Source organism: Nicotiana sylvestris, chromosome 1, assembly GCF_000393655.2.
Source record: "Nicotiana sylvestris chromosome 1, ASM39365v2, whole genome shotgun sequence".
In the NCBI taxonomy this organism is placed as follows: domain Eukaryota; kingdom Viridiplantae; phylum Streptophyta; class Magnoliopsida; order Solanales; family Solanaceae; genus Nicotiana; species Nicotiana sylvestris.
The window spans coordinates 153435977-153571653 of record NC_091057.1 but is presented as its reverse complement, the minus strand read 5'-3'; the positions used below and the strand labels follow the sequence as shown (position 1 = coordinate 153571653).

The 135677-nt window shown below is 36.4% G+C and overlaps 6 protein-coding genes and 2 long non-coding RNA genes across 14 annotated transcripts; 3 read left to right on the top strand and 5 right to left on the bottom strand.

The window, feature by feature from the left end:
- The first annotated feature begins 39081 nt into the window (after positions 1-39081).
- Positions 39082-50096, top strand: LOC104210001 (phospholipase A1 PLIP1, chloroplastic). 5 transcript variants are annotated; one of them, XM_009758786.2, is made up of 8 exons: positions 39082-39411; positions 39606-39901; positions 45484-45577; positions 46162-46888; positions 47673-48200; positions 48355-48414; positions 48535-48951; positions 49121-50096. In XM_009758786.2, exons 4-8 carry the CDS (start codon positions 46202-46204, stop codon positions 49538-49540), a joined length of 2112 nt encoding a protein of 703 aa, XP_009757088.1. In that variant the 5' UTR covers positions 39082-39411; positions 39606-39901; positions 45484-45577; positions 46162-46201; the 3' UTR covers positions 49541-50096. The 5 variants fall into 5 exon arrangements, with proteins under 5 accessions (XP_009757088.1, XP_009757087.1, XP_009757091.1 ...); XM_009758785.2 differs by lacking the exon at positions 45484-45577; XM_009758789.2 differs by lacking the exons at positions 39082-39411; positions 39606-39901 and adding an exon at positions 43066-44946.
- A 9446-nt stretch (positions 50097-59542) lies between these two features.
- LOC138876378 (uncharacterized) lies at positions 59543-63915 on the bottom strand. Its single transcript, XM_070155292.1, has 5 exons — positions 63677-63915; positions 63017-63164; positions 62508-62771; positions 60703-61100; positions 59543-59963 (listed from the first exon to the last, which is right to left on the bottom strand). Exons 1-5 carry the CDS (start codon positions 63913-63915, stop codon positions 59543-59545), a joined length of 1470 nt encoding a protein of 489 aa, XP_070011393.1.
- A 15306-nt stretch (positions 63916-79221) lies between these two features.
- On the top strand, positions 79222-89518 carry LOC104210000 (uncharacterized). 2 transcript variants are annotated; one of them, XM_009758784.2, is made up of 9 exons: positions 79222-80195; positions 81030-81218; positions 83346-83438; positions 83602-83784; positions 83883-83985; positions 84078-84263; positions 84857-87309; positions 87897-88489; positions 88868-89518. In XM_009758784.2, exons 1-9 carry the CDS (start codon positions 79968-79970, stop codon positions 88875-88877), a joined length of 4038 nt encoding a protein of 1345 aa, XP_009757086.1. In that variant the 5' UTR covers positions 79222-79967; the 3' UTR covers positions 88878-89518. The 2 variants fall into 2 exon arrangements, with proteins under 2 accessions (XP_009757086.1, XP_009757085.1); XM_009758783.2 differs by having other exon boundaries at positions 79223-80195; positions 87894-88489.
- A 2290-nt stretch (positions 89519-91808) lies between these two features.
- Positions 91809-99881, bottom strand: LOC104209998 (DEAD-box ATP-dependent RNA helicase 31-like). Its single transcript, XM_009758782.2, has 10 exons — positions 98518-99881; positions 97731-97837; positions 97426-97481; positions 95014-95238; positions 94015-94221; positions 93855-93941; positions 93672-93767; positions 93067-93282; positions 92517-92699; positions 91809-92335 (listed from the first exon to the last, which is right to left on the bottom strand). The coding sequence occupies exons 1-10, from the start codon at positions 99732-99734 to the stop codon at positions 92108-92110; spliced, it is 2622 nt and encodes an 873-aa protein (XP_009757084.1). The 5' UTR covers positions 99735-99881; the 3' UTR covers positions 91809-92107.
- A 6529-nt stretch (positions 99882-106410) lies between these two features.
- Positions 106411-107261, top strand: LOC104232317 (uncharacterized). 2 transcript variants are annotated; one of them, XR_011405963.1, is made up of 2 exons: positions 106411-106753; positions 106849-107261. It is a non-coding gene; the product is annotated as an uncharacterized lncRNA (long non-coding RNA). The 2 variants fall into 2 exon arrangements; XR_011405964.1 differs by having other exon boundaries at positions 106836-107261.
- Positions 107262-107505: 244 nt separating this feature from the next.
- LOC104232318 (long chain acyl-CoA synthetase 4-like) lies at positions 107506-116112 on the bottom strand. Its single transcript, XM_009785494.2, has 19 exons — positions 115914-116112; positions 115307-115370; positions 114835-114924; positions 114554-114610; positions 113645-113693; positions 112950-113026; positions 112745-112784; positions 112569-112663; positions 111966-112133; positions 111667-111777; positions 111502-111589; positions 110788-110854; positions 110259-110334; positions 110016-110133; positions 109288-109533; positions 109069-109208; positions 108158-108340; positions 107902-108021; positions 107506-107742 (listed from the first exon to the last, which is right to left on the bottom strand). Exons 1-19 carry the CDS (start codon positions 116063-116065, stop codon positions 107707-107709), a joined length of 1977 nt encoding a protein of 658 aa, XP_009783796.1. The 5' UTR covers positions 116066-116112; the 3' UTR covers positions 107506-107706.
- Positions 116113-117827: 1715 nt separating this feature from the next.
- Positions 117828-118618, bottom strand: LOC104232316 (uncharacterized). Its single transcript, XR_011403173.1, has 2 exons — positions 118478-118618; positions 117828-118003 (listed from the first exon to the last, which is right to left on the bottom strand). It is a non-coding gene; the product is annotated as an uncharacterized lncRNA (long non-coding RNA).
- Positions 118619-119399: 781 nt separating this feature from the next.
- On the bottom strand, positions 119400-123903 carry LOC104232315 (cyclic nucleotide-gated ion channel 1-like). Its single transcript, XM_009785491.2, has 8 exons — positions 123459-123903; positions 122246-122780; positions 121942-122154; positions 121358-121647; positions 121152-121263; positions 120486-120722; positions 120011-120405; positions 119400-119911 (listed from the first exon to the last, which is right to left on the bottom strand). The coding sequence occupies exons 1-8, from the start codon at positions 123488-123490 to the stop codon at positions 119617-119619; spliced, it is 2109 nt and encodes a 702-aa protein (XP_009783793.1). The 5' UTR covers positions 123491-123903; the 3' UTR covers positions 119400-119616.
- Positions 123904-135677: the final 11774 nt, after the last annotated feature.

The window sequence follows — 135677 nt, the reverse complement described above, 5'->3', positions numbered from 1 at the left end:
AATAGAACATGAGATTTGATTCCGAAAAAATTTAAATTTTATAAAGAAGTGTTCTTATATAAGGATGATGTCATAGAGAGATATGATTATGGCTGTCACACCTCCTCTTTCCGCCCCCGCGAGGGTACAAGGAGTTTTTTCCAATTAAAGGACAATCGAAACGGGATTTATTTATTTATTTCAGAGTCGCCACTTGGGAGATTTAGGGTGTCCCAAGTCACCAATTTAATCCCGAATCGAGGAAAAGAATGACTCCATATTACAGTCTGCGTACCAGAAATCCGGATAAGGAATTCTGTTAACCCGGGAGAAGGTGTTAGGCATTCCCGAGTTCCGTGGTTCTAGCACGGTCGCTCAACTGTCATATTTGGCTTATTTATCTGATTTTAATACAATTATGAACCGATGTGCCAATTTTAACTCTTTACCACTTTATTATTATTATTATTATTTTTAAAAATATAAAAAAAAAATTGTGAACATCGTTTAAAACATGTCTTTGGATTACGTCACATGAAATGCACCCGCAATCCGGAACACATTTTTATTCAATGTTTTAGGATTTAGATTTGGGTCGCATGAAATGCGCATCCGAGTTTAAGAAGGTAAAATTAATTAAATCGCGCCTAAAGAGTCTAGCGTATCATTATTTTGGGTAGGGCCGTGAAATTTGCTAAAACGGCTCCTCCCTAATTCTAAGCGATTAAATGTACATTTATTGAGGGCCCCGCAATCTATACATTTCATTAAGCGAGGCTCATCTCATTTATTTGGACAAATCTTAAAACAACTACATTTTTCTATAAAAATGAGTCTCTAAAATAAAGAAAGAAAAGCCTAATTTATTACTAGCTTTTTATTATTTTAAGAAGACATGACATGCTAATTGCTTGATTAATACAAATATTGATGAAAAAGGAATTTCACTCTTAATTTCGAAATTATAAATAAAATAAAAATTCAACAACTAATATTCAAAATAAACAAATATAGCTAGATTAAAACTCAGCATTGTTATTTTTTTTAAAAAAAATTATTGAGATTAATTATTCACAATCATTTGAAACTAGATTTAACCATAATTACTAAAGCTTATTAGAAAGTTTATTAGACTTAAACGTTCTCTTAATCTTGCTTAAGCTCAAGTCATGCCTTAATGCCTAATTTACGATGTTTAATTTAAATTTGTGTCTTAGCTAAATTTAGCTACTTGTTCATGATCAACCTATAATCTTGAAGCCTTCATAACTAGTGAATTAACCTATTTTGCCGAATTGATTTATTACAGACTAACTTATGATATTATTTTCTTATTCCAGTTATTATTTAGTAATTCATGAGATAGCTTAAATACAATCAACAAAAGGAACAAAGAAATAAAAACGAAATTAAAACTTCAAATTTTCATTCTTCATATGTATTCACGCTTCATATTTCGGATTACAATAAACAGCTTTTCAGTTGTGTACCTGATATTGGAAGCAAAAGAAAATGAATATGAGAATCAGCAGCAGCAGTAAAATCAGTACAACACAGCAACAATAGCCCAGCAACAGTAACAACCCAGTAACAACCCAGTAACAGACCGGTGGAGTAGTAATCCAAAAAAAAAACAAAAGCTTCCAACTTTTATGAAACAACAATTAATTCTGATTTCAAACAACAAAAGAAAACAGAATATTTTTTTTAGTTTTTTTTTATATTTGAAAGCTTAAATATTTTTCGGAATTTTCTATCTCTTAAATGTTCAGCCCTTTTCTCTCTCTTATTTTCAGATTTTGTTTCTCTCTCCCGTTTTTTTTTCTGTCTGTGTATTTCTCTTTCCTATGTTTTTGATTTCAAGACTTCTTATAACCCATCCCATAAATCTTTTAATCAATTAAAATCAACCCATTTTCTCTACCAAACCCATTATCTTCCCACTCATCCCCATTATATTAAATAAACATATCACACCACCCCATTTCATTTTGTCCCCCATGCTTCATTTAAAATAATGCAAGATTCCCCTTTAAATTAAATCTTGTCCCCCCTTTATATTAAACAACTATATCACAACCCACCCCATTTCATTTTGTCCCCCATGCTTCAAATAAACAATTTCAAAATGTACAATTCCTAAACTACCCCCTCCGACCTTACTGAAATTACCAAACTACCCCTGAACGTATTATAAATTTACCAAACTACCCATCAGCTATAACACATCAATTAATCAAACTTAACCAAAATATAGACAATATGATCAATTTCTAACAATGTTCAAACAACAATATGAACACGGATGAACATCATAACAACAATATCACATGAACATGATTTTAACAACATTTCAACAACAAATCACATGAACACAAATTGAACAACCAAGAACAACTAAAATTTGATTGAACAATATTTTTAGCAACAACAAATCTATTTTTTGGATTTAAACAACAACAAAAATCAAACAAGTATATTTAGATTCCTAAATTCAATAATATTGAACTTAAAATCAATTCTAACAACATTACAACTAACAATTCCTATATTAAACTTAAACAAAATTATGAGACAAATTCAAGAAATAATTATAAATGATAAACAAGAAATCAAACTATACAAATTTCGGATTCAAGAACAATCAAACAAAGTATGGACATAAATGAAAAGATTCAACAACAATAACAAAGATACATGATACATGAGAAAGGCTACAACGATAATCCAATAAACTAACAATTGATTTTTTTTAAAAAAAATAAATAAATTAGATCCAACAAAATATTACAAAGATACATGATTCCAATTAAAATTAAAAAACAAAACAAAACATAACTTCACATTAAATTACTGAACTTTAAACAACATGAACATGAATTTAATCTACAACAAACAACGGATTCAAGCGATTTAAACTAACATTCTTTTATATTAACATTAAATCCTTTTAAATTAATAAAACAAACTGAAAAATATTTAATTGAGTCTTCAACTTAAATCTTAACAACATTATAACTAAACTAATCATTTTTTATCTAGAAATAAACAAGAAAAAATGACACAAAACAAAAAATAAAAAAAATAAAAAAATAAAATAAAAAATAAAAACGTTGAACAATGACTGACCCAAATGAACTCCTACCAAAGTGAAGTAGCAGCGTGAAGAAGAAGATGAAGTGAAGCTGTGGCGTTCGACGAAGTGGACAAAACAGTAGCAGCTGCTAGTAGCGAAGGCTACGAAGGAGATGATGATGAAGCAGAAGGCATAAACAGTTGGCCATGGCGAAGCTGTAGCAGCTCGACGAGGCAGCTGGAATGGAGCAGCAACGACGAGGAAGCAGCGGCGACAGCATCGTCGACGAGACCGGAAGAAACAGCCGCGATAGCAGCGTCGACGAACCTTGGAAGAAAGCAGTCGCGAACGCAACGTCGACGAAGCTTGGAAGAAAATAGTCGCGAAAGCAGCCATGGCGTACAGTAGAAACGCAGTAGCAACCATCTTAAAGAAGAAGAAACACGGGCAGCGACGATGGAGACGATGATGAAGAAGATGAAACAAAGGGATCGTTCATGGTGGTCGACAAACATGGAGCTCGACGACGAAGAAGAAGGCAGCTTACTTGGCGTTTTGTTTGGAGCTGTGTGTGTGTCGACAAGGAAAAGCCATGGATGAGCTTTGAGGGGGAAGCCATGGATGAGCTTGGAGAAAAATGGAGAAGAGAGAAAGAGAGGGGGGTGGCGGATTGGTTAGCTCTTTTTTAGGGTTTTCTTCTTCTTCTTTTTTTGTTTTGTTTTGTAAAATGTAAGATAATAGGATGTTGGGTTATGGACTGGGTCGACCCAGTTCGAAATGGACTGGGTCGTTTTTGGAAGATTGGGTATTTTTTGGGCTTGTGGCTTGAATTTGAAGAAAAGACCCAATTCCGACTTTCTTTATTTTTCGCTCTCTTTTCTTCTTTTATTTTTCTAAAACTAAATTATAAAAATACTTAAATTGTTATTAAGAACTAAATTAAGTTATAAAAGCGCAAATTAACTCCCAATAACAATTAACGCACAATTAAGTAATAATTAAGCATAAAATTGTATATTTGGACATTAAATGCTAAAAATGCAAACGATGCCTATTTTTGTAATTTTTTTATTTTTTTGTAAAACAATTTTAATTACGATCAATTGTAGAATTAAATCCTACATGCAAAATGCGACATATTTTTGTATTTTTTATTAATTTAGCGAATAAACACGCACAGACAAATACAAATAATTCTTCAAAATATCACAAAATATCACAAAATTGCACACCAAAGAAAAATCATTTTATTTTTGAATTTTTTGGGAATAATTCTCATATAGGGCAAAAATCACGTGCTTACAGCTGCCCCTCTTTGCCCGGAGACACGAAGGGTTTTCGTGCAAAGATAAAGCGAGCGATTTTTGCCCATCCGAGTACTCCGTTGAAGCATTTTTTTGAAAAAGATTTGACCGAACCTTTGCTTCAAAGGTTTCCTACATATCCTGGGCTAAACAGGAATCAGGTCAATGTAGTTCGGGAAATTTTGGTAGCTGGGACTACCGTGGGACTGCGATGTTACTGCTGTTGCATGCTGTTATCACTGCTTACCGATCTCCTTGTTACACCGTGCTTTAAAAGAAAACAAGAAGCTAGGCTAGACTAAAATTTGTTCTTGTTGCCTTGCTTTCTTGTCGGCTTGTGTTTCCTCCGGTGCTTTTCTTCCTTGAATTTTGGAATGATACTGGCCATTTGCTTTTCTGAATACCAGTTTTCATCATTTTGCTCGGTCTGCATGGCTTTCTTCATTAAGCTTTTTGGCGGTTCCTCTGGTGGGTACGGCTTTCTTCATCAGACTTGTTATGCTGGGCATGATTTAATGTTCACCAACTGCTTCTTTCAAAACGCCTCTTTTCTTCCTTTTGACTCATGCGCCTGAATTTGTGCTGGGATCTTTTGTTGCAACCTTCTGCTTCCCGGTGCTGGGGATTTTTATTGTTTCCTGTAGGGGATTCCTGCTGTAACCCTCTGTTTTATTGTCCTCTGACTTGATCTTGAAACCTATGCCTCTGTTGTATGGGCGGGCACCCAACTTTAATACTTGAAAATTAATGTTGAATGTATGCCTCTGTTATCTGGGCGGGCTCCCAACTTCAACGCTTGAAATAAAAAGACTGAATGTATGCCTCTGTTATTATGGGCGGGCTCCCAACTTCAACACTTGAAGATAAAGACTGAATTTATGCCTCTGTTATCTGGGCGGGCTCCCAACTTCAATGCTTGAAAGTAAAGACTGAATGTATTCCTCTGTTATTATGGGCGGGCTCCCAACTTCAATGCTCGAAAAGAAAAGACTGAATGTATGCCTCTGTTATTATGGGCGGGCTCCCAATTTCAACACTTGAAAAGAAAGACTGAATGTATGCCTCTGTTATCTGGGCGGGCTCCCAACTTCAACGCTTGAAAGTAAAGACTGAATGTATTCCTCTGTTATTATGGGCGGGCTCCCAACTTCAACTCTTGAAAAGTAAAGACTGAATGTATGCCTCTGTTATTATGGGCGGGCTCCCAATTTCAACACTTGAAAAGAAAGACTGAATGTATGCCTCTGTTATCTGGGCGGGCTCCCAACTTCAACTCTGGAAATATAAAGACTGAAATATATGCCTCTGTTATTATGGGCGGGCTCCCAACTTCAACACTTGAAAATAAAGACTGGAATGTATTCCTCTGTTATTATGGGCGGGCTCCCAATTTCAACACCTGAAATGAAAAGACTGAATGTATTCCTCTGTTATATGGGCGGGCTCCCAACTTCAATACTGGAAATGTAAAGACTGAAATGTATGCCTCTGTTATTCGGGCGGGCTCCCAACTTCAACTTTTTAAAATAAACGTCATTCCTCTCTTCAGGCGGGCTCCTGATTTCAACAACAACTTAGGACTGGTAAAACTAAACTTAAGAGGAAATGCGTCTCCTATAGGTAAAATTAAACTTAGGAGGAAATGCGTCTCCTATGGGTAAAATTAAACTTAGGAGGAAATGCGTCTCCTATGGGTAAAACTTAGGAAGTGCGTCTCCTATTGGCAAAACTAGACCTAGGAAGTGTATCTTCTATTGGTAAAGGCATGGAATGTATTCCCTTATTATACAGGTGGGCGCCTGATGGTAAAGACATGAGATGTATTCCCTTGTTATACAGGTGGGTGCCTGAAATATATAGACAAAAAGTATTCCTCTCGTTATTCAGGTGGACGCTTGTTTTTTTGAGAAAATTTTCGCGATGAGAAAATTTTCTGCCCCGGTTTGATGATCTTCTTTATGGCATGTTCTTCCGCCATCTGTAACATTTCTTTTCCCTGCTTCAAATCAAAGAAAGATTTTGTTAGTTTTAAAAGAAAAAAAAACATGGTTGCTTTCCCTTTTTTTTTTTTTCCGGTGTTCCATTACACTATCAGAACTTGCTGGGGATGATACTATTTATTGAGGATAATATTACTGTTGGGGATCATGTCCCTGCTGGTGAACACATTCCCGTTGGGGGTGATTTTTCCACTTCTTTCCTTGGTCCACATTGTCCGATCTTTTTGGAATTTGGTCGATGATCGGCCAAGGATGCTCTTGCATCTCGACCCCTTTTTCACTATACCCTCTTGACATTTAGGCCAACTCATCATTCGGTCTTGCAACAAATGTCTTTTCCGTTTCATTGCATTATCTTTGGCATGTCCTGTTCGCCTTTTGCTTCGCAGCATTTGGCAATTAGTAGTAAGCTCTGAAAAACAAAATCCTTCTAAAAAACAAAATACTGGAGAAAAACACTATAAACCAAAAAATAAAAAGTGATGACTTTAAAAAGATGAAAGAAAAAGTCTTTCTGAACAAATGTTGGAGAAAGAAAAAATAAAGAACTTATCTGAATGGTACAATCAATCCCAATGATCATGTCATGCACTTCTGGATTAACCAACTCAGTCTATTCATATCGATCAATTTTTTTTTTTTTGACGGCCTTACTTTGCTGGGGATGTGCAGAAGCCCAACTTTCGCCGGATGCGGATCTTATCTTGCTAGCCCCCTTTATATCCTTGTCGCCTCATAGTGCCCTTCGAGGGGTTTTCACTGATGAGACTCTCTCATTTCTCTCAATTCTCGTCGCCTTATGGTGCCAATATGACTCTTTGCTGGGGATTCTTTAGGTTATCAATTTGTTGCCGACTTTCTCTGCTTATATTTGCTTAACTTGGCTTTCCTCGGATTCTGATCGGGAGGTTCTTTTTTGGACATCAGCATGGGGTTTTTTTTTTTTATGGCTAAAAGAAAAAGAGGCATCAAAAAGGGTTCAAAATAATTCTGATGGGTAAAAACCATTACAACTCTTGGAATCGAACTTCTTTCCCAACATTACAAACATAACTTCTGCCCCAGTTTCTTGCTTGGGGATTCTTATTTTTTGGTTACACTATGACCGAGCCGTGAGGCGCCTACGTATCCTTCTTTGAGGAATCAGGTCAAACGTAGTTCACAACTCCTTTTTTTCTTTTTTTTTTCTTTTTTTTTCTTTATTTTTCTTCTCTCTTTTTTTTTCTCATTTTCATTACTGATTCCAAAAGAGTGGTATGAAAGAATAGATAAGGCTCAAAAGGGGAAGCAAAGGTTAAAATGTTTGGATAGAAGAAAAAATTGCCTCCGTCATTTCATTCTCCGATGAATGCCAAGTATAAACAAACAAACAACAATTAATAGCAATGTCGATGCATCTTCCCTCGACATCTCTCTGACATAAAGCGCAACTGGATAACATCTTGGTCACAATAGATGGCCACTGCCAATTCGGGACAAATTTGCCATTTTTGCTTTGGCCTGATGTGGGAGGATCCGTTTCAACACTTGCTGTCCATCTTTAAATTTCCTGATATCGTCTGCATCCCCTAAATTGATGTCTTATGCGTCATTTAAGTTGGGCTTGGATTTCTCTTCCAACTAGCTTAACTCTCTGTTTGTCTCTTTGAAGGCTTTATTATCATCGTATCCCAATTCGTCATCGTGATTGACCTTTTGTATAACCAGTTCGAAACCAGATTGATTTTTAGACTAAGTTGAAGATCCGTTATGCATGTCATGTCATTGGAATCAGTATAAAGAGCATTGTTTAGAAAGAAAAGAGGAAAAAAAATAAACTCAAAACAAAATAAGAAGAGAAGCTTTACAAAAATACGGGATAACAGAGTTTCACACTAAAACAAAACTGGATTACAACTCTGCAATAATCCAAAACAAGAAAGAAAAATCAGAGCCCACTACCAAGACTCCCTTCGGATAGGAAGAGGAGTAGCCGTCCAATTGTTGTTGTTGTTGTTTTTTTTTTTTTTGAACTATTTTCACCGGCAGAGATCGTCATTAATGTTTGGCGGCTCTGGAACCTGAACCTCGATCCTATTTGTGTTGATTAGCTCTTGCACGACATTCTTCAACTTCCAACATCTCTCGGTATCGTGTCCGGGAGCCCCCGAACAATATTCACAACTTGCTAAAGGGTCAAGATTTTCAGGAAGGGGATTTGGTAATTTGGGCTCAATAGGATTCAATAGGCCTAACTGCCTCAATTTGTGGAACACGGTGGTATAGGATTCTCCCAGCGGAGTATATTTCTGCTTCCTCTCATTCTTAAAAGCTTGATTCCCCCGGAAACCTGACCCTGGAGGATTTCTATAGGCCCTCGGAAGTGGATATATGTTTGGTGGAGGTGGGTATGTATTTTGGGGAGCCAGTGCACGCCATTGTGCGTGTGCTGGAGAGTGGGTATAGGTTTGTGCATGATGAACGGAAAAATGGGGATCTGGCAGTGAGTAATACTGTCGTGGAGGGCTATATGGAGTGCGAGGGTAATTTTGGTGGTAGGGTCGTGGGTTGCCATAGTAGGGTGACGGGCCTCTAGATCCGAACCAGGCTCCAGACTGAACGGTCGTGACATCTTCTTTCTTCTCCTTCCCCAGTACACCCTCAGTGCCGCTCTGGATGGCCTGAGTGGTTGCTTTGATTGCCGAATAGCTCAGAATTTTGTTGGACCTGATTCCCTCTTCGATCATACCACCCATTTTAACTACTTCATTGAAAGATTTACCAACTGTCGTCACTAGATGACCAAAGTAAGTTGGCTCCAAGGTTTGTAAGAAGTAGTCCACCATCTCTCCTTCTCTCATAGGAGGATCGACTCTGGCTGCTTGCTCTCTCCAACGGAACCCGAACTCGCGAAAACTTTCCCCGGGCTTCTTCCCGGTCCTCAACAATGTGAGACGGTCAGGGACTATCTCGAGATTGTATTGAAAATGACCCGCGAAAGCCTGTGCCAGATCATCCCAGGTGTACCATTTGCTGGAATCTTGCCTGGTATACCATTCTAGTGCCGATCCGCTCAGACTTTGGCCAAAATAGGCTATCAACAGTTCATCTTTACCGCCTGCCCCTCTCATTTTACTACAGAATCCCCGCAAATGTGCCATGGGATCACCGTGCCCTTCATATAAATCAAACTTAGGCATCTTGAACCCAGCCGGGAGTTGGACATCCGGGAAAGGGCATAGATCTTTGTAGGCCATGCTGACCTGGTTGCCCAATCCATGCAGGTTCCTGAAGGACTGCTCCAGGCTTTTGAATTTCCTCAATACCTCATCTTGTTCTGGGGCTTTAACCGGCTTTTCAATTTCGGTCGATGCCTCCAAATGTGGATTGTAGGCATGTGGTTCGGGGGCATGGAATGTAGGCTCAGGGGGATAGTATTGCGTATCGGGAGCCTGAAGTAATGGCTCGCTGTTTGATCTTTGCAGGGTGGCTGATGTGGGTCCCATATAAGTCGGAACATTTGGTATTGGGAGAGGTTGATGGGGCGGTGGAGCTTGGGAATCATGAGGGCTTCTTTCTTGATGATAACGGGGATTCGGATGGCTTGTTGAAGGGCCGGAGTGAGGGTATTCCGGCATGTGCCCCAGTGTCTCAGGGCTCTTTTGTGTTTTGGCTAGGGCTAGCTGCATTGCATTCATCTCTAGTCCCATCCTTTCAATCTTTTCCATCGCTTCTTTTAACAACTGGCTCATCGGCCTTTCTTCCTCATTACTATTCTCTGAAGTAGTCATGCTTGTTGCTACCGGTCCTTTGGATCTGGTTTGATAGGAGTGTGTTGCCAGAGTTCTTTAACAACTAACTTGTCTGGTTTCAGACAACAACAAACTTTGTTAGCGTTAGATTTTAACAGATTTGATCACAACACATAGAGGATGTAATGTTCCTAGGCAGTTAACCGTTTCTACATGCTTTGCTTCAAACAACATGCGTCATCCCGGCTTGCTCATTTGTCCCCTTTTAAAGCACTTTGGGAAACCCTGTATTTTATTTTATTTTATATTTTCTTTTTCTTTTTTTTTCTTTCTTTCTTTATTAAAAGCGGTCGAATCTTATGGGGATTGCCTACGTATCATGACCCCGCATGAATCAGACCTTGCGTAGTTCGGACCAATAAAAGCTAAACAATAATACACATTTTTCAATTTTAAAACAAACTAGGTTTCAAAGGTTTGAAGATGACCTGCAAACTTGAAAATCAAACAAATCGCATATTCTAATCAAAAGATTTACAAACTCAAAAACAAAAGGCTGACCCCCTTTCTCTGTTTGACAAATGCAACCGAACGGTTATTTTTGCAAACGTGTGGCCCCTTCCAAATTCCACATGAATTCGAGGCCGAAGAGGATTATTTTATGACACTTTTACAAACTTGTCCGTTCTTTTACGAAAATAACCTTTCGACAACTGAAAGATACTCTAAGGCTATTTCGGCAAGAACGGTTTAAGACGCGGCCGAAGCTGGGTCGGCTTATTTTGACCAAAAATCCGAACGGTATTCACCTAACTGCTGACTTTTTTTTCCTTTCAAATTACAATGAAAACGTGGAGTTGCAAACACGGCCCTTCAGCGCCTCGGGGACGAAGATTTTTAAGGTTGTGCGGGTCAACTGGACCAAACTCCTAAACATGACCCAAAAGGTGGCTGTTTATGCAAAGTCAGCCTTCCGGCGTCCCTTTCGGGAATATTAGGCTATTTATGACAAAACAGATCACCTGACTTATTTATGACTCTTTTTATCGATTTTCAAATTAGAAAACTCAATACTGCAAACACGGCCTTTCAACGTCTCAGGGACGAAGATTTTTAAGGTTGTGTGGGTCAACTGGACCAAATCTTAAATATGACCCAAAAGTGGCTGTTTATGTAAAGTCAGCCTTCCGGCGTCCCTCTCGGGAACATTCGGCTATGTCTTGATAAAACAACGTCACCCGACTTCTTTATGACAAAATTAAAATTTGACATATTATTCTTTTATTATTATTTATTTGTTTTTGGCTTTTTAGCAAAAGGTGGGGTTGGACCCGATGAGGGTTGCCTACGTATCTCACATCCGGTGAGAATCAAACCCGCGTAGTTCGGGCCTCGCGAATAAGTAGATGAACTAATATATATATTTTTTTTAATTGGAACTGTGAAAGAACTGCTTCAAAAGAAGAAAGGAAGTATATATATATATATATATATTTTTTTTTGATTGATTTCTTTTTGAAAGAAAGACTTGTAAAAATTCCTTTTCTTTTGATTTGAACTTTGAGAATTTCAAAAGTAAAAGGAAGTTTTTTTTTTTTTAATTTCCATTTGTTTTTTTTTTCTTATTCTAAAGAAAAAAAAATATTTTTGGAATTTTACTTTTGATAAAAGAAATACTTCTAAAAAATATTTTTTGAATTTTGAATTTTCTTTTCAATTTTGAAAGAAGTATCAAAATATTTTCGGATTTTTTTTTTAAAAAAACATTTTTATTATTTTTGTTTTATCAACAATGGAAAATAAAGATATTTATATTATTTTTTGCAAGACATATCTTTTTTGGAATTTTACTTTGAATTTTCTTGGCAAGACAAATACTCTTTGCAACAAATAAAGATATATATATTTTTTGGAAATAAAAAAAACTTTTCAGATTTATATATATATTTGCGACAAATAATGAAAGATTTTTTTTATTTTTTTTTTGCATTTTCATAAGCAAATAAATAATAAAAAAAAACCATTTTAAAAATAAGACTCTTTTTCATTTTCATTTTCATGGCAATACAAACTATATATTTTTTTCTATTTTTATTTTTTGAAAAACAAAACAGAACAACGACTCTTTTTTTTTCTTTTCTTAGCTTTTAATAAAACAAACTAATAAGACATTATTTTTTCATTTTCTCAAAATTTCGGCAGAGTTTTGACAGTATTTGGGCATTTGTTTTCTTTTCAAAATAAACAATCAATTCCCTAACCGCTATTTCTTTTTTTTTTCAAAATATTATTCCTGATATTCACAAGTCAGTCAACACACAAGTCCGTATCAAATTAATGCGCAAGTAGTAACAAGTAAGATGCATCAGGATGGTCAATTTCATTTTTGGTGCACCTGTCCTAGACAGACCCAACCCCTGTGTTGAGCCTCCAAAGTCAGATGCACGTGATGCAAACAAACGTTCCTACTAGGGATCCGGCATGTGGCTTTGTTATACTAGGTTCAGAACCTGGGTGTTTGTTCTAGACCTGGCTTACCCGAGCGGACAGCTCGAGCCGAGGGGGGTAGCGTACCGGGAATACAGAAGCTTCACCGGCTTAGCAACTTGTCCGAACCTCGTTCTAAATTGGGATTTTACACTATACAGAAAAGAAGTCGTACGAAGTACACCCTTCTTCATGATTTAGAAGACTCAGAGAGGAGATGGGTTTCGGCACAGTTTATACACAGTTCACGTAATATCAAAGCGGTAAAAGCAGCATTTAGCACATTAGGCTCAAACATGTAAAAATCAGATAAAACCAAATATAACAATTTATATGAGCTCGAATTTCTAACCCTGAACCACTGGTTCTGGGTTAAGTCCCCAGCAGAGTCGCCAGAGCTGTCACACCTCCTCTTTCCGCCCCCGCGAGGGTACAAGGAGTTTTTTCCAATTAAAGGACAATCGAAACGGGATTTATTTATTTATTTCAGAGTCGCCACTTGGGAGATTTAGGGTGTCCCAAGTCACCAATTTAATCCCGAATCGAGGAAAAGAATGACTCCATATTACAGTCTGCGTACCAGAAATCCGGATAAGGAATTCTGTTAACCCGGGAGAAGGTGTTAGGCATTCCCGAGTTCCGTGGTTCTAGCACGGTCGCTCAACTGTCATATTTGGCTTATTTATCTGATTTTAATACAATTATGAACCGATGTGCCAATTTTAACTCTTTACCACTTTATTATTATTATTATTATTTTTAAAATTATAAAAAAAAATTGTGAACATCGTTTAAAACATGTCTTTGGATTACGTCACATGAAATGCACCCGCAATCCGGAACACATTTTTATTCAATGTTTTAGGATTTAGATTTGGGTCGCATGAAATGCGCATCCGAGTTTAAGAAGGTAAAATTAATTAAATCGCGCCTAAAGAGTCTAGCGTATCATTATTTTGGGTAGGGCCGTGAAATTTGCTAAAACGGCTCCTCCCTAATTCTAAGCGATTAAATGTACATTTATTGAGGGCCCCGCAATCTATACATTTCATTAAGCGAGGCTCATCTCATTTATTTGGACAAATCTTAAAACAACTACATTTTTCTATAAAAATGAGTCTCTAAAATAAAGAAAGAAAAGCCTAATTTATTACTAGCTTTTTATTATTTTAAGAAGACATGACATGCTAATTGCTTGATTAATACAAATATTGATGAAAAAGGAATTTCACTCTTAATTTCGAAATTATAAATAAAATAAAAATTCAACAACTAATATTCAAAATAAACAAATATAGCTAGATTAAAACTCAGCATTGTTATTTTTTTTAAAAAAAATTATTGAGATTAATTATTCACAATCATTTGAAACTAGATTTAACCATAATTACTAAAGCTTATTAGAAAGTTTATTAGACTTAAACGTTCTCTTAATCTTGCTTAAGCTCAAGTCATGCCTTAATGCCTAATTTACGATGTTTAATTTAAATTTGTGTCTTAGCTAAATTTAGCTACTTGTTCATGATCAACCTATAATCTTGAAGCCTTCATAACTAGTGAATTAACCTATTTTGCCGAATTGATTTATTACAGACTAACTTATGATATTATTTTCTTATTCCAGTTATTATTTAGTAATTCATGAGATAGCTTAAATACAATCAACAAAAGGAACAAAGAAATAAAAACGAAATTAAAACTTCAAATTTTCATTCTTCATATGTATTCACGCTTCATATTTCGGATTACAATAAACAGCTTTTCAGTTGTGTACCTGATATTGGAAGCAAAAGAAAATGAATATGAGAATCAGCAGCAGCAGTAAAATCAGTACAACACAGCAACAATAGCCCAGCAACAGTAACAACCCAGTAACAACCCAGTAACAGACCGGTGGAGTAGTAATCCAAAAAAAAACAAAAGCTTCCAGCTTTTATGAAACAACAATTAATTCTGATTTCAAACAACAAAAGAAAACAGAATATTTTTTTTAGTTTTTTTTATATTTGAAAGCTTAAATATTTTTCGGAATTTTCTATCTCTTAAATGTTCAGCCCTTTTCTCTCTTATTTTCAGATTTTGTTTCTCTCTCCCGTTTTTTTTTCCTGTCTGTGTATTTCTCTTTCCTATGTTTTTGATTTCAAGACTTCTTATAACCCATCCCATAAATCTTTTAATCAATTAAAATCAACCCATTTTCTCTACCAAACCCATTATCTTCCCACTCATCCCCATTATATTAAATAAACATATCACACCACCCCATTTCATTTTGTCCCCCATGCTTCATTTAAAATAATGCAAGATTCCCCTTTAAATTAAATCTTGTCCCCCCTTTATATTAAACAACTATATCACAACCCACCCCATTTCATTTTGTCCCCCATGCTTCAAATAAACAATTTCAAAATGTACAATTCCTAAACTACCCCCTCCGACCTTACTGAAATTACCAAACTACCCCTGAACGTATTATAAATTTACCAAACTACCCATCAGCTATAACACATCAATTAATCAAACTTAACCAAAATATAGACAATATGATCAATTTCTAACAATGTTCAAACAACAATATGAACACGGATGAACATCATAACAACAATATCACATGAACATGATTTTAACAACATTTCAACAACAAATCACATGAACACAAATTGAACAACCAAGAACAACTAAAATTTGATTGAACAATATTTTTAGCAACAACAAATCTATTTTTTGGATTTAAACAACAACAAAAATCAAACAAGTATATTTAGATTCCTAAATTCAATAATATTGAACTTAAAATCAATTCTAACAACATTACAACTAACAATTCCTATATTAAACTTAAACAAAATTATGAGACAAATTCAAGAAATAATTATAAATGATAAACAAGAAATCAAACTATACAAATTTCGGATTCAAGAACAATCAAACAAAGTATGGACATAAATGAAAAGATTCAACAACAATAACAAAGATACATGATACATGAGAAAGGCTACAACGATAATCCAATAAACTAACAATTGATTTTTTTTAAAAAAAAATAAATAAATTAGATCCAACAAAATATTACAAAGATACATGATTCCAATTAAAATTAAAAAACAAAACAAAACATAACTTCACATTAAATTACTGAACTTTAAACAACATGAACATGAATTTAATCTACAACAAACAACGGATTCAAGCGATTTAAACTAACATTCTTTTATATTAACATTAAATCCTTTTAAATTAATAAAACAAACTGAAAAATATTTAATTGAGTCTTCAACTTAAATCTTAACAACATTATAACTAAACTAATCATTTTTTATCTAGAAATAAACAAGAAAAAATGACACAAAACAAAAAATAAAAAAAATAAAAAAATAAAATAAAAAATAAAAAATAAAAACGTTGAACAATGACTGACCCAAATGAACTCCTACCAAAGTGAAGTAGCAGCGTGAAGAAGAAGATGAAGTGAAGCTGTGGCGTTCGACGAAGTGGACAAAACAGTAGCAGCTGCTAGTAGCGAAGGCTACGAAGGAGATGATGATGAAGCAGAAGGCATAAACAGTTGGCCATGGCGAAGCTGTAGCAGCTCGACGAGGCAGCTGGAATGGAGCAGCAACGACGAGGAAGCAGCGGCGACAGCATCGTCGACGAGACCGGAAGAAACAGCCGCGATAGCAGCGTCGACGAACCTTGGAAGAAAGCAGTCGCGAACGCAACGTCGACGAAGCTTGGAAGAAAATAGTCGCGAAAGCAGCCATGGCGTACAGTAGAAACGCAGTAGCAACCATCTTAAAGAAGAAGAAACACGGGCAGCGACGATGGAGACGATGATGAAGAAGATGAAACAAAGGGATCGTTCATGGTGGTCGACAAACATGGAGCTCGACGACGAAGAAGAAGGCAGCTTACTTGGCGTTTTGTTTGGAGCTGTGTGTGTGTCGACAAGGAAAAGCCATGGATGAGCTTTGAGGGGGAAGCCATGGATGAGCTTGGAGAAAAATGGAGAAGAGAGAAAGAGAGGGGGGTGGCGGATTGGTTAGCTCTTTTTTAGGGTTTTCTTCTTCTTCTTTTTTTGTTTTGTTTTGTAAAATGTAAGATAATAGGATGTTGGGTTATGGACTGGGTCGACCCAGTTCGAAATGGACTGGGTCGTTTTTGGAAGATTGGGTATTTTTTGGGCTTGTGGCTTGAATTTGAAGAAAAGGCCCAATTCCGACTTTCTTTATTTTTCGCTCTCTTTTCTTCTTTTATTTTTCTAAAACTAAATTATAAAAATACTTAAATTGTTATTAAGAACTAAATTAAGTTATAAAAGCGCAAATTAACTCCCAATAACAATTAACGCACAATTAAGTAATAATTAAGCATAAAATTGTATATTTGGACATTAAATGCTAAAAATGCAAACGATGCCTATTTTTGTAATTTTTTTATTTTTTTGTAAAACAATTTTAATTACTATCAATTGTAGAATTAAATCCTACATGCAAAATGCGACATATTTTTGTATTTTTTATTAATTTAGCGAATAAACACGCACAGACAAATACAAATAATTCTTCAAAATATCACAAAATATCACAAAATTGCACACCAAAGAAAAATCATTTTATTTTTGAATTTTTTGGGAATAATTCTCATATAGGGCAAAAATCACGTGCTTACAATGGCGTTTTTCAAATATTTATGCATATTAGCAATTGAAAATATAAAATTCAACTGCGCAATAATAGCTAGGAGGCCACTAAATTCGAATAGTTTTCGTAATTTTTTTATTTAATTAGTGATTTTCTGACCACTAAACTATTTTTGCAATATAGCAGTAAGTATTGCAAGAATACTAACTGAAAAATCCAACTAGGAAAATTGGGAGAATATTATAAAGTTGTTGTTACTAGAAGGTTGGGCATGTGTCCCATATGTATGTAGAGCATAAAAGAGTGGCCATTAAAATACAATGCGATTGGTGGATTAGAACAACTTCACATTGATAAGTTAAACAATTTTGACTGTCTCACTCCCACTCCCACTCCCGTCAACTTAGGTTTTTAGGATTTCAGAATATTCTACCCACCATATATCCTCTAGTGCATGTGCATGCATTTCTCTTATTAGCGGCTTACTATTCTCTCTCTCGTGTTTCTCTTAAATAGGAAAAGATTTTTAATTATTTTATCCTTATTTAAAGTAAAATATAGTAATTTCTTTTTATTTAATATTTACTGGTATTTGTAGTCTTCAAGAACTATTAATATTAAGGATAGAATAGGAAAAATATAATTAATTTACTTTTGAACTTCTAGAATGTCAAATAATTTGAAACAATTATTTTTAGAAACCGTGACAGATAATTTGAGACAGATGGAGTAATTTGAATCATTTAATCACTAAATTTTAAGAAGAGTAATTTAATAATTATAACTTAGTTTTTGATTTCATGGGAAATTTAATTTTATGAGTTACTATTGGACATAGTTATCTACTCGCTAACACTTAGAGCCTGTATGGAAAACTATCTGGGAACTGAATTTGGGTGTAATTGGATGTAATTTTATCGTTTGGTGTGTTTGTCTAGCCAAGTAATTACTTGGTCAACATGGATTTGGGTGTAATTGGCGAGGTGTAATTATACTCTCCAATTCTCAAGGGAGGTGAGGATGAGAATTGATGGTAATTGCATTGTGTAATTACAAGGTTACTTTTTAATTTCTTTTCTTTTTATTTTTATTTTTATTTATTTTCTTTATAACTTTTTATTTCCATTATTTTAATTTTATAATATATTTTTCTGTGTACATTATTTATGTTTTATTTTTTTTTACCTTTACTTCTTGTGAATCCATGTAATTGCTCATATATTTTATTTCTTATTTGTTTTATTTCTTCAGTTAGCTTAACTACGTTGTTATTCTACTTTGGAACTACACCTCCAAATATTAGAAATAATGAATCATTAACAAACTTGGCATATAACGGGTGATGTTATTAAAGTAGAATTTCCTTGTTGAATGAGATTATAAACTTAAATGTTTCCTAATCTTCAGTTGTATTGGAACTTATTTTTATTATGTTGGAATTTGATATATGTTAAACTTGTTTTTTGAAATTGTGTTATATTTGTGGTTCCAATTTACTTGTTTTAGTAGTATGACTTATTATTTCACATTACATGTTGTTAATTTTTTAGTTAGAATTGATATATTAGGTTTGTCAAATATTTGAATAATGTTATGACATTATATTTATCAATATTAATTATTTTATCAATCCTACATTTCATGGTGTTTTTATAAAACGTGTGTTTTTAGTTTTAATAATTAATTAAATTAAATATTATTAATTAAGAAAATATATATCAATTATTTTTACAATATTAGTTATAAATATATGATTACTAATTAATGTATATTCAAGAAAAAAATATGCATCTTAAATATCAAATCTTATATCATATATACTTATAAAAAATATTTATAGGCATATATTTATTATATTAATTTTTAAATTTTGATAATTACTTCATTTAAAATTTAAACTAACTGAGTAATTACACTCGTGCAACAAACAATACGCTTATAATTATACTGTAATTACGTTATGACAAACAAACATGTCTTCGTAATTATTATACTGTGTAATTACTAGGCTGTGTAATGATTATCCTAGTAATTATACCAATTCTAATTATCTGGTGATTTTCCAAACAGACCCTTAAAAATTGAGCACGTAAATTTGATGTTAATATTTCGTGCATCGACAGTCAAAGCTGATCATGAGTTCAAACCTCATCTATATCTCCAACTTGATGTTATTTAACAAAATATTGAATAGCAATTAATCGAAAAGAGAAAAAGAAAAAGAAATATGACATAAGTAATAGGAGTACTCGGATAAAAGGAATATTCTCCCTTTTAACGAAAGCTGATAAAATGAATGCCAAAATTAAAGCAGAAATAAAATAAACCAAAATAGAGGAAACAACAAAGGAAAGGGCAAAATTAGACGATGAAGATAAGAATCCTGCAGTAGATTTTTCGAACACCATAACTTGATGTACGAAAACATCGAAGCACAAGAAACAGTTCAGATTCTAACTCTTAGGTGTGTTTGGTACGAAGGAAAAGGTTTTCGTGGATTTATCATTTTTTTTTTTTGTTTGGTTGGTGAAAAAAAATCGAAAAATATTTTCTAGTATTTGGTTAGAGTCTTAGAGAATATAAAATATTTTTTGAAAAATAATTTTGTATGCTACTCTCCTCAACCCACCTTTCCCAAAATCCTCATGTTTCTTGTACTCCTTCCCGCTTCTATTTTCTTCAAGAATTTAATTATTCTTTTCAAAATTCACACAAATCTAAAGGAACTAATGTGTTACTTTACTTTTTCACATAAGAGCAGCGTTGAACTTTGAGCCCGATAATTAAAAAGAATACACTTTATTTTGTTAAAAAAAAAGTATACTTTCTACAACACGAGATGTGGTTCCTTACGCAGTGGCGAAGCCACCTTTGTCACGACCCAATTTCTCCCTCCGTGATTTGTCGTGATGGCACTAATCTCTACGCCTAGGTAAGCCTAACACTTTGCGAAAATGAAATAAAAGCATGAACATTAATTACTAACAGTAACAAATATCTAATAAGCAATTGAATGTCACTCGACATATACATTGTCACCTCTGAAAAGCACCAAACAATTTTCAAAACCCGGAATACCTTAAGTCACAAGCTACTAAGAAGTCTTAACTGTTCTAAACATCATTTCTACAGAAAGAGGGAAAAACAAACATTGGGTAATAGAGGGGGACTCCGAGGATCTGGGGGCGCAGACAGATGTACCTTGAATATGAGTACACCACAACGGTACACAATAAGTGGCAAGCCTAACCTCGGTCGAGTAGTGACGAGATCAAGTTAGGGCCCTACTGGTATAAATATAATGAAATAAGGCAGAATAAAATATCGCAGTAAAAATAGATACGGAAATCTAACAGGGAGAGAATCAATGAAAGAAAACAGATTATAACACAGTCATAACAACATGGGATCTCCAGAGATACCGTCTCATAGTCCCAAACGTAAATGTGCAGGGGGATCTCCCGGAATACCGTTCCGTAGTTCCAAAGTAAATATGCAACTCAACCAATATGAATAACAGTTACAGCAAGAGAACCTACAGTTTGGACTAAGTGCAAGTTAAGGAAAGCAGAAAAATTTCACTAAACATGCTGCGCAGAGTTCAAATAGATTATTAAAATTTCACATACAGTTTGCACGTATGCATGCTATTCTAATCTAAACAGGATGGTTGCATATGCTGATGTAGTTCAAATAAGGAGAAACAAGTTATGACTTAGTGAAAAAATAGAGTTTTACAACAAGTAGCACGTGTACGTACTCGTTACCTCACGTGCACGGCGCTCACATATCAAACAGTACCAAGTCCTAAGGGGAGCTTCCCCACACAAGGTTAGGCAAGCCATTTACCTCGAACCAAGCTCAAATCAATATGAAACAATGCTCTTTCCACGAAAATCCAACTCCAAATGTACCAAATCTAGCCAAAATCAATCACACAACATGAATACAACTACAAGGAACTAATTAGCTACCGAAATCAAAGCTAAAACAAGAAATTGGAAAGTCACCCCAAAAAGCCTCCTCGGACCCACGTCTTGGAATCGAGTAAAAATTACCAAATATGAACACTCATTCACTCACGAGTTCACTCGTACCTAAATTATCCAAATCCGGTATCTAAATCCCACTCAAAACTCAGAAATTAAGTTGGAAAACTTTTCCCCCATTTTTCCAACTTTCCCACTCAAAATCCTTAATTAAATGAAGAAAACAATAATAGATTATTGAAATATAACCAAAATCAACCAAGGAGTCGTTACCCCAAAGCTCTCTCTGAAAATCTCTCAAATAATCGCAAATTTCCGAGCTTCCAAGTCCAAAAATGGAGAATTGAATCAAACCCTCGATTTAGCTCCTTTTTCTGCCAGTTAAACCGCACCTGCGGTCCATTAATCGCTTTTGTGGCTAGAGTTCCGCACCTGCAAAATTTAATTAACTCTTCAGACTCCGCAAATGCGCACCTATATTCGCATCTGCGGATGCGCTTCTGCGCTAACTTGTCTGCCTCTGTGGAACCTCACTTCTTCCCCAAATTCGCTTCTGTGATCACTCATCCGCAGATGTAGCTCCGCTTCTGCGGCTCTTTCGTTGCATCTGCGACCACTGACCCTCATGCCTAAAATCGCACCTGCGATCCCGTCCTCGCTTCTGCGGGGCCATACCTGCGTACTTCCCATCGCATGTGCGAAAACACCAGAACCAACAAACTTCAGATTATGCTCAAGTCCAAATTTTCATCCGTTAAGCACCCGAAACTCACTCGAGGCCCCCGGGACCTCAACCAAACATACCAACAAATCCTAAAACATCATACGAACTTAATCGAGCCTCAATCACATCAAACAACGCTAAAAACACAAATCATCCTCCGATTCAAACTTAAAGAACTTAGAATCTCCAAATTCGACAACCGATGCCGAAACCTATCAAACCAGGTCCGATTGACCCCAAATTTTGCATACAAGTCATAATCATTACTACGGATCTACTCCAACTTTCGGAATCAGAATCCAACCCCGATATCAAAAATTCTACTACCGGCCCAAAACTCCAAAAATTCGACTTTCGCCATTTCAAGCCTAAATGAATTACGGACCTTCAAAACACAATATGAACACGCCCCTAAGCCCAAAATCACCCAACAGAGCAAATGGAATCGTCAGAACTCCATTCCGGAGTCGTCTTCACACAGTTCCAACTACGGTCCAAATTCTAAGACTTAAGCCTCCGTTTAGGGACTAAGTGTCCCAAAGCACTCCAAAAACCAAAACGAAACCTCCCGACAAGTCACAATAGCAGAAATAGATACGGGAAAAGAAGTTCACAGGGGATCGGGGCTCTAACTCTCAAATGACCGGCCGGGTCATCACAACCTTATAGGAAGGGGTGTCAGATGACATGACACCCCTTCACGGGAAAAATACACTGTGTAGATAGGTAAAATAAAATTATATGTATATATATTATATGTATTAGCAGTAAGGTCAACCTTGATACTCGAGATGACAACCTAAATACCCTACTAATTTATTTTCCAGCAAAAGTTAAAGTAATCATAAATTGTCTCCATTTTTTAAGTGGATCATTTTGATTATTTCTCTTTCTTTTTTTTCTTTTTTCTTTTTTCATTTCCCGTTTCCCTTATTATAGTTCTAGTAAACCATGAAGTACAAACTACAAAGAGATGAATCTTTTGTCTAATACGAAGTGAACCGGGGTCCCGGGTTTTGGGGGTGGGATTGGGGGGGGGGATTAAGCTGCCATTAATTTCGCCTCTCAATCAACTTTTTCTTTCTTATTATCTAATCTTCTTTAAGTTAAATAAAGGAAATGAAGTCGTTGACAATGGATGTTAAAAAGTTATGCAAATTACAATGTCACTTAATAACTGTTCCGTTTCTACTTTAATTTCCTGTTCCACCTCTACCAAACAAGAAAAGATAAAAATAATTTACAAATACAAAAATGTCACATGAAAATTTATTTTGGAAGACTTTATCTACAAGTTGAGTGGTCATGTAATGTTGATGAGTATTCAATGAGGACCACGTTCACTATTCATTTTTTTGTCAGGATTCATTGAAAAATTCTTCACCTTGCTTGTGAAACAAAGCAATAATTTGTGCCACATTTGTAGTTGGTTTGAGTTTATTGGACCTGATACACGAGAAACGCCAATAGAAACGCCACTTTGTTTGAACTTTTAACTTTTGGCCTGGCCTCAAATTTGAAAAGGATAGATTCGTATACTAACCTCTCGCTATGCGTGGATCCGAGAAAGAGTCGAACCACTATTGTACGCAGCAATGGCCTCATATTCGAGAAATACAAAATTGCTCCATTATTAGTTGTTTGGATGAAAGTTAGTATCGGATGTGTTTATGCTGTAGTTTTTAGCTCCAACTTTGTGTTTACTCCTATATGTTAAGGAAATTAAAGAAAATGTACATTTATTTGAAACCTTCTGAGTTATTAGGTGTCAGATAATCTTTTATGGTTTGTCATACATTTACCTGTCACACATCTCATATCAATAGAACCTAACTGTCCTCTCAAATACTGAAAGAAAAAGGGTTAATTAAGCTTAAGTAATAAGCAATCAAAAAACTTTTATTTATTCCCTTATAGATACGAGCATTATATAACTAATCTGATCTTTTTATCTTATGTTATAGCTTTTCAAGATGGACGTACAACCTGTCACTAAACGTACAAAAGTAACTATAATTAAGTTCTAAATTAAAAAGGGTTACCTTCGTTGTCTTTGAAGTTTAAAATCTTGACAAGTGCGTCGTTGGTGGTTGTAAAAAATTAATTAAGGAAGTTGAAACATGAGTAGACTTCAATTATGAAAAGCTGCAAAAGCAGCCAAAACTTTTTACCATGCCTAGGAATTCGTCCAATCAAATTTCCCAAACTTGCCACACTATGATCACTACAACAAAATTATAGTGCTAAGTTCTCGTGTTACACTCCGATTGGAAAATTCTCGTCCTTTGAATGTGGACAAATTTCCTTATCTCATAGAGTTTACTTTTCCTTTCACTAAATTACTAGGAATCATTTTTTATTGGATGCATATAGGGACGACATAGTTTGGCCAACCCAAACCTTATCCTATAGACCGTCCAAATCTAGTTTCTTTGAAATAAAAACTAAATGTTAAAGAAGTATATATATATATATAAAATAAATTAAATGGTGCATGTTATTTGCAGACGATATTGTTTTGATTAACGAGATGTGAGACGGTGTTAGTGCGAGGTTAGAAGTGTGGAGATAGACCCTGGAGTCTAAAGGTTTCAAGCCGAGCAACACCGAGACAGAATACGTGGAGTGTAAATTTAGTGGTGCTACTCAGGTAGTGAAAGGAAAGGTGAGGTTGGATTCACAAGTCATCCCTATGAGGGAAATCTTAAGTACCTTGGGTCTATTGTACAGGGGTGAGGAGATTGATGAAGATGTCACACATCATATTGGGGTGTGATGGATGAAATGGAGACTTGCTTTCGGTGTTTTGTGTGACAAGAAGGTACCGCCAAAACTTAAAGGTATGTTTTATAGAGCGGTGGTCAGGTGAGCTATGTTGTATGGGGCTGAGAAGTCAAGAGCTCCCACGTTCAGAAGATGAAGGTAGCAGAGATGAGGATGTTGAGATGGATGTGCGGGCACACCAGATTAGATAGGATTCGAAATGAAGTTATTCCGAACAAGGTGGGTGTGGCCCATATTGAGGACAAGATGTGGGAAGCACGTCTTAGATGGTTTAGACATGTGAGGAGGAGAAGCACAGACGCTCAGGCAAGGAGGTGTGAGAGGTTGACATTGGAGAGCCTTAAGAGAGGTAGAGGTAGGCCGAAGAAGAGTTGGGGTGAGGTGATTAGGCATGACGTGACGCAACTACAACTGACCGAGGATATGACCTGTGATAGGAAGGTGTGGAGGTCGAAGATTAGGATAGTAGGTTAGGTAGTCTAGATTATTCATACCGGTAGTGTTAGTACGTACTCTCGTATTTGGTTGGTAGTAGACTTATTTGAATACCTGTCATTTTTTTATTTTTTTACATGTCAATCATCTTACTATCTTGTGGTATATGCTGCTTTTACATGGTTTTGCGGTATTGTCTCATCTTGTTTTCTTGTTATTATTGTGGTATTTATGCTTGTGAGCCGAGAGTCTACTAGAAATAGTCTTTTTACCTCCACAAGGGTAGGGATAAGGTCCGTATACACATTACCTTCCCCAGACCTCACTATATGAGAATATATTAGGTATGTTGTTGTTGTTGTTGTAATATTTACAGTTAAAGATTTTTTTTAAAATACTATTTGAATAGTTAAACAATAATAGTGTCATCTGTTGAAGCGGCCGAGAGAGTAGCTCTTAAATACTGTGCAATATGTGCTTCACTTCATCCCGTTAGTGGTGATGTTGCATCAAAAATGGAAAGTTAACTGAATATGTATCTCTCAACAAAAGGTAAGAGAAATGATGTGTTCCTCTTTGATGGACAGCAAACCTAAGGGCACTCAAAAAGTTTTTGAGCACTAGGAATGGTCTTTATTTGTTAAGGTTTTCTTCGTTGCATTATTGGACAAATCTTACACCAACAAAAAGAACAACCAATAATGTCCCATTAAAGTTTAGTTTGTGTGTAAATGGAGAAATAGGAGTTGCCAAATGTAGAATTAATGACTTTTAAGTTATATCACTCACTATATATATTAACAAATTTTAATACTATTAGTGTAGTTTAACATCTTCTAACATATTATTTATATTACGTATATTTTTAGGCTATCAGATCAAATTTACTATAACAGTTACATGTTGTCGTGAATATCAACTTAATCAATAGTGTAATATATTAAAAAAACTTAAGTTTTTATAGAATTAATGCTATACTGAATGTAGTATTTACATGTTTAGGGGATACTTTTATGTATTAGCATGCATGGGCTAGCTTTAAAGCTATTTTCCCTGTATCTAATACAGCTTGGTGCTTCAGTGTGGCGAATTAGCTGCTAATTACATTTCCTGCCATTGAGGCAAGTAGGACTATCAAATTTAACTGATCTCGTTCAAACTTACACAAATTCATAATATTCATTGCCAGTTCAAATATACTTGTTCAAAAGTTAGAGTCAATTGAGCCGAATAAGAAAAGAAACATAAGAGCAAAATATAATAATTCAGCTGCGATTCAAGGTAATTATAAGCCTGCTTCAAATCTTGATGACTTGGGTCATTACCTATTGTCCATCTCAACTGATCCAACTTGTTCTGATCCAAAAAAATTACTAAAGTATGACACTTTTTGGGGTGGTCTTTCATTTTTGACCCCTGCTTGCTCCATGGACAAATGTTCAAGGTCAAAAGATATAAGTGTTGCCCATGAAGCAAGCGAGAGACAACACTTGTTAAACTTGTAGTTCTTCTCATGCGGCAAGTGGGGATAAAAAGTCAAGATCATCAATTTTGATTGGTATTTGTGTACTTTTTCATTTTGATCGGATTACGTTTTAGGTAGTCATGACTTAGAGTGTGTTTGACTAAGCTTATAAGCTGGTCAAACTGGCTTATAAGCATTTTTTGGCTTATCTATGCGTTTGGTAAAATTAAAAGTATTTATAAGTTAAGTGCTTATAAGCCAAAAATAAGTTAAAAGTCATAAGTTGGTCTCCCCCAACTTATCAAATTTCAGCTTATAGGCACTTTAGGTTTGACCAAAATATTTACTATTCTATCCCTAAAATAATTCTTTTTAAACAAAACTCTTCGTATACCCTGTTCTTCAGCTGCTTATTATTAATTTCAGCACTTTTATCCAAACACGTAACTGCTTATTTTTTAAATCAGCTTCAGCACTTAAAAGTATTTTTCAGCACCTAATGCTTATCATCTACTCTAAATCAGCTAAGCCAAACGGGCTCTTAATCTGTTAATCAATAAAACTTAACTTATTTTAACCCCTTCAGATTTAACTCGACTCACCCATCTAACATCTAGATTCTAGAGGCAGGGAGGATGGAGGATGTAAATTACATAATAAAGATTATAACATTTGAGTAGCTTAATACATTTAGTAGGGTAAGATATGAAATATAAGAATATGGCCATTAGTTAAAAGGTGCCACATCAATTTTAATTTAATCTATCTATATTATTTTAAAAGCATGAATGTTAAGACGCTAAATGTTGAACGACAAAAATATCCTTGAAATATTAGCTGACTTTTATGCCTCTAAAAATAAAATTATTTCTTCAAAAAAACAATTCCTACAGGATAAAATTGTGATATGTAACTTTATAATTTTTAATTCAATCAAACATGTCTACTAGAATTTCGACGATCAGCTCATTAAATCGTTTCGGAGTCAAACTAATAGCCCGTTTGGCCAAGCTGCAAAAATCAGCTTATTTTGAGAAGTGCTTTGCTCAAAAGTACTTTTGGTGAGAAACAGTTTTGTGTTTGGATAATTAGTTTGAAAAGTACTTCTGAGCAGCAATTAGTGTTTGGCCAAGCTTTAAAAAATTGCTTTCTAAGTGTATTTTTCTCAAAAGTGCTTCTAAAAAAAGTGCTTTGAGAGAGAAACTACTTTTTCTGCTTCTACAAAACTACTTCTATTTCTCCTCAAAACACTTTTTTACCTTCCAAAAGTTTGGCCAAACACCTTAATTTTTGGTCAAAAGTGCTTTTGGCAACAAAAAAAATACTTTTGACCGAAAAAAAGCTTGGCCAAACTGGCTATAAGTATGATGAGATTTCTATGAGAAGGATATCATGGTAAGTATATTCAATTCCATAAAGGTTTCATATTCAATAATAAATATTTAATTCCATCTAAGATTCATCTTGAATAAAATGTAAAATTAGTTTAATAGTCGTGGCATCCAAATCAAATATGGAACCCAAGTCCAAGTCAGAATTACTCTTTGGTATATAGATACATACAACTATACAAGTACAATAAATTTCTGCATTTAATTTTTTTCAAGTTTAACTTTAAAAAACACGAACAGAGAGCCAACCATATGTTTTTCTCATTAAACGCAACAGAAAAAAATTGGGTTATTATGTGAGAGTAAAAAAAATTACTTTTTGTTTACTTTTCAAGTACAAAATAAAACTTGGTTTTCCTGATATTCTAAAAATATACTTTACGTAATAACTTTTTAAACATTTTTTTCTTTTTTCTTTTTTCTTTTTTCTTTTTTCTTTTTTCTTTTTTCTTTTTTGTTTTATTGAGTAACTTTATTCTGAGAGTACTGTACAATATTTTAATGGATAGTCTGTATTCTTAATGTAGTAAATACTTTAAAATTAAAATAAATACAATAAGACAGATTATAAATTTAATGAAATTATCTACTCCTATCATTTCTTCCTTGAAAATAACAATCAGTTATTAACGACAACTCTAACTAAATTGACTACTCATATATTCACTCCCTTGAAAGATAAATAACGCGGCTTATACCCTAGGGCTATTTCATCTTTGTTAAAATTTCAATTATGCATTAATTACAACTTTGATTAAATTCCTCTCTCCTACTTCTCTCACTTGTCCTACTCTTATATTTTATATCTTTTGAAACTACATTACTCTTACATAGACAATGACGACCCCTAAAATAGATTTACTAAAAAAAACTTGAGAAAATTTTTTGTTCAAAAAATTGATTCCTGAATATTTAGTTCCATTTTGTCCTTTGATTGTATCAAAATATTATTAATGAGTTGGTTTGAATTGTATATTAAAATATAAAGAAATTGATTATTGAATTTTATACATTACTTTTGAAACGTGTCTGATAATACTTGATATAAAATATTCGTGCATCACACCAACATATAGACTAATATAATATAAAGTAAGAATACTAGTTTTCATTAGTTTGAGTTGTCCAAAGAGGAAAAATATTTATGTAATAAAATTAGTCGAATTTTCTATCTCAAAAAAGTTTTTTATTAGGATAAAGACGATGTTTTTCTTATGATAATCATCTTTGGGCAATATTAAATGAATAGACGATAAATTTGAAGAATTTTCTCGATTTGAGCCAAATACTGAACATATTATTATGAACTTTAAAGGGTAAAGGGTTCCGGTCCATCTTAATCCGAATTTATTTTATCCTGATACAATTGGATCGATTAATTTTCAGACTGAAAATTGATATTTGTAAGATAATGGGAATTAGCCCCTTAGGGGACGTCTGATAATATAAAAGAAAAAGATAATCGGAATTAGATGTTCTTAACCTGAAGCCAGTTGTAAATTTGGGCTAAAATACGGCCCAATAAGTGTACAACTTTCCATTGTGTCCTCTTTAATATAGAAGAATTAATCCAAATAGCCGTCCACCCAACCACTTAAACTAAATATGGTCAGTGAAGGTATAATATATGCATAATTTATATATTATATATGTATAATTACGTACATTCAATGTATAATCTATGTATATAGCTAGAAAAAGTAAACAGTAAATGTGACCGACTATTTGTGTAAAGATCCCTTTAATATATGGATTATAACATGGGTTTGATTGATTGTGTCTAGGGGCACGTGCACAGATAATCATTCTCGGGATGCTATTTATGGATTAGTCAATACATATTTTGTCCTGAAATTTTAAACTAAAAATCTTAACTTCGGGACAACTCTGGACATTTGTGTGCTGAAAAATTAAACTGAAAATTGAAATTTAGAATGCACTGGCTAATTTTTAAATCCTAAATAGCAGCCCTTTAGAGTAACTATCTGGTATCATTTCTACGTTAGTGTGTCTTAGATACCAAGGATTATTTGGACCGCTTGACCCTTGCTGAGGTCATTTTTTAAATTAGGTATCACAATTTTTTGTGATAGTCAAAGTGCTATTCAATTAGCGAAGAACCAAGTTTATCATGCAAGGACGAAGCACATTGATGTTCGGTATCATTTCGTACGCGAAATCATAGAAGAAGGTGGAGTCACGGTGAAGAAAATTCATACTACAGAGAATCCTGCTGATATGCTGACAAAGGTGGTGACTGCGGTCAAGTTTCAACATTGTTTGGATTTGATCAACATTGTTGAACACTGAAGATTGAAGATGAAGACACAACCAAAATTTGTTATTGAGAGAGAATTGAAAATGTGGAATTTTGCCAAGGTGGAGATTTGTTGAAATTGGCAAAATGTTTGTCCCACATCGGTGGGAAAACAAAAGTTGGGGGGATTTTCCCCCTATAAAAGAAGGCTTAATGTTTAGGATTTAAACACACCTCTCATTTGCCTTCTCATCTGTTTAAGGCATTTGTATCTTCTCTCTTTAGTATTATTTCACTTGTATTTTTGGAGTGGAATAAAATATTGGTTGTGTCCGAGGAGTAGGCAAAATTAGCCGAACCTCGTAAATTCTGGTGTTCCCTTTATTGTTGCTTTATTGTCTTATTTATTTATTATTTGGTGGTTGTCATAATTTTTGGTATAGTAGTTGTGACTTATTCACACTATATACATTTGGCTTCCGCAACAATTGGTATCAGAGCCAAGGTACTGTCTTAGTATGCTCTGTGGTTGCAGCATAGTCTGATCTTCCACATCAGAAAAGATTTATCTTGGTAACTGTGTCAAGATTCTGTCTTAGTATGCTCTGTGGTTGCAGCTTAGTCTGATCTTCCACACCAGAAAGGAAATAATCTTGATTTGTGTCGTCAGCTATTAAATAATATTTGTGTCAAAGATGAGAGACAATAAACAAGAAGAATCTACATCAAGTGTCAACAATACGTCATCATTGGCATCTTCGCTTATGACAAGAATTGTGTCAAATGCGAAATTTGCGGTAGAAATATTTGACGGGTCCGGACATTTTGGGATGTGGCAAGGCGAGGTTCTAGATGTCCTTTTTCAACAAGGGCTAGATCTTGCTATTGAAGAAAAGAGACCAGATGCTATTGGAGAAGAAGATTGGAGAATTATCAATCGTGTTGCTTGCGGTACCATTCGATCCTACCTTGCTAGAGAGCAGAAATATCCATACACAAAGGAAACTTCTGCAAGTAGATTATGGAAAGCACTGGAGGATAAATTTTTGAAGAAAAACAGTCAAAATAAATTGTACATGAAGAAGAGACTGTTTCACTTCACCTATGTTCCTGGTACCACGATGAATGAACATATCACCAGTTTCAATAAGTTGGTCACAAATTTGCAAAATATGGATACAACTTATGATGATGGTGACTTGGCCTTGATGTTGTTGGCGTCACTTCCTGATGAGTACGAGCACCTTGAAACTACTCTACTCCATGGAAATGACGAAGTTTCTCTCAGAGAAGTTTGTTCGGCTTTGTACAGCTATGAACAAAGAAAGCGAGAAAAACAGAAGGGCGGAGAAGGAGAAGCACTATTTGTGAGGGGTCGTCCTCAAAATCAAACGAGGACAAAGAAGGGAAGATCCAAGTCAAGAATCCAGACCCAGCAAAGATGAATGTGCCTTTTGTCGAGAAAAAGGGCACTGGAAGAAAGACTGTCCGAAGTTGAAGAATAAGGCCAAATATAATAATGGAAAGGCCATTATGGATTCAAATGTAGCTGATTGTGATGATTCAGACTTCTCATTAGTTACAACAGAGTCATCAACATCATCAGACATATGGTTGATGGACTCGGCTTGTAGCCATCATATGTGTCCCAACAGGGACTGGTTTGTGGAATTTCAAGAAGGAGAATATGGAGTCATCCACACAGCGGATAACAGCCCTCTTACCTCATATGGCATTGGTTCAATACGATTAAGGAACCATGATGGAATGATCAGAACATTAACAGATGTTCGATATGTACCGGATTTGAAGAAGAATCTCATCTCTGTGGGAGCCCTAGAATCAAAAGGGTTCAAAATCATTGCAGAAAATGGAGTAATGAGAGTATGCTCCGGTGCACTAGTGGTAATGAAGGCTAATCGGAAGAATAATAATATGTACCGCTATCGTGGCAGTACAGTTATTGGGACAGCGACAGTGACATCCAGTGACGACAAAGAGGCAGAAGCAACCAAGCTATGGCACATGCGCTTGGGACATGCTGGAGGAAAATCCTTGAAAACTCTATCAGATCAAGGATTGTTAAAAGGAGTAAAGGCTTGCAACTTGGAGTTTTGTGAGCATTGTGTCAAAGGGAAACAGACAAGGGTTAAATTTGGTACAGCGATCCATAATACTAAAGGCATTTTGGATTATGTACACTCTGATGTTTGGGGTCCTTCCAAAACACCTTCATTGGGTGGGAAGCACTATTTTGTAACCTTTGTTGATGATTTTTCCCGAAGAGTATGGGTGTATACAATGAAGAGCAAAGATGAAGTGTTGGGAATTTTTCTCAAATGGAAGACGATGGTGGAGAATCAGACAGGCAGGAGGATCAAGTGTATTCGCACAGACAATGGAGGTGAATACAAAAATGATCATTTCAATAAGGTATGTGAAAATGATGGCATCATCCGACACTTCACTGTTAGACATACACCACAACAAAATGGAGTGGCAGAACGTATGAACCGGACCTTGCTGGAGAAGGTACGGTGTATGTTGTCCAATGTTGGCTTGGGCAAAGAATTTTGGGCTGAGGCAATTACATATGCATGCCACCTCATTAATCGCTTACCATCTGTTGCTATTAATGGCAAGACACCATTTGAAAAATGGTATGGAAAACCTGCTATAGATTATAACTCTTTGCACGTGTTTGGCTCAACTGCATATTATCATGTGACGGAGTCAAAATTGGATCCAAGGGCAAAGAAGGCTATTTTTATGGGAATTACTTCTGGAGTCAAAGGATATCGCTTATGGTGTCCTATGACAAAGAAAGTAATATTCAGCAGGGATGTTACCTTTGATGAATCTGCTATGGTAAATAAGGTAACAGAAGATACCAAACAAAATGAAGGTGCTTCTAAGCAGGTGGAGTTTGAGGGAAAATTTATTTTTCCTACACAAGAAGCAGAGGAGGAAACAAATGAAGATTATCCTCTAGAAGGAGAGCCAGTAGAGGAGATTCCAACTCAGGAACCTCAACAACAACTTGAATCAATAGCAACCAGCAGGACAAAAAGAACAATAACGAAACCTGTTCGTCTCATAGAGACGGTTGCTTGTGCAACCTCAATTGTAGCCTGATGATGTTCCTACTACTTATAAAGACGTTGTCCAAAGTTCAGAAGAAGATAAGTGGAGGATTGCCATGAATGATGAAATACAGTCCCTTCATCAGAATCATACATGGAGATTGGCCAATCTCCCGAAGGGAAAGAAAGCAATTGGGTGCAAATGGGTATTTGCAAAGAAGGAAGGATTTCCTAACCAAGTAGATGTTCGCTACAAAGCAAGATTGGTGGCCAAAGGATATGCTCAAAAGGAGGGAATTGATTACAATGAAGTGTTTTCTCCAGTTGTAAAACATTCCTCCATTAGAATTATGTTGGCTTTGGTAGCACAATTGGATTTGGAACTAGTTCAGATGGATGTAAAAACTGTGTTTTTACATGGAAACTTGGAGGAGGAAATCTACATGACTCAGCCAGAAGGATTCAAAGTTGCTGGAAAAGAAAATATGGTGTGCAAACTTGAAAAATCGTTGTACGGATTGAAACAATCTTCTAGACAATGGTACAAGCGATTTGACGAGTTTATGTTGCGGCAAGGGTACAAGAGAAGCAAATACGATCATTGTGTGTATTTGCACAAGCTTAAAGATGGTTCCTTTGTATATCTTCTCCTATATGTTGATGATATGTTGATAGCTTCCAAGAATTTGGAAGAAATTGATAAGTTGAAGATTCAACTGAAGAAGGAGTTCGAGATGAAGGATTTGGGTGAGGCAAAGAAAATTCTTGGCATGGAGATAATTAGAGATAGACGTTCAAAGAAACTCTGTTTATCTCAAAAGGAATATTTGAAGAGAGTACTTCAACGTTTTGGCATAGATGACAAGACTAAGCCAGTTAGTACTCCACTTGCTTCCCATTTTAAGCTAAGTACTACTATGTCGCCAATGGATGAAGTTGAACGAAAGTATATGTCAAAGGTACCATACGCAAATGCTGTTGGTAGCTTGATGTATGCAATGGTTTGCACAAGGCCTGACATTTCACAAGCTGTTGGAGTTATTAGCAGATATATGCACAATCCAGGGAAGGAGCATTGGCAAGCTGTGAAGTGGATTCTACGGTATATTCATAATACTGTAGATGTCGGGTTAGTTTTTGAGCAGGAAGACAATCAGTCTGTAGTTGGATATTGTGACTCAGATTTTGCGGGTGATCTGGACAAACGAAGATCAACTACTGGTTATGTGTTTACTTTTGCAAAGGCACCAGTTAGTTGGAAGTCTACTTTGCAGTCAACAGTTGCTTTGTCTACAACAGAGGCAGAGTACATGGCTATTACAGAGGCTGTGAAAGAGGCAATTTGGCTTCAAGGATTGCTAAAGGAGCTTGGTGTTGAACAAAAAGGTATCACAATTTTTTGTGATAGTCAAAGTGTTATTCAATTAGCGAAGAACCAAGTTTATCATGCAAGGACGAAGCACATTGATGTTCGGTATCATTTTGTACGAGAAATCATAGAAGAAGGTGGAGTCACAGTGAAGAAAATTCATACTACGGAGAATCCTGCTGATATGCTGACAAAGGTGGTGACTGCGATCAAGTTTCAACATTGTTTGGATTTGATCAACATTGTTGAACACTGAAGATTGAAGATGAAGACACAACCAAATTTGTTATTGAGAGAAAATTGAAGATGTGGAATTTTGCCAAGGTGGAGATTTGTTGAATTTGACAAAATGTTTGTCCCACATCGGTGGGAAAACAAAAGTTGGAGGGATTTTCCCCCTATAAAAGAAGGCTTAATGTTTAGGATTTAAACACACCTCTCATTTGCCTTCTCATTTGTTTAAGGCATTTGTATCTTCTCTCTTTAGTATTATTTCACTTGTATTTTTGGAATGGAATAAAATATTGGTTGTGTCCGAGGAGTAGGCAAAATTAGCCGAACCTCGTAAATTCTGGTGTTCTCTTTATTGTTGCTTTATTGTCTTATTTATTTATTATTTGGTGGTTGTCATAATTTTTGGTATAGTAGTTGTGACTTATTCACACTATATACATTTGGCTTCCGCAACAATATCACTTTTAGCCCCGCCAGAATTATTTACATTTGGTACCCGAAAAAGTGTATAAAATTTGTATAATTTTTGTATATAAGCTATTATTTTGAAAACGGCGATACAGTGTCATTTTCTCTATAAGCATTGCTTATAATTTATTTATCCAAACAAGGTACAATAAGTCCCAATCTAGCATGAAAGTAAAATATAAAAGAAGTCGAAAAAATATATTTACTTTTACACTGCAAACCGGCTATCGAGTTTTGCAAGTATAACTAGTTCAAAGTCTGGTAAAGGAAGATATTTCAATTGGTTAATGGATAGAGTAAAAATTGTTAAATTATGATGATCTTCTTGATAGCTATAAAATTAATAATAAAATCCGTTAGTTTGAGTTAAGTAGTTGATGGATTGATGAAAATTGTTAAACATCACCTGAAAAGTTGCTGCATTGTAATGGCATCTAGTAGCATAAAAAAAAGTAATAATAAAATAGAAATCATATATATTCTTCATCCAATTTTTTCCTATGTTGTATTCGAACGTTGAGCTAACTTGCGGGCAACAGTATAGCAAATTTTCTAACCTGCTTCATCAAATTGTATGATCTTCATGTCTTGCACGATTAATGCTCGATCCAAGGGAAAAAGAGAATAAATATAATATTGAAAACATTTCTCTTACCCTACCTAAATATACTGCTTTTCACGTAATAACTCTAATATCTTTTAACTTAGTACAATTACTATTATAGGCCCTTTTCTTTTCCTCTCAATTTCCACCCAATGCTCTCTGACGCCGCTCATAATTGACTGTCAAAAAAAAGTTGTTTTAAAATAAAGAGGCAAAAGAAATGAAAATAGGAAGAAAAAAAAAGTCATTAATGAAGTAAGGGCGGCATGCACAGTAAATTTTCAAGCTACTCAACCTTTGATGAACATTCACAATAAACGAGGATGGCCGCATTGCCATAGACACTAGAACTATGGTCAGTACTTCCTCCAGTTCATCTTAATTGAATTTTTGGCATTTTTTTGTGGTCTACAATATATTTGATCTTTTTAGATATTAAGAAGAAATTAACTTCTTTTTTCGAAAGTTGTCGTTGGAGTAAAGAGCCTAGAAGTATTTGTTGTATTTTCAATAAACAGATTAAGATTAATATGGTCAATTTTATTTTTAATTAATGCTAAAACATGAATGTTTTAACATATGTGAAAACAATCAAAAAAAAATCAATTAAACTGGACAGGAGAGAGTACTTACTAGAGTAGGAGAGAGCATTATATAAACATGTACATTTTGCTTCTTCCATTCTGTTTCTTATATGAACTTTCTTTCCGTACATATTATTATTAGAACGTTATTTATTTGAGCATTGAATAGCTCGAGTTTGTCAGAATATTTAGTATCGCAGGTACTTCAATTACATTGTGCATTACTAACCAAAGGTCGTGGTGTTCTTGAGTAAATTTTCTCTCGTAGTCTCGTTCTACCCCAAATGAAATGCAATAATATACATACCATTTCCTTTCAGTTTTTTTCCATAATTTCAGTTTCTTTTCTTACCCTTTGCCATCCAAACGAAACACGAATTAAATTACATTGATAAAACAGCATTTTATATATAAGCGGATTCAGCATGGTGAACAGTGACTGAGACATCTTTTATTAGGGATGTTATTTAATACCCCTTCATGGTGGCGGATCCAACATTTTAAGGTAATAGGTGCTCACTATTAATTAATGCTAGCAAATGATGGGTGAAGTCGGATTGAATACGTTTTAGGCAACACGAATAAAATTTCTGAATCACTCATATTTAATACGGATACACATAGATTGAATGACAAAAAATATGAATATCCATATTTTCTTGAATATTATCTTTATTGTGAGAATTCCAAACCACAATGTAGGTTATCAAATTTGGTGGCGGTAAATTAAAGATATTTTCTTTTTGTGCCACGATGAACTAAATGAATTGAAGAAAGAAAAAACGACAAAGTTAAGAACAAAAGGGAAAGCCATATAAAAGGTAGACGAAAAAGAAAGCCAAAGAGTGCACTACATAAGAATCAAACTCGGAATCTCTTAGAACGCATACATAGATTCCATTAACCAATAGCACACACCAGTCTGTTTGAGTAATGGGTGCTCACCTAAATATATATTCATTTAATGTGAAATTATCTATAAAATTATATGTTAGATATCATGAGCAACGGGTGCTTGAGCACCACAATTCTCTATGTGCATCCATTTCATGTGAAATATTTTAGCGTACATATTGTTTATGTACGCTACTGCCAAGAAATAAACAATATGTCTTAGAAGTGATAGCTGAAACATTTCAGCGATAAGTGAACATGATGTTCAAATTCAATGAACTAGGAGTTTCGTTTTTAAAAAGATCCAATGGGGGATGACACGTTTGTCTTTGCATGGTTTCTGAGAGAGACAAAGTAAGTGGTTTTGCTTCTTTTTGTTTGTTTTCTGGGCATTTGGCTCGCTGCTGGGGGAAATTAAATATGCGTGTTAAACTGTGGGAAAAGGGCAACTGTACTTCTGTAGCCGGGTGGCGAGAGACACCGGTGTTCCGCTGCATGCAACCGCACATTTGGCACTCACTTTAACTAAACTTTATTCACTCAACTGGAATTAGTATGTCATATTCTCAATAAATATTTCTCCGCTGTCAGATTTTTTCCCCTGACTAAAATACCCCCTTTCTATTTTTATTTAAATTTTTTATTTTCCCGGATCTGTAGTATATTCCCTCTTAAACGTGATTTAATTTGAATCTACAATATATACGTTGAACTAAAAATAATATTCCTCATAGCATCTTCAATATGCAGGTTGATTAAGATAGAAATATCCCGGGCGCTCATAATTAGGACACTCACGGTGGACAATGCATATTTCTTTGATCCTTTCTTTCGGAGCGACTTAAAGAGGAATTTGTAAAAATATTTCAACTCTTTTCTTTTTCTGTATTAAATTAAAGTAGATACAGTACTTAATTTGACAAGGAAAAGATCATATAATTATATGAGACTATGTTGATCCCGTACATATTAATCTGTCTTTGTCGTTGTAAAAATGCTTTTGCATGGTAAAGTTCAATGTCACGAGCAAGTGCGACGGCTGAAAACCTTCGTTCTCTTTGTCATCAAAAGGAGCTTTTGCATGGTTATAGGCTCAATCTCACGAGCTCAATGGCCAAGAAACGATACAAAGCTTTATGTACAATGTTCTAGTTTTATGAAAAGAATTGTAAATGATAAGTGAAAGTTTGAAGTTATACAAACATTTTTGATTTATTTTTTGGCCTCCAATGTTTGTTAGTGACAACACATGATTACTATATATGTCGACATTAACCTTCCGATATGATTGATATTTTTTTGCTTATCGATGACTAATTCAACTGATGCACTCTTTTTAAAATTAGACTTTACTAATTCAGAAATTGCATCCGTAAAAAGAATACATTTTAAAAATAACTAAAAATGATAAAGATATGAGGTAATGGGCTTAATGCCAAGGTTAAAAATGTAAAGTGGAGGTGAAGATTCTCAAAGGAAAGAGGGACTCAAATACCACGTGACAAGATTCTGTGAGGCTGGTTTTTGTTATTCCACCCTGCCATTTGCCAACGTCCCTTATATAATACCCCTACAGACATCACAACACTACCCCAGATCCCACTCTCTCCAACTTTTCTGTATGTTCTTAGCAAAGAGAGAGAGAGAGAGAGAGAGTGAAGATCTTTGGCGTTCATGAGTTTTCTCAGCAAGTTCACGACATTCTCACCATATGAAAATTTACCAAATAATTTCAGCACTTGAACAACTTTTTGTTCAAGTACATTTATTTAACTTTAGATTTGTATTAGGATTCAGTGCAGTGGTACGCATTGACATTTAGTTTATACATAACTTTTTTTTGGCAATCGGAGCTTTGATTCAATCGGCCTTGAAGTAGCCCCAAGACCAAGAGTGGTATCGGCTATCGCATTGTATGTTAATCATTTATTTGTTGTATTTAATTCTACCGTCTTTTTTTTTTCATTTGTTTCGAATAAAAAATACAACATTCATTAGTATGTTAGGTTTCGTTTGTTGTGGTAGATTTTTTGAGTAAATGCTGGACGCATGAGCTTCACCACATTATTTGAGCCGGAAATGCACTAAATCTTTTCCCCTTTCACAGACGCGTTCACATTTGGAGTTAGGCTTTTGCTCCGAGGAAAGTGACTCCATTTCTCGAACGTTTTCCGGCAGAGACGATTGATCGGAGTGATCAGAGGTTTCCTCTGTTTTTGCTGCTCTTTGTTCAACGTGGCGATTGGATTTATGTATAAAATAGTTTCGGAATAAGACGGCATTCGGTTTCTCTTTTCTGGTGGCTTTCTGATCGGAACTTCGATATCTGATTTCATGACCTGGAAAAAGCTCTAGAAGTCGTGTGGAATCGTATGTGATCGTAATCATATTGAGAATTTCCAGGTATTTATTTCTCTTTTGCTTCATAGTATCTTTAATTATTATTATTTTACTACTAGCGAAAATAAGATTTCTCAACATTTTGACTGATGTAGTAATTCTCATATTTTCAACGTTGACCGATACATACATTGAATTGTTCAGAAATGACAAAATATGTTCTTTCTTTATTTTGTTCTTTGTATCATTGTTTGGAGTAAATGTGGATGGTGTACTTGTTCTTAAATGCTGCTATAGTTCGCTGGTAGATCGTTCACTTCAATAACGACGTATAGCGTATAGCTAAAGGGGTCTGTTTGTTTGGGAAACACATTATCTAGGGCTACCTATCCCGGGATTGTTATCTCACTCTACCATAGTGATAAAAATAAAGCTACAATTCGGAGATTAATTATACTATGATTTTATCTCAACCAAACAGGGGATACCCTCATCTTAAATTTAATCTACGGATTAATTATCTCTTATCCTTCATACCAAATATAAACGTAGTATAAACTCATCTCAAATTTAATGCCGAAACTTATTTAATCTTGCAAATGAGTAGTCTCGCTATGTTTATTTATGTGCCCTGTTCTGCTTGGGGTTGTGGGGGGGGGGGGGGCAGTTTAATCAACTTCCGGAGTGAAATTAAATATAATTAAGCACCTTTTGAGAAAACCGATTTTGTTGATTTAAACTCTACATTAGTTGATTTGTTTGAAAAACACATTAATTTCCTTTTTATACAATTTACAACAAAAAATCAAAAGGAAGTCATAATTATAGAGCTGGAGTTAGAACCTACTTTTGAACCATTACTAAATACTAAGCGTTATTTCTTTTAAGTAGTTGAGCAGCAATCAGAATTGCAATGTGCTTAACTTCCATAATAAATTGTCACAAAAGTAACAGAAATGTCTTGCAAACAAAATAGTAAAACAGAACCAAGTGGGCAAAGCATAGGTGAAGGCTGATTTGTGGCAAATATTTTTATCGTTAATTGTTTGGTTATTTATTATTAGAACAATATGGGTTTGAATATTTTTTTTAAATAAATACTGAAAATTCATACAGCTGACTCGAATTAATTTAGAACTAAGACAGAGTTAATGGACTTTATACCCTTTTATGTTTTCTCTTTAAGTTGCTTGACTATTATTTGTTCATCTAAAATAGTGTAATTACTAGGGGTGTGCGTAGGTCGAGTTGGTTCAGGTTTTGCAATTACCAAATCAAACCAATTGTGTCGGATTATTAAATCTAAAAACCAAATCAAGCCAATAAAACTCGGGTTTTTCAATCTCGGATTTTCGAGTTTTTTCGGGGGGGGGGGGGGGGAGTTCGGGAAAATCTTCGTAGCACAAAACATATAACTTGTGCTCAAAATATTTTTTAAATCCTAGTAAGATACAACAATATAAAGTATTTTTCAAGAAAATAATACAAAATATGAGATGTGTCATGCCATTATCCTAAAATATTCAACAATAAAATTAAGTAATATAAATATTGCTAATTAAAAATAAACATAATCTAAAAGTACTAAGTTATGCTAAAATAAGTAGACTAATAAGTGGAGTATTAATTACATGACTAAACGCTAAAGAAAAATAAAAATAGGTTATGTATTTTTATCTAAAGCATTGTAAAACAAAAATTAGATATTCAATACATTGTCATTCCTAGAATTGAACTGAATATCTTTTGTTAACATTAGTATTGATTTGATTTTGGTTTGGTCTTTTGTTAGCATTATTTAAGGGGTTTTGACATAGTTACCCACAAAAATAAAATTATTTACCCTTGTTTACTCATTTGTTTTTCTACCCATAAACTAATTACATTTCCTACCCATAATAGTTTTTGTGGGGAATATTTCTTTATTCTCCAATTCTTTTTTTTATTTCTATGCTTCTTTTCTTCTTTTTTTCTTTTGCCTTTTCTTTTTTCTCGTTTTCTTCTTATGTTTTTCTTTTTTCCTTTTCTAATTTCATTTAACTTCTTTTTTTTATTCTTTTTCTCTTCATAATCTAATTTCATTTACCGTTTTCACTATTTTTTATTATTCCTTTTTATACAATAAGAAAAATTAACTGATATAGCAAATATTTGTTCACCTTTTTTTAATATAACTTGTACAATATACCTTATGTTTTTTTTCTTTCTCATTTATTAAATTCAATTATTAAACTAAAATAATATTAGTTGTCACTTGATCTAATTCACCGAATATCACATTGATTGCTGTTGCGCACCATAAATTACATAATCAGATTGTAAGAATCAACACGTGATTGCCATGCAAACCTTGATCTACCTCCCTATAAGTATCAGTATACACTCTATCATTAGCAGTAATACAACCAGTTATAGAGCAAGAAAACATAATCTACGGCAACCAAATCTCCATATATACTAGTTAGAATAAAAATGACAATAAAATATTGAAAAATGCAACAAAAATATAAGTAGCAAAAAAGACTTCTAGTACCATGTGATACCAATAGGGTATATATTTATACAGAGGCGGATCCAAGATTCTAAGTTTATGGGTTCCTGTCGCAATTTCAAATTAATATACAATAATAACTAGGTTCACAAATAGATATTTAATAAAAAATTTAACAAAAATACAGGATCTACACAAAAGTTACTGGGTTCCCGGGAACCCATATACTACACGCTAGATCCGCCCCTGTATGTATACCAACAGAGCATGTGATTTCTCTAAAATATTGCTACAACTATTTGCGACTATATTACTGTACCAAAACATTAAAGGACGCAATAAAAGTATGAGAAAATTACATGCTCGTATTGCAAGCTAAATATTCGCAAAATAACTTGCTCATTTTGTATACTAAGAGGGTATATAGTTGTATGGGGTTGTTCCAACAATTGCCTATAACTATAAAAACTATTACATAATACACATAATTTATGTCCATCGGCACACAAAAATTCCAGCATTGCAACTCATGTTTATATAAATAATTTCATAATAGAATTCACTTAAGATGCAGCTAAAACAACCAAAACAATGTTCAACTACCATATGATACCAATATGGCATATAACTATACCAACATGGTATACAATTTTACTAGTTAATTCCCGGCAACTATATGACTATACTACTATTACATAACACACATGCATAAAGAGAAAAAAAAATAGTGTACCACATATTAATATAATAAGGTATTTCAAGATATTGTACTATATTACTATTATTAAAAGAAAATCAAATATTGTATCAATTAAATGCAGCTAATACAACCAAAAAATGATTCAACTAGTATATGATACCAATATAGTATATAGATATACTAATAGGGTAATAGTTGGAATGAATTGTATACTAAAATGGTATATTTGTATACTATTTGAGTATACAATACAAATTCGTCTTCTACTCTGGTTCAACTATATTTCAACCCAAATTTCTAAAATCTACTACAAAATCTCCACTAAATTGACTAAAACTTTAGCTACAGCCTCCAATCAACTTTCCAAACAAACCCATACAGGATCAGATCAAAATAATTAAAAACTCAAACAAACCAAGTTATGAGTTACAAGCTTCAAGGTCCTTCAATGGTGGATTTAAATTTTTGTACAATAAATCTCCAAAAACCAACATCAAAGGTACAATCTACATATCAAAGAACAATAACTAACGAATCTACACAACTGTGGATGAAAAACGGTTGCCACAGAAAGATTTCATCAACAGTGAGTACTTGGGTTCATCAGGAAAAAAAGAAGGATTGTTGTTTTTTTGGAGAGATGTTTGAAGCTCTAAAGAATTTGCCAAGATCAGTGTGGATTCTTCTAATGGTCACAGTTGTGAACCGGATTGCTTGGTTTCCATTCATCTAATGGTCACAGGCTTCTGTACAATAAATTTTGAATTCTTGAAAACAAAATCTGTCATAAAATTTCAAGAAAAGAGCAGTTTTCTAATGCATAAACTGGACGATAGAAGAAAGAAAGAAAGATGGTTGGCAAGGAAAAAATCGGGTAAATAGTTTGGGCCTCATGGGTAGGAGTAGTAAATAGTTTGGGCCTGGGCATTAATGGGTAAATAGTTTAGTATTAATGGGTATAAAGTGAGATTTTCTCATTATTTAAGTTACTAGTATTAATGACTATAAAACGTATTGGAACATTCAAAAGTTCTAAGTCTAACCTTGAAATAATAATACCTTAAAAGATAAAATTATGAAAAAGTTTAAGAAATATTTATAAATTACATCACAATAAATATATTTATATATTAGATATATCTAAAAAATTTATATATGTAGTGTCGGGTTGGTTTAGTTTCGGTTAGTTAAAACCAAACCAAACCAATTATGGTCGGAGTTTTTTTTCCAACACCAAACCAAATTATAATCAAATTTTTTACTCGGTTTGACTCGAATTATCGAATTGGTACAGTTTGTCGGTTTCCTTTGTACACCCCTAGTAATTACTAAACCAACGGTGACCGAAAATTTTGTTTCAGTACAAAGGGGATGAAACGAAACAGGAAAAAACAAAGGAATTAATAGAGCCACAAGTTTTTTCTCAATTGAACAATAAAAATGACGAAGGACAAAGAAAACCAGGAATTGGTGACTAAGATAAATTTAATTAGAAGAATACATTTGCGAGGTAGTAGTAAAAGAACCAACTCCTTTACAGCAATTAAGCAAGAACTTTCCAAAAGTAGGTGTACTTTATTAAGGAGCCTCCTTTTAAGTTGTGACTATTTTGCAGTGTTCATTTATGATGGGCAAAAGAAATATTATATTCATAATATTACTATTTTGCATAGAAATTTCCGCTCTAATGCGAACATATTAGGTGGTAGCTAGGAAACTTATGGGACTACAAATCGTAGGACTTAACCAGAGACGATAAATCCAAGGATGCAGAAGGATTGGATGAACGATATGGTCAATGTAGGAGTTGAAATTAGGAGTGACCCATCTTCCCATACCCAAACTTCAATTTCTAGCTTCTCATCAAATCATTACTTTGTGTCATCCTCTCATTAAATGGTTCCATGGGCTGTTACAGTAAGTCATATGCCTTGGATTTTGTAGGTTGTAACTCCTTTAGTACACTCTTAATTCGAATCATGTTATTTATAGGCGTTTGTATACGTTAAAGACATTATATATGGACTTAATTATAAGAGTATTTTTCTAACTTGTGATTTATATTTCTTTAAATATTTTATTTAATTAATACTCCACTAATTGAAATAGTAAGAGTATATTAGAAAAAGATTAATAAATGACTTTCTTAGTTTTTACAACATCAAATATTTTGAAACAAATTTAATTTGTCAAAACTATTAATATTTGAGATTGGAGTAGTATTGAGCAAGTTCATAACAATTACAAAGAATACAGCGTATACACTTTTTGATCCAACAGCCATCACCCTCCATGCCCCTTTTTTCTCCTTAGACTGATCCAGCACCTAGCAGATAAAATTCCACGTCATCGTTCTTTTCATGAAAAATGGAGTTCAAATTTGTTTCCAATGCTGAAGTTTAATAGTAATACTGATCCTCTTTCATCTTCTTCTTGGACATCGTCTTCGTCGAGAACGCTAAAATTGAGGATTCTACATCGAAATCAACAGCAAAATGCTTATTTTGTCAAGTTTATAGCTCAAGACAAATCTTTGTTGCTTACCAAGGTACGGACTTAGTTAATATTTCGTGTAAACTTCAAAAGGAAAATGTAGTTGCCACATGCATTACGCAACAGCGACATAGATGGCTAAATCTAAACCTTCTTTTCACAAATTTGTTCTCTAGCCATGTTGGGGTTCGGCATGAGGCAGCCCCAGATTGGACTTCGCCATATAAACTATGCTAATAGAAAACTTAGACGTTCATTTGTCCTTGGAAATCTAAAGTCAAATTTGGGTTTAGGAATATGAAAAGATTGTAGAATCCAAAGTAAACATCGATTACAGTGTTGAACTCTAACATTCGATCACTGTCTCATTACAGGTCCAAATTACTGTTATGCCCATATCCTTTTGATAGAATAGGCAAGCTACATTAATTATGATAAAGTAGTCATGTTCAAAGTCCTCCAAATTTGTGCTTTACGGTCGTTAAATGGAATCATCCTTATGTCCTCGTTGTGCACAAAGCCATACTTTGTCATGAATAGCTTCTTTATAAGACCCCTCTTCTTTAATGTTTAAATTCAACAAGCCCCCAAGAATCCTTCTTATTAGATCTCTCCTTGATTTCTTCTTCTAATGTGTAGGCTCTAGGTCGCCACAAGCAGTGATCAAGTCTTGGCAATCATGGCATGCAGTTGTGTATCCATAATAAGCTCTCCTGTGACCAAAAGCTCTAAAGATGCGTGGAAGGAGCAAGACAACTTCCGGAGTTCATTTTCGAGCAAAGGGACTCGCGAAAAGGCTCAAATAAGAAGATCCTATTCCGACAACCACCTGTGCTGTCGTGCAAATCGTATCCAGAGTTCAGCAACACAGCCAAAACTGAAGAGTAGTCATTCCACAGGAGGTCCCTTTAAACTTCAGTTGTCAAGTTCTTTCCTCCCTGATTCTCTTCGGTCGTTCTTGTTTGATATTGACACCAATAAGGATATTAACATAGAGGACGTTATCTTTGAGACTGATCCTGACCATGATAATGATCATGACAACAACGGGATAGAGGTTGAGGACGAAACAAGAAGGTCCAATTGGATTCGAAGGCTCGTGGAGCTTAGGAGAAATTGGATAGAGAAACAGAAGAAGAATGACACTGCAGAGATGCTCGAAGACAACATGGAAAGTAGTGGAGGAGGTTGTGAGGATGAAGGTTGTGATGTAGACTATGAAGATGATAATGATGCAGCTGGGGAGATGAACATTGATAGAGAATCCTTCTCCAGGTTGTTAAGGCGAGTCTCCTGGTCGGATTCAAAGCTTTTCTCTCGGATGGCGTTCCTATGCAACATGGCTTATGTTATTCCCGAGATTAAGGTTTGTTCACTTATCCTGGACATGAATAAGGCAAAGTTATTTCTTTATTACTAATTTTCTCATAATCTGGTTTCAATCTTCACCTACCAAATCCTCCCTCTCCACTACATATGAAAAGGTAAAACAGAAAATGGATAAAGAATAGCTATTTAATAGTATTCATCATTGTGTATGTCACCCTTTTCTTTTGCGTGTGTATGTTTTTCCTTTTTTCTTTTTTAATTTTCTTTCCTTGCTGTGCAAAAAAAGATATAACATGCATGACAAGAAAGCTGTTGAACTTGAACATTACATCCATCGTAGTGAAAACTACCAGGGAAAAGCTCCCAGGTTTTCCCCCTTTCCGCTTTGCTCTTTCTTTTTAGAGGTCATTATCTGGAAGTAAATGGTTCATCAGCATTTGGCACTTGCCTTTCATTTCAAAGGCTAGGGGATTTCTTTGGAAGGGAAGCCTTAAGGCCACATAATAACACTGAAACCAGAACAAGGTAGGTTGGGCAGCCATATGCATGCAGTGCTCAAGGAAGGCCTCCCAGTCCCAATGCGGTCCCAAACATCTTTTCCCAGTTGATGTTAGATAAGTTTACCATAGCTGTACTTCAGTTAAATAGTCATTTAATCAAGAGGCGCCTAGAACAATTCACGCCTTTAGGTCATTCTTAATCTATCTCGCCTTTGAGGAAATTCTCCCTGCTTGTGGCATGATTGATTAATTAATACTAGTATTTATTTCAAGTTGTTCTAATCAAGTCTAAGAAGTGAATATCACTCCTCCAATATGCAGCCCGAGGATTTAGAGAGATGCTATGGTCTAGACTTCGTAACATCTTCCTTGGTGAAAAAAGCGGAAGCTATGGCTATCAAAGCCAAGTTCGACAAGGATTCAATTCGTATTCTAGTGCCATCATCAGATAGTGCAGTGCCTAATACAGATAAAACAGAGGAAACTGAGCATAAGCATCTACCTCGGCCATCTGTTGCTTATGATATAGCAGTTTCGGCAGCATCTTATGTCCAATCCCGTGCTAAGGACCTATTATCACTTGGCAATGAAACCAATTTGGCAGTTGATGATGTGACCTTGAAAGGCAATAAAGAGTGTTTCACAGATGAAAAAGATAACTCTTCCCCAAGGGTATACAAGTCAGAGATGGCTGCATATGTAGCTGCATCAACAATGACAACAATGGTTGCTGCTGATGAGGAACAAAAACTGGAGGCAGCAAGGGACCTTCAATCACTGCAGTCCTCACCTTGCGAATGGTTCATTTGTGATGACTTAACCACATATACTCGTTGTTTTGTTATTCAGGTAAATAAATTCTTGTATAGATATAGAACAGTTTAAATAAACAATTGGATATCCAATAGAGTGGGATACTGAAAAATAAAACTTTTTCCCAGAAAAGTGTGGGTATTATTCACTTTCATCCAGATTGACAAACTAATCTATGTGTGAACTGCAGGGATCAGACTCATTGGCATCATGGCAGGCAAATCTTTTCTTTGAACCCAGCAACTTTGAGGTAGGCATCAGTAGTGACTCTTTATATCTTGTATCTACTTATTCTTTGATAGGAAAATCTTGTATTTATAATTATGGAGAAGATGAACTGAATCAGCTACAACTAATTTAATTTTCACAGGAAATGGATGTGTTGGTTCATCGAGGAATTTATGAAGCTGCAAAAGGAATATATGACCAATTCATGCCAGAGATAATGGAGCATCTGCAGAGGTTTGGCAACAAGGCAAAGTTTCAATTTACCGGCCACTCTCTTGGAGGAAGCCTCTCACTTTTGGTCAACTTAATGCTGCTAACTCGAAAGGTCGTCAAACCATCCTCTCTTCTACCAGTTGTCACTTTTGGATCACCATTTGTGTTCTGTGGTGGTCAAAAAGTGCTCAATGATTTGGGTTTGGATGAGAATCATGTGCAATGTGTGATGATCCATAGAGACATTGTCCCGAGGGCATTTTCATGCGTCTACCCAAACCATGTGGCCCAAGTCCTCAAACGTTTGAATAGTACATTCAGATCCCATCCGTGTCTGAATAAGAATGTGAGCACGCTCTCTCTTTCATAGTTTCTAGATTTAGAATTTTGGAGTTACTTTAAATCCCATCCAGTGACCAAGAAAAAAGTTACATTTACATTTTTACAACTCAGATGTTACTTCCAGCTTTGTGTACCAATCTAACCCACCCTGGTAAATGTGCTTATTTTTGCAGAAAATGTTATACTCTCCAATGGGAAAAATATTCATCGTCCAGCCTGATGAGAAGTCATCCGCTCCTCACCCTTTTCTTCCTCCGGGCAGTGGCCTTTATACCCTAGACAACAACCATTGTGCATTTACTAGGAGAGCTTTCAGAGCCTTTCTGAATTCTCCACACCCATTAGAAATTCTAAGTGACCCTACAGCATATGGTTCTGGTGGTACAATTCTCAGGGACCATGACTCGAGCAATTATCTGAAGGCAGTGAACAGCATTATAAGACAACGGAAAAAGCTCCTTGTCCGGAGAGTAAGAAAACAGAGGAACATTATTTGGCCGTTATTGGCTTCACAATCTCCACATGCATGGAGCCATGAGCGCAACATGGAAACTAGAGGAATATTAAGAAAGGAAATAATGTCAAGCGTTTGATTTCTTAGCGAGAATTCATACCCCCTCCCTTGAGTTTTCTCTTGCCTCGGACGTGCCAAATTACAAACTGTTAGAAGAGCTCAACCTCATTTGAGAAGTCTTCCTGCCAACTAGAACCTCTTAAGTTATCCTATAACATAAGATTTTGACAGAACCATAAGAGGGAGAAAATGGTTCAGCCTATTATATGAAGACTGTTGATGTACCATATAGCAACAAAGTGCTGATTTATCAGGAAAGCAATAAGCAAAGGAGACTGGTATGGCTACTATTCTTCACACTGCAATATTGAAGTGCATGGTGTTAGTAACGATCTTCGGAAAAGGAGAACGGATATAGTAATGACAGAAATCATAAGAGGAAGTACAGGAAATGTTTCTAAAAGTTGTCAAATCGTATCATCTTGTATATAGTCTAGTGAGTCACAACACCTTGTCAAGTAAATTTATCATGGAAATAGTTGTTTATAATGTAAATAAAATGTCACTTGTGAGTTGTGAAGTCTTACTTGAAAACTAGTAATAAGATTTTGGAAGCTCATCTCCCATCATCCACACAGCATCAGATCACAGAAAGGTTCATAATGCTCTCTCCTCATCACAACCAAGAAGCTATACTACGTTGTCCTATATTGTTCAAAGTTGTTTCAAGTACCTGATGTGAACACTCATCCATATAAAGCACAAACATGTTATAGAAACCCACACTCCTCCTTTCAGATATTAAAAGAGGAAAGTCTCAAGAGTTAAGTGTCCAAGGACCAACAGATTTGAAAGGTGAACTGATGATTTGAGAAAGTGGATGCTAGCTAATGCATAAATTTAACTCTCTGCTCCATGTTATTCAATTATATCAGCAGATATACTCTTTTAGAAGCAGTGGTCTTCTCTCAATTGTCGTTTCCTGTTTTATTGAGAATTATACAGGCAGCTATAGAACTAGTACATTTATAGTACCTTCTTGTTTCTTTATAATGAATTTACTTCACCTATTAAAAAGTAAAACTATACCGGAAGCCAAAAATATCACAAGCAAAGACAACATCACAATTCCAAATGACCAGAAAAAAATACGAAACTCGAGAATCAGTAATTCAACAACTCATACTCTATTTAACCATAAGACAAATTTTAAAATGCATTCCTCCGAGGATAACCTATTACAGAGTAAATAAACAGAGATTAGCTTCAGTTCTCACCCTTCAACCTGCAGGTACTTTCAAAAACTCCTCTAAATTCACATAAATGAGAAGAAGAAAAATACAGATTGGCTAAACAAGTCGGAAAACTGACTTTAGGAGAAAATTTCATCTTAATCCTCATAACTATCCTAAATTTAACTTGACTTCTAACTTCTAAGATGCAGGGTCTCACTTTTCCTCTTGTTCATTCATAACTTCTTCATTCCTCCTCCTTCTCATCTAAGGCTATAAGGTATTTTTCCTGTAGCTTAGCTACTTTAAAGGCATCAATAATGCTTGTCGGGTTTTTCATATCCACCATAGTCTTAATTTCTGGCTTCAGGCCTGCAATAAAACACGACAAGTAGAACATCTCCTGTAAACCGGGATAGGCATCAATCATGTCGCACTGAACCTTCTCAAAACTTAATAGGTATTGCTCAACATCCATTTCCTCAGTCTGTTCAAGACTCCTAAATTTGGCCATTACATCCATGGGTTCAGGACCAAACCTTTAACAGATGTCAACGCAGAATTTCTCCCAAGTAACCGATCCTCCATTGTCCTTAAAATAGCATTGATACCAAATATAAGCTTCACCCTTAATGTTCAGGGCAACATATGCCATTTTCTTATGCTCTGGAATTTGACAAAGGTCGAACAGGTTGTTGCGTCGGAATATCCATCCCTTTAGGTTTTCAAGGTCAAATTCGGGGAATTTGAGTTTAATTTTCGGGGGTTTGTTAATGATTGAGTGTAACATGGAGGTTAGCTGGTTGTGGTTTGTTTCAAGCTTATCGAGACGCTGCTTGTTGCCAGCAACAAACAACTGAAGCTGCGACTCCATTCGCTTAATGCCCACCTCCAGACTTTTCAGTTCTTGGTTCAAATCAGCCATGGAAGATTTCTATCTCCAAACACAAAGGAAAGAAGGTTAAAAGGAAGAAAAAGAGGCAAAGAAAAGCTAAGCTCAAAAGAGCTAGGGTTTCAATGAGCAGGTTGCACAGCTCGTACGGGGGGGTATTTGTAGGCTGTAGTACTGATCAGTTAACTGCATATTCCATGCACGACGCTAACAAACTGACACAGCACAATTTCACTCGCTACAATTACCCCTGCTATTTTCCAATTGGACAGTAAACCCCCCTCCATAGGCAATAAAACGAAACTATCATTTGTATTTCACCTGAGCCTGTTAATCGGGCCGGGCCAGCCCAATCACAGTCCGATTCGACCCAGTTCAGCCCGGTAAGCTGGGGGTAGGGACGGGTTGGGGAGGGTTGGGCGGGAATGAACAAATTTTGGTAACCGGTGCCCCGGAACCCGGTTAGTCCGGTTAACCGTTACCGTATTTTTGCCGAGTTACAACCCGGTCCAGCCCGGATACCGTTGTAAAATTTTATTTTAATTTTAATTTTTGGACCGTTGCCAACGGTCAAATTCAAAAATGACCGTTGGGCAATAGTCATTTCGGCCTACCCCCTTAAGAAAATAGCCCCCGCCCCTAATAATTGATAAATTATAATTTTAACCTTTTAAAAACTATAAATAGCCCCCCTTCTTCTTCACTTTTTCTCACAATTTGCTCTCTTACTACTCTAATTCTCTCTCAATTCACTCTTGATAATATTGCTTATTGCTCTTAAATTCTCAATTACTTATTATTTCAAGTTCAATCTAATATTTACTTTAGTCACTACAAAATTATAATTATCAAATATCAAGTATTCAAGTGAAGTGTGATATCAATATTCAAATCATCAAATATCAAGTATCAACTGAAGTTAATATCAAATTTAGTGCGGTATTCGGAATACCGGTACACTTGTTCAATCTTTTTCTCTTCTTTGGTGTATATTATTATTTTATTATTTAGAATTTTTAATTTAATTTACATAGTGGATATATTTAGAGCAGCCAAAAAAACGTGTACTAGTAGGAGTGGTAGTAGTAAGAGTAAAACTTCTAAAAAATCAAGAGGTGGTGTTGGTTCTTCTAGTAGCTTTACACATATTTATGAAAGTTCACCTGAAAATTAAAATGTAGATTATGAGCGACTTCAAGAAAATTATAGTATAGATGATAATTTAGATGATATTCAATCACTTGATAATCTTGAAACACCACCAGCTATACTTGGTAATGCTAGTCAAACTCAAAATGTTAGGGGTGGAGGTCGTGGTAATACAGGTAGGCCTCCCCTCCCTATTAAGAAGAATCGAAGATTAAGAAGTTAGTGTTGAAATTTTTTTGAAAGACTAGAATAAGATAAAAATTATGTAAGATGTCAAATTTGTAAGGAAGTTTATAAACATGAGACCAGAGGTAAGGCAGGGGGAACGGGTCAACTTCTTTGGCACATGGTAGATAACCACCCTATTGCATGGGGTGCTGATGAGGAAGGTGGGTAACAAAGACTTAACCCGGGTACTGGCGGTTTAATGGTAAATACGATATAGTGAAAGATCTGGAAGAATTAGCTAAAATGATTGTTTTAGGTTGTTTACCTTTTAGTTTTGCTGCTTCACCATATCTTGTTACTTATATTCAAAGAATTTATAACCTTTTATTTAAAGGTATTCCTAAAAGTACTTGTAGAGTTGATAACTTTAAGCTTTTTGGATAATGTCAGACGTATATCCGTTATTTATTCGTCCGTCTTTCTTGTAGAGTTTCTCTTACTTCTGATATTGGTCGTGCTGTAAATGAAAATGATTATTTGACTATTACATGACATTGGATAAATGATACTTTTTGTATGAAAAAACGTATTATTGCTTTTAAATATGATGAAGATCAAAGTCATACTGGTGCATTTATAAGTAATATTATCCATGAAGTTGTTATATTTTACAATCTTGCAGATTTTTTTTTTGTGTATGTCAGTTGATAATGTTTCTAACAACAATGCTGCTATTACAATATTAAAATTGCATCTATACCCACCACTTCCTGAAATATTTCATGTTAGGTGTGCATGTCAAAATTATAATTTGATTGTGAAGGGTGGCCTTGAATGATTTATAGATGAGATCACTTTAGTTAGAAGAGATGTTGGTGTAATTCAAGGAAATAATATAAGTACTAGATTAAATGCATTTAAGGGAAAATGTGTACATTCTGGACTAAAATCAAAACTCATGCCTGAATAAATAGTTACTAGGTGGAATTATACTTATTTATTCTTAAGATGTTGTTATAAATGTTAAATGTCTATAACTTAATTGCTAATTCTCGTTGTACCGATCCTAACCGTTTGTTAACATGTAGAACTTGGGATGTCATTGAAGATGTTGTAAAAAAATTTATGTGGCAACACTTGAGTTTTCTCGAGCTTATTATCCTACTATTGCAAATGGTTTAGTTCATATTGCTGAAATTTCTCCTTTACTCTATAATTTGAAGAAGAAAGAAGGATATATTTCTGTTGTTAAATCTTAGCTAGATAAATTTAAGAAATATTTCTACACAATTGGTGCTATCTTAAACCATTCTATCAAAATGGTCACTTGTCGCCAATTAATCATTGCTTTATATGTTTATATGGATATTGGACCAACTGAAACCCCTAATATTGAAACTTGTATTTTTGATCTACACAAATATTTACAAACTTTATATAATTATTATGCTAACATTGTTGATGCTTCTGCTGCTGTAGATGCAAATATTCCTTAAAGTTCAGTTTCAACATTTTGGACCGGTGCTTTGGAGGATAATGATGGTGTTGAAGATTATTTGATTTGGTCTACACTAGGAGAGCATCAACAAACCAGTAGCAGAAATATTGATGAACTCCAATTCTACCAGCAAAAGTCATTAGAGACCCGCACAAAGGAATTTCTACCGCTGGGTTGGTGGAGGAGCAACTCAAATCAATTTTTTGTTCTTTCGACCATGGCTCGAGACGTGCTAATTGTGTCAATTTCAACAGTCGCATCAGAGAGCGCATTTAGCCAAGCAAGGTAGCAACTAGGAGATACTTGTCATTCACTGAGCAGCAACGCGTTGGAAATTCTAGTGTGCTTCAGAGATTGGATAAGATCATAACGGCAACATCAAGGGCGTGAAGAGGTAGATGAAGAAGAGGACCAAAAAATTGGAGATATAATGGTTTATGGTTCTGATTCAAGCAATGCCGGAAACCAAGAAACTCATGTTGACATGGATGAACTTACGAAAATGATGCAAAAAATGTGATGTACTCTTTTTTATTTTTATAATTGTTGTAAACTTTTAAGTTGCAAGATCAAAAATAAAAAATCAAAATAGAACATGTAAATTAATTTGAAGTATTATTTATTATTCAATAAAAATATAAAATGAAAGCCTTCGGAGTTTGATCCTTACATATTTTCTATTGGTCTTATTAAATAATTTTTTGTAGCCACTTACTTTCAAATTTTAAAATTTAAAACTTTAAACTTTAATTCTAAGCCTTAAAAGTTTGCAAACTCTTAGGTATCAATAATACTCAATAAGAAAAATAAAATATGCTACAATATAAATAAATAAGTAACCCGGCCCGGGCCGGACCTGCTAAGCCCGAACCCGGACGGGCCCTAATTAGACCGAAATTTTCCAACCCGTTACCATCCTATTTATCCAGCCCACTAATTAGCCCAGAACAATAACCGGATGGGGGTGTTTTTTCATGTCGAGCCCGGAACTGCCCGTCCGGTTAACACCCATAATTTTACCTTAGATATTTTTTAAAACTAATTAAACCTTGAAATATGTGGAATGGCATAATAATAGGAAAAATGCTTTACCAAAAAAAATCAACTAGTTATAATAATATCTTCAACAATAGCTATAACACAAATTAATAAAGTACATTGAGTTAATTTAAATTTTAAAATTCTACATAAAAATCCTTTGAAGCAAAATAAGTTTTCAAAATCAAAAGAAAAGAAAGGTATGAAATTTAATTGTTGTACAATACTATTGCTTAAACTTTTAACTACTGAAAAATGCATGATTTAATTCATATTAGGTGAGGGTTTGAGGATTTTGTCACTCATTTATACTTTCTTTGGATCACTGTTCCCCATCGTTTTATAATATATTATATTATATTGTATCGTACTGTATCGTATCATTTTATGAATACATTGTTCGGATAGATTGTATTGTTTGTTATTGTTAAATAATATTTTGTTGTTTAGTTTGACTGTATCGTACTATACTATAACTGATAAGTTTACTAAAATACCCTCAATTGTTTAAATATTAAATTTATCAAAAATTATGCGTAAAAATAATTTAAAAAACAAAGCAGAAGAATGCAAAACACCTTAAGAAAGCAGAACAAATGAGAGAGATAGAAGAAGGCAAAACAAAGGAGCATAGCTAATTAGAATTGGGTTAAAAGCAAATTAGGAGAAAAAATAAAACTGAATACGGCAAACACCTTTAATGTTGGCGGCAGAAGTTCTGGAAAAAAATAAAGTAGGTCATAGGTTGGAGATTTGGAGTTAAAATAGCAAAAAAAAAAAAAAAAAAAAGCTAAAGGGTAAAATAGAATTATGGAGTAATAAGTTAGGGCATAATTAGAAAGAAAAATAGGAAACAATCCCACCATACGAAATCAGTTGTTTCAAAAAAAGGGACTTTTTCATTGTTCCGAAAAATGAATTTAACAATTCAATACAATCGATTTTAATGAAACAATCAAAACAAATATTGTTTTGGGATAAGAATACAATACGATACAATGGGGAACAACCATCCAAACAAGCTGCTAGCCTTTGATTTTGAGGTCAAAGGAAATTCTTTAGCCCAGTCAAAGGGAGAGTGGAGTATTATTTCCCAACTCAACAAGTTAAAGGGATTAGGTGAAATTTATTCTTTATCACGATCCGGATTTTCCACCCTCGGAAGTTGTGATGACACTTACTAGTGAAAGCTAGGCAAGCCAACTATTCCGATTAACTTACCCTTTTTATCTTTAACCGCTTAACAATTTTAAGTCAACAAGTCATAAACAATAGAAAATAATAATGCGGAAGAAAGAAATTTAATAATTTAAGCTAATACCAATGTGAATCCATACACATAACCACCTAAAACAGGTGTCACAATCTCATGGACTATCTAGGAATAATACAAATAAGGTACAAACAAAATAAATACACGTTTGTCTCTAAAATAGTAAAGAACAGAAGAAAACTAGATAGGGAGGGGACGCCTAGGCCTGCGAACGCCTGCAGAACTACCTCGGGTCTCCTGATGGACTGAAGGCAGCAACCCCTAGCTAAGGTTTGTATGCTCCAGTACATAGATCTGCACAAAAGAGTGCAGAGTGTAGTATCAACACAACCGACCCCATGTGTTGGTAAGTGTCGAGCCTAACCTCGGCGAAGTAGTGATGATGCTAGGACATAACAAACCAATAACCTGCATCTAAACAGTATCTAACAAAATGATAGTAATAAAAGTAATTCAAAGTAACGAGGGAAGGGTAACATGCTGTGTAGAAATACCAACATAAAGAATCACAATAATAGAGGAATAAAACAATTAATATATTTGAACTGAAAACAACAAGAAGTCAAAACAAACAGGCAATAAGTGCACGACATCACCCTTCGTGCTTTTACTCTTGATCCTCACCAATGCAATCAAGTAATGAAAATGTGCACGACATCACCCTTCGTGATTTATCTCTCTTCTTCACCATGTAATTATTAGAAATGTGCACGGCGTCACCCTTCGTGCTTTATCTCTCTTCCTCACCATATGCCTCAATATCAATAAAAATGTACAAGGCATCAACCTTCGTGCTTTATCACTCTTTCCTCACCAAATGCATAAATATAAATGTGCACGGCGTTACCCTTCGTGCTTTATATCTCTTTCCTCACCCAAATAATAGCAACAATAATCCGGCAAGGGAGTCATCAACAAGAATAGACACATCTCGGCAAGGGAACCAACAGTAAGAAATAAATACGTCCCGGCAAGAGAATCAGCTATAACCAAACTTGTACCAACAATTAACTTCACAAGTGAAATCTTAACTGGATCCAATGCTCAACAATAAACAAATACCACGAAAAATAATCATAAGTCTTGCACAACACGGAGAATCAACAATTTAGGCATTTGTAGTACTTAGTAAGAAACACCACAATTACAATTTAAGACTCACGGGCATGCTTGACAACGACGTATAGATACACGTCACCATACCTATATGTCGTACACTACACTAGCACATAGCAAATAAAGCACAATACCTATTCCCTCAAGCTAAGATTAGACCAAACACTTACCTCGAACTTCCATGGCCAACTCAAGCCTCAAACACCGCTTTTCCTTTAGAATTCGCCTCCAATTTACATATATCTAGCCCAAATTAATTAAACAACATAAATAAATGCTAAAGAATTCATACTCAATGCTTAATTATAGGTTTTCTATCATTTTTCCCAAAAAGTCAAAAATCGACCCCGGGCCCGCTTGGTCAAAACTCGATGTTCGGACTAAAACCCGATCACTCATTCACCCACGAGCCCGAATATGCAATTAGTTTCAAAACTGATCCCAAAACGAGGTCTAAATTCCAACTATTGAAAAAGCCCTAACTCTACCCAAATCCTTAATTTCTACCATAGAAGAACAATATTTAAGCCTAGAAATCCAATGTGTGTTGATGGAAAAGGAAGGAGATGAGTTTAGGAACACATACCTATGATTTGGGATTGAATTTGCTCTTCAAAAATTGCCTAAGGTATGATTTTAGGAAAGGAGATATGAAAATATGGCTTATTCCCTTTTTTGGTTTTGTTTTTAATTCACTAGCCAGGTCTTCTTCACATTCACGAACGGTTAACCCCACATAACCTTCGCATTCGCGAGACCTACGTCGCATTCCCGTAGGGTAAAATCCCTTCCCCCAATGCTTCGCGTTCGCGTCCTGAGCCTCGCGTTAGCGTAGAGGAAAAATTCCCTTAGACAGACTTACTCTTCACGTTCGCTAGAGTTCCTTCGCGAACGTGAAGAACAATACACCAGCACACCAGAAGCAGCAAAACAGCAGAAAATCCTAAGTCCAAAACACCCTGAAACCTATCCGAAACTTCCCCAAGCCCTCGAGGCTCCAAACCAAACATGCATACTAACTCAAAAATATCATATGGACATACTCGTGCGATCAAATCGCCAAATTAATATCTCGAACTACGAGTTTAGCATCAAAATTAAAGAAAAATCTCCATAACTCTTAAGTTCAAATTTTAACAATCGAGGGTCTGATTCACGTCATATCAAGTCCGTTTCTTATCAAATTTTACAAGCTCAACCTAAATACCATATAAGACCTGTACCGGGCTCCGGAACCAAAATACGTGCCCAATACCATCAATTTCAAATACATTTAAATTTCTAAAAACTCTTAAAATTTAAGTTAAACAATTTTCTTCAAAAATTTATTTCTCGGGCTTGGGACCTCGGAATTCGATTCCGGGCATACGCCCAAGTCCCATATTTTCCCACGGACCCTCCGGAACCGTCAAATCACAGGTCCGGGTCCGTATACCCAAAATATTGACCGAAGTCAACTTAAATTTAATTTTTAAGGCAAAATTAGCATTTTTATCAAATTTCCACATAAAAGCGTTTCGGATATACGCCCGGACCGCACACGCAAATCGAGGTGAGTCAAAAGGAGGATTTTAAGGCCTCAAAACACAAAATTGACCCGAAAATCATCACATCCTCCACCTCTAAAACAACTGTTTGTCCTCGAACGGACATAGAAAAGAAGTACCTGAGTCGGGGAAAAGATGGGGATTTCGGCTCCGCATATCGGATTTGAACTACCAGGTAGCTGCCTCGACAAGCTGACCTCTCCACTGAATATGAATTGAAGGGAACTTCTTCGATCTCAACTCACGAACCTGGCGGTCTAGAATAGCTACTGGCTCATCCTCATAGGTCAAGTCCTTGTCCAACGGGACAGTGTTGTAGTCTAACACGTGGGATGGACCGTCATGATACTTCCAAAGCATAGATACATGAAACACTGGGTGCACAACGGATAAACTCAGCGGCAACGCAAGTCTATAAGCCACCTCTCCCACTCGATCAAGAATCTCAAAAGGACCAATGAACCTAGGTCTTAGCTTGCCCTTCTTCCCAAATCTCATCACGCCCTTCATGGGCAACACCCGGAGCAACACTCGCTCTCCGACCATGAATGCCACATCACGAACCTTGCAGTCAGCATAACTCTTCTGCCTGGACTGAGCAGTACGAAGCCTATCCTGAATGATTTTCACCTTGTCCAAGGCATCCTGTTCTAGATCCGTACTCAACAACCGAGCATCTCCCGGCTCAAACTATCTAACCGGCGACCGACACTGCCTACAATATAAAGCCTCATAGAGAGCCATTTGAATGCTCGACTGATAACTGTTGTTGCAGGCAAACTCCGCTAAAGGCAAGAAGTGATCCCACGAACCTCCAAAGTCAATGACACATGCTCAGAGCATATCCTCCAAAATCTGAATGGTACGCTCGGACTGTCCATCCGTCTGAGGATGAAATGCTATGCTCAACTCGACTCACGTACCCAACACACATTGTACTGCCCTCCAGAAATGCGAGATAAACTGCGTACCTCGATCATAAATGATAGACACATGCACACCATGAAGACGAACAATCTCCCGGATATAGATCTCAACTAACCTCTCGGAAGAATAAGAGACTGCCACAGGAATGAAATGTGCTGACTTGGTCGGCTTATCAACAATAACCCATACAGATCGAACTTCCTCTGAGTCCGTGGGAGTCAACATCAAAGTCCATAGTGATACGCTCCCACTTCCACTCAGGAATCTCAATCTTTTTAAACAACCCACCAGGTCTCTGATGCTCGTACTTTACCTACTGACAATTCAAACACCGAGCTACATAGGCAACAATGTCCTTATTAATCCTCCTCCACCAATAATGTTGCCGCAAATCTTGATACATCTTAGCAACGCCTAGATGAATAGAATATCGGGAACTATAGGCCTCATCTAGAATTAACTCATGAAGCTCATCCACATTAGGCACACAAATACAACCTTGCATCCTTAAAACTCCATCATCTCCAACTATAACATGTTTGGCACCTCCGTGCCGCACTGTGTCTCTAAGGACAAGCAAATGAGGGTCATCATACTGCCGATCTCGGATACGCTCAAACAATGAAGAACGAATGACTGTGCAAGCTAAAACACGGTCGGGCTCAGAAATATCCAACCTCACAAACTGATTGGCTAAAGCCTGAACATCTAAAGCAAGCGACCTCTCACCGACCGGAATATACGCAAGGCTACCTATACTGGCTGAATTCCTACTCAAAGCATCAACCACTACATTGGCCTTCCCCGAATGATACAAGATGGTGGTATCATAGTCTTTCAACAGCTCCAACCACCTTCTCTGCCTCATTTAGCTCCTTATGCTTGAACAATTATTGCAAACTCTTGTGATCCGTGAATACCTCACATGACATGCCATATAAGTAATGCCTCCAAATCTTCAGCGCGTGAACAATGACTGCTAACTCCAAATCATGAACTAGATAATTCTTCTCGTGGATCTTCAACTATCGCGAAGCATATGCAATAACCTTGCCATTCTACATCAACATTGTACCAAGTCCAATACGCGATGCATCACAATACACAGTACATGGCCTTGAACCTGTGGGCAAAACTAATACTAGCGTTGTAGTCAAAGCTGACTTGAGCTTTTGAAAGCTCGCCTCACACTCATCCGACCACCTGAATTGGGCACCCTTCTGGGTCAACTTGGTCATCGGGGCTGCAATAGATGAAAACCCCTCCACAAACCGACGGTAATAACCCGCCAAGCCCAAGAAATTACAGATCTTTGTAGCTGATATGGGTCTAAGTCAGTCCTTGACTGTCGCAATCTACTTAGGATCCACCTGAATACCCTCTGATGATAAACATGACCCAAGAATGCAACCGAACTCAACCAAAACTCACACTTCGAGAACTTACCATACAATTGAGTATCCCTCAGAGTCTAAAGAACGACTCGAAGATGATGCTCATGCTCCTCCCGGTTGCGGGAATAAATCAAAATATCATCAATGAAGACAATCACGAAGGAATCCAAATAAGGCTTGAACACTCAGTTCATCAAATCCATGAAAGCTACTGGGGCATTTGTCAACCCGAATAACATCACTAAGAAATCATAATGCCCCTATCGAGTGCGAAAAACTATCTTAGGGACATCGAATGCCTTAATCCTCAACTGATGGTAGCCAGATCTCAGATCAAAATTCGAAAATACCTTGGCACCCTGAAGCTGATCAAACAAATCATCAATCCTCGGCAATGGATACTTGTTCTTGATGGTGACTTTGTTCAACTGTCGATAAACTATACACATCCTCATCGACACATCCTTATTCTTAACAAACAACACTGGCACATCCTAAGGCGAGACACTCAGTCTAATAAAGCCTTTATCCAGCAAGTCCTGCAACTATTCTTTCAATTTTTTCAATTCTGGCGGGGCCATACGATATGACGGAATAGAAATGGGCTGAGTGTCTGGAGCCAAATCAATGCAAAAGTCAATATCCATATCGGGTGGCATCCCCGACAGTTCTGAAGGGAATACCTTTGGAAACTCACGAACAACGGGCACAGAATCCATAGAAGGAACCTCAGCACTAGAATCACGAACATACGCCAAATAGGCCAAATATCCCTTATCAACCATACGCCGAGCCTTCATATATGAGATAACCTTGCTGGTAGAATGATCAGGAGTCCCTCTGCACTCCAAATGAGGCAACCCCGGTAATGCTAAGTTCATGGTCTTGGCATGACAATCCAATATAACATGATATGGGGATAACCAATCCATCCCCAGAATGACGTCGAAATCTACCATGTCGAAACGTATGAGATCTACATGGGTCTCAAGACCCCCAATAATGACTACACAAGCATGATAAACACGATCTACCATGATAGATCGCCCACCGGTGTAGACACATATACAGGAGCACTAAAAAAATCACGAGGCATAACCAGATAAGGGGTAAAATAAGATGATACATAAGAATATGTGGACCTTGGATCAAATAGAACTGAGGCATCTCTACTGCACACTGAAACCATACCTGTGATAACTGCATCGGAGGCCTCAGCCTTAGGTCTGCCTAGCATAGCATAACATCGGGGCTGAGCCCCACCACTCTAAACTGTATCCCTAGGACGACCTCCTACTGGATGGCCTCCACCTCTAGCTACCTGACATCCACCTATAGCGGCCTGGCCTCTACTTCTAACACCTCTACTACTACCTCTAGCTGGCTGAGTAGGCGGTGAAACACCCGATGCTAGAACCATAGCACGAGAACTCTGGTGCTGAGAACTGCTTGAGGCTCGAGGGCAAAACCTAGCAATGTGCCTCGTATCACCACAAGTATAGCAAGACTTGGGTTGCTGAGACTGCTGACCCTGAAACTGACCCTGATGGCCTGGATTACCACCCTGAAAACTCTGGAGCGGAGGTGCACTGATAGGAACTGGTGGTGCACTGTAGGGCAACTGATCAGAATACTGCATATGAGAACCACGGCCACCTGGGGCACTGTGAGAAACCTGAAGTGCTGACTGAAAGGGCCTAGGAGGATGACCTCTACCAAAAGAATCCCTGCTTCCAGACGAGGCACCACTGAATTTGCTAGAATGACGAGGCCTCTTATTAGATCCCTGACCGCTACCCTGAGCTAAAACCATCTCAACCCGCCTGGCTACATTGGCCGCATCCTGAAAAGAAATCTTGCTACCTGTCTCTTTAGCCATCTGTAGTCTAATAGGCTGAGCGAGTCCCTCAATAAACCTCCTCACCCTCTCTCTCTCTCGGTGGGGAGTATCAGAAGAGCATGACGAGCCAAATCAATAAACCTCATCTCGTACTGGGTGACAGTCACAGAACCTTGTTGGAGACGCTCGAACCGTCTGCGGTACTCCTCTCTATGAGTGACGGGAAGAAACTTCTCAAGAAATAGCTGCGAGAACTGGTCCCAAGTGAGAGTTGGTGATCCAACTAGTCTGGCCAAACAATAATCTCTCCACCATTTCTTGGCGGAACCTGACAGACAGAAAGCAGCAAAGTCGACCCCATTGGTTTCCACTATACCCATGTTCCGAAGAACCTCATGACAACTGTCTAAGTAATCCTGTGGATCCTCTGAAGATGTACCGCCATAAATAGTAGTGAACAGTTTGGTGAACCTGTCCAACCTCTACAAGGCATCGACAGACATAGTTGATCCATCACCGGTCTGAGCTACTACACCCGGCTGAACTGCTCTAATTGGCTGAGCTACTAGAGTCTAAAACTGGGGAGCCATCTACTCCGGAGTACGGGTAGTGGGAGTCTGTGTTCATCCCCCAGCCTGAGAGACGGCTGGTGCTACAGGAAGTAAGTTTGCCTGAGTGACACTCTCCATAAGGCCCACTAGATGGACCAGAGAATCCTGGAGTACTGGGGTAGCAATGAACCCCTCTGGGACCTGAGTTGGGCCCACCAAAACTATCTGGGTCGGGACCTTATCATTAAACTCAACCTGAGGCTCCACCGCGGGTGCTGCTGTTCTGGACTGAGCTCTGCCCCTGCCTCGACCTCGCCCTCTGCCCCTCGTAGATGCTGCTGCTGGGGGCTCGGGCTGCTAATCAGCATTGAGAAACACAAATCGCACGACAGAGAAGAATAGAAGTGAAATTATTCCTAACTCTATAGCCTCTAGGGGATAAGCACAGACGTCTCCGTACCGATCCCTCAGACTCTACCAAGCTTGTCCGTGAATTAAATTTGTGAAACCTAAGAAACCTAGAGCTCTAATACCAACTTGTCGCACCCGGATTTCTCACCTTCGAAAGTCGTGATGACTCCTACTAGTGAAAGCTAGGCAAGCCAACTATTCCGGTTAACATACCCTTTTTATCTTTAACCTCTTAACAATTTTAAGTCAATAAGTCATAAACAACGGAAAATAATAATGCAGAAGAAAGAAATTTAACAATTTACGCTAATACCAATGTGAATCCATAAACATAACCACCCAGAACTGGTGTCACAATCTCACGGACTATCTAGGAATACTACAAATAGGGTCCGAACAAAATAAATACATGTCTCTCTCTAAAATAGTAAAGAACAGAAGAAAACTAGATAGGGAGGGGACGCCAAAGCCTGCGAACGCCTGCAGAACTACCTCGGGTCTCCTGATGGACTGAAGGCAGCAACCCCTAGCTAAGGTCTGTATGCTCCAGTACATAGATCTACACAAAAGAGTGCAGAGTGTAGTATCAGCACAACCGACCCCATGTGCTGGTAAGTGTCGAGCCTAACCTCGGCGAAGTAATGATGAGGCTAAGACACAACAAACCAATAACCTGCAACTAAACAGTATCTAACAGAATAATAGTAATAAAAGTAATTCAAAGTAACATGGGAAGGGTAATATGCTGTGGGGAAATACCAAAATAAAGAATCACAGTAATAGAGGAATAAAACAATTAAGATATTTGAATCGAAAACAGCAAGAAGTCATAACAGACATGCAATAAGTGCATGTCATCACCCTTCGAGCTTTTACTCTCGATCCTCACCAATGCAATCAAGTAATGAAAATGTGCACAACATCACCCTTCGTGTTTTATCTCTCTTCCTCACCATGTAATTATTAGAAATGTGCACGACATCACCCTTCGTGCTTTATCTCTTTTCCTCACCATATGCCTCAATATCAATAAAAATGTATACGGTATCACCCTTAGTGCTTTATCACTCTTTCCTCACCAAATGCATAAATATGAATGTGCATGGCATCACCCTTCGTGCTTTATCTCTCTTTCCTCACCCAAACAATAGCAACACCAATATCCCGGCAAGGGAATCATCAACAAGAATAAACACATCCCAGCAAGGGAACCAACAGTAAGAAATAAATACGTCCCGGTAAGGGAATCAACTATAACCAAACTTGTACCAACAATTAACTTCACAAATGAAATCTCAACTGGAGCCAATGCTCAATAATAAACAAATACCATGAAAAATAATCATAAGGCTTGCCTAACATAGAGAATCAACAATTTAGGCATTTGTAGTACTTAGTAAGAAACACCACAATTACAATTTAAGACTCGCGAGCATGCTTGACAATGACGTATAGATACTCGTCACCACATATATACGTCGTACACTATACTAGCAAATAGCAAATAAAGCACAATACATATTCCCCCAAGCTAAGGTTAGGCCAAACACTTACCTCGAACTTCCACGGCCAACTCAAGCTTCAAACACCGCTTTTCCTTTAGAATTCGCCTCCAATTTACTTGTCTCTAGCCCAAATTAATTTAACAACATCAATAAATGCCAAAGAATTCATACGTTATGCTTAATTATATGTTTTCTATCATTTTTTCCAAAAAGTTAAAAATTGACCCCGGGCCCGCTTGGTCAAAACTTGAGATTCAGACCAAAACCCGATCACACATTCATCCACGAGCCAGAATATGCAATTAGTTTCGAAATCCGACCCCAAAACGAGGTCTAAATTCCAATTATTGAAAAAACCCTAACTCTATCCAAATCCTTAATTTCTACCATGGAAGAACAATATTTAAGCCTATAAATCTAATGGGTGTTGATGGAAAGGGAATGAGATGAGTTTAGGAATACATACCTATGATTTGGGATTGAATTTGCCCTTCAAAAATCGCCTAAGGTCGGATTTTAGGGAAGGAGATATGAAAATATGGCTTATTCCCATTTTTGGTTCTCTTTTTAATTCACCGGACAGGTCTTCTTCGCGTCCGCGAAGGGTTAACCCCTTTGACCTTCGCGTTCGCGAGACCTACGTCGTGTTCGCGTAGGGTAAAATCCCTTCCCCCAGTTCCTGGTCAAATGGCCTTCGCGTTCGCGATAGCCAGGTCGCGTTCGCGAAGGGTAACACCCCCAATGCTTCGCGTTCACGTAGAGAAAAAATTCCCGCAGACTGACTTACTCCTTCGCGAACGCGAAGAACAATACACCAGCACACCAGAAGCAGCAAAACAACAGAAAATCCTAAGTCCAAAACACCCCAAAACCTATCCGAAAATCCCCCGAGCCCTCGGGGCTCCAGACAAAACATGCATACTAACTAAAAAACATCATATGGACTTACTCATGCTATCAAATTGCCAAATTAACATCTCGAACTACGAGTTTAGCATCAAAATCAAAAAAAATCTCCATAACTCTTAAGTTAAAATTTTAACAACCGAGGGTCCGATTCACGTATCAAGTCCGTTTCTTACCTAATTTTACAGGCTCAACCTAAATACCATATAAGACCTGTACCGGGCTCCGGAACCAAAATATGAGCCCGATACCATCAATTTCAAACACATTTAAATTTCTAAAAACTATTAAAATTTAAGTTAAACAATTTTCTTCAATAATTCATTTCTCGATCTTGGGACCACGGAATTCGATTCCGGGCATACGCCCAAGTCCCATATTTTCCCACGGACCTTCCGGGATCATCAAATCACGGGTCCAAGTCCGTTTACCCAAAATATTGACCAAAGTCAACTTAAATTCAATTTTTAAGGCAAAATTAGCATTTTTATCGAATTTCCACATAAAAGCGTTGTGGATATACGTTTGGACCGCGCACGCAAATTGAGGTGAGATAAAAAGAGGTTTTTAAGGCCTCGAAATGCAGAATTGACCCGAAAATCAAGTGATGACCCTAAGGCCATCACATTCTTAAACATAGAGGACTGAAATGTAAAAACAGAGTGGACTAAAGTTCTGAAATTAGAAGTGCTAATGGCTAGTCCTAACTTATGAAAATCTCCATTAATCTTCAGTGCTTCCATTGCTATAAAACACCCGAACATGGTTATTTCTTCACTCTATTATACTAGGAGTTCATTACTCATATAGTTATTCAATTATTTAAAATTGTCTAATAAAGTTATGTTTCTTTAGTTGAAAAAGAGAAGTTATTTAAATTATGCTTATAGTACTCAAAAGGTCACTCAATCATATTTTTAAAATTTTCGGCGGTTAATTACCCCTTTTACTCTTTAAAATACTAAATTTTTGTCTCTTTTTTTGAATACTTTTTAATAATATGATATTTTTTACTTTTTTAAATCTATATTATGGATTTACATTTAGAACAAATAAATCTTATTTTTAAAGTAACTAATTAAAAAATATTTTTTTAGTTATGTATAATATTAAAATAATAAAATAATTGAGGGCGAAAACAATATGACAACTATTTTACCCTCTCAGATTTGAACCTTCTTCTCCATTCTTCACCCGTTTTTATTTGTTTTAATGCTTGGAATGCGGAAAAGCAAAATTTATCAATCCCAAAATGTCAAAAAATATTAAATTTAATATAGTCGAATTCTGTTACTTAATCAAAATTAAATGGGAAAAAGGCCAAAATTGTCCATATACTATCAAAAATTAGTCACGTTCATACCCGTTTCTACTCTCGGTCCAAATATACGCCTACCGTTAAGAAAGCAGACGAAATCGTCCCTAACCCTAACAGTTGTCCATGACTCAGCAACTAAAATGACACGGTGGACTCCGTGTCACTATTTATTTTTCATCTGTAATAATAAATAACTAAACTCACTAAAATTAGTCTTCTCCTTCTCTAACTTTCCAGATTTAAGGTACAAATATTTACCAATTCTAATTTAAATAACAAGTTGCAGCTTTGAATGATTTCAGCATTCCAATGTTAGATTCTTTGTTCTATTCAGTCCAAAACAGATCAAAAATTCTGAAATGATTTTCACCCGATTGATTCTTCTTTGTTTGCGAAAAAGATTGTTCCGTCAATATTTTACTGGTTCTGATATGTTCAAATAGTAAAGAATTGTTTTAGCAAAGAAAGATTTTTCCGTTGGGTGGAATCTTAAAGAGAAGCAGGAGGTTACTGGTAAATGGGCTTTTATAGAGGATTTCTTTCTTATGGATCTAGCTCTACTTCTTTTTTGTGGAAAAGGAGTGTTATTGGCCAGTTATGACCAGTAAAGAGGAGCGAGAGATGGAAGAAAAGAGAGGTGATTTTCTAATGAGTGATTGGTAGTGTTTAAAGATATGGTTTCTAGCGAAACTTTTTGGTGGGTATTTTCGATGAGTGATTGCTGATGATTTCTAGATGGAGAAAGGGTGGGGAATTTTCTTGGTGGAAGACGACTGAAGTGGTGGTTCGAACACTAATTGGTAATGATGGAAATTTATGAAATAAATTTGTGGAACAGGACAAGAACCTTGAATTTGCAGCAATGGTGGTATGTTGTTAGAGAAGGAGAAGATTAATTTTAGTGGGTTTAGTTATTTATTACTATTACAGATGGAGATAAATAGTGACATGGAGTCCACCGTGTCATTTTAATTGCTGAGTCATGGACAACCGTTAGAGTTAGGGATGATTTTGTCTACTTTCTTAATGATAGACATATATTTGGACCGAAAGTAAAAACGGGTATAAACATGACTAGTTTTTGATAGTATAGAGACAACTATGATCTTTTTCCGAAATTAAATGGATCATTCTTTTCATGGAGGCAACTCATTGCCTTCTAGGTAGAAGAATAGTAATTTTTTTTGGTCACACAAGCACACACATGTCATAAGCAACACAACTGTGAGTATCTTGATTTGCCCACTAACACTAATTTTTAACTAAAAACAATTACTTTAATCGTGTTATCCACAACAGATCAAAAATTTAAATTTAATGGGTTCAAATTTTAACATTTTCAGTATTAAGCTCACTATACTATTAAAATTCTAGGTTAGTTATAAGATTTATTGAGATTTTAGTAGATTTTTACATATATATCTAGACTCTGTATCGAAGTTGTTGATACCCAATTTTTTTCTATATATTTTTAATATATAAAATAACTTCAAAATAGAATATATATGCATATATAAGCATGTCCAAGTGTTTTATTATTTTTCCATAATTTTTAAAAGTTTAAATTGATTTATTTTCTCTCTTTTTATACATAAAATTCCAATAATATTTTTAAAATTATTATTTTTGATAATTCATCTATTGAATTTTTATATTTATGCCAAAATATGATTAAATTAATTTTTACATATTTTTATATTTTTATTTATTATTTTTAAAGCTAAATTGCACATAATTGCAATATTAGCCCTTTTAAGGTTTAATTAGGTTTTATATTCATAAAATAGGGTATGATATTTTTAAATTGTTAATTATGTGTTATAAATCATTTTAGCCCTTTCAATTTAGTTTTCAGAAACTATTTACTATTTTTATAAATTAAAAGGGAAAAACTTGCTATTTAAATAACAGCCCCTTTTGTATTTCAATTCTAGCCCAAATTGGACCCCAATTCCCCCAGCCCAATTTTAATTTAACTCTACCCTAACCCTTTTTAACCCTACCCAAACCCAAATCCCTACCTACCCCATTTAATCTAAGCCGTTAATTATTTAGATCAACAACCACCGTTCACCCATACCTTTTTTAACCCAAACGACCACCCTAACCTAAATTTTTCTCACCAAACCGCTGATCTTGAATCCCCTTACTCTCCAAGTCTCTCTGCAACTTCACTCAAACCCTAGCCGCCGCCACCCAAATCCACCCTAATTCCCTTCAACCCCACTAAATCCATGGACTCTCATGGTTGTTTGAGACGTGTACTTGTCTCCTACATCCCCTGGTGGCCCACTTATGTGATTTCATGGACAGATCTCAAAGATATCTGATCCAATCCTTGCTCAACTCCTATCCATGGCCTTTTTCTGGCCATCCATGGCTGTTCGAGTCAGATCCTTGACTTTTCCGGCTAGATCGGCAACTTTTCGAAGATTTTCTCATCTTTCTGGGTTCTCCGAAACCCTAACTTCAAAGGCTTTCCAATTTTCTTTCAGATCTATCTTAGGTCTGTGTAAGTTATGAACCTCTCAAGTGTTTTCCTTAAAGGTTTTCCGATATTTTCAAAAAACGACACTTCGTCTTCAACGATTAGGGTTTCTCAACCTCTTTTAAAAGATCTCTTCTTCAATTTTCAGTGTTGTTTTATGATTTTACTATGTTCAAACGATTTGTTTATGCTTTTCTTCTACCTGACTCAGCATGTTGAAATCCTAAATATCTTTGGTTTTATCTAAGGTTCTGAAACCGTCTTTTATTTTGTATATGTGTTTCGACTGAGTTCTTTATGTTTAAACCTTTTTCTTTTGTTTAAATTGACTGATTCTGAGTTCTTACCCTTTTAACTCAGCTCTGTTAAAACCCTAATTTTTTAAAAAGATTTTCCTCACTCATTACTGTGAGGTTGAAGGGTTCTTTACTTGTTTCTGACCTTCTTACATGTTGGTTTGGTTTTTCACTCTGGTTCTATGAGACTACTTGACTTTGTTAACTACCATGCTTCGAGTAGGTTCTTTTACTACTGAGTCCTAGCCTACTCCTACTGCTACTGTATGCTTGTGTTGCTTCTTTTGTCAATATGGTTGGCCTTGCATGTCTGATACTCTTGTGCATTCTTCTCTATTTATATGGTAAAGTGTAGAATCATGATTCTTTCTTGATTGATCTTGATTTCCTCAAGTTACGACTGATTGCAAAGGTTTTCTTATAAACCCCTAATTCTACCCGTTTGTTTGAGTTGATTGATTCCTTTCCTTTATTTGCTGTGATGTTGTACTCCTGCTGAATCCTTTCCCCAATTAAGTATATTTTGTACTTAGACTCAATTATTTACTCTATACTTTTAACATCCCCAATATGGTCAGAAATCAATCTTTCTCAAATTGGTTTTCTTTCCTTAATTATTCCTGTCAGTATCCGTTTGAACAATAATTCCTTGATTAAAGGAAAGTACTTGTATTAATTAATTCTGATTGTGATTATTTCCATGTTTGTGTTAAAACTTTACTTGTTACCTTATTTTCTACTCATTTTCAAAACTATAAATACACTACCCTCTCTTCTCTAAAGACGAACAATTTAGTTTAAAACACACACTTAAATACTCAAACTCTCTCTTCTTTCTCTGCTACTGCTTGTCTAGTCGGCTGAAAGCCAAGGCTAGACTGTGGGATTCTACTCGCTTCTGCATTTTGCTTCTTTGACTGGTATGTCCTACTTTAATTTTAAAGCTCCAACAACAACATGCTTCCTTATTTATTTCAGCTTCTTTCAATTTTGGTCTACTTCTGCTTGTGGTTCTGCTAAGTTACATTACCTGCATGCTGTAATATTTCCCCTTCCCCTTTAAATTAATGCACCCCCCTGTGTGTATTTAAGGCATACTTTGTCAATCACTTATTGTGTACTTGCTATCTTATGAATCCCAAACCTCTATCCTTCCATGTGTTTATGTTCTTTTGGCTGGTTTGTGATTATGCCAGTATCAGCTATTGTTGTGCATGTCCAAACCAGACCCCTGTTGGCGTCATGTGCTTAAAGACAAGTGTTTATGTTTCCCCTTCCCCTTTAGATTAATGCACCCCCTGTGGGGCTACTGATTCTGTATGTGATTCCACCTTAAGGGGGTTTGAGTTTTGTTTACTACTACTATTGCTTTCAATCATCTTTTGCTTTACAAAAAATGGATTTGACAGTCCAATTTTTTACACAAACTCTTTTGCAAACTATGTCAAACACTCTCACATTTACTCTTAGAATACTAGGTTCTGCCCCTCTTGTGTGAGCCTTGCCTTGGGACCCTTGAGCTCCCTCTGAACTTGGAAACATAAGAGGTGGCCCTTCCACACTGCACTTACTCTTGGTTATGCAATCTGGGTGTGAGCACTGCCCGGGATCCCTTGAGGTCTTTCGGGAACTCTGACACACCCAGACATGAGAAAGGTTTTTTTGGAACAACATTGGAATTGAAGTGGTTTATTACATAACTCAGAGAGGAAGTCAGAATCAGGCTCCCTATAGTTGTAACTTCTTATTTTTGCATTTCTTATGTGTCACACCTCCTTTTTCCGCACCCGCGGGGGCGCGAGGGAGTTTTTTCCAATTAAAGGACAATCGAAACGGGATTTGTTTCTTTATTTCAGAGTCGCCACTTGGGAGATTTAGGGTGTCTCAAGTCACCAATTTTAATCCCGAATCGAGGAAAATAATGACTCTATATTATAGTCTGCGTACCAGAAATTCGGATAAGGAATTCTGTTAACCCGGGAGAAGGTGTTAGGCATTCCCGAGTTCCGTGGTTCTAGCACGGTCGCTCAATTGTTATATTCGGCTTGATTATCTGATTTTATACAAGTATGAACTTATGTGCAAATTGTAACTTTTGACCGCTTTATTATTATTATTGTTTTTACAAGAATGTGAACATCGCTTAAAACACGTCTTTGGACTGCGTCACATGAAATGCACCCACAATCCGGAACGCATTTTATTTGATGTTTTGAGATTTGGATTTGGGTCGCATGAAATGCACACCCGAGCTTAAGAAAGTAAATTATTAAACACGCGCCTAAAGAGACTATCGCGTTATTATTTTGCGGAGGCCGTGAAATTCGCTAAACGACCCTCCTGAATTCTAAGTAAATTTAAAACAAGTATTTACTGAGGGCCCCGCAATTTGCATTTTTGTTTGTCGAGGCTCGTCTCATTCTATTTATTTAAAGGAATTTGCAACGTCATGGAAATGCATCTCAAACCACGTCACAATCAATGCACCCGTGATTAGAGACATATTTCGATTTCGTTGAGATTTGGATTTGGGTCACATAAATGTGCACCCGAGTTTAGGGAGGATAACATTATTAAAGGCGCGCCTAAAGCAACTAGCGCATTATTATTTTTGGGGAGGGCCGTGAAATTTGTTAAACGGCCCATCCCGGAATCTAAGTATTTAATACATATATTTTGTGAGGGCCCCGCAATTTGTCCCTTTTATTCGGCGAGGCTCGTCTCATTTTATTCTTTATTATTATTATATTTGTTTTTGTTTACCCTTTTTATTTTTTTATCTTTTATTTTTTTAAAAAGGATGCCATTTTTACGCCTTTAACATTACTAAACCTTACGACTTTTTACAACTAAAATCTCATAACTTGTCAAAAATTAACAAAATGAGTTTAGTGAACGAGTGTTTCGGGCGTAGTAACAACAGGTACTAATACTGATCTTGTCCAAACAAACTAAGACAATGAAGGGACGAGCGAATCAACGTCAAACTGTGTCCTAGGACTACTAATACAACTAAATCAAATGACGTCAAGTAAACAATAATAACATAACACAAAAATGAACTAAAATGCATACGGCGAAACATAAGCATAAAATTATCATATCAATTGATATATTGCAACTTCAAACATTGAACGTAAAATTTCTTTAATACAATACATCGAGGCTTACTAACCTGAATAAACAGAAATGCATAGAGCCATGGACCGAACCTCAACATCGACTTCAATGAACAAACTCGACGCGCCGGACCTCGACGAACAAAGACGACCTCGACGGAAACAGGCAACTCGGACCAAGTCTGACCTGAGATTGTTGGTTGCTGCTGTATATTTTGACGCAGCAACTGGTTCGACAAATGCAACAAAAGGGGTCGTTTGGATGTGAGGAAGGAGGAGGCTATGGAGGGTCGTTTGGCTGGTGGTTTGGGCAGTGGTGCAGCAGCAATGGTGGACTGCGGGTTGCGACGAAGCAACAACAGTTGCTGCTTGGATGGAAGCTGGGTCGTGCTGGTTGTGTTGTGACGGAGCGGAAGTGGGTGTTCGGACGAGATGGTGGTGCGAGGAGGACGACGAGCGAAGCAGCGACGGGGCTGGATGGGTCGTTCGGTGAGTTGAAGAAGAAGACGATGGCTAGGGGTCCGGTGATGGTGTCGATGGAGGAGTTGGTCCGTGAGGGTGTCGGAAGGGATGGAGGGAACTCGTTTGGTCCCGTTTTTTGTTGGTTTTACAGTAGGGTTTGTTAGGCGTTGAGGAGGATGACGGGGTGGTGTTTGGTGATGGTTTTGTGGTGGTCGTGAGGTCGTTAATGGTGTTTGGGCGATGGTCCTTGGACGGTGGTGAGACAGAGGGTTTGGACTGGTTTTTCCGTAGGGTTTTTTCGCTGGGTATTTGCTTCTTCTTCTTCTTTTTGAAGAAGAAAGAGGAACAGTGGTCCCCGTCCAAATTTTTCCCAAATCCTTTAAAAATGTGTTTTCCGTGTTTTTGTAATACAATGCCCATCAAAATGAGCCCCACGCGTGGTGGGGTTCGAGGCATATGTCCCCCACGCGTGATGGGGTTCCCCACGTGTCCTGGACACGGTTTATTATGGGCTAGGTCCGAAAATTAGGCCTAAAACCGGGTAGTTTGAACCCGAATATTATTCTTTTGCCCGGACCCGAGAAATAGGAAAACGTTGCTTAACTAGTCATATGTAAACAAAATAACTACCAAAAATAAGACTAGTATTTAAGCAGAACTATATCTTTTAAATATTTTTTAAGATTTAAAATAGCTACAAAATATTAATAAAACTATTTTTGTAATTTTCGTTTTTTTTAAATATTAAGAAAAAATATGAAGCAATATTTTTTTTTTGTATTTTTCAAAGTTAAAATGACTATAGAATATTAATAAAACTATCTTTTTTGTAATTTTCGTTTTATAATAAAGACAAAAATATAAAGTAATATTTTTTTTTTATTTTTCCAAAATTAAATACGACTACAAAACATTAATAGAATTATATTTTTTTGTAATTTTCGAATTTATATAAAGTACCAAAATAAAGTACAATTTTTGTATTTTTCAAGTTTATGAGAAATACATAAACTAAAATTTATATATATATTTTGAAATTTTCTTTTTGCACCGAAATAAAGTAAAAATAGTTAAAATGGCTATATTAGACCCAATTTCACATATTCACGCTAAAAATGTGAAAATTCTCGGGGAGGGTCAAAAATCACGTGCTTACAGCTGCCCCTCTTTGACTGGAAACACGAAGAGTTTTCCGACAAAGAACGACTAGACGTGACTATCCATGCTCTAGCTATCAAAAAAGGTAGAAAATATGTTATTAGGTTTATATTCCTACTTGCGCAACCATGCTTAGGACTCATTTCATGCATTAGAGATCATGTTCCCTAGGACTTACGCTTAGTGTTTTCAGCATGTCCATTTTACTATCATATCACTTATAAAATCCTGCGTTAATTGTGTTAATAACCGGTGTTTCTGTGATCATGTTCTTACTGCTATGCACACTTAGAAATCCTGTTTTAGGCTTAAACAACACTAACAAACATATCATTTCTGCATATCCTGGAAATCATGTTTAAATGCTGTAGTATTTGTGCATATAGAAATCCTGCTTAGGATTCTGTATCATTCTGCATCTCTGTACATTAGATATCATGTCTTTAGGATTTCATTTTATATTCGCTTAAGCATGCTTAGGCTAAATATGAATGCACAAAAAGGAATAAAATAATTTTACTCAATTTTTACAATCAACTGGCAATAATGCTATGTGCTGAACACCTAGAATATCATGTTTTTTAGGTAATAAAAAACCGTCTTAATGATTCGGAACAACTACTGCATTGTTTTACGCCTAGGCAAGCCCTAGGTAATAACCTGAATAAAACTGGAACTGCCTTTGTTTAATTATTAACTGCTACAACCAGCAGGCAGGCCTGATTCAAACTTCTTTTCTGAGTTATATAATGAATCTGGTTCTGACTTAAACACCATGCTTAGGATTTTAAATTCAGACCTTAACTCTGTATAAGTCGTGCTGTCTATGTGCATTCTTTGTGGAGGTATAACTGAGCCTTCTACTTGCTTATATGTCCCCCCCCCCCCTTAATTGCAGTCTTATATGTTTTTGTATGTCGCCTTAGTATTTTGCCTTTAAACCTGAGGGTCTGTCTAGAACCCCCTCCTTATAGGAATAGTAGTCCTAAATTCCTCCGGGACTGATAAGAAGGGACGGGTAACGACATGCAATAAGAGTCGAGACCAACCCTTGCTTTAACTACCTTAACGGGGCAGGAAAGGGTAGATATGGATATGATGACCGATGCGCTAATACCACGTGTATCCCCTCTTTTGAGGAGTGTCATGTCGAGTATTGTATTGATGTGATCCATATTACAAACAAACCTAGGACACCCCTTTTATTTTTATAAGTATGCTTAGATTATACTCTTTCAAAATCCAGCCTTTCAATAATTGTTTCCAAACACTTGTGCATTTAAACTTAAATCCTTTCTTATTTGAGCCTTACTTGTTTATTTGCTAATTGCACAAATTCACAAAAAACTGTCTGGTCGGGAACCACACTAGTGGATCCTGAGGGGTGCCTAATACCTTCCACTTAGGATAATTTCAAGCCCTTACCCTATCTCTAGTTATCAAACATAGCTGTAGTTGAACCTTACAGGTGTCGTAACTCACCTTAAAAATCGTTAGGTGGCGACTCTTCAAACACCCAATTCCCAAAAGGAAATGAGTCATCACACCCCATGAGTATCGAAACCCGAACTCCTCTCCGCTGGAGGGGGCAAAAGGGGGGCGCGGCAGAAGTTATGGGTTCAAACAATCCCTAACCGATGGACTACGTCCGTCCCCTATGATAACTTGTTGTTTACCACCTACCTCTATATATGGTCCTTTCTTCTAATGTTGATAACCCTGAAATGTAAATTAATTTTTTTAAACAATTACAAGAAAACCATTTGGCGTTCAACATGCTAGCATTTATCATATTAACCATCATCCATCGATAATAACTAGTTTTTCTTCTTTTCGCGTCATATGTCAACTCTGTGTTACCAAGCATACTTAGCCTACACATAGATTAAAACAGGTGGAACGCGTAATGATTCAATGGTAGGAAAAATGCACAACAATGCATAGCACTACCAAGGACAATTTTAATAGATATCCACCGCTAGAATCGATTCTGAACTTTTAATAATATTGACTTAATATACAAGGCTACTTATTTTCAAATACATGTGTGAATAAAGTCTCACATGAAAAGAAGAAAACAAAAAAAAAGCTACTTATAAGAAGTTGGATACTTTTAATAGTGGGAGGCCTTTTAGGAAAAACCGAGTGGGTTTGGCCCAAACGGACAATATCACACCATGTTATAAGAGTATCTTTGGGCCGTTTTACTCCAATAACTGGTACTGAGCCAATGGTTTGACGTGACTATGGAGATGACGGAGTGTGGCGTGGGTCCGGCTTAGTGCCTTTGCCCGTCTACGACATTTACCCGTACTTCGGTGACCGTAAATACTCAAGAGATGTGTGAACAAAGTTCCACATGGAAAGTAGAAAACAAAAAGATTCTACTTATAAGGAGTTGGATACTCTTAATGGTGTGAGGTCTTTTGGGAAAAATCAAGTAGGCTTGGCCCAAGACGGACAATATTACACCATGTTAAAAGTATCTTTGCACCGTTTTAGTCCAATAATACACGCACATAAAATTTTAAATAGACAGAACACATGATATCAATTGATGTAAACACATTAATAGATTTAAAAGTCAATATTTTAATATAAAATTAACATATTAATTAAATAAGAAAAAACACTTGACAATTTAGATGTCCATAATTTTAAACATAATAAAGAGAAAAGGGGATAACACAATAAGAGATGAAGGCAAAAGATGTCATGAAAATGTACATCAGAAAGTAGTGATAAGGAGTTAAAAATTAACAACACATCAATGAACACACATTATATTTTATGAAGAGAAAGGAAATACACAAAGATATTAAGGCAAAAGACATATCATAAAGCGTATGCTAATACAAGGGAGCGATAAAATCAAGAAAATGGAAGAAACTGCACCTTCATAAAATAAAGTAATATTATTAAATTTAAATAAATAGTTAAAAGAACAGAAAACAATATTAAAAGAAATTGATCAGGGTTTGGTTAGGCCTAAGGCCCAACGCCAAGACCTATAGCTAGGGCACACTGCTTAGATGGTTGGCCCAAAATGAATAGCGTGTACATGCACTTTTGATATTTTCCTTCCCACAATAATAAGTACTAGTATAATTTTTTTGTATTATTATTAATAAGATACCAAAAGAGAGAAGATTCACAAGATTCAAATTGTGATATATCATTGAAATTGAAAAGGTAATAAATTAATAAAATTCATGTCTGCCCCCATACCTCATTCTCTTAAATTTTTTTTTTACGAAAAGTGCGAATATTATTTATCTAAAATTTTATGTGTTAAGTTCTTTGGAGCGAAACTTATAAGAGGGCTAATTATACCAACAAATGTTTTTTGTGATTTTTAAAATAATCAAAGTTTAAAGACCCATCCCTTTCATTTGATTATAAGATAGTATTAGATTAGAATTAGAACATCCCCAAATAACAGAGAAGAAGGATAAAAAGGGGCCAAAAAAGGACCAACAAAAAAGAAAAGAAAAACAAATCTCTCTTCCTCCTATTTTTCTACGAGGCCAACATCCTCAAAACTCAAAGCGTCAAAACCAATTCCTCTCTCTTTCCTGAATTCCAATTTTCTCTCTCACACATAGACACACACTTTAATCTGTGCTTCCCATTCCCACACACACACACACCTCTCTACGCTTCCCTTTCTCCTTTCCAGAAAAACACATTTTCCTTTTTTCCCTATTTTCTTTTCTTTTCTATTTTTCTATTTTGGGATTGAAAAATTCCATCTTTATCTGTTAGAAAATCAAGAAAAGTTGTGGATTCGTCATTTTTGTTGTATCTCAGGGCTTATTTGATTTTCTATTTTAGGGTTTCCTTTTCCAGTTTAATCCCTTGATCAATTATTCCTCTCAGACCTTCCCTTTAGGGTTCTTTTTGTTTTAATTTTTTTTTAAATTGTTGAGCAAAGGTGTTTTTTTTTGGGGGGTTGATATATAGGAGTATATAAAAACTACCAAGTGCTATTAACACCCTTTTTGGTCATTTTATGGTTGTGCAATTGAAGAATTAGCCTTGCTTTTATTAATCTATTAACCATATTGTTGACTGCTTTCTTGGGGTTTTTATTTGTAATTCAGATTTAGCTTTTGTATGAGATACTTGATAGAGGGGTTGCTAGTTTAGCTTTGTGGGGAGAAAAGGTTGGATTTTTGTTGGAACAATTTGTAGTGAGGTTAAACAAGTAGTTCTTGTATGGGAGAACATGAGGAATGGGCAGAGCCAAGTGGGCTATTGCCGAATGGGCTAGTGCCCGATGCAGGACCGGTGATCGGAGTCCTTGACTCTGAGAGATGGTCAAAGGCTGAGGAAAGAACTGCTGAGCTCATTGCCTGCATTCAGCCTAACCAACCATCTGAGGAGCGCAGAAATGCTGTTGCTGATTACGTGCAGCGCCTCATCATGAAATGTTTCCCATGTCAGGTTGTCTTGAATTATAGTTATTGTAACATTGTTGGATTTATCTGTTGTTATGGTATGTGAAGTTTTGCTACTCCCCTGTGATATGAGTTACTTACTTCTATGAAGAAGGACCAATGAATTTGCTTGTTCTAAATGCATTAGGAACTTTAGTTTGCACTGTAAACTTTAGTGATCCTTATTCTGCATTCTGGAGCTCATTATTGAATATGAAACAGCAGAGTAAGTTAGAGATTTGGTTAAAAGTTTGGATTTTCGTGTAATAGGTAATATTACTATGAAGTGCAGATTTCTATTTTTCTTTTATTTCCAGAAGTAAAGGGAGCGGATTAGATACAATAGTTGGATAGAAATAGTTGAGGATAATGAAGGCCAGTGAGTTCTGAAGTGGGATGGAAGAGAATGTAGAGTGTGGGTATGTGGTGGAGGTGGGTGAAGAGAGTACAAGGTGGACTGGCGATATTCTTTGGTGGTTCAAACTATTGCCTCACAATCAATCTTTCCTTAAAGAGTGGAGTCGTCGTTCTCATACGCACATAGCGTTTGATATGTCAAAAAACTTTGTTCTATGTCAGATACCAGTAAAGATAATGAATTTACTGGGTGAAATGAGTCTTCAAGATATGCGTGCATGACTTCTACATTTTACTATTCTATTTTTTTTTTATCCGGTTGCAAGTCTTCCTTCACAATGGAAGTGGTTACTTGGAGTTGCCATATAGGACTTTGTTCTACCTGCTCATCTGAACACAAAAAAAGTTCCAGCCTTGTTTATGTTTTGTCTCATCTTTTGGCGTTTTGCTTGTAAATTTCTTTTAACCACTTCTGGTTTTCCAGGTTTTTACATTCGGCTCAGTACCTTTGAAGACTTATCTTCCTGATGGGGACATTGATTTAACTGCCTTCAGTAATAACCAGAGTTTAAAAGATACATGGGCTCATCAGGTTCGTGATATGCTAGAGAAAGAGGAGAAAAATGAAAATGCTGAATTTCACGTCAAGGAGGTCCAGTACATTCAGGCAGAAGTAAGTCCTTTTCATAAACCCCCTTTTCTTTGGGATTTGCATGCACATATTCTTAATCTTCTGCATTGATGCCTATTAGAGAGAGTAGGTAGTTTTCTGGCTAGCTTTCTTTAGGAGGTAATTGGAATTTGGCAACTTGTGGCATCTGATAGGATGGAGAATGTTTTAGGAATATCTTTTAGTTAAAAGGAGTGCTGTTCGGGTATTTTTTAATTCGGAAAACTAGATGGTACCATGAGCATCTTTTGCTGGTTATATTTGGGACTTGAATTTCACTTGTCCCTTGTTTTTGGGATTCTAATCTAGGATGGTATAAAGTTATGGAGCTTCCCTACTGAAACAAATTAAACTTTTGTGACTATTTTTTGGATCAATTTTTTGAAACTTCTCTTTCCATTTGGCTTTTCAGAGAATTTCTTTTCTTTTCATTTGGATGCAAGAAAGCATGCACTGTCTAGTTTCTTATTTTTATGGTTGATGCAATGGTTTTGTCTTGTTGTTATGGTCACTTTAGCAGAAGATTTCTCTGTGCAACTATCAAGATTTGTGGTTCTTCTTTGATAATTGTGTAACGAAAAACTCTTCATCAAAAATTGTGTAACGAAAAATTCTTCATCAAAAATTGTGTAATGAAAAATTGTGTTACCATATCTATTTGAGATTACTTACCATCTGTTGTTTTGTTTTTAATTAATATGGTAGGAACTATTCCAGCCTTGTAAAAAAATAGAAGGAACTATTCCTATGAAAATATGTGACACTCATTTGAACCCTTTTTTGGAGTTGCAAAAGTAATGAAACATTTCTCTCATATTTGCTTGAGACTAGATCCTAATTAGCATTAAAGGAACATCTCATACGAACATTAAAAGTATGATTGTCTTTTACTGTAATTGTCAGAGCAGAATTGTAGTATTCTAGAAACTGTGTCAATGCTATATTAAGTTTCTTTCTCAATGCTTTTATACGAAGATATCATAGAATCAGATATTAACATTTGCTCTCGTTGATTTAGGACCCTTTGGGATTATGTGTTTCAATTTCAAGAGTAATTTATTTATGAGATTGCGTGCCAGTAAAAAAACTGAATCGACTTCTGTCTGATATTTCATGTTTGTTAAGCACCACAATAGCTTCTGCAAAATCATCCGTTTAAAGTGTTCTTCCCAATGCTCCTATTTATTGAATGAATCAATGTTGCATCTGGCATTTAATATGCATCCTTTCCGCTTAGTCTACCTTCTTCGGATATATAATTGGAGTTATATTGGTATCATGATATATCCTGTTTGCATTTTTCATTCCCCACACTAAGTATATTAAGAACTTAGGGAATTTCATCATCTATATAGTTTTACGTCTATAGTTAGATTTGTCGTAATGCCCGTTCCCAAGGTCAATAAATGTAATACTTTTTATGCGTTCTTAATTCTATTGTCCTTGCTTTTAGGAATGATTACAGTTGACTTCACAACAATGTAAAATTGTTTTAGTGCTTAGACACAGACATTTTTCTCTCCCCTTGTTCTGTCCGACTATCTATCAGGAACTGAGAAATGGGTGTATAAGTTCTCTGTAGAAACCCTCTTTGGTCTTTTTCTGCAGTTACTTGACCCTTCCGGTGTGGATCTTATCAATCAGATGTAGTGATACTTAGCTATGTTATTATCAGAGCTCCTGAAGCTACATATAGAATCTTTTAAGACTTATCTAGTTGGAGTATGTTCATTGCATAGACTTTTCACAAGTTGTGAGGTACATCCTCCAGTTCCACTAGTATTTGGGACAATCATGGGCACTAAGAGATTATAGTGTTGAGTGGAGTTGGGAGATGAAGGGGATGTAATTTAAGTTTGTAACTTGTCAAAAATAAATAAATTGTAATTTAAGTTTGTAGCTAATATATCTGTTTCAGAAAAAAGGAAAGAAAGAACGCTGATACTTCAAGATGAATAATCAATCATCTTTTTCTACTTGGATAGCTTAGTAAGGATAGCAGATGCTAATTGTGCTTACTTGGTTATGTAGTTGAATTTTCTGTAGTTACTCTTTATTTGCACCGGCGCCTTGGTGATTCTGTTGTCAATGAATCCCTCTCATTGTTCTTTTTTTTTTTTTTGACTGCAGGTGAAATTAATAAAATGCTTAGTTGAAAATATCGTGGTTGACATATCTTTCAATCAGCTAGGGGGTCTATGTACCCTTTGCTTCCTGGAGGAGGTGTGTAGTTTCTTATGCTATTACAAAATCTGCTGTTTGATGATACAACCATAGAGTTTACATGCTGTGCTAAGTAATTACTTTTCCTAAAACGGAACTAGTGGAGAAATAAAGAGTTCTAAAGGAGCATGAACTCTTTACTGTACTTGTTTGTTATTTGTAGGTTGATCACCTGATAAACCAGAATCATTTATTCAAGCGCAGCATTATCTTGATTAAGGCATGGTGTTATTATGAGAGCCGTATACTGGGTGCTCATCATGGTCTCATTTCAACTTATGCCTTGGAAACCTTAGTTCTTTACATATTTCATGTGTTCAACAATTCCTTTTCCGGGCCACTTGAGGTGACTAACTTTTAACTGATGTTTATTTTTTCCTCTTTATTTTTTTGTTTTACGGATTTTATTTCTTGCTCTTTAATGTTTACAATTCATACTGATAGGTCCTTTTCCGCTTCTTGGAGTTCTTCAGCAACTTTGACTGGGACAACTTTTGTGTTAGTTTATGGGGTCCTGTGGCTATTAGTTCACTTCCTGATGTTGCTGGTAATGCACATGTGTAGGGTCATCTAGTATTTTTGATTTCCTGTAGTTTGGCTTGAGTTAATTTGATGGCTTAATTTTGCGTCATGTTACAGCGGAACCTCCTCGCAAAGATGGTGGAGAATTGCTTCTCAGCAAATTGTTTCTTGATGCCTGTAGCTCCGTGTATGCTGTTTTTCCTGGTGGGCAGGAAAATCAAGGGCTACCTTTTGTCTCTAAACATTTTAATGTGATTGATCCTTTACGAGTAAACAACAACCTTGGTCGTAGTGTGAGTAAAGGTACTTGAAATTTGGATCTGTTCACTAATTACGTCAATATAAGCTTTGATGTCGTTTTTTTAATTAACTTCTGTTCACTCTTGGCCATATTTATGAGGGTATTTGAACATGAGCCGTCACTTACAATTAGTTGCTTCTTAATATTTTCCGTAATTTCTTTACTTGTTTGAAGGTTCTGACGTTTAATTTCTGCCACCACGGACGAGTGAGGGATAACCTAGAGAACACCTACAACCTTGAGGTTGGGGGTTTCAGTCACCTAGGGTGCAAAATGGGGAAGGGCTGGTGACTCCTCGGCCAGTGGGTTTTGGAGGGTGGGTTTAACCATCAGAAAAAGGGGTCTGCCATCACTGCTTTTTACATGATGTGTGATTGGTGTCCTAGAAGAACAGAAAGTAATTCAATTGTTTAGTATCTTACCTATAATTTCTTTGACTAGCAAAAGCCTGAGTAAGGGAAATTCATAAGGCACAGCCTTGAATGACAACTGCTTAATAGAAAATAACTCCATGGTTTTAAAAGGTCTAGTTATGGCATGTTCTTCACATCATTTCTTCTTAGTACTTCATTTCGTCTGATTATTACTCTGGCAGGTAACTTTTATAGGATACGGAGTGCGTTTGCATTTGGTGCCAAAAGGCTGGCAAGATTGCTGGATTGCCCCAAAGAAAATCTAATTTATGAAGTAAATCAGTTTTTTATGAATACCTGGGACAGGCATGGCAGTGGCCAAAGGCCTGATGCCCCAGAGGCTGAATTGTCACACGTAAGATTGTCAACACCAGATGACGTACCGGAGTCTCAGAATTTTAGGGTTAAACCCAGTGGAAAAAAGGTGAGTAAGGTGGAGGGAGCCAATCCACAGAATGCTTCTTCTCAATATGTTAGCCATTCTTCTGGATCCTTCTCTAGAACGAATGATTTTTCTGTGTCCTCTTGTACTGAAAACCGAAAGAGCCACAACAATTTGAGCAATTCAAGGGTTTCTGATCAATTGCAGAAGGAAACCGCTACCCCTCAGGTTTCACATGCTGACAAAATTCAGAGAGATTCAAATTCTGATCAAATACTGAATGATATCCAGGGTAGGTTTGTTTTTGCCAGGACGCGGTCTAGTCCTGAGCTTACAGACACCTATGGTGATAATAACAATCAAGAAAGGCGTGGAAGAGCTCCAGAGACTGCAAAAATGCAAGCCACTCCGATGAGGCAGGACAGCAGTTATAAGAGGAGGAATCAAGGATCTGCAAATATTGCAGGTCAGAGTGGTCAAACTCTAAATGATAACACGCCATCTGTCGGACACATTCCATCCCATCAGAGTCATGATCTTGGGACCGAATCCAATGGTGGATCAAATAGCTTTCACCGAGAATCAGGCATCGATGTTCTGAATGAAGAGCTCTCGTCGACTGGTGGGGGAACACAGGGGATGCATCAGGAAGAGCAAGATCTTGTGAATATGATGGCATCTACTTCAATCCATGGATTTAATGGTCAAGTTCATTTTCCTTTTAATTGGGCTTCAGCTCAGTTACCTTTTCCTATCTCTCCTTCATTTCTGACTTCTATGGGCTATAATCAACGAAATATGCCAGGAGTTCCCACTAATATTCCGTTTATGGATCCTGCATTTTCGAACATGCAATTTCCACATGGTTTGATTTCACCCCATTTCAACCAGTACTTCCCAGGCCTCGGGTTGAATCCGACTTCTGAAGATCCAATTGACCGCAATAATGAGAATTTTAGTTCTATGGAGATGAACTCAGGCGAGGCAGAAAATGATTTCTGGCAAGAGCCAGATGCTGGCTCCAGTGTTGGATTTGACCCAGAGAATGGAAATTACGAAACACTTCAATCTGATCTTAAGCCACAATCTGCACATTCAGGTTTTAACTTTGTTCCTTCATCTTGGGTTAGTGGCTCTGGTAACTCTCTGGGAGCTCAGCAGAAGTATATGAAGGAAAAACGTGGGCCAATTAGGGAAGAACATTCTGATAATATTCAGTTTCAGGATAGCAGAGCGAATGACACTTATGCTGAAGAAAGGATGGCAAGTTCCAGGTTCTCGTCCAGTGCTCATAGTAGTTCAATGAGAAGTAAAACCTCTTCTGAGAGTTCTTGGGATGGGTCATCCGCTAAAAGCACAAAGTCAACAAGGGAAAGGTGGGGAAAGAAAGCAGCTGCCACAGAGCCAACTACTGGTTATGGAAAAGGTAAAATGATGTCTGACCACGTGTCAGATCAAGCTGAGGAGGATGATCAGGATTGGAATTCTGTGTCAAATGTGGGTACTGAAATGGCTGAGAGAAGTCAAGGACCTCAATCTGTTATTCCCATGCACCTTGCAAGGCATGTGCCTGAACATGAAGTTGCTCAGACAAGTGGATCAGACCCAATGATACCCATCGCACCAATGCTTATTGGGCCTGGTTCTCGGCAAAGAATGGGTGATAATTCTGGGGTTATTGCATTTTATCCCACTGGGCCACCAGTTCCATTTCTCACTATGCTTCCAATATATAATATTCCACCTGAGGCAGGAACTCCTGATTCTTCAACAAGCCATTTAGGAGGAGAAGAATGCCTAGATCATAGTGATTCAGGTCAGAACTTTGATACATCTGAGGGACTTGACCACTCCGAAGATTTAACTCCATCCAGCTCTTTTAGGGGCCCCACTTCTATGGAGGGGCCTGGTGAACACAAGTCCGATATACTTAACAGTGACTTTGCTAGTCATTTTCAAAATTTGCAATATGGAAGGTTTTGCCAAAACCCTAGACATCCTGGACCACTTGTTTACCCTTCTCCAGTAATGGTACCCCCTGTATATTTACAAGGTCGTTTCCCGTGGGATGGTCCTGGAAGACCTCATTCAGCCAACATGAACCTCTTTACTCAGTTGATGAGCTATGGTCCTCGCATATTGCCCGTTGCACCACTTCAGTCTGTTTCTAACAGACCTCCTAATATGTTTCAACGGTATGTTGATGAGATACCAAGATTCCGTAGCGGGACTGGGACGTACCTGCCAAATCCTGTAAGTAGTAGTTGACTCATCAAACTGTGCATCATTAAATTTTATATCTCTGCCTCTTTTTATCTATCTTTAATAGATAGTATTAGGTGGATATTGTAGAGAATCTTTTGTTTTCAAATTAAAATATTCATGCACATCTCTCTTCTTGTTTCTTAACTAATCGTCATGTTCTCATCGTGCTGAATGTGATTAATAGATTTGTTGATGCAATCCGATGTTTTCATTCTGCCCTTTTCACATAAATGTTCGACCATTAGGATAAAAAATGGTTGCTCAGATACCTCTTTTTTTAGTGGGAGACAGCATTATCCTCTTCACTAGTTCCACTAGAGATGTTTGTGAAAAGTAGAATTACTATTCTGCTTTGCTTTTCCATGCTTTTAAATTGATGCTGAGGATGGTTAAGTAAGATCTTACCTATATTATGTCCATGAAGCTCACATACTGATTGTCTTGCCTGTCTTTCCATTAGGAAGCTTGATTTCGTGTAAAACTCTTCTATTCTGTACAAAGTGTTTTGTGATTGAGACTTGGTACTATCATTTCAAATTGATATTTTACCTTGCAATTTGATGTTGCTTCAGAAGGTGTCAGCTAGGGATCGGCACTCATCTAGTACAAGAAGGGGCAATTACAGCTATGAGAGAAACGATAGCCATGTGGACAGAGAGGGGAATTGGAATATGAATTCAAAATCTCGTGCTGCTGGGCGCAATTATAACCGCAGCCAATCTGAGAAATCAAACTCAAGAGTGGATCGGTTGGCATCCGGTGATAGCCGGGCAGACAGATCATGGAGCTCACATAGACATGACTCCATTCCTTCTTATCTGTCCCAAAATGGTCCATTGCCTGGAAACTCAAGCCACAGTGGCCCTCCTAATGCAGCATACGGCATGTATCCTTTAACAGCAATGAACCCAAGTGGAGTGACTTCAAATGGACCTGGTGGATCCCCTTTTGTAATGCTTTATCCATTTGACGACAATGCCAGTTATGGTTCACATGGAGAACAGCTTGAGTTTGGGTCTCTGGGTCCAGTAGGATTCTCAGGTGTAAATGAACAACCTCAGCCAGGTGAGGTAAGTCGACAACGGGGAGCATTCGAGGAACAGAGATTTCATGCAGTTTCTGGGCAACGCTCTTCTCCAGATCAGCCATCTTCACCTCATCATCAAAGGTAATATTTATGTTTACTTTCAGGGGAATTTTCGAAATCATGACTCTGGTGCATTTGTTCAATTCACAGTTACTTGTGAAACTGAGCTGGTGTTGCAGTCTAGTCTCTAATTGGCATATCACTCTCTTGAAGAGTCTAACTTACATCCTTTCCATATGGAACTTTTTTCAAAGTCCTGAAATGAAACATATCCGAATAAATCCTGTTTTGGGGGGTGGGGGCGGAGTACTTTGTACTGGAGCATGTGAGAAGTATTAAGTAGAGTTTTCTGAATAGATTATTTCATATTATGGCTGTATCTATCATTCATTGCCAATTTCTTTTCATTTTCTTTTTGGTGATGGCAATTTCTGACTTTCCAATTCATATTCTGAACAGGAGGATTTAAGTAATTTGCCAGATAAGTGGCTGGAAGAAATTATCGTTTATCGGTACAAATTCTTCAATCCTTTAATATTAAGGTGGAGGAAGACAGTGATTTGGTGATGGAAGAAACAATGGTGAGGGACTGGCCCGTTACCAGTCAGTCACATCCTCGCTTTAGTTTTGCAATGAAGACCAGACCTTGAGAAATTACTCTTCAGATTTTGCTAGAAAGTGGTCACGTCTGGTCCTTCAGTTCCTAGTTTTGTATGTTAGTTCTGGAATCTTTGTTTAGCTGCAGCAACCCTCTTCAAAACATAAGGTGCAGGTGGTTGGATGGAGAAGAGATATAGGTTTGGTTCTGTTCTTGTAGAGATTAGCATATTGTAATCTCATTGAAGTAGAAACTCTTCCAAGAATTTAGAGTTTTTAAACTTGTTATAGTAGTGTTACCATTTAAAAAAATTCATTTTCAATAGAATGTAGTAAGATTTTGTCGAAAACTGAACTTGTACTAGCTTCAGCTTAAGCAGAATATTTACAGTGTAGTGATGTGACTGTGGGTCACAAAGAATTTAGAATCCTTTACAAACATGATGTTTCATCTGCTGTGCTACTACTCAAGGCGCTTCTGCGCATCAGTAAATTTTCTTTTGGTTCATGCAATGGTGGAAGGATCATGTCATATTATTGCTTCTACAAAGCACACACCTAACATCAATGAAACTGGAATATACCACGCGTTTAAATTTCAGCAGAGGCAAAGCCTTGTTACAGAATTAGAAATAAATTCTAAGATAACTAAAACTTTTAATTTCTATGTTAAATCAAAATACATAAAGTAAATTTTATTGTGAATATTATTAAGACGCAAGGCAGCTTAATTGTGCATATAACAGGAAGGGATAAATTTTGGAGGTTACTGCTCTCTTTTTATCCACGTTGATTCATTTTTTTGTCATGCCTTCATGGAAATCATTCAAATATTCTATATATTATGTTGGTGTTCTTTCTTGTGTGATGTTTCTTGGTTTCATTTGCTATATATTTAAACGTCAAGCATTTGTAATGAGTTTTATATTACCGTATAATAATGAAACTTGAATTTGACACGTTTTTTTTATCAAGAAATAACAACCCTGTTGGGTCATGAATAAGAGTTCGAGTCAATTCCTGGATGGTCATTCATGTTATGTAAATTACTCAAGAAAGTCACTTCTGTTTTTAGGACTACAAAATCACTCATGTTTGCCTATATATCTCAAAAGGTCACTACTCACTCTCTCACAAAAATAATTTGCCATGTCATTTAATATACCTATTTATACAAGAATAACCTATTTTTTAATCCACAACCATTCGATCCAAGATCTAAAATATATATTAAATGACTGTTTTTTAAGGACCACTTTTCAAAAGCTTATTATGATAATAAGGCAATATAAGATATAGTAGTAATTATGAGAGGTAATTACCGTAGCGGGAGGTTTTATCAGTTGGGACAAGCCATTAATCAAAGTCATAGTGACACATACTTTGAATAAAGACAAGTTTGGCTAGGTTGGAATGATAATATAGTGAGAAGATTCTAAATTTCTTTTATATCTTAAAATAAATATCGAATATCGTAAAAAAACTGTCTCAAAACACTAACAAAAAATAGGACTGTAAGTCACCAGAATCAATGAAAAAGTTGTCAGTTGTCACAAAAGACTTTTTCTAACGACATTAAAGTCCCTAAAACTAGTACTGTAATTGAAAATTATTTGTGACGATCCTTAAAAAGTGGTCACAATTAAAAAGTAAAACTACCACAAGAGTAGCAGAGATCATCACTAGAAAAAAAAATGCGCATGAGTGATTTCATTATCTTAAAAAAATGATTACAAAATGGGGTATTCTTGTATAAATAGGCATTTTAAATGATATGACAAATGATTTTACTGAGAGTGTCAGTAATGACCTTTTGAGATATATAAGCAAACATGAGTAATTTTATTGTCCTGAAAAAACAAAAGTGACTTTCTTAAGTCATTTCTACAACATGAATGACCATTCAGGGAATTAACTCTAAGAGTTCCCTCTCACATACCATGCACAGATTCCTATTTATTTTATCCAATAAATGTTCGTAGTCATATGTCAATTACGCATCAAATTTATTGCCGTATTTAGACAATGTAATCACCTTATCCAGAACTCAGGAAAAAAAAAAAGAAATTACTGAGACTTTGAAATTTATAGTTTGAAGTTCATCCATATGGTGCAGGTACTTTTCAAAACATATATTACGATTTAGATCCAATTATTTGAAAAAAAATTGTTGAGCCAATTCCATCCATCCTTGTGAACAATTTTCCAAAGATTACTTTAGTGCCTGCTGAATCAAATCTGGGGTTGGGCAGCATTTGCTCTACCTTTTACATTAGTACAACCTTGATTTCTATATGGAAACTCCCTTTATTGGGACCGCAATGATTTTCTTGTTGTGACAGTTGGGGTCAAATCATAACTGGTCTCAATACACAGGAAAATACTATTTTTTCTGTTTAGAACATACCCGTAACTGATAGATATAAGCATGAATCCTCTTGACCGTTGTAATTGTGATAGTCAATTTGGGCTTGAAGGGGTCAGTCATATGTTCTAGAACTTGATGTTGTCAATAGCAATAGGTGCATTAAACCAATTTCTCAAGAAAAGAATAAACCTAAAAAAGAAATAACTAAAATAATTCACGAAGTGGCACACACATACATGCGCGCACGCACACATATATATCAGCTACACCTTCATTCCCACTGTGTTCATGTTTATTTCATTTCAATATCGCAAAAGTTAGATAACAACAAATTCAAGAATTTCTGAAAATAACTTCAAGATGTCCTCCCACAAGTTAGATGCACATCATTAACTTGTTGCACCATTTGGGGTTTTGACTTCACATTATGAAAAGTTAGATAACAAACTACGATTCTAGAATTGCCGATATCTGAGAACTACAGGTATTTGTAATTCCGGCACACTGAATGAAGAATCAATATAGTATAACTAAAAAGAGGAAAGGCCAATTGCCTGTTAGCAAAAAGGAACTCCAAAATTATGTTTCTGTAGGCTCTCAATTCTCCCTAGTAGCGAGATTACAAACATTGCGAAATCAGCACTAAGCTAAAAATAATAATTGTTGCATTGTGTGACCTGCACTATGTATATATACACTTGTATGCATATATGAAGAAGCAAGGGTATCTCAACTTACTTGGAACGTAGTCCGGGAATATTTTTCAAGCCCATTTTCCCAAGAACAAGCTTTGGAATCGCTGGAGGGTTGTCAAGCCCCATTGTCCGACTAAACTCATTTGCAAGTTCAACAAGTCTGTACTTGTCCTTACCGATAGCTCTGTTGGAGTTATAGTAACCAAGCCATGCCTGGTATGCAGTTTCTTTGCTTTTCATATCTATATGGGATAATGCACGTTCCACCTACACAAGCATATATGTTGGCTTAAGCTTGCTATTATCAAAAACATATTATTTATAAAATAGAAAAAGAAAAACGAGGAATTAAACAAGTGCAAGAACAAAGTACTCCAGATTCAGCTTCGCGCTTCAGATTGTGCCACTAGCTAGAAAGAAACATGCTTCACATAAAGTTGATACCAACCTTTTTCTTGGTCTCTGGATCAATCAAAGGTACGGGTGCCTTTGATATGGGCAAATCTTTAATTGTAGACAAGAAGTATTCTTCCCATGGAGCCAACAATAAAATGCCTTGTCCTTCTTTGCCTTTCCGTCCAGTTCTACCTAGACGATGGATATACTGCTGTCTATCAGCTGGCACACCAATCTGCAAAAGTAAAGAGCCGACATAAGCCTACAGACGCATGATATCCATTAATAAGCAGTTGAAAAGACGATATATATAAAGCTTGATTTCTAAGAAATCAGTCCAGATGAAAAGCAAAAAAACTCTGGTAAGAAAACACTTCCAACTGAACAACGAATGTATGACTTAGACTTTCGGATGATAGAATCAAAGTTGATTAAGTTTTTGGTATCACTAGTGCCAGGTAAGAGGGTTTAGACACAACTTATGTTTACAAAAACAAATATCAGCCTTGGCTTGGTAGAGAAATTTTGAACATTAGACTGAAATAAGGACATTTCAGATTGAGCAGGTGACATCACATATAATCCAAGTTGAAAAGACATACCTGTATAACAAAGGTGACATCTGGATAATCTACTCCACGGGCAGAGACATCCGAGGTAACTAGAATAAGACCTGTTGACTTGCGAAATTCATCTGAAACTCTTGTTCTATAGCTTTGTGGCTTACGGGAATGAATCTCCCGGACATTTAGGTTAAGTTCACTAAGAAGTTCGGCGACGAGTCTTGTTACCATTGCAGTTGTGCAAAATACAAGAACCTGCAGTCAAGCATCAGAGTCTAAGAAATTTGGAAGCACTTGCAAGTAATTGTTATTTGAACTTCCCATTCAAATATAGAATATATGACGAGTACTTACCATTCAAAAAAACAAATATAGCATATATGACAAGTAAGCTGTGATGGCAGACTTAAACCTACTAAGGATTCAAATGTCTTTTTTTGGGGTACTTTGGGATAAAAAGAGCAGATCATTAACATTAACCAGTGAGCGGTATCTTCAAGTACCAGAAGAGCATCATAATAGATGTGACTTACCAAGACCATTTTGACTTTCCAAGCTACCGAAATTGACCTACTTTTCCTTTTTCCCCTTGAGAAACCGAAGAAACAAATGTGTATAAATATAGTAATTTCCAAGTATAGTACCTTATAGTTAACGTCATCAGCAATGTGCTCTTTTAGTAGAGCATAAAGGAGCGAAAAGTGTGTTTCTAGAGGAGCAACCAGCTGCATCTGCTGAACCTGAAGATTTCAGAAACAATTAAAAAGTCAAGTCATATCCAACAAAGGTATCAGTTCTAGGAACTCTAAGAAATAATCAAGACCTACTTGTGCGTGCGTCTCTTCACTGCCTTCCTCAACAGTATTGATAAATTCATGATCTCTTTTTAAAGCAATATGGCAAATTTGACGGACCTGCAAAGTTAAAGGTTAATTCAGTTCCATCTCTTCATACTACTTACTCCAAGAGAGTAATTAAAGTAAATACCTCTGGCGGAACTGTTGCAGAGAAGAGAAGTGTTTGGCGCTGTTTTGGAATAGCAGAGATGATTTTCTCAATTTCTTTACGGAATCCCATATCCAACAAATGATCAGCTTCGTCAAGCACCAACACTTTAACACCCATCAACCGTGTAGCAAATCCTGCTGTATTCTCCACGTGATCTCTGAGCCTCCCAGGTGTCGCCACAAGTATCTGAGTCACATATTGGAAACATTAGTAATTATTTCTTTTTTGATAAGTGACATTAGTAGTTATTTCTGGAGTGAAATTCAATCAGTATCCATGATATAAGGACAAAACAGAACAAAACAAAGAAAGCAGATTTGGAAGCATAGAAGCAACCAAGATGCTCTAGTTTCTAATTAATTGATCATTAGTTAAACGCTGACTTGCGACTACGCCCATTCTTGCTTGTGATGAGAGAGGCAATCATGACTATAAATAATAAATTTATTCATTCTCAATGATAGGATGCACTGAGATGGTTCAAAAATTGGCCTCTTACACACCCATCTGTACCTTCTCAAAGATTTGTCTGCCACTTTATCACACAGAAAGTTCATAAGCATGCCTTACTCAGCCTGAAGAATGCATAAAAAAGATGACTACAACTAAACCAAGGGGTCAGTGACTATTGATATAAAAAGGTGCTTTGTGAGATCAATAAGGAATCACAAGTCGAGAAGCACTTTTCAAATCATCTAGGGCCTAATTTACCCTTATTGTGAGTTGTGACCCCATGCCTGAAACATTACATCCAATACACAAGCATATCATTATCGTTGTAGAAATATAGAAGTTCTACTAGATTCTGGTCATCCAAACCTCCTTTTCTGAGACACCAAAAACTTAAGATGTTTTTACCAATGTATCAGAATTTTCTTCTAATTAAATTCTTCTTCTCGGATAGAGAGCTGCTGCTTTATTTATCAAAAGAGCCAACGTATATTTTATAAAGCAGGAACTTCACAATGAATTAAGTACCTGGCATGGATTTGCTTGCATCCTTTTCTGCTCAAGTGCAAGCCGTGTTCCTCCTATAACAACTTGAACCCCAATTGAAGGGTGATATTTCAACAAGGTGTTGGCCTCGGTAGCTGCTTGAGTTGCAAGCTCCCTGGTAGGGCATATCACAAGCACCAGAACTGGTGGCCTCTTTTGATCACGAGTGTTGGGGGGTGAGTTTACCACAACTTCAATTGAAGGAAGCTGAAATTCAGATATTGGAATGATTAGGCTGACATGATCGCAGAGATGCCAGCTGTTTTCTCAGAGAATTTTAAAATGACTATGCAAACTCTATCAATTTTTGGAGAAACTTCAAAATAGCTGTTGAATCTCTCCTTTCCGGTTTGCTTAAAAGGAAAGAAATTTACTAGTAAAAAGCAGCTATTAACAAATGAGACATGTTGACTACCAGAAAATCTGATAATTACTGAAAGTTGCTTATATGCAATATGCAAAAGATCCAAAAGCTAATAATATCAGAAGGCAAAGTACATGACCCAAAATAGATGCAACTTTGTCCTTAAGTATTATTACTAAAATGTCTTAGCTTCCCTAGTTTGTCCACTTCTTGTTGTATATAATGCTTTTTCTGAAGTGTGAGGCGGTGTTTGAAGACAGCATATAGTTTTACCAAAGAACAATAATCAACCAGCATATTGAGAATTGTAAGGTCATATATAATCATAGTACAATTTGGCACTCAAAATTAGCAGGCTATCATCACCTTTTTGTTCACCAAAAGAAAATCCATGTTTAAAAATTTATTTAACTCGTTAAAAATTGGATCAAATAGTTTTAACTAGTAAAGTCAAAACTGTATACAATTTGTTGTTTCGTGACATACAGGGTAACTTCATGAATTTCTATGAAATAAAAAAAATTGAAAAACTTTTATTCAAAACTTCAAACAGGTCCAATTAACTATCTTGTGATATCTTTTGGTAAATATTTTATTAATCATTTTCATGAAATAAGAGCTAACAACGAAAGAAAGGTGAATGTTAATTTCTTTTTATGCTAGACATAGGAAAATTGTCTGTTGGTGTTACCGATATTGTCTCTTTTCGTCTTCTTAAGCCGAGGGTCTTTCGGAAACAGCCTCTCTACCTCCTCGGGTAGGGGTAAGGTCTGCATACACACTACCCTTCCCAGACCCCACTAGTGGGATTTTACTGGATTGTTGTTGTTGCTAGACATAGGAAAATTTATATGGATACTTAACTATGAAAATCCCCTAATATAGAAGTACTATTGTTTATACCAAAGGTTTTTACTCTCAAACTATGACAACATGTCATGTAGTTTGTTCTAGAAAATATCTTCCCAGTGTTATCAAAGGCGAAAAGCGCAAAAAAGCTCTAAGGTATGTTGGGGCTTTAAGCACAAAGCACAAATAAAGCGTGGCTTTAATGAAGAAAGGCGCAAATGAAAAAATATGTATGTGTAGTCCAAGACTAATATCAACAAGCATGAAAATCAAATATATAGACAAAGAAATTGAAGAAAATTTACGATAAAGTGAAATATCGATTGTTTAGTATCGCTTCTAGATTACGCTCATTAGCAAAGAAAAGTATGTCTTAGAGCCTTGGTAGCAACATTGAAGCGCCCGCTAAGCGAAGTGCTCAACATGTTTTGAGCCTCGCTCAGGGCTTAATCGGGCTTTAAGCGCGCCTTTGATAACACTGTATCTTCCTTGACCTTCTCAAGCTATATCCAATCTGATATTGATGAAGTGCAGTTCTTTGGAAAGTTTTTTTTTTAATATGTAGTTCTTAGGAAAATCCACTAATGCAATTGTTTAAAGACAAGGTGGGGAATTCTCACGGTGATGTTTAGTACAGGAGTTTTCACGTTTAAACAAAGACAAAGAATGGCAAACTACATTTTTCTTTCCATTCAACAATGAAAAGAATCCACATGTTAGTCATAGAACAAAACAAAGATACTCATCATCCATTGCACAAGTCACCAAGGAAGTTATAGGAAATGGAACACCAAAAGTGACAAACTAAACCAGTGAAAAGTTATTTTTTTGTTCTAACGGGACAAAGGTTTGGAGTTCTCACTCAAATCTTTAAGTAGAGCAATTCCATTTTCTAAGAGAGCTTACACATTCGACAAACCAAAAGAATACACATATTGGTAACATTACAACATGAAGATACTCATCCTACAGTTAGAATAATGGTGAATCTGTCAGCCCTGTTCCACGAAATCCAGGATGTAGAGATGTGTAATTACGCAGGTCACCAAGGAAGTTATAAACATTTTAGAAGACGGAACACCAACGATAACAGGTGAAACCTGTGAGTATACACTCATTTGTAAATGGGATTGCATGCAACATTTTAGGTACTCTCTGATGGAAAAGATATAGTGTTTTACCAAAAATGCTACAGTCTTGCCAGTGCCAGTCTTTGCCTTGGCCAGAACGTCCTTGCCTACCAAATAAAATTGATTACAACAGGCACTGTCATCATTAACACATATAATAGTACTTAAGACCAAAAATTCTTAGCAACAGACTAGGCAAGAATAGCAGTCTAATACATAATATGTTTCTGCATGTAGAGCCAGACTGGTTGAAGTGTGAACTTATGATTTACAAAGCCTCAACCTCTATATATATTAAGTGATGAATGTCATCTCAACACACTATGCTTCAAGCTTCAAAAGATGAAGAGGCTAACCTTTCAGAATAGCAGGAAGGGTTGCCTCCTGCACTACGGTCATCGTCTCATATCCAGCATCTTTAACTCCTTTCAGAGACAAGGGAGAGAGTGGAAATTTATCAAATCTGCAGCGAAAAGGATAAAAATATTATCTAATAGAATAAAAGATATTTAAATTGACAGAAGACAATTACTTTTCCTTGAGGTTACTTAGAGCATGGACAAAAATATTACAGTATAACTGTCTTAAGAATTAAAGGTTCTATAGAAGATCCATCTAAAACTGGACAATGTACCACATCCTTGGGCAAAATTCCTCAGTTCATACAGAGACAAGCAAAAGAGCAACTCTGCACATTCATGCGCTCAGCGCCTTCATCTATGTTTCTTTATTAGTCCCCTTCGTTTATGTTTTCCTACACTATTATTAAGCATATACATTGTCTCTCTTCTTCCCATAATATTTGGTGATATAGTATCCACTAAATTGTCATTAATCCAATGGCACACACAACAACAATCCAGTCCTTCCCGCACTATCTCTTTCTATTTTCTTTAAGAGTATTCCCCCCTCACGACTATCAGAGATCTAAATCTTAAGTGAGTTCGAAGTACTGAATAACAACAACCACCAAAATCCACATTGCTTTTCTAGCAACAGATTCAGCAACTTTTGGCACATAATTCCGAGTGCTATTATTTATTCATTATGCATGCTTCTATAACAGCTCCAGACAGCTACTCAAAAGATTCTAACAATCAGCATGCTGCATAATACATGGTTAGTCATGTGTTTATGAGTTACCTGGTGTCAGTGAGGTGGGAATCACTTTTTCCAGTTGTGCGCGGGTGTGATGCCCTTGGAATGTCCTCCTTTTCCGAAGAGAACATTTTTCCATCCTCAACCTCATCATCTTCATCAGATTCTTCACTTTCTTCCTCACTATCAATCAAATCTCGAAACCCCTTATAACCACTTTCCTCTTCCTCCTCTCCCTCATCCTCATTATCTGTATCATCTTCATCTAACAATGTCGAACTCCCTCGCCCCATACTCGTCCCTTCTTTTCTCCCTAACCTATCACTACCACCTTGTCCTCCCATATCTCTACCATATCCACTACCAACCCTGCCCGTACCCCTCTTACTGTCACGGGGACCTGCCATTTCACCTCCAAACCTCCCTCCCTTCCTCGGAGAGGACTCCATCCGATCTCGGCCTCCACTTCTTCTAACCTCACTTCCACTCCCTATATCACTTCCAAACCTCCCTCCCTTCCTCGGAGATGACTCCATCCGATCACGACCTCCACTTCTCCTACCCTCACTTCCAGTACCTATATCATTTCCAAACCTTCCACCCCTCGGGGACGACACCATCCTATCTCGACCTCCACTTCCTCTACCCTCATTTCTACTCCCTCGATCATTTCCAAACCTCCCTCCATTCCTCGAATTCAACTGCATTTGACCTCTTCCCCCACTTCTTCCACCGTCCAATTCACTTCCAAACCTCCCTCCATTTCTCGAATTTGACTGCATTGGGCCTCCACTTCTCCTACCAGGCCCATTAAAATCATCAAAATCTACATCTCTCCTTCTCTTTTCACCTCTTTCTTCTCCACCACCACGCCTATTACCAAATTTACCCCTACCGCCATCATTATCATCACTATCACTATACACCTGAGTTTTCTTAAACGAATCGGACCTCAACCCACTTACCCAATCACTGAGTTCAGCTTCATCTTCAATCAAGCTCTTCGAAACCCGTACCTCATGACCCGAACCCGACCCGGGTCTTGGTCTCCCTGAGCGGGACGAGAACCTACGGAGCTCCTGTTGTTGGGTGGGTAAAATTGGAAATCCAATTGACCGATACTTGAGCTTGTGAGGGAACATTCTAGAAAAAGCAGGTACTGTTTTAGGCTTTAACGTTGAATTGCATTTCATGGTGGGAAAATGGGTAACTGGGAATGTAGAATTGAAAAAACGAAGCTGTGGTAAAAGCTTGAACGGCATGGAAAATGGAGATAAATATATGGGGGGAAATTAGGGTTCGAAGAAGGAGAAGAATGAGGATAGGGTTTTTCAGGGTTTAAGCCTTATTTGCCCTCCTTCGGAGGGTTTAAGGGTAAACGTTTGAGATTGAGAGGGGGATATTTGTATGTCAGGCTACGACGACGTTCTATGACTGTGAATATGAAACAAGAAGGATAAATTCCGTCATGAGTGCTTGGTGTTTGGTGTTATATTCAATTTGATCCCAACAGTTTTAATCTTTTTCGTTTATCCACACACTCTTCATTTTCTACACAATCGTGTCAAAAAATTTGGTGTCTGTTATAAATATATTATATTATGGATGTTCATTTAGTACTCCGTTGTAAATAAGCTTCCTGAAGAAGCTTATCCATATGGGACTCCACCGTAAATATGTTTATCTATTTAGTACTATATTGGAAATAAGCTTCCTGAAGAAGCTTATCACTTCGGTACCCGGTTATGGATAAACATTACCCCCAGTATAAGTTTATCCATACCGGGTATAATAGGCTTATCTTTTCAGTACCCAGTTATGGATAAACATTACCCCCGGTAAAAGATTATTCATACCGGGTATAATAAGCTTATCCATTCAGTACTCCGTTATGGATAAATATTGCTCTCAGTAGAAGATTATCCATATCTGGTATAGCAGCAGCTTACACAGCAGCTTGTAGTAGCAGCTTACGGAGTAGCTTCCTTTCTTCTATAAATAGAAGAGATTTCAGTTCATTATGTACATCAGTTTGAATTCGAATAATATATCAGTTTATGTATACTTGTCTTTACTTTATAGTCTTTGTTTCATAACACGTTATCAGCACGAAGCTCTACCATCTCGAGCAAATATTTTGAAAGTATCTGAGGTAAGAACTTTCTTTTCCTAAATAATGTCAAATCTTTCTAAACTTGAATTTGTAGCCCTGGATATATCGGGCAAAAGCTACATGTCTTGGGTGCTTGATGCTGAAATTCATCTTGATGCGATGGGTCTGGCAGACACCATCAAAGACAAAAATCAGGCATCAAACCAAGACCGTGCCAAAGCAATGATATTCCTACGCCATCACCTTGATGAGGGCCTGAAAATGGAATATCTCACTATTAAAGATCCAGTCATACTGTGGAATAATTTGAAAGATAGATATGACCACCTGAAGATGGTCGTTCTTCCACAGGCACGTTATGATTGGACTCATCTAAGGCTACAAGATTTTAAATCTATCAGTGAGTATAATTCTGCTATGTTCAGAATTATTTCCCAATTAAAATTATGTGGTGATAATATTACTGATCATGATATGTTGGAGAAAACTTTCACCACTTTTCATGCCTCGAATATGCTCCTGCAGCAGCAATATCGAGAGATGGGATTTAAAAAGTATTCTGAACTTATCTCACATCTTCTTATAGCAGAGCAACATAATGGGCTATTAATGAAAAATCATGAAAGCCGACCTATTGGTTCTTGTCCATTCCCTGAAGTGAATGAGACGAACTTCCACCAAGCTAAACGTGGAAGAGGTCATGGCCCCAGTCGTGGTCATGGCCGTGGTCGGGGAAGAAACCCCAATCATGGTAATAATAATGCACCAAAGAAGCCTCCTCACCACCAGCAGTGGAAAAGGAAGGAACAAAAGCATGAAGCGGTGCAAGCGCCAAATGCAGAAAATGCATGCTATAGATGTGGAGGAAAAGGGCACTGGTCACGTACTTGTCGTACGCCAAAGCATCTGGTTGAGCTTTATCAAGCCTCCCTGAAGAAGACAGAGAAAAATGCTGAAGCAAATTTTATTTCTGAAGATAATTTAGACTTCATGCATTTGGATGTAGCTGATTACTTTGCACTCCCAGAAGGAGAAATAAGTCATGTAATCGGTAGTGAATCTGTAGAAATGTAAATATTTTAATTTGTGTTGTTTGTAATAAATAGTATGGTTATGTAATTATTGTACATAAATAAAAGTTATGTTTTGATAATGATATTTACTATAATATATTTTATTTATGTTATTTTGAAGAATATGGATAACCCTCAAATTATGTTTGGATCAAAGACAAATCATGAAGATATGTGTGTTATTGATAGTGGAACAACACATGCCATATTCAACGATCAGAAATACTTTTCTTATTTGCATAAGGAAAAAGCAAATGTTTCAACAATTTCTGGTAATATAAGTTTGATTGAAGGCTCCGGAAGAGCCATAATATTTCTGTCTAAGGGAACAAAACTTATTATAGACAATGCATTGTTCTCCTCCAAGTCCCGAAGAAACTTGTTGAGTTTTATAGATATCCGCCGAAATGGGTATCATGTAGAGACAATAGATGAAATGAACAGGGAATATCTTTGTATTACAAAGAATATTTCTGGCCAGAAATGCATTGTAGAAAAGTTACCAACTTTATCTTCTGGCTTATACTATTCAAAAATTAGTACAATTGAAGCACACTCTATCGTAAACCAGAAGTTTACGGATTCAAATACTTTTGTGCTTTGGCATGGCCGTTTGGGCCATCCCGGATCAATAATGATGAGACGAATTACTGAAAATTCGAGTGGGCATCCATTAAAGAACCTGAAGATTCTTACAAATGACGAATTTTCTTGTGATGCTTGTTATCAAGGAAAAATGATCACTAGACCATCACCAATGAAGGTTGATATTGAATCCCCTGCCTTTTTAGAGCGTATACATGGGGATATATGTGGACCTATTCACCCACCAAGTGGGTTGTTTAGATATTTTATGGTCCTAATAGATGCATCTTCAAGATGGTCTCATGTGTGTCTACTATCATCTCGCAACCTGGCGTTTGCAAAGCTATTAGCCCAAATAATTCGATTAAGGGCACAATTCCCAGATTATCCTATAAAGGCTATTCGCCTTGATAATGCTGGAGAATTCTCATCTCAAGCTTTTGATGATTATTGTTTATCCGTTGGGATAAAAGTTGAACATCCTGTAGCTTATGTTCATACTCAAAATGGCCTTGCAGAGTCATTTATTAAACGCTTGCAATTGATAGCAAGACCACTACTTATGAAAACAAAATTGCCCACTACTGTTTGGGGCCATGCTATCTTGCATGCAGCATCACTTATCCGTCTTAGACCGACACATTATAATAAATATTCTCCGTCACAATTAGTTTTTGGTCATGAACCAAATATTGCCCATCTACGAATTTTCGGATGTGCTGTATATGTGCCAGTAGCACCACCACAACGTAGTAAGATGGGACCACAGAGAAGGATAGGAATATATGTTGGGTTTGAATCACCCTCTATTATTCGCTATCTTGAACCATTGACAGGAGATTTATTTACTGCTCGATTTGCAGATTGTCGGTTTGATGAAACAAATTTCCCACAATTAGGGGGAGAGAAAAAGGAAATCAAAAGAGAAATTGTGTGGAAAGTTTCATCATTATCTCACTTTGATCCCCGTACCCCTATATGTAATCAGGAGGTCCAGAAGATCATCCATTTACAGAATATAGCAAATCAAATGCCAGACGCATTTACTGATTTGAAAAGGATAACTAAGTCACATATCCCAGCAGAGAATGTGCCTATCCGAATTGATGTCCCAATGGGACCATCTACTAGCATGAGAGCTAGTGAACCTAAAGCACGCCTGAAGCGTGGTAGGCCTTTGGGTTCTAAGGATCGAAATCCTCGAAAAAGAAAATCGACAAATGATCAAAACGATACTATGAAGGGATCCCCTGAAGAGACCCAAAATCTGATTAGTTCTGAGATTCCTGAAGAAATCAATGAACCTGAAGCTCATGTGAGTGAGGAACTTTTAATAAGTTCGAACGGTGATGGGATTAATTTAAATCGATTTGAAATAGTGGTGGATAATATTTTTGCATATAATGTTGCACTTAATATTATGCAAGATAGTGAGGATCTTGAACCTCGATCTGTCGAAGAATGTCGACAAAGATTTGATTGGCCAAAATGGCAAGAGGCAATTCAATCGGAATTGAAGTCACTTGCTAAAAGAGAGGTCTTTGGACCAGTAGTCCAAACACCTGCTGGTATAAAACCAGTTGGTCATAAATGGGTTTTTGTGCGAAAAAGGAATGATAAAAATGAAGTTGAAAGATACAAAGCTCGCCTTGTTGCACAAGGATTCTCACAACGACCTGGAGTCGATTTTGATGAAACATATTCACCTGTTATGGATGCCATAACATTTCGATATCTCATCAGTTTAGCACTACATGAAAAGCTTGAAATACATCTAATGGATGTAGTTACAGCTTATCTGTACGGTTCACTTGATAATGAAATTTATATGAAAATTCCTGAAGGATTTAAAATGCCTGAAGCAAAATCTCAGGAAATGTATTCAATCAGATTACAAAGATCTTTGTACGGTTTAAAGCAATCTGGGCGCATGTGGTATAATCGCCTTAGTGAATATTTGCTGAAAGAAGGTTACATAAATGATGTTATTTGTCCATGTATTTTTATAAAGAAAATGGCATCAGAATTTGTTATACTTGCTGTTTATGTTGATGACATAAATCTTGTTGGAACTCCAGAAGAGCTCCAAAAGGCAATTGAATATCTTAAGAAAGAATTTGAGATGAAAGATCTTGGAAAGACAAAACTTTGTCTTGGTCTGCAAATTGAACATTTAGCAGACGGGATCTTTATCCATCAATCTGCCTATACAGAAAGGGTCTTAAAACGCTTTTACATGGACAAAGCGCACCCATTGAGTACACCAATGGTTGTTCGATCACTTGAAGTGAATAAGGATTTGTTCCGACCTCCAGAAGAGGACGAGGAACTCCTTGGTCCCGAAGTACCCTATCTCAGTGCAATTGGTGCACTAATGTATCTTGCTAATGCTACAAGGCCTGACATAGCATTCTCTGTTAATTTACTAGCAAGATATAGTTCTTCTCCTACACGGAGACATTGGAACGGGATTAAGCATATATTGCGATATTTAAAGGGAACTCTTGATATGGGTTTGTTTTATGCTAACAAAGATAGTGCAGACCTTGTTGGTTATGCAGATGCAGGTTATTTATCTGATCCCCATAAAGCTCGATCTCAAACCGGCTACGTATTTACATATGGAGGTACTATCATATCATGGCGCTCCACAAAGCAATCTATTGTTGCTACTTCTTCAAATCACGCTGAGATAATAGCTATTCATGAAGCAAGTAGGGAATGCGTATGGTTGAGATCAATAATTCATTTTATTCGAGAAAAATGTGGTTTGGAATGTGAGAAAAGACCCACAATTTTATACGAAGACAATGCTGCATGCATAGCCCAATTGAAGGGAGGATTTATAAAAGGAGATAGAACGAAGCACATTTCACCAAAATTATTCTACACACACGATCTTCAGAAAAATGGTGACATTGATGTGCAACAAATCCGTTCAAGTGATAATCCAGCAGATTTATTCACTAAATCTTTGCCAACTTCAACTTTTGAGAAGATGGTATACAAGATTGGAATGCGGAGACTCAAATATTTGAAACAAGGTTTTCATCAGGGGAGTAAAATACGCGATGCACTCTTTTTCCCTTACTAAGGTTTTTTCCCATGGGGTTTTCCTTATAAGGTTTTTAATGAGGCACCTAACAATGCGTATTACTAAATATGTGTACTCTTTTTCCTTCACTAGAATTTTTTTTCCCACGTGGTTTTTCCTAGTGAGGTTTTAATGAGACACATGATCTTTTAATGAACATCCAAGGGGGAGTGTTATAAATATATTATATTATGGATGTTCATTTAGTACTCCGTTGTAAATAAGCTTCCTGAAGAAGCTTATCCATATGGGACTCCACCGTAAATATGTTTATCTATTTAGTACTATATTGGAAATAAGCTTCCTGAAGAAGCTTATCACTTCGGTACCCGGTTATGGATAAACATTACCCCCAGTATAAGTTTATCCATACCGGGTATAATAGGCTTATCTTTTCAGTACCCAGTTATGGATAAACATTACCCCCGGTAAAAGATTATCCATACCGGGTATAATAAGCTTATCCATTCAGTACTCCGTTATGGATAAATATTGCTCTCAGTAGAAGATTATCCATATCTGGTATAGCAGCAGCTTACACAACAGCTTGTAGTAGCAGCTTACGGAGCAGCTTCCTTTCTTCTATAAATAGAAGAGATTTCAGTTCATTATGTACATCAGTTTGAATTCGAATAATATATCAGTTTCTGTATACTTGTCTTTACTTTATAGTCTTTGTTTCATAACAGTGTCCATGTTTTTTTAAAGAGATATGGTAGTTGAATTCCTCTTGAGACTTGCGTAATTGTGAATAGATTCCAAATGATTTGTGACAATCATGGAGAACTAAAAACTTATAGGACTAACTAGACGTTGATTAATATGACATTGGTATTAGGTAGAAATCATTCTTTAATTTATTTATTTACTGTATTTGTACTAAACTATATTAGTCGAACTTAGACTACTTATCAACACAGAAGTTACCTTTTTAGGGGCACATAGGTGATTGTATTTCTTTTTTGACACTTCTCTCCTTTATCTACCTTCCGTTTTCTTGAGAACCTTTTTTTAGTAGCGGAGGACTAATGATTCCTTACACCAATTTTGTTTTTTGTTTATTGATATGTACATTGATTGTAATTAAAGACCAAACATATAGTGGGAAAAAAGACCAAATATATAAAAGTGATAAGGCAATCTTCTAATTCTTTGTAGGGAATTAGGCCAGTATGTACGACTTTTATTTTTGAGTTTTTTCTTTGTTTGCTAAATTCAAGCTTCATGCCACCTCGAGATGGGTTTTTTAGGGAAAAAAAGAAGAAGAGAATCCTTTGGCTGCTATCGGTTTTGGAAAAGGCCCTCAGCACCTTCAATGTACTTTTGGCTGTTTCAGATTCTATTCACAGCACTGGAGGCAGAGGCGGAGCCACCTTGTATTGTATAGAGGGTGTTATCTTCACGGGAAAAATATATGTAATGACTCCCTTAATTTTCTGGTTATGTTTAATTTTATATAGTTTGACACCCAATAACAAATCAGCCTGCTTTATACAAGCTGCATGGCGCAGACACTGCAGGAACAAGCTTGAAAAATTCTCGAGAGAAGAAGAAGATAGACTGAAGGTTGTATTGGCAAAAGAGAGACTGCAAATTTACCAAGTCTTGGAGCTACCATTTATGCATCAAGGTTTGCCATCAACCATTGCGTGCCTTGAGAGGTGCCAAATTATCTCCCAGGTTATGTCCCTTACTGACCTGATTTTAGCTCTTAGCCCACAAGGTGGGCAGTCTAGCTAGAAACAAGAGGCTCATTTATGACCTGGTTGCTGCAGTTTGGTTTTATTGTTGGTCTCTAAAACGAGTCTGATAAAAGAGTCTGCTTTATACTATAGAAACCTTGAATATAACAGGCATCTTGCACCTGCTTTGCAAAGTGTACTCTGATAAACTATGGCTTTCAATAAGTTTTGGCAATTTTACATGGTGTCAGTCTAGTCAACTTTGAATTCTGAAGTCCATTACTTGACACATTTTTAAATTGGTCACTTAATATGATACGAATACAAAAAATAGGACAGATTAGACCACTATATGCCTGGAGTTCTGAAATGATTCACAGTCAAGATATCTTTACTTTGTAGGTTAGATTATCTGGCGACTCCTCAACTCCCAAATGGGGGAGTTGGTCTTTGGAAGAAAAAGAAAACAAAGAACTTTGTGTCCAGTAAATGAAAGGTATCTGAGACATTCAATTGAGGAAGAAATAGCAAGTAATATAATTAGCAGTACATAATTGGACTTTTATAAGGTACAATCAAGAATGAATTACAACTGATAAATATGAGCTAATAGAAAACTGCATTTGGAGTTTGTCATCGTAGATTTAGTTACTTATATCCAGCTCGGAAGTCAAGGTGTCTGGTTGCTTATCTTTTGCTTTTGTACAGTGTATCAATGATGTTCTGCAATTTCATGTTAGTTCTGCGTCAGCAATAAACAAGAGTCTGGCTTCCAACTTAAAGACAAAAAACTCATGTTAACAGACCCTATTGCAGAAAAACTCAGTTTTTCCAGCTATATGGACGCCTTAAATCTAACTTGAGAGAAGGAGAATAGCAAACCTGGTAATATTTGAGAAACTGGACCCTCTTTTTCTTGTGAGTTGGGGTTAGAAGTTCACGCTCCATATCAAATGGTATAGGGTCAAGGTGCACAGCTTTGATAAATTCAAAGCCTTTCAGCTGTAAACAGAATCACATATATACAGTCGTTCAAAAACAGTCAATCGTAGACATTCAGTACAGAGTTAAAACTATCTAAATATGAACAAAACAAAGGAGTTTGCTGTCTATATGTAGATACAGGATGAGGGATGACCTTCTTTTCCTGAGCAGTATTGGTTAGTTCCGATAGAATATATGCTTTTGCCTTTGGGTTTTCACATATAGTATCAAAATCCCCGGTTAGTCCATTCTCCTCGGCCCAGGACTGAAGAGCGCCCATATTGGGATTCACAACGGCAACTAGAAATGACTCATAGCTACTACCATAGATCCATATCTGTTTCAATTGTGCAGAAGAATTCATCAAGATAAAATGTGACAATACTGTTTGACTCAAGAGATATTGAAACTTTTTTGAACAAATCAATCAAAGATGAAGGGGTAAATCTTAGTCAGACATAATAAATTCCAGATCAAAGAGCTAGCAGTGTGGATCATACTTAGGATGAAGGAAATATAAATGATCTTATTGAGATTCAACACTGTATCTCCCATCAATCGATGAGGAGACCGCTTTACATGTTTTCTTAGAGATTCACTCTTTTCAATCAACAGAACTAGAAGAGAGCTTTTCAGCTTTTTAAGGAGATAGGAGAAGCAGCCCCCCTTTTGTTGAAAGCTTTCCCTGACTATATATAGTCATGGAACCCTTGCCCTTTGCTCGGCTCGACGTCCTCTTGTCTCCAACGTGTCTTAGTCGTGCTTTTAGACGCCACTCTTACCGACTCGTCGGATGTCGGGGAGGAGATATAGAGTGGGCTATATTAACTTTCGCTGCCCGGTTACTTAGGCGGGACGTCGGTCAACTTGGTCGCGAGGGTCAAATTTTGACCAATACAAATACAACTCTTTCTAGAGTGGATTTGATCATTTAATACTGAAGGACAAACAGAACACAACTTAAGTGGGATGAGTGAAAACTAACTGAGTTTATTATTATGTGATTTCTTCTGGTAGAAACCCAACATTAAAATTCAAGTCATCTGTAAAATACAATAAACATACCGCATCCACACTAGAGGCAAGAGAATAAATGCCCTCCAGATTCTCAACTGCAACATATTCTCCTTGGGAGAGCTTGAAAATGTTTTTCTTCCGGTCAATAATTTTCATACTCCCATCCGGCTGCCATTCACCAACATCACCTGTTGCAAGTTTATTGTAAGCAACATTATGAGGCAAGCTACCAAAAAACATGTAATTGGGTTGAAAATATGCAGATACCTGTGTGGAACCAGCCATCGACCAATACCTCTTTGGTGAGGTCTTCGCGCTTATAGTATCCTGAGAATAAACACTTGCCCCTTATACATATCTCTCCACGAGGGGTATTTCCAAGGGCGTCATACCCCATTTCAGGAACAGACTCTAGACACACATCTATAATTGGCAAAGGAGGACCCACAGTACCAACCATTGCAAGTTCATCTGGTCTTGCAACAAATGACCCTGCACAGGTCTCCGTTAAACCTACAGCATATACCAAGAAGTTAGAGTTGGTTCGCAACATTTCTTCGTCTTCAACTCAAAACTTCATTAAGAGCTCCGTGCAAAGTATATTTAGCAAGTTAAAAAATGTGCTCATGTCTATAGCCTAAACAAACAACAAAAGAAAGGGAAAGAGTAGTAACAAATGAAAATATAAGCTCTTTTATGACTTATGCCTAAAAGAAGTTGTTGATGTAAATTCAGGTTGCTGAAAGTGGAAACAGAAACCATTTATAAGGCTTCTGACTGATTGGTATCCATAAAAATCAGAAAACAGCTTGTTGTATGATGAATTTGGGAACAAAGAAAAACAAATGATACTCCAAGAATTGCATAGCAAAGCTTGCATCTTATTCATGCTTATTATGTTTAAATAAGAACTTAATACTAGTACCTAATGAATTTTTACTTGCATACATTGGGAATACTCTAAGTAGAAAATTCTGATAAATAATAACGAGTACCATATCCTTGAAGAACATTGGCACATGTCACAATTCGCAAATAGGTTTCAACAGTGGAAGAGAGAGGTGCTGCTCCCGACAGAATGAGACGCAAGTTTCCTCCTAAACCCTCCTTCACCTAAATTAATAATCATCACATAAGGCATTAGCAAATCACTGTAGAACACTGTTCTTTGTGATACTAAAATATGGGGAGAAAAGGATGAAAAAGAAGCTGCTGAGAAACATGCAATTGTTTCCTACCTTGTTGAAAATTATTTTGTCCAATATAGGAGCTGCCTCTGCATGTTTATACCCTTTACTCATGCTACCCAGTTTGCTGCAAAAAAATGTGTTCTATGTGATCATTGTACCAAAAAAAAGCTCTTAGTGATATTTCCAATATAGCAAAATCGTTGCACTACCTTATCTGAGAGGTCTTTTATGCACATCGAAAATTTTACACAGCAATGAGTCTCTACATGTATTTAAGCTTTACCTCTAATTACAAGCAAATTTCTGTTGTTTGCATATGCAACTATAGAAGCTATAAAGGAAACAGCATAATGAGTGTCAGATGTACATATCTGGCTTAGTCACAGTCTCACAGCCATGGACTCAAGTAATGCAGCACATCAGGAAGGTCATCAACTAAAAAGCTTTTACCATTTAAATATCATTCTTATTCGTATATTCTTCCACAATAAGGAAAATAGTACAGAACAAAAGAAGGAAGCACATTTTAAAGATGAATTCTCTTTTTCCTTGCAAGCAAAATCAAATGGGCACTTACTAGTTATAAGCAAAGTTAAACAGTTTATGTTTAAGGAAACCAGCAGAAGAAATCTTCTCCACCAAACCTGAAAGTGGAAATAGTTTAACATTTAAGCGCCTAAGTTGAATTGTGCGAAACAATGCAAGAATCTGTTGCTATGAATATGGATTATAAACTGATAGCATCTTTGCAGGAGGCAAAAAGGAGAAGTTCATCTAGCAATTAAAATGGCAATCTTCTATGGCAGTTGAAGAAAAAGTTCCTATTAAAAAGCATGTATTCATGGATTTTAATACTCATTATTTTCTGAAACCTTTATCCCTGAATGTTATGAGTAGATTAGTGTGTGAAAGTCCAATTGCAGAGGGCCTGTATGAAAATTAATGCATAAAGAAATAAAGAAGTGAGATGAAATGGTCTAAAACATAGATTATTTCTCTAGTGTCCAAACCTTTTCTACCCTGTCCGAACAGCTATGCTTTCTTAAAATCCTAGCGAGAAAGGAAAAGAGAGAGTTTATCCTACACTAACTTTTGGCGCCATAGGAAATGGCTTTCAAGAACTAAATGAAAAGAAAGTATAACATCTAGCAGAACTCCAGAAGTAGTGATTTTTTTTTTTGTTTGATCAATTTTTAGGAAGGCTCAACCCCCCTTGAAACAATGGTAGTACATCCTAAGCACATGGTGGTCTTTCTATAGTAAAACATCACACGATGCTGTTAGCTTTCACCTGAATAAATCCTGTCCAGCACACGCGGAACTGCACAAAATACAGTTGGCTTTAGCTCTTTGATGTCATCAACCAGTTGTTTAACGTCCTGAGGATTCAGTTAATAAAGTGTCGTTGTTTTTAAGTATTTCAAGCCACTAAAATTCTCCATGTTTCTTCACTTACCTTATGCCAAAAACCTATCGATGCACCTTTGGAAATGAATAATTCTTCAATGACCCGATCAAATATGTGCGCCAAAGGAAGGTACGACAGATATACATCCTTATCAGTGAACTGCATACCACAGAGAGATTTGTGAATGACCACACTAAATGAACATGAAAAAAAGAATAAATTTACAGCCTGAAACATAATAGAATATATGTATATATTTTGAAACATATACTTGCATAAATCCTGATTGACACACTACTGAAGACTTTTTGCTGTCTTGGATAAAGAACAAGGATCATTTATATTACCTCTTCATTCATCGTCTCCATATGATGGTTCACTCCAGAAATAAGGGTTAAAATGCTCTCATTGGAAATCATGACTCCCTTTGGGTCACCAGTTGTTCCACTTGTGTACATGATTGTACAGATATCTGTTTTCTTTTTAACAGGAAGATCAAATTTCTCTTGCATTCCCTGCAGATTAACGCTGAATGTGAATACAAATTACAGAAAATGGAATTGGAAAATAAGTTGTAAATTATTATTTGGAAAGTTAGTTCCAATAATAGGAATATAGCTACTAAGTATGCTGGTTGATGCTGACCAATTTATAATGAAATCTGTTTTTGAAAGTGAAAAACTACTTGAAGGGTATATGAAAGCTGATAACTGATATACATGCAAATGGGTTCAGGCCCTATTGTTAAAACTGATCTAGGGTGAATATTCCAAGCATTATTCTACCCTTTCAATGTGGTACAGGTGTGACACACCATCTATCGTTTGTAACAACAGACCCCATTGAACATGTTGCTCCCACGATAATAACTCAAAAGTTGAAATGTGAATTAGAACAAAAAGGACAGAAAGCAGTAGAAATTAGTATAATGTTAGTTCCAAGTAACTCACCAGTAGCAAGAACTCATCCCAAGAATACAGTTTCAAATCAAAAGTTCCAGCCATGTCTTTCTGTTCCTGCGTGACCTTACCAAAGCTTACAAGAGCTACAAAAAGGAGTGACAAACTTAGCACCTTTAAGCGGATTCTTGCTCTAATCATTAGAAGTTAAAACAGTAGTTACTTACTTTTCAGGAACTTTCCAGCATTAGGAAAAGTTTTGAGAACCTAAAATGATTGAAAGTAAATAGTCAGTTCCTGATGGAGCGAACTTCAGGCGGACAAAGAAATATACAAGAATTTGAAGAAAAATAGGAGAGATGTAGACTAGTGAAGTGGATCAAAAACTGAATAAAGTGTCATAATCACATAATGTAGTGTGATTTTTATTACCTCAGAAATTTTTGTTTCCTCTGCAAAAGCAATGGAAACTTCTGCATGGCAAATGATATACTCAACTGCACCAGCACCTGAAGCCATGATATTGCTCCAACAATGAATGTGAACAATCATATACTGGAATAGCAAATGAAAATCCTAATCAACCTATTCCTAGCTATGATTACACAAACATTGTATTTGTTTCTATATCTATGATTAGCTGAGTATGATCTGAATAAACCAAATCTGACAAAAATGATGCAAAATGTTGCAAACTCCTGTCAAACTAATTAAAACAATGACACAGTCCTTTTGAATTGACTTGACTATGTCTATATGTGTCTGCTCTCCTACTATATCTTGCTTGTATCTATTTATATACCAGTCACAGAAATAACACATCTTGCTCAAACAATCCTTACAACTCTGCATAAATTGACTCTCTAGATTTCCCATCATGGTTTATCCATTAAGACATCATATCAAGATAATTTAACATAGTTTCTTGTAGCTGTGATGCTATGTCCTGGCAAATGCAATTTGTAAGATATACCGAAAACATTACTCCTAAGTCCTAACAATATGCTAAATAATGCTAACATATATTGTCCTCTTTCGGATTTTCTTAATACTGAAGCATCTTCTTTAACTTTGTGTTTCCCTTCAGGAAGAGAAGGGGAGAGGGTCTGGAGAGGTAACATGCTTACCTAGAGTGTCATATAAGGGGACGCAATAGAGACCATGAGCATTGCAGGCCTGCAAAAAGAAGTAGACCATTTTGCTTATTTGGACATCATATACTAGCTGATGTACTAAATGAGAAAAAACATTGAAATAACACCATTTATCTAATTCATATTTGCAAAAGATTTATTGTGCATGTAATACATTGGGTCGTTGTTATTATGCATGTAATCAGAGACGTACGCAGAATTTTTTGTAAGCGGTGTCACATTAAAAAAATAAACAAATAAACAAATTACTATAATGCTACACATTAAAATAATACAAATTCGAATCTGATTAAAAAATAAATTCAAGTATATTGGAGTACTACAACCCCACTCGACAAGTTTTCATTTTTTGAAATATATTTAGAATATCCTTATTAGAAATAATACTAAAAACTACTTTTTCTATATATAACACTAAACAATCACTTAAAAACTTTAATTATTTGACTTTGCAAATTGATTTGGACCAACTTCATCGTCCCCTAAGAAAATGATAGAAAGAAAACGTACCATGGAACATACTTAGAGGAAAAATATTGTTAATGGAACACAAATTTTTAAGCAGAAAATGCATAAAAAAGTTTACTCGGTTTAAAATAGAGGCTGCTGAAGTTCGAACCCATGATCTCTCCTATAAAAGAGGAACACATGACCAAGAGAGCTAGCAAGATATATCTGCCAATCAGCGTCATTTCATCTTATTTAACAGGATTTTAATAATTTACATATTTTTAGTGAATTTTTCCGGCGAAGCGGTGTCGGATGACACCGCTTACACCAAGGTGCATCCGCCCCTGCATGTAATACACTAGGTCGTTGTTATTATGCATGTAATGAAATTTATCTGTATTCAGAAACTTAAGGATATTGGAAGCTATATACCTGCATGCTTATGACCCAGTTCGAGCAATTGGCGCCGTATATACCACATCTTCCACCCTGTATATAAGCAATCCGATAAAAACTCATCAGATAACGGAGAATTTAGTCCATGGTTCTGACAAAACTGAATCTCTTCTGTAACAGTTTCAAAGAATGTTTTCTAAGCTTGTTAAGAGATATGAGTTAAATGTCTTCTCAATATTAACTCAAAAAATTGCAAAACACTCTGTATTGAATAAACTTCTCTATTATTCTTCAACTTTAAAGTCTGAATGGCTTACTTGCTTAACACCGCAGACACGAATAGAAGCTCCAACTTTTAGCACTAGATCATACACTTCCCTGTAAGTTAACCAAATGTATTTACCTGCCTGCAAAAACACAAAAATGATGGAAATTTCAAGAACATTATCAGCAACAATAAAAGGAAGAAAATTCTTCAAGAAGCTGAGCTTAAAAGAACCAGAAATCTGCATTTTTCTCCCAAAGAAATTGAAAGATTCCGCTAAAAGATGTGTAATCCGAGTTGATTCCAAAACTTATTAACACCAAGTCATGTCGTTCATTATGTTACTTGAAACATAAAGTTCACAGAAGTCATTCATGGATTTTAAGAATTTTCATAAAGACAAGTGGCAAATTTTAATTTCTTGATCAATCTGCAGAACCAGAAATACATAAGGGGATCTGTACTTCTGTAGCCTCCTTATAAATAAATAAAAATATGGGTTGAAAGTAAAAAAGGATGCATACCTGACCGTGGAACATTTCCCGCTCACCTAACATTCGGCTATCTGGAAAATTATCGACAGACTCACTGCACCAAAACAAAAAGTCAAGTTAAGATTAACTGCAGCTCGTGAACTAAAAAATTTAACTTTTAGATGAAACAACTTACACTAGCAGGTCACTTCTAAGATAATTACAAGTAAATCCATATGATAATTATTAACCCGTACCCAAGTAAAAATGATAACGGACATGCTATATACCCCGGGTTAAATTGTATTAACAATGTAAAAACTACACAGTATCAGTATATATAATAACTTAATTTTAAAGAGTATAGAGGTATGAGGTCAGTTGTTATTACTAGTATTTGTGTTTTTGGGAGGGGAAGGGGAGCCTGGTAAAGTTTGTGACTAGGAGGTCACAGGTTAGAGCCGCGGAAACAGCCTCTTGCAGAAATGTAGAATAAGGCTGCGTACAATAGACCCTTGTGGTCCGGCCCTTCTCCGGACCTCGCGCGCATAGTGGGAGCTTAGTGTACCGGGCTGTTTATTTTTTTTTGCGTGTGTTTTTGGGAGGGCGGGGGAGGGGTTGGTGGTGGTGTAATGAAGAAGTTAAAAAGGGAGCTAACCAGAAAATATCCCAGCAACTTTCAAGCCCATGAGATAAAGGCCTGAAACCATCTTTGGCTAAGACATTACGGTAAACAGGTCCTATTGATGGCCTTCCATTTCTGCCTTCTTTACCTTTCTCAACCTCAACTACGTACTTCTTTTCCTCCATACTAATTTGCTCTTCTCAATTAACTCTTTTTTACGTCTGAGCAAAACCGTACTTCTAATATATATATATATATATATATTGATTGCTAGTAGTATATAGTATAATACTGAACTTCACGCAAGCTTCCATTTTTTGGTGGCCAAAAGATTGTATCTACAGGAGTATGACTTTATTTAGTCGGTTAAATATTCCAACAAACCCTCAACAAGGTTTTTGACTATTAGTTTAAGTTCTGGAAAACGAGGGGAAGAAAAAACAAAAGAATGTCCTATTAATATTTTCCTAAATTAGCTATGTATTTATGCATTGTTATTGAATAAATTGATTACGTGAAGTTAATTAAAATAGTTGTTTAATTAGATAAAGTTAGGTTTCAATACTGATGAACGCTGCTGCCAATAATGATGAATTCATCGTCACACCAACCTTACTTTTTATACTCATTTTACCAAGTTTATAAGTATCCTAATTTTAAATGAAAACTTGTGAAATTAGTCAACACGAAGTTTTCCCCTTTAATTTGTTCTGCTTTCTAATAAAGAAAGTTCATTTATCATTGCCCCCTCTTTTGGTTAGACATTGGCTCCGTGATCGTTATTTAATTATAACTTGTTTATCAATTAAGTAATTACTTAAGGATACATATGTAAGTTACTTCGGCCATTTCCACTTAGACACGACAAAGAAATTATGAGCCTAGTTTTTTAACGATCTTGCCGTTCTGGACAACATTAAAGAACTGCATTACATTCTGAAGTGGGGGAAGTAATCTAATTAAACGATATACAGTCGGTAACTTATTTTTGGTATTCTTACCATTCTTCTTGGCTAGTAAACGGACAAGTTCTTACCTCCCAAAGGATGCTAGGGGATAAGAGCGGTTTGCTCCAATGGTCAGCATCCTCCACCTACAACCCCAGAGTTAGTAATGGTAGATTCGAGTCACTAAAGGAGCAGTAACTCCAATAAAGGAGAATCAAAAGGAGAGGGGAATTTAAAATAAAAATAAGAAAAAGGATGCTAGGGGTTGCTCAAGAGTGGACCATATTCGATGCCTAATTTTAGGATTAGGAGACAAAGGAAAGGGAATTTCTTGTAAGGTTATGTCTATGCACATATGACATGCGGAGTATGTAACAAGGAGGTGTTCTCCCACTTTTTTTGGAAATTTAACTTCTTGAACCTAGTTGTCTTTACACTAGGATCTCTCTTTGTTCTTGGAAATGTAACAGTAAATTATGTGGAGATAACATGTAGTACTTTTTTGTCATTGACATGTACTTTAAAAATAGATTTTTACTTTTACTTGTCGCTTTTCACATATCAAGAGAAGATAATTTCTTTTTTCCTGTTATACTCATAGTATTAATTATTTATTTTAAATTATTTTCTCAAATCCAAAAAAATATGCATAAATTAATATGAGCATCATGGTAAATTATACACTTTATTTATTATTTTTTAAGGCGTGTGCAAAGTACATAGTGAATAGGTAAAAGTGAATGGAAACAGTATTAAGTTAGCAATGCCTGACTTACTTAACCTAGATGGAGAAGTAAGGTTTTCTGTCTCCTCCATGTGTTCTCTATTTCGATGCTAATATATAGGTTTGAGGTTAAGTAATCCCCCGCCGTGAAGCTTTCAGTAGGGGGAAAAAAAGGACACGTTCTCCACTGGTACGAGACACAATTGCATATGTACTCCACAACAGCTAACTCATTTTATTTTCTTTCATATATAGTTAAGTAGCGCGAATTAAATATTCACATAGAAGAAAGGTATCGATATATTTCAGTATAATTTCTTGATGAGAATGCAGCTTAATTTATACATGATTATTGCCATTTATTTATTTTTGATTTTTGACTTCAATCACCAACATCATCAAATGCCGTTCTTATATATTAGCCAACATCCATTTGCAATATTCAGATCGCCCTGCACCATTAAAATAAAACGGGATCAATATTCATTTAATTTGAGAAAGAAATACCAGTAGGCGTCTAGAGTTTATATAAACTTCTTATTTCTCGTGGGGTGGAGTGCATACATACAAATTTAAGTCTGTCGAAGGTACAACTTCAACCACTGCTATTTTACGACAGTGAGTGAGAAGTCAGGATAAATATATAGGTTTAAATTATCTATCTTGACATTGTATATCATTTATACTATCAATGTAACTTAACTTAACCTATTATAACAGGTTATTTACTCTTTTTTCATTCTACGATCATGTTTATTATAAACAGTTACAACTTATTGCAAGTAATTTTGGTCTGATGGTTTAAACAATATCATACACTAGAAGTGATAAGAAATTAAACTCTAAGTACATGTTTTCAAATATTATCGACTGTATATGTAGTTTAAATCAACTATATATACACATCTAGCGAATAAAAAAAATACCTTGCACAATTAGTGTTTTGGCCAACGGAAGGCAGAGATGAAGGCGTATGACATTGTTGTGAAGCAAGTGTGATACGAGTGGGATCATAATGAATACGTGAAAGTGCCATCTTTATACACTTGCAAACAGCTACGCGATCCTTGCCATTTTTCACAACATTGGCTATGTCATTCAGCCCTTTGCAGCACAGATTTGATGGCTTGTCCGATTTATGATGTTTCCCTCTAATATAAGACACACAGGGTACTATCCCTTTTGCAACTGTTTTACAAGAAGGTTCAGCAATTGCTGATGTTGCTATAACAAGCAAGAGAATGATCATAATATAGAATAGCCTTGCCATTGTTTTTTTGTTTTTTGTTTCTTTTTGGTGCTTGTGTGCAAAGGGAAACTTACCTAGTATAACATTTATATCATGTGAGGCAAGTGGTTGTTGCCTGAATTTCTTGGGAGTTAGCACACAAGTATCATGGAATGCTGATAATCCTCCACATTTCAAGAATGTGATTGATTCAATATGTAACAGAAAAAAAAGAGAGAAAAAATAATTGATTATATACTGGATTCAATTGTTGACATTTCTTTTGGGAGAAAGGAATTCAACCAGGCTAACAATATGCAATTTTTTTGCTTCTTCTTCAAAAATAAAAATAAAAAAAAATAAAAAAAATCCACGCTATACGAAATCTTGCACAATCAAGAGAATATTTTAGTACGAATAACAGAGTTTTCAAGGTTAATTTCTTTTTTAATACGCTTCCTTATTTTGGAATACAAGATGAGAACCAAAAGATCACGGGCCGATTAGAAGATTCACATCCACCTTTATACACACACATGTGTGTGCGCGCGAGCGTGCAAAACGTGTAAATGTGATAATTAGCCCTCTTTCAGAGTTTTAAGTTTGACTAGAGTGAGACATGTCAAATAGCCAAAATCTATTGAAACACAGTTTAGTAGAATACTACAATTTACAAGGCAGGGTTAAAATGCCTGTTATATTCAAGGTCTCTAAATTCTAATCTTACAGAGGTACAACAGACTTTTCTATCTGAATAGCTGTAGGAACTAACAATAAACCCAAACTGCAGCAGCCAAGTCATAGATGAGCCTCTTTCCAATATTTCTAATTGTAGCTTTAGGAGCTAAAATCAGGTTCAGCTGGCTTCTGAAGCAGTAAGGGACTTACTTTGCTAGATGATTTGGAACCCTTTGGGTGGTTGCGCCGCAAGATACGCAATGCGTTGGCAGCAAATCTTGATGCATAAATGGTAGCCCCAAGACTTGGTATATTTGCAGTCTCATTTTCCAATGCAGCCTGCAGCCTATCTTCTTCCTCTCTCAAAGATTTCTCAAGCTTGTTCCTGTAGTGTCTGCGCCATGCTGCTTGTATAAAGCATGCTGCCCATGTCCTCCAGTGCTGTGAATAGAACCTGAAACAGCCAAAGTAATTGAAATTGTTAAGGGCCTTCTCCTAAACTGATGGCAGTAAGACTTGTGCTTTGAAACTGAACAAGGTTTGGTCAGCATACCTAAAAGTATGCCGAATCTGCTTACTATGAAGGCGTCTAAATTGGGCAGCTACAAACTTGAGATCATCAGCTGTAAGTGCAAAAGCTTCAACATCTATAACAGCTTGTACTGTTCTTGTTGAGGCGGGAAGACACGAGGAAGCATTGGGGTCCAAAGCCCATGTAAGAAGCTCTTCTCCACAGAAATCACCAGCCGAGAGAGATGCAGAGTTGAAGAATCCAGTTCTTCCACCATTGGTGGTGATAGTCAACAAAGTACCTCTCATCAGAAAAAGCATCTCATTCACTGGATCTCCTTCTCGGATTATGAAGCTATTCTCCGTGAAAAGAGCTGGTTTCAGCCGATCACACAATGCATCCAGTAACTGTTCATCCATTTTCTCAAACATGGGGACCTGCATGTAAATGATAAAATAAGTTCAACAGTTTCAAGAATGCAAGAAAGGGCATCATGAGAACAAAAACAGGTACTCACTCTTTTGAGCAAAGACCAGCAGAGATGGCGCTTTACGTCTCTCCTCAAGTCTTTGGGAAGGTTACAAATTAGATAATCTTCATCAACACCTCTAGTTTGTTGCCATTTATACTGCTCATATCTTCGAATGCGCTCTCTAAGGTTGTCAGGAAGCATGCGGTGAGACATCCACTGTTCTGCATCCCGCCTTCTCAACCTCATCCCTTCTACTCTAACTGTGATAGACTGCAAATATTCCTGTAGCCAGCAATTAATGAAACATTAGTTAACGTCAATTCTCTCCAATGTAAAACATTTTCATCTTTTCCTTAGCTTGGCAAAAGGAAGCTCACAACTTGACCTTGAAATAAGAGGGGGATTGACGTACTGTGGGAATGAAATGCATAGTCTTATTAATGATTTACTCATTTCTTGATAGATTAGAAACTAAGAGAAGCTCACAACTTGACCTTGAAATAAGAGGGGGATTGACGTACTGTGGGAATGAAATGCATAGTCTTATTAATGATTTACTCATTTCTTGATAGATTAGAAACTAAGAGAAAGAGATTAAAACTCAATGCATATCGATGCCATGAATGTTAAAAAATTTCACTTTAAAACAGATTAACCTAATTCAAAACTCTTAAGGTAAGAACTAAGAATAGGTGCTCCATCAATGTGTACCTGCATGTTGCCAATAAGCAACGAAAACAGAATCAGCCCAAGAATGCAGATGAAGACGGCAAAGAGAATCTCCCCTAGAAAATCGCTTGTGTTAAGGCCTTGGCCTAGAGAACTGAGATACAGAAGACAGAAGGTTCTGCTTAGCTGACAGACAGTTAGAAGATGATCAATAAGGATAATGAAAAACAAAAAACAGTACCACAGACCTTAAATTTCGCAGCCCCCACCAGAAGCAATAGCTGAGTTTGGACCAGAAGTTTCTTCTTTGTACAACTCGAGACTGAAGAGCATCACGGAATATACCAAAATCAAAGTCATTCTCTTGTATTTCTTCCGGTTTTAGGAGACGACAAGAAAAATTAAGAAATTGAGCGTTTTTCCCTTGTTGCCCGCAACATAAGTGGTCTAACACACATTCTTCAAAACCCTTACATACTTGGCTCCAGCAGTTATCTTGTCTTTCCACTGTGATCAAATACCACAGGGCTCCAACTACCTGAGGTCCGATAGTTGTCCATATTATTATACATGTGAAGAGAAAAAAGAACATATATATATACACACCACACACACAAAACAGTGATCTCCTGTTTCGTTAGGAATCAGTGTCTTAGTGGAATAGAACATGCAAGTATAGTTTCAATAAGTAATTCAGATATTAATTACTAAAGTAAATAATATGTCTCACAAAGGATGATTGATTTTTGCAGAAGACAGGTAAGCAATGTCTGCAAATTCTGACCATAGATTAAAGCACAATCGATATAAAATGAGTGAATAGGGAACATACATTACTGGCGATCATGAATAGGAATAAGTTGAAAGCAGCTCCAGCCCACGCCGTTTCAGTAAAAAAACCTGTTGTCCTTGTTACTTCTCTGTATAACGGAAATATCCTAAAGATTCTTGGAACATATTGTGTGAAAACAACAATCACCAACTGTTTTTTCATCACCAGAGATATGGCACGATTCGCGTTAGGAGCGTTGATATAGAGCACGAGCTGGTACCAACATAAGGGTAAGTATACATGTTAGTACCAATCTGTACCGATATATAAGCTTTCAAGCATATTAATGGAATTAGACACAAACCTGTGGGAGTGGAAGAACAGCTAGAACGTCAATGATGCAATAAGGGATGTATCGCTTGGCTATAAGGGAAGAGTCCTCAATCAACTCACCCCTACCAAATACTCGAGAAGAAGGAGCGATAAAGCCAGTTCGAAATTGCAAAAAAATATGATATATATAGAAAAGATCGGTGACTGATCGCAGAACAGAAATAGGGATCTTTAATGAGTGGTCCAAATCAAGGCATTTCCTCTTGATATCAACGACAGAAATGTAGAAGAACAATGGATCAATGGCCACTGAAACTATACAAGCCAAGACAAATATTTTGTTCCAGAATTGAAGAAAAGGCTCCTGAGGATCCAGAATTTTATTTCTTGATGATCCTTCAGACACTTGTTTTGGCCAGTCACTTAGAGAAGGGATGCAGCGCGATTTTCTTTTTAAGCTACTTAGTCTATCGGAAAATCCTCTTCTAATACTACTCATCCATGATCTGGTTGATGGTTTTCTGCCTGAAAACAGCCTATTATCTTCTGACTTGCAGTCCTCAAACCTGAGTAGAACAGGTCATATTAGATACTAGAAAAATCAAATATTACTGCAAGTTAGAAACACAGATATTTCTATCTAATATCATAAGGCAAGGGACTTAACTTACAGTGTAATTTTACTATACATAATTTGTGTAACTTGACCTGCTGTAACAGGTTGCTTATATTGTTTTTTCGGGTAACTAGCTTCATTTTACAGTTGCTTGTAATTATCAAGTTGTTGACATGATAGTACTTTTTTTTTTTTTTGAACTTTCAGTGTATATAAAAATTGAACTATATAGCAAAAGGTACTATGCAAAATACTAACATAGAGCAAACAGAAGCAGAAACCAGAAGAAATATCAGAAGATACTCTACAATAGCTAAATTCAAGAAGGTAGTTCATCATGTCTTTGAAAGGAGCCTTGGCGTAACTGGTAAAGTTGCTGCCACGTGACCAGGAGGTCATGGGTTTGTGCATGGAAACAACCTCTTGCCGAAATGCAGTACAATAGACCGTTATGGTCCGGCCTTCCCGACCCCGCGCATAGCGGGAGATTAATGCGGCTGCCCTTTTAATTCATCAGGTCTTAGAATTCATGCAATTTTACTTCTGATAACAGAATTGTTTTAATTTGTCAGTTCACAAGTCAAAGGTTGCAAAATACAGGGTAGAGGTGGATGATCATCGAACTAACCTTATGTATTTTTCTTGATTGAGAATGGTCATTTTCAGCTTCTGCCCTTAGGGTATGCTCAGAACTTCAGCTTCTCTTTAATTTCTAGAAAGAGAATAATGGTCAATCAAGAATCAGTTCCCTCCTTCCAGCATACCACTATCTTATATAGCATGAAACCTACTCTTCCAACTGAAAGATAATTAATGATAACTAAAATTAGAAAATCAAATATCAAAATGCTAGTATCATGTTTAATTTCAAAATGTAACTTGCTTGAGTGCGACTGAGGAATATAATAATAAGATGTGAAAGAAGGGGCGTGTTTTCATAGATTGAGAAGGTTCCTGGAGATTGCTGCTATAAATAAAGCAGCGTTGCACGACAAAATTCGGTCTTTTTCTTAATTGCTGAAACTCTCAACACTAATTTGGACGGAGTACAGTCGTAAGTCAATGAGGAGCTGCTAAAAAGGTCCTACCAAGCACTTATAAATTTTAATCGAAAGGTTAGACTAATAAGATAGTTTAATAGTTTCTCAAATGTTTAATAAAGTGAAAGGTTTTAATTGACCATAATATATTCAGACGATGTTGAAATTGATCGGTAAATGAAGGACTTTCTAGTCCTACAATTTAAAGTTTCTGAAGAAAGAAAAAGAAATTGTTTATGTTTCCCTAATAAGGGAGCTTCCATGTAGATACAGTAATACTAGTTCGACCGATCTAATTATTACACCCTCTTTCGCCAAATTTCTAAAATCAATTAATTTATTTTGAGTAAGAACTACTTTGTATTTGATTAATTAATTTAAAAAAATATTTTTGTACAATAATTAGTGTTTGACTAAGCTTTTAAAAGTACTTCTAAATATATATTTTTAAAAAGTACAACAACAACAACAACAACCCAATAAAATTCCATCGGTGAGTCTGAGGAGGGTAGAGTATACGCAGACCTTACCCCTACCCCGGAGGGGTAGAGAAGCTATTTCCGGAAGACCCTAAACAATTAGTGTTTGATCAAGCTTTCAAAAGTGCTTTTTAAAAAAATGCTTATACTTTACCCCATATCAAGCCATCTCGTGGCATCATAAACAGGCTCTCGGCCTCATATCAATATCAAGCCACCTCGTGGCGTACAATCTCAGGCCCTCGACCTCATTATCATAATTAGTGTATCACTGCTGCGGCGTGCAGCCCGACCCAAAAGTATCCTCACAATACAGGCCCTCGGCCTTACTCAGTCAGAATCTCATAAGCCTTTCGGGCAATAGTAAAAATATGCAGTTCAGTTCAAAATATCTTTAAAACATCATTTAAGGTTTCTAAAACAGATTAACATAGCTGAGTTTTGAAAACATTGAAAGATCTGGCATGACTGAGCACAAATATGAAATCAAACAGTGAGGAAAATATCATTAACGATCCCCTAAGGGTTCAAACAGTTGGCACGAAACCCAAATATGGCATTTAGCCCATTGTATAATAATATCAAACAATTAGCTACCAAATATACAGAAAAATAGTCATTCAGGATGGACTAAGTCACAATCCCCAATGGTGCACGATCCCACGCTCGTCATCTAGCGTGTCCGGCACCTTAACACAGCTGAACGTTGTATAATCCGGGGTTTCATACCCTCAGAACAACATTTAAAATCATTACTCACCTCTAACTAACCCGAAAAGCTACTCTGCAACACGTTTTCCTCTCGAACCAACTTCTGAGTGCTTCAAATCTACCAAGTTCAGATTTTTATCATCAAATTATGCTAAACGAATGAATTCCAATTGAAAAATATCGATTTTAAGCGCAAAACCCGAAATCCGTCAAAACTCGACCCCCGAGCCCGCGTCCTGGAACTGGACAAACTTTATACCAAAATGTTCTTCACCATCGCACGAGTTCGTACATATAAAGAACTCAAAAATCGGAGTTCTATTGTCCTCTCAAATCATCCCTAGAAAGTCTCATAATCTCAAGCCTTAACTCCACCCTTTTCTACTGATTTTCATGAATTAAACACTGATATTTTGTTCCTTAATCACAAATAATCGAGTTTTAGGGTCCAAAATCCTTACCTTAATGAAGAACGATGATTTCCTCAACTTTGTATTTGTACTCAATCATGCTGTATTCTACTGTTTTCATAACTTAGCCATATTTACCTCGTTTTTGATAATTTTAAATGATATTTTGGGTTGATCATCATGTTTTACTGTCACCCAAGTGGCATGAGAGATTTCTGACTGAGTGAGGCTGAGGGCCTGTGTTGTGAGGATATTATGGGATTGGGCTACGCGTCGCAGCATTGTGGTACTGACTCATGATTATGAGGCCAAGGGCCCGATTTGTTACGCCACAAGGTGGCTTGATATGAGGCTGAGAGCCTGTTTGAATATGCCACGAGATGGCTTATTATTGCGCTTGGGCCGTAAGGGGCCCCTCCCGGAGTCTGTACACCCCCAGTGAGCGCGGGTACCCAGTGTAAGTGATATGTTGTAGCCCGAAAGGCTGTTGTTGTTTCATATTTAAGCCTGAGGGGCTGTTCTTGATCCATGTTTGCCCGAGGGTGTGAGCACGTGATTTTTGTTTCGCACGACAATCGCTCCAAAAAGAAATAAAAAATAATAATTGGCCCTGCTGTACAATTTTTGGATTTCTGTGCGGCACCTTGTTGATTTATTTGTGACTTCGGCCCATTTTTATTTATTTACTTTATTAAAACAAAATTCAAAAAAATATATGTGTCCTGCATAATTCGAACCGTAATCCGGTCGTTAAATAGAAAATCATGAATAGGCATCTTCGTCCGTGATTTTATTTTGTTTGACTTTACCTGTTTTGAAATATTTTAGTGTGTGTGCAAATAATTGTATTGAGTGTGTATTTAATTTTAATTTGATTTTTTGGCTTAGTTTTGTTTTAAAATAAAAAGGAAATAAATAAAAAAAATAAAAATAAAGAAAGGACCCCTTCCCTTCCGGACTTGGGCCAATTTTTGTTAAAATTGGCCCAAACAAACAGCCCAAGACCCAGGCCTGCCCGGTCCAGGCCACCTGATGCCCAGGACGTCCAAACGACGACGTTTTAGTCCAGTGTGATCTGGGCCGTTGATCTCATATTGATCAACGGCCAAGATCACTTCCCCACAACCCACTGAGGAACCCGACCCGTTTACAACCGGACCGAACCCAAACCCTCAACACTTGAAACGACACCGTTCCATTTAACCACCAGATCCAGACCGTAGATCTAAATTGATCTAACGGTCGAGATCCGTCCACCCACTAACTATATAAGTTCATAATCGTACCCTACCCCCTATCCAATACCCCAGCCTCGTCGTCTTCACCCAAACCCACAAACCCTAGAGCCGCCCCTGTACTCCTCACCATGAAAAATCGGCGGCATGAACGCCGGTGACCTTGCCCTGAACACCATAGAACCCCCTCATCACCCTGAACATAGACCTGTTAACCGTTTAGTTCGAATCACCCTCCAGGTCCTCGAATCTTCATTTGAAGATTCGATGCAAAACTCGATCTACACCAACCAACCCCAGCTTCACACCAGACACTCCCCAGACCCTCCTCGTGACCAAACCATACTTGGTTTGGTCCGAATCTGATCAGGGAAGCCTGAATCCCAGATCTAAGTTTTGAAAGTTTTGTGTTCCTCCGTCACTGGTTCAACCGAAGAGATTAAGGTCTAATGGACTTTAATCAAAGTGTTTCTCATCTGAGAAACACTTCGTTTAAAGTCCGTTCAGCCTTAAGAAAGGCCTGACCAAGTCCGAGTTAAGGTTTTGATCTTTTGCGGTTTAAGGTGAGTTTCTTTCTTTTCTTAGTTGTTTTGGTTCGTTTGATTGTTGTAAGGGTCTGTTCGTTTTCTGTCCTTGACTTCTATCAACTGTGCTTCAACCGCTTTGCCTGAACCTCTGTTTGTTTGTCTAAAATCCCCCCCTCCTATTCTGATAAGACATATGTATTTGTTGTACAATAATTGAGCTTCAAATGTTGACTGAGCAATTGGTTCCTCGAGTACCACTTTGCTCAGTCAGTATAATTCGAATTATGGGTCGATACTGTTAAATGTCGGATTTTTGGTTACGATTGTGTATGTTAATGCTAATATAGTCGAGTCGACATGTGTCGTCAATTAATTTCAACTGTCCGAACAATAACAAATCGATTTACTTCTGCTAAGCATTTGTTGAGTCAATTAAGAACCAGTTTTTGTTTACTTATAGTTGTTTGAATTGATCAGTAATGTAAAAAGGATTGTTTGGTTTAAATTCTGAATTGGAAGGCATGTGCACTCGTGCACATCATGTGCATTGGTGCACCTCATGTGCTTTGTGCACAGCCTGTGGCCTTCATAAAGGTCTTTGTTAAGTTTTAAACAATTTGACAGCATATGCTGTCAGATACATTCTACTGCCCATACTTGGCTTTAGTTTAAAGAAGTATTTAAACCTTTTAAAAGTTAAATCTGCCAGGGAATGTTGATGGGGTTTAATACTTAATTAGCTAAAGTTGGAATTGAAAATGGAAGGCACATGGGAGGGGTATTGGTGATAATCTATCAGGCTGTAAAAGGGGTAATATGAAGGCTTATAAAAGGGAGGACATACAGAGATAAAAAAAAAGATCAGAAAATACAGGAAGAAGGGGAAACACACTGTGAGGAGTTTTGAAAGAGAGAGCTTGAAAGACATACAAAGAGATACTAAGAGGGAACATCTGAGAGTTCAAATTTTTTGGAAACAGAAAACTGGAAAAGAATTTTTGTCTGATAACTCAGACAGACAAAACCAGAAGTTGCTTCCTTTCCTTTTGTTTCTGACTTCACTAAATCTGGACCTGTTCTGTGCAAACACTGATTTCTCACAACTAAGTCTGCTTGTTTGTTGTTTGTTCTACTCGAAAGTTTGGTTTAGTTGGGGTTGATCTCACTCCAATTGTTTTGTGAGTTGTGGTTGCTACTCTTCTGTTTCTTGGTGCTGTTGCTATACTGCCTTGCTGCTACTGTTAGTGTTGTTACTGCTGCTGCATTTGTTCATTGTTACTCTACTGATTGCCCTCTTCTTCAATTGCAAATATTCCCAGGTACACAACCTTTGAACCATGTATTGTTGAAAGTTTGAAGTTGAAGCAGAAATAGAGAAATGAATATCAGTTTATGTTATAGCATTGGTGTAAAAAGATAGTTCGAATGTTAGTTGGGCCTGTATTTTTACTGCAAACTGCAAATATTCTGTATAAACTAGCATACATTCTGTTTAAGATGAACTGTTAGATAGCATGGCTCAACAGTAATGACAGTATGACATAGACAGCATGTTTGATTTAGTATACATTCAGTTCAGTATAACACTTGTTTGGTTTAGTTATGACTGTATAACATAGAGTCATGGTAAGCACTTGTATGTATTTTACCTAGACCACTGAATTGACAAATCTATGGTATTAGGTCCGGGATAAATGTATCCCAAACAAACCCTCATGCAGTCACATTAAGAGTTTGGCTATGAAGGCCAGCTTTCCTGTCAGATTATGTGCTCCAATATAAGTTCGATATCGGGTTTCGGTATAGATTCTTTGTTTCGAAATAATGTGATGATTGTTGGGAGAAACTAATAGTCATTTTGAGTTCATTTAGTAGTAATTTTTCTAATAAACAGCCGATTTCGTTTATCAATTTCAAATAGGTTAGAGTGTTAAAATGGAACTTGGAGGTCGTTAAACATAACTCAATATATGTTGTTAGTTTGTTGCAATCTCACTTAGCAAATTAATAAGCGTATTCACTCGATGAAGACAAAGCATGAGGTAACTCTCACCTCATGAACAATCAATCAGGTAATCAAACAAGTTTAGGTTCGGCAAACATAATAAGGATTCAGTCTGTATTTGTTCAAACAAGTAAAGTTCGGCATCGTCCTTCTCTTTAAAGATAAACGTAGTAGAAATATAGCCACTGTAGGGTACCCTTCTAAAATAATGAGACGAGCCTCGCCGAATAAAAATGCAAATTGCGGGGCCCTCAATAATTGATCATGATAAATATTTAGAATTTGGGACGGACTGTTTAGTGAATTCCACTGCCTTCCCCAAAGACAATAATGCGTTCAGATTTCTTTAGGCGCGACTTTTAAGTAAATTATATTCTTAAAAATCGGGTGCACATTGATGTGACCCAAATCCAAGTCTCAACGGAGTCAAAAATGTGTTAACAACTACGGGTGCATTGATTGTGACGTGGTTCGAGATGCATTTTCACGACGTTGTAATTCTATAAAATAAATGATAATAATAAAAGCGGTTTAAACTTAATAAAAGCACATAAGTCACAACCTGTATTTAAATCAGATATTTAGCCATTATAACAATTTAAGCGACCGTGCTAGAACCACGGGATTCGAGGGTGCCTAACACCTTCCCTCGGGTCAACAGAATTCCTTACTTAGAATTTCTGGTTCGCAGACTTCATTTGGAAAAGTCGAAAATTTCCTCGATTTGGGATTCAAGATAAACCGGTGACTTGGGACACCAAAAGCCAAACCTTTCCCAAGTGGCGACTCTGAATTAAATAAATAATCCCATTTCGAATATTGTCACTTAAATTGGAAAAACTCCACCCGCGCATTTAACCCTTCGGGGCGGGCGCGCAAAAAGGAGGTGTGACAGAGGGGCGGTTCTTGATTCACGTTGTGCCCGAGAGGCTGATTACGAGTAATTGTGAGGTAGCCCGAGGGGAAGGTTCTGTTGATATTATGCCCGAGGGGCTGTTTACGTTTCTATCGTTTTTACTCACTGTCTTTGTTAATCGTTTGAAACTATTGAAAGTTGTTTTAAAAGGGTTTTACTGAAACTGAGCTTGATTAAAAAAAAAGCTTGACAAAACATTTTTTAACTTTGAAAAAAAAACTTTTGGCAAAAGATAACTTGACCAAACAGGGTATAATAATAGTTCAATGCAAATACAATAAATAAAGAAATTAAAGTGTGTTCGAAGCAGTAGTTATCCCTAGAGCTGTTCCCGGTTTGACGGAAAACCGATTCAAACCAAAATCTGAACTAAACCGATTAAGTAAACTGATTTTTCCTTGATTTGGATTGGTTTTGGTTTTAAATTTTAAACACCGATAATATTTAATTTGGTTTTGGTTCTATTATAGAAAACTAAAAAATAAACCGAACCAAACCGATAAATTATATCAAAATTTAATAATTATTTATATATCGTATAATATCTTTTTGTAAATAATTTTAAATATTTTATGCGTTTCAATTATTATTTTAAATTTTGGGTTATTCTACTTATATCTTTAAATATTGCATATGCTAAAACAATGGGAATCAACCAATTTTCTTTTCCTTACAAGACTCTAATTCTCTATTCCTACACACAACTTTGGTCTACTTTAAGGATTTTCTTTTTTGTTTATTCTTTTCATAGAGTCTCTAAGCCTATGCACAACTTTGGTATACTTTTAATTTATTTTTTGTTCATTCTTTTCATATAAATAGGTAAATGAATTTTTAGTTCTGAAAGAAATATATAAAAGCATAAATTTAGCATATTATTTTCAGATTGTTGTCTAAAGTTGTTTTACTATTATCGACTTATCATTAGCTTGCTAAAAATCGGAAAGTCGAATCAAACCAGGAACAACCAAACTGATGGTTTGTATTTAGTTTGGTTTGGTTTTGATTTTAAAATTTTAAAAACCGATTAAATTGATTTGGTTTTGGTTCTTAATATAAAACCGACCAAACCGAATCGGGAACATCCCTAGTTATCCCATAGGAAATGCATTAAATAATTAATTCATGGAACATTTGGTCAAAAGATTCGATGTTGACAGCCCAAATTCCATAAAGACAGGATTGTTTAAAAGAAAAATATTTCACGTGGTATATAGTTTAAACAAAAGCTTATCCTCCACCTAATTCGCACTATCAAGTTGACATCTTATGCTTGTTTTTGGATGATAACTTAATTTAAAAATTGATTGATAGAAGGACGATGAATATTTTTATCCATGGAATTCTGAAAGATATTATTAATGTCGTCTATGGGCTTGAAAAGTTTCTGTTTTTAAACAAAGGAATTAGAAAAAGACTATTCAAGAATCAAGACAAAAAAATAATAATTAAACAGTTAGCACACCAGGGTGGTCGAACATGGAGAAAGCAATAAATGATGAATAATCTGTCACGAGAAAATTTACTCGCTCTCGATGAGGATATCTTTTGCCAATCTGTCACTCTGCCCTAACAACTTATTTAATCCAAAGAATTATAAATTTTAGATTATGCTCACATCTCTCCTCAAGATTACAAAAGCAGTTTTGGATGGCGATATCTGCTAGGAATAAACCCCGAAAAAATAATATTCACGGTATTAGTATTAGTGATAGACGCAAAACACTAAATTATGGTTAAATCAACAAGAATATAAATGCAGCAATAATGACACCAAAATTTTACGTGGAAACCCTTCTGAATAAGGAAAGAACCACGGCCAAGAAGAGCAACTGATATCACTATAGCGAGGAAATTTACACCGTGTAGTAACGAGTAAAAATACTCCTAAGACCACTACACCCTCAAAAGAAATAAACATTTTTTTGCTTTTTCAACCTCACTACAATATCTCTCACACTCTATTTTTCTTCACAAACTATTTTCTTATAGTTTATGGAATACTTTGCTCTCTCTCTTTTCTCTCTTTGTTGGTGTGTTGAAATGAGGGTTGAAGCTCTCCTTTTATAGCCAAAACTTCATTCCCTAAAGCCTACAATATTTGACAATTTTGCACACACTTTTCACAATTTCAACAAGGTTAACTACCAAACCAAACCAAGTCAACAAAATTGGCTACCAAATCATACCAATTCAACAAGGTTGACTACCAAACCAATACCAATTCAACAAGGTTGGCTACCAAACCATTTGAATGAGATGGACACTATCAATCTCCCCCTCCAGTCTCATTCATCTAGAGGAGGTAACATTGTCTTCTAGTTTGAGTGCATGCCGATAAGTTCTTTGCATAGCTCGAACTTGTCTCTTGGTACCACCTTGGTCAACATATCTGCAGGATTTTCACTCGTGTGAATCTTTTTGACTTGAGTGATTCGTTCTCCACTTGCTCACGAATCCAATGATATCTAACGTCGATGTGTTTTCTTCTCGCATGGTACATGGAGTTTTTGCTCAGGTCTATTGCACTTTGACTGTCACAATAGACAACATACTACATCTGTCGCAATCCAAGTTCTTGAAGAAATCTCTTGAGCCATATCATCTCTTTACCGGCTTCAGTAGCCGCAATATACTCCGCTTCAGTTGTAGATAGTGCGACACACTTCTGCAACTTTGACTGCCATGATATAGCTCCCCCTGAAAAAGTAAACAAATATCCAGTAGTGGATTTTCTGTTATCAAGGTTACCTGCCATATCAGAATCTGTATAGCCCTTCAAAATTGGATTTGATCCTCCAAAACATAAGCATTCATGTGAGCTTCCTCTTAGATACCTGAGTATCCACTTTACAGCTTCCCAATGCTCTTTTCCTGGATTTTCGAGAAATCTGCTAACAACACCGACTACATGAGCAATATCTGAGTGCATACCATTGCATACATCAAACTTCCGACAGCAGAGGAATAAGGAATCTTGGTCATTCTCTCTTTTTCTCCATTGTTGTAGGACACATCTTCTTGCTCAACTTCAGATGACCAGGAAGGGGTATGCGAACCAACTTAGCACTTTTCATATTGAAGCGCTCTAGTACACGTTTTATGTACTTCTCCTATGACAAGTAAAGCTTTCTTTCGTTTCTCGAACGAGTAATTCTCATGCCCAAAATCTGCTTAGCATGACCCAAGTCTTTCATTGAAAGAGACTTATTCAACTGTTTCTTCAACTCGTCAATCTTGAAAGCATTCCTGCCCACGATCAACATATCATCCATATATAGCAAGAGGATGATAAAATCATCATCAGAAAATCTTTGTACAAACACACAGTGATCTGAAGAAGTCTTCTTGTAGCCTTGCTCCCCCATAACAGACTCAAACTTCTTGTACCACTGTCTGGGAGCTTGCTTCAGTCCATATAGACTCTTCTTAAGCTCGCATACAAGATTTTCTTTACCTTTTGCCTTGAAACCTTCAGGTTGTTCCATATAAATCTCCTCTTCTAAGTCACCGTAAAGAAAAACAGTCTTCACATCCATCTGCTCAATCTCCAAATCAAGACTGGCAGTCAAACCAAGAACTGTCCGAATGGAGGACATTTTTACGACAGGAGAAAATATTTTGTCAAAGTCAATTCCTTTCCTTTGACCAAATTCCTTGACAACCAATCTAGCTTTGTATCTCAGTTTCAAACTATGTTCTTCAGCTTTAACTTTGAATACCCACTTGTTCTTCAAAGCTCTCATGGCCTTAGGCAATTTCACCAACTCATAAGTATGGTTCTCATGCAGAGATTTCATCTCATCTTGCATGACTTCAATCCATTGATCCTTGTGCTCATCTTCTATGGCCTTCACATAACATTCAGGTTCTCCCCCATCAGTGAGTAATACATACTCATTGGGTGAATAACGGGAGTAAGGAGTACGAGGTCTAGAGGACCTCCTGAGTAAAATATCTAGCTCGTCCATATCTTCATGAGTAGGAACATCTAACTCATCAACATTAGCATTGTTATCACCATCACCATCAATATGCTGATTTGGAATATGGTTCTGGGCATCACCATCATCATTGAGCCCACCAACGTCATTCGCATTTGTATGAGGAACTTGATCAAGATTAACTAAACCTTCAGAACTTGGAGTTTTTAGCTTCTCCGCTTTGTTAATATCTTTAATGGTTTGATCCTCCACGAAGATAACATCACGGCTTCTCACAACCTTCTTCTCAATTGGATCATATAGCCTGTAACCAAACTCATCAAGGCCATAACCAATGAAGATGCACTGCCTTGTCTTGGCAGTTAATTTTGACCTCTCATCTTTAGGCACATGTACAAAAGCTTTGCAACCAAGCACTTTCAAGTGGTCATAGGAAACATCCTTGCCATACCAAACTCTGTTTGGAACATCACTTTGCAAAGCAACCGCAGGGGATAGATTAATAACATGTGCAGCGGTCAACAAAGTCCTCACCCCAAAAGGAATTCGGCAACTTTGCTTCAGAAAGCAAACATCTGACTCTTTCCATCAAGGTCCTATTCATCCTTTTTGCTAAACCATTAAGCTAAGGAGTTTTAGGAGGAGTCTTCTGGTGTCTGATACCCTGTTGCTTGCAATATTCGTCAAACGGTCCACAATATTCACCACCGTTATCAGTACGAATACACTTCAGTTTCTTTCCAGTTTCTCTTTCAACTGAAGCCTGAAACTACTTAAAGACACCCAACACTTGATCTTTAGTCTTCAAGATGTAGACCCAAAGTTTCCTTGAGCAATCATCAATAAAGGTAGCAAAATAAAGTGCACCACCAAAGGTCCTTGTCTTCATTGGACCACATAAATCTGAATGCACCAACTCAAGCAACTCTGTCTTTCTTGAAGGAGGATGAGATTGGAAAGAAACTCTTTTTTGTTTCCAGCCAAGCAATACTCACATTTTTCTAATTTTGCACTTTCAAAATTTGACAACAATTTCTTCTTGGCCAGAACATTTAGTCCTTTCTCGCTAATGTGGCTAAGCCTCTTATGCCATAACATTGAAGAGTTATTTCTCTCAACGACATTCACCATATCAACACAGGTAAAGGCCAAAGTCCAGTATAGACCATGACGCTTTTCCCCACGAGCCACATTCATGGAGCCCTTAGTGAGCTTCCACTTTCCAGCACCATTGATACTAACATATCCCTCATCATCCAAAATACCAACAGAGATCAAGTGTAAACGAACATCAGGTGCATGCTTTACATTGTTTAAAACTAGTTTAGTTCCATTACTAGTTTCCAAAAAAATCGTTCCAATACCAGCCACCCTAGATACAATCTCATTACCCATACTCAAATTTCTATAGTCACCTTGAGTATAGGATGAGAAAAATTCCTTCCTTGATGTCATATGAGATACGACACCACTCTCCACAACCCAGCTTGACTCATCACAAGTAAAATTTATCAGATCCACATCACGGACATTAACAAGATCTTCTGTAGTGACGGTGGCCACATGATTGCCATCTTCTT

What these genes read in the sequence shown, in the direction of transcription:
- LOC104210001 (XM_009758785.2), top strand. Translation starts at nt 46,202, where the DNA reads ATGGCATGCAGTTGTGTATCCATAATAAGCTCTCCTGTGACCAAAAGC. An exon ending in ATGTTATTCCCGAGATTAAG is followed by an intron (nt 46,889 to 47,672) that starts GTTTGTTCACTT and finishes TCCAATATGCAG; the next exon opens with CCCGAGGATTTAGAGAGATG. An exon ending in CTCGTTGTTTTGTTATTCAG is followed by an intron (nt 48,201 to 48,354) that starts GTAAATAAATTC and finishes TGTGAACTGCAG; the next exon opens with GGATCAGACTCATTGGCATC.
- LOC138876378 (XM_070155292.1), bottom strand. Translation starts at nt 63,915, where the DNA reads ATGGGTATAGTGGAAACCAATGGGGTCGACTTTGCTGCTTTCTGTCTG. An exon ending in CCGCTATAGGTGGATGTCAG is followed by an intron (nt 62,772 to 63,016) that starts GTAGCTAGAGGT and finishes TGATTTTTTTAG; the next exon opens with TGCTCCTGTATATGTGTCTA. An exon ending in CTGATCATTCTACCAGCAAG is followed by an intron (nt 61,101 to 62,507) that starts GTTATCTCATAT and finishes CATTCGGGGAAG; the next exon opens with GCCAATGTAGTGGTTGATGC.
- LOC104210000 (XM_009758783.2), top strand. Translation starts at nt 79,968, where the DNA reads ATGGGAGAACATGAGGAATGGGCAGAGCCAAGTGGGCTATTGCCGAAT. An exon ending in CCCTTTGCTTCCTGGAGGAG is followed by an intron (nt 83,439 to 83,601) that starts GTGTGTAGTTTC and finishes TGTTATTTGTAG; the next exon opens with GTTGATCACCTGATAAACCA. An exon ending in TGGTCGTAGTGTGAGTAAAG is followed by an intron (nt 84,264 to 84,856) that starts GTACTTGAAATT and finishes TTACTCTGGCAG; the next exon opens with GTAACTTTTATAGGATACGG.
- LOC104209998 (XM_009758782.2), bottom strand. Translation starts at nt 99,734, where the DNA reads ATGCCGTTCAAGCTTTTACCACAGCTTCGTTTTTTCAATTCTACATTC. An exon ending in CCTTCCTGCTATTCTGAAAG is followed by an intron (nt 97,482 to 97,730) that starts GTTAGCCTCTTC and finishes TTTATTTGGTAG; the next exon opens with GCAAGGACGTTCTGGCCAAG. An exon ending in CTGATGACGTTAACTATAAG is followed by an intron (nt 93,283 to 93,671) that starts GTACTATACTTG and finishes GCTTGACTGCAG; the next exon opens with GTTCTTGTATTTTGCACAAC.
- LOC104232318 (XM_009785494.2), bottom strand. Translation starts at nt 116,065, where the DNA reads ATGGAGGAAAAGAAGTACGTAGTTGAGGTTGAGAAAGGTAAAGAAGGC. An exon ending in TGCTGGAAAGTTCCTGAAAA is followed by an intron (nt 112,664 to 112,744) that starts GTAAGTAACTAC and finishes TCCTTTTTGTAG; the next exon opens with CTCTTGTAAGCTTTGGTAAG. An exon ending in ACAAAATAATTTTCAACAAG is followed by an intron (nt 110,134 to 110,258) that starts GTAGGAAACAAT and finishes TTATTAATTTAG; the next exon opens with GTGAAGGAGGGTTTAGGAGG.
- LOC104232315 (XM_009785491.2), bottom strand. Translation starts at nt 123,490, where the DNA reads ATGACCATTCTCAATCAAGAAAAATACATAAG. An exon ending in TGGGGGCTGCGAAATTTAAG is followed by an intron (nt 121,264 to 121,357) that starts GTCTGTGGTACT and finishes TCTGTATCTCAG; the next exon opens with TTCTCTAGGCCAAGGCCTTA. An exon ending in CAGATTCGGCATACTTTTAG is followed by an intron (nt 119,912 to 120,010) that starts GTATGCTGACCA and finishes TGGCTGTTTCAG; the next exon opens with GTTCTATTCACAGCACTGGA.